This window comes from Pogoniulus pusillus, chromosome 14, assembly GCF_015220805.1.
Source record: "Pogoniulus pusillus isolate bPogPus1 chromosome 14, bPogPus1.pri, whole genome shotgun sequence".
Taxonomy (NCBI): domain Eukaryota; kingdom Metazoa; phylum Chordata; class Aves; order Piciformes; family Lybiidae; genus Pogoniulus; species Pogoniulus pusillus.
This window is the reverse complement of record NC_087277.1, coordinates 8,125,587-8,249,899: the sequence shown is the minus strand read 5'-3', so window position 1 is coordinate 8,249,899 and position 124,313 is coordinate 8,125,587. Positions and strand designations below refer to the sequence as shown.

At 44.0% G+C, this 124,313-nt stretch overlaps 2 protein-coding genes across 6 annotated transcripts; one reads left to right on the top strand and one right to left on the bottom strand.

Moving 5' to 3' along the window:
• The first annotated feature begins 2,666 nt into the window (after window positions 1–2,666).
• On the top strand, window positions 2,667–75,234 carry ENPP2 (ectonucleotide pyrophosphatase/phosphodiesterase 2). 5 transcript variants are annotated; one of them, XM_064154200.1, is made up of 25 exons: window positions 2,667–2,837; window positions 13,170–13,272; window positions 18,545–18,700; window positions 20,577–20,702; window positions 22,753–22,813; window positions 24,011–24,108; window positions 25,852–25,931; window positions 27,153–27,272; window positions 38,915–38,970; window positions 41,161–41,226; window positions 41,973–42,045; window positions 51,812–51,923; window positions 53,381–53,506; window positions 55,568–55,599; window positions 56,428–56,555; window positions 58,508–58,595; window positions 58,717–58,804; window positions 60,009–60,181; window positions 61,004–61,052; window positions 63,806–63,942; window positions 64,848–64,983; window positions 66,014–66,091; window positions 68,275–68,407; window positions 68,986–69,142; window positions 74,628–75,234. In XM_064154200.1, the coding sequence occupies exons 1-25, from the start codon at window positions 2,817–2,819 to the stop codon at window positions 74,796–74,798; spliced, it is 2,568 nt and encodes an 855-aa protein (XP_064010270.1). In that variant the 5' UTR covers window positions 2,667–2,816; the 3' UTR covers window positions 74,799–75,234. The 5 variants fall into 5 exon arrangements, with proteins under 5 accessions (XP_064010270.1, XP_064010271.1, XP_064010267.1 ...); XM_064154201.1 differs by having other exon boundaries at window positions 2,668–2,842; XM_064154197.1 differs by lacking the exon at window positions 2,667–2,837 and adding an exon at window positions 12,660–12,728.
• A 36,513-nt stretch (window positions 75,235–111,747) lies between these two features.
• CCN3 (cellular communication network factor 3) lies at window positions 111,748–117,689 on the bottom strand. The gene is made up of 5 exons (XM_064153952.1): window positions 117,428–117,689; window positions 117,100–117,331; window positions 116,511–116,762; window positions 114,507–114,715; window positions 111,748–112,883 (listed from the first exon to the last, which is right to left on the bottom strand). Exons 1-5 carry the CDS (start codon window positions 117,545–117,547, stop codon window positions 112,587–112,589), a joined length of 1,110 nt encoding a protein of 369 aa, XP_064010022.1. The 5' UTR covers window positions 117,548–117,689; the 3' UTR covers window positions 111,748–112,586.
• Between the last annotated feature and the right edge of the window lie 6,624 nt (window positions 117,690–124,313).

Genomic DNA, 124,313 nt, shown 5'->3' with positions numbered 1-124,313 from the left:
GCCTCTGGGCACTGCCCGTGCTTGAACTGCACTAGATGGAGTGCGGTAATCCTGACGAGGCACTACCTAAAGCAATGCCCACCGCTCCCCATGGCACCTGGAGACAGCAGCCTCTGTTTTGCTAAACAGCTCGCATTTGTTTATACAGAATGAGAGCTGACTAAGATTTATTTTAACTGAGTATGACTCAGAGAAGTTGACAGCCATATGACCAAGAATGCTGCGGTGCTAAGACAGGGGCAAAGACCTACCAAAGTATTTTTAGATGACAATGAATGCATTGGGAAATAGTGAATCATGCTGGTTCCTGTGAACCATGCTGAAACGAGACTGAGCAGAGAAGCCAGTGCTTGTGTCAGGGAATATGAAAATGTGGAGAAAACATTTCACTTTGTTATGTAAACATCTCTTGATTCAGCAGAGCACTTGCAACAAGGACTTTTAGCCCCTCTGCTGCAGAACAGATGTGTTTTCCTGGGGTAACAAATAATTGGAAGTGATAAGCTGAAATTAAGAAGGAAAAAAAAAAATTAAAGTCAGATGGGAAACAAAGGATAAAAAGATTGTCAATGGCACAGCAGGCTGCACATTAGCTTCTGGGGGAAGTGAGATGCATATTCTTTTAGATAGAATTCAAACAAGTAGTAGGGATCGCAGCCTGCTGGGAGGCGAAATCTCCTGTGAGTTTGCTAATTTGTTTCTTCCTCATGGGGACGATTTTTGCTCCCTCGTGTCAAGGTGCCTAGATATTTTGCTCCTAGATATTGCAGATTTCTTTTTAATTGCATTTCATACTTTTATAATTCTAATTGGATTTGTATCTGCAATTATTTGACCTGAGAAGCAAAATATAGTGAAATGGCAGCTAAGAATTTCTATATCAAACACTTGAAATCTGTCTGCTTCTATGGTGCCTGTGCATTACCACAAACTCTTTGCTGCCTTTCCAACAGCAGCCTCGTTTCCTTTATAATAAAGGACCAGCCACCTGCTCAGGGGCTGTAGGGAGCCAGGAGGGTGAACGGGGCGTCCCTGGGGGAAATTCATACTGGAGTCTGATTTTGTCTGAGGGATGAAGCAGGTTTTATTTCAGGAGAAGGCAGCTTCTTTCCTAGTTTGTACAAGCACAGAGACTTTTTACAGCCGAGAACATCTCTGCTGTATGCTCTGTGTGCAGTAAGTGGGGTGGGGATGTGTATGACAGATGGATGGATGTCAGTCCTGGATCTCGTTGTGACTGCAAGCATCTTTCAAAACTCTTTTCCCTCGAAGTAAACCTGCAGTGTGATCCATGGGCTCAAAGACACTCAGAAAAGATCATCTTCAGAGAACTCAGCAACTAAGTGTGAGCAGGCTGCACAGAGGGCTGAGCACACACAAAGATTCCTTAAAGATTTATAACTTAACCAAATTTGGCTGGAATTTGGTAAGGATGGCTGAACATATTCACTTAACAAAGGCCATTCTTCCCTGGTCCTCAAAGTCCAATCTGTTGCTCTAGTGTGTCTAAGCCCGAGATCTGTTTATGGGAAGCAGAGATAATTTTGCTTAACATTAACTTTAATCTCAAAAATGTTTGGCATGCTTTGCCTTAAATTAAAAATAGATTAAAATCCCTGCCTCCTTCCAGCACAAAAATGCCAGTGCAAATGTTAGTTTGTCAGCACAATAAACAGCAAAGATCAGGATCTCACATTAAAAAAACAACAACAAAACAATCCAAACTGGCTAACCTTAAAGAGGCACATTGCTATTAACCGTCTCTATAACTTAACAAAGAAACGCCCTGAGGGACCTCCCTTTCCCCTGCTCACATCCTCAGCCTTCACTGCAGTATCCCTATGGGAGGGCGATAAATTCCATCTCCACCCCTCCACCTCCAGCCTTGTTATAGTGGTACTTGGATACTGTGTGTGCTATGTACTGACAGCTTCTGGTTCATATCCAGTCAAGTCGGAAGCCTTCAAAATGCTTAAAAATCACAGTTACAAAACCCGAATTTATAATAAGTCAGTCATTCCAATCCATTAGAGAGCCAAATGCTTTGATAATCCTGTCTGAAGGCATACATTTAAAATGATATACATTCTAGCAAAGGTGGCCTAAGGTTGGAAGCAGCTGGTAGGTTGCCTCAGGCCATAGGACTGGGAGTTAGGGTACCACGGTTCTGTAGTTAAATTCCTAAAAGCAGACAAAAACACTCACTCCAGTTAGCAGATTTTGGTGAGGCATTTTGAAAAGTGAAGAAAATGATTGTATCCATTACAGATTAGCTCTATTAAATGGCCAGAAAGAGCTCAGCATCACCTTGTTATCTGCACATGACCTCTCCTGAGGCATTTGTGGCACAAAAATTAAAAAGAAAAGAAAAGAAAAGAAAAGAAAAGAAAAGAAAAGAAAAGAAAAGAAAAGAAAAGAAAAGAAAAGAAAAGAGAAGAAAAGAAAAGGGGGGGGGGAAAAAGAGGCAGATGAAGCAAGTGCCTCAGACTGCTACGTTTGAAAGCAGAGGTTCAGGACAGGGACACTTTCCATGGAGTCATTTCAGGCAAAGGTCACATGTGTGCATATAAAATATTCCTGAAAGCAGTGTCTTTGTCCCCCAGCTGTCTCCCAATGGAGCCATTGTCCTGCCAGGGCAGCTGGCACCCTGACTTCAGTCCTGCTGCATTGGGATCCCAGGCCCAGGGCGGCCAGGCAGCCCTCTGGGAGCCAACCCAGGGCCAAGAGAGCCTGCAGCCTCCCCAGGCAAGCACATCTGCTGGAGCTGCTGCTGCTGGGGCGAGGGTGAGGCAAAGTTTTCACATTGAGCTTCAGCTATGGAGAAAAAAGACCCACTGGTACGGTAGGAGCATCTTTCCTTCTCTCTCATGTGTTTCTCTAGCTTGTTAAAGTAGTCTTAACCAAATATAATTACAAGCAAAGTCAGGCTGTGAAGTAGCATGAATGTGTTTTTGCCAGGTGCAGCTTAGACTGGGATTTGGCAAGCTGGGAAGTCCTTTCACTATGTATTCAGGGGTGATGTTGGAAGTGTTCTGATTCATAAGTAGAGAGTATTATTTAATGCACTGAGAAGAAAATGCATTTTAAATTCCACAGTAGATCTCTTGCAGCTTTTTTTGCCTTCTGAAGATATCTTCTCTCTTAACATTCTTAATAGCAACTGCTTTTCATATATGTTGTTACTGTATGGCAACGTTAAAATAGGCATCCAGCACAGACATCAAAGTAGCTTTTCTTTTGTTTGCATTTACCTCTTACAATATTCATATCATGCAAATACACAGTGAAGAGTTTAAACCTCCCATATCACTTCACTTTTCATTTATATTCAAATTTTCAGCATCCATTCTCTGGTAGAGGCCTGGGCTCAAAGGCATTCTCTCAGTAAAGTTCCTATCTCTGACATCTCTACTCAATCTTTCTTTTCTCCAGAGGACATACAGGGATTTATTTAATCAGAGCAGTAGCTTCTCAAAGACTTTTCATAACTCCCTATGGCACAAACTTAAAGTGCTGATTAGAGAGGCAAGTGGATAAGGAGTTAATAACAGTGCATGCCTTGTAGTTCCTCTCCATATGACTGGGCTCATAATGGGTTTAATTACTCTGATTTTGAAGTATTAATCATCAAATTCCTTTTTTGCTTCTGATTTGCTTAGATTTTAATTGGGATTTGCCTCTGATTATTACTGATCTATGCAAGCTTCCTGCCAGTAGTTATCAATGCTGTACCGGCTGCTTCTCGCTGCTGTTGCATCTGGTGTGGAAAGGCTGAGCTCAGTGAGTTGAGGAGAGGTGCTGGCTTGTTGGTTTCAAAAATAGAGCATCTCTGTTGTGAAGAAGATATTGCTCCCTTTATTTGAAAGACTGCCTTATATTTGAAAGACTGCCTTACTGCAGTGGTGCCAAGGCTCTTTCTGCAGCTTACATGGGTGCTGCAGCCCCTGTCTGCTGGACTTGTGGTGGGGAGGTACACTAGGGGTCAGCAGAGTATGATCTGGGGAGTAGGGAAAGGTAACAGGGTAGTCTGTACCTAAAAGAAAGAAGAGGCTAATTCTGCCCCTACCGTTTGCTTATCCACAGGTGGCCTGCTGGACTGTTCAAAGATAGCTAAGGACATTCTGAGATTAAGAGAGAGCTTCTCATGAAGTTCAAGGCTGGAGAAATGTTTCTCCCTAGAAAGCTGTCCTGTGTAGGATGTTAAGAAAACAAAACTGCTCCATTTGTGTAGTGACAAAATCTTGCCTTGCTCCAGGGGATGCAATGTGATGGTTAAATGATGAACTTAAAGTCACTGCAGTGGGGAGGTCTCCAATTACTCATCAAAGATGCCAGCTGAGTTTGAATGCCAGATAGCTAAATATACGTCAGCAGCACTCTTGAAAACTGGAGTGCCTGCACAGCAGCCTTTATATGTGGACAGCAGATGCAATCCTTTCACATTAGCTGAGCTGAAGGTGGAGGTAATTAATATTTCTGAGAGCTGGATGAAAGGTGGTGGCATGAGACTGCTCCTGGCAGCACTGGAGCTAGCATCACCTCATCTGAATTCCCATGCTCTATTTAAATGCTTCACCAAATTAATGGGGCACCTACTGAAATAGATCAAAATCTGTTATTGCTGACAAAACAGTAGCACAAACTGCTTTTCATGTGCTTGTGAAGCTGATAGTACCCTTGACCTCGGCATCACCTTCCTGGATGGGGTCTTTTGAGCCTCCCAGAGCCACTTTTCAGTGCTGCCAACTGCAGCAGCCCAGCTGGGATCCACCCTCCCTTGGGCTCTTCACTTGGAGATGACTGTGCTTGCCGAGTGTCACACCAAATGATATCACAGGATTGCTTTGTCTCAAAGCCCATGAAACTCTGTGTGCTCCACACATTGAGAGTAAAGGAGAACAGGGTCACTGGCACTTTGGCACACAAAGAAATGTAAATATAGAAAGGAATACGTATGGGTACAACTGGTGTTGGAGAACTATTTTGCTGTTGTGTAAAATTCCATTGCTTAGAATTTCCAATTGCTAGTTCTGTACATGAAAAATTGGATGAGATTAAAAACACAAAATCATTGCATATATGTTCAAATCCTGTCTTATGAGCCAGACACAGCTTTTCTCCTATGGCAGATGGACCTTCCTTACATATGTAAATGGGAGAAAAGTTGCATCCTCAGATGCCTCCCCCTCTAATATAATTCCTGTTCAGTCACTCTCTTTTAATTTCTATGAGAATCTTGATGCCCTCCTTCCACTCTTTATATTGTGAAGTTCCTCAATTTTTTATTCTATAAGCTTTCTCCTTTGTTCACCTAATTTCATAATACCTTGTAGAGATTTTTAATAGGAAGCTGTGGTGGGTTGACTTTGGCTGGTTGCCTGATGCTCATCCAGCCACTCTCACTCCTTCTCCTCAACGGACCAAGGGAAGAAAACGAGGTGGAAAAGCTCATGGATTGAGATAAAGTCTTGAGATGCCTCCTTATGCATCAGGCAGAAAACATGCCCACATGAGGGCACGTACCCATTTGATGGGGGGGAATCCTCCATTTCCACCATGACTTCAATTTCTTCCCCAGAATCACAGAATCATAGAATCAACCAGGTTGGAAGAGACCTCCAAGATCATCCAGTCCAACCTAGCACTCATCCCTAGCCAGTCCACTGGACCATGGCACTAAGTGCCTCATCCAGGCTTTTCTTGAACACCTCCAGGCACGGCAACTCCACCACCTCCCTGGGCAGCCCATTCCAATGCCAATCACTCTCTCTGTGAAGAACTTCCTCCTAACATCCAGCCTATACTTCCCCTGGCACAACTTGAGACTGTGTCCCCTTGTTCTATTGCTGGTTGCCTGGGAGAGGAGGCCACCCCCACCTGGCTACAATGTCCACCCAAAGCATGGATGCTACAGAGCATGGATATTCAAAGCTTCATCTGCAGGCAAGTTGGGAATACTCCTAGTAACATATCTCTTTAAATGGAAATCAAATAGGATTTGCTATGTAGAAAATATCAGTGGTTTGGGTTTGGTTTTCTTTCTAGATTAACAAGAAGAAAACACTAATTAAAATACTTCTTCCTTGATCTAAATGCCAAAAAGATTGGAAAAAAAAATCAAACAAACAAAGAGAAACTCTTATTTGGCAAAGAAAACAAACTCAAACAAACTCGAAGTAAACAAAACAGTATTAATTAAATCCACATTTTACTTGTGGGGAAGAGATTAGCACTTGGAAATGTTTTAATCATATCCAAGCCTTGAGCTTGATAAGTGTGCCAAAACAGAGTTTGGGCTGAGAGTAAATGTGATTAAGCAGGAGAGATACATTACAGGATTACTGCAGGAGTCCCCACAAGAACTTTCATGAACCCAGGAAATTCAAAGCTATTGTATTAGTGAGAAAGGTTCAAACATGGTGAAGGACATACATACATGGAGAAGAGGAGGCTCTGAGGTCACTTTATTGTGGCCTTCCAGTATCTGAAGGGGGTCTACAAAAAAGCTGGGGAAGGACTTTTCAGGATATCAGGGAGTGTCGGGACTAGGGGGAATGGAGCAAAGCTGGAGATGGGTAGGTTCAGGCTGGCCATGAGGAGGAAGTTGCTCAGCATGAGAATTGTGAGAGGCTGGAATGGGTTGCCCAGGGAGGTGGTTGAGACCTCATCCCTGGAGGTGTTTAAGGCCAGGCTGGATGAGGCTGTTGCCAGCCTGATCTAGGGTAGGGTGTCCCTGCCCGAGGCAGGGGCGTTGGAACTGGCTGATCCTTGTGGTCCCTTCCAACCCTGACTGATTCTATTCTATGATACACACAAGTTACAGAAAGAAAACAGGAATATGAAGTCTTAGGAAACCTGCTTCTTGACATCTCTAAGTGGCTTTCCCATCTGTTATTGGCTTGCTTTTTTTCTCCTCCTTTTTTTCCCCTCCACTTTAAGTCCTTGTTTCTAAATGACTATGTTTTGGTGAGGGGACAGGATACCTTTTATCACTTGTAAAATTCAAACAAAGAGACAGTTCTTGTATATGGCTTATGCAAGGTGCCACTGAGACCTCCAGACTACTGCCAGGTGGCAGATGGGTGACCTTCCTACCATGCAAGTCTACATCTTCTTTGAATGATGGATGCAAACCTGCTGACGGGCACTTGTGACATCTGCTACCATCTCAAGTGGAGGAAAGGAGAAAACTCAAGGACTTGTTCTGCTTCATAACAATCACACTGTCTAGAAACTGAATTGGGAAAATGCTTTTAGAAGTTATGAAGGTAGAGATGTTGGACTGGTGTTTATGCTGATCCTGCCACAAATGTGGTCCAGAGCACGAAGTGCAGTAGCCTGTTAATTAGTTAGTACTGCTGGAAGAGAGAGACAGCCATTCAGACATGCAAAGCGTTCTTGAGGTCACTGAAAGCTTCTCTCCCTTTCCCAGTTGCCCTAACTGTTCTGATAAAAGACATGACTTTGCTGGTAAACCTTGTTTTGCTTGTGTGCAGGCACACATAGGGGTGGTGGTGTGTGTGTGTAGGGTGCACTTCAACCAAGGCCTCAGCACAGGCATCAGAGGGAGCTTCAGGAGCTGCACCACATCCATAGCCCACATTTAGCCACTGAAGCAATTGCATCTGGTGTGTGATACAGGAGAAATTATTTCTCTACTGCATTATGCCCTCAGTTTTTCCACCATACTACACATCTGGGTTTCAGTCCTCATCCCAATGTGTACACAAGTGTTTTACATGAGTAAAGCATCTCCCTTTTTCCTCTCTGATTAGGCAGAGCATGTGGGCTTGGTTTTGGACAGGTACACATGCAATACGACTCTGTTTTGTGTAGGACGTGATAGCCATCCTGGGAGAGTTCTTACAGGAAGGTGAAGTGAGGAGGGATGTGATATGCGTTGCTGGTCCACGTGCTTTGCCGATCATCCTCACTGAGGCTGGGGCTGGATCTGGGTGCTTACCTCCCAGCCCTGTGAACCCTGCAGGCATTATGTAGGGTGCTCAGAAATGTTGATGGACCCAAGGCACTTGGTGCCTCAGGAGCCGGGCTGCAGCACACTGCAATTTTGAAGACTTTAATTTGCCCATGATTGTCCCTGAGGGTCTGGCATCTCTTTATGGATCCTTTTGGCCAAGAAAGTAATCCTCAGCACACTCCTTCAGTGCACCATGGTTTGCATACCTTGCCCCCAGGGCAATGATGAGCAGACAGATAACTGGTGATTGTTAGGCAAGCTTAAAGGTGCTGTCAGGTGGTGTTCTGAGGCAGGGCAGTGAGGAGTGTGTACCTTCATGAGCACAGTCTGCTTTGGGGGTCTTCCTAGTCTCATGGGGTAGCAGCAGGCGTGGTGGTGCAGCTGTTCATCAGTTAGTCCTGGGCCCACTGCAAGGAAATGACCTCCTTGACAAAAATGCAGCTTTTTATCTGTGTAAGAGAAGATATGTTTAGAAGCTTCTGCAGCCCTCAAAACATGTCCTGTAACCAAAGGAAGCAATAGCATGAGCCCTATCTATACTAATAGCTTCTTTTCTTCTATACTCTGCATGCTATACTAGTTGATCAATGTGAACATCTGTGTCCTCTCCTACCTTTTACAAGCACTGATTTTTTGTTTCTAAACCAGCTTGCCAGCAATTTGAAATCTGTCCCTTGCCTGAGTCTTTTGCCTCCATCAGGTACAGTGGATTTGCCTGTGAGCCTGTTTGGGCTCAGTGGTACTCTTACAAGCTGAGCAGAAACAGATCCCTTGTCCCTCAGAAACTCTTGTGTATTTTTCCCTGTATACCCAGGCTGTACAGTCACATTTCTGGGCTACTGTATGTGACCTGGATCCTGGGTTGAACTCTGCTGAAGGACTGCTCATCACAGGTTGTCACCCTCACACACCAATTCTTACTCCTCTCCCCTCTCTTTTTGTCATCAAGCTGCTGACTCTGGTTGGCTTTGCTGTCCTTCTGCTGTCCTTTTGCTGTCTGTTTGCTGTCCACTTGCTGCCCTTGCTCTCACACTCTCACCTTCCCTTCCTTCTTAGACTCCAGAAGAGGAGGCTCAGGGGTGACCTTATTACTGTCTACAACTACCCGAAGGGAGGCTGTAGCCAGGTAGGGGGTGGCCTCTTCTCCCAGGCAACCAGCAATAGAACAAGGGGACACAGTCTCAAGTTGTGCCAGGGTAGGTATAGGCTGGAGATTAGGAAGTTCTTCACAGAGAGAGTGATTTCCCATTGGAATGGGCTGCCCAGGGAGGTGGTGGAGGCACCGTCCCTGGGGGTCTTCAAGAAAAGCCTGGATGAGGCACTTAGTGCCATGGTCTAGTTGACTGGATAGGGCTGGGTGCTAGGTTGGACTGGATGATCTTGGAGGTCTCTTCCAACCTTCTTGATTCTATGATTCTATGATTCTCTGTTTTGTTTATCAGTTGCTATGCTAGATGAATGTTACAGGTATTTGGTTTTGATCTATAAAGTCCTATAAAAACATATTTAAATGCCTTTGTACACAAAAATCATCTGCTCTTGTTATGGTCACACTTCTTTGGCTATGCTGAAAAGCCTCATGTTGTTTTCTGTGAGCTACCTACATCTTCTCATGTTCAATTTGGCTGATGGAATCTTCTTTGGCTCCAGAGTGGGCACGGCTTGAATTTCTAGAGCTTATCAAGAAGTTCTGTTGCTTGAAATTGCTGTTTCATGTACCCGACTAAGTGTTTGTCTTGGACACAACCATATGAGTAAGCTGGTTGAGTGGGTTGAGAGCTCTGGGACACTCTGGAGAAGTCCTTCACTTTTCTGCCTTTCATGCTGCTGGAAGCTTTCACCCTGGCTCCCTGGACAGGTGATGCAGCTACATCTAGCACCCAGTGCAAAGTGCCTATGTTGTACTCATCAGAGGAACAGACGAAGAGGAATGGTTGTGGCTGTGACAATGCTACAGCGGGACCCGCTCATGTAAAGTGCCACCTAGTGGCGCTTGTCAGTATTGCAGCTCAAGTTAAACGCGAATATGATCGGGGCAAGTCAATCAAAGCCAAGGGCCAACCCTTACGCGCAACAACCGGTGAGGAGGCATTTCATATTTCCCCGATATTTTTAACATTCCTTTGAAATGTGTTTCATTTAAGCCCTAAAATTTGTACTGAACCGCTGCATTCTTGGCCCAGGAATACATATTTCAGCTTTAGTCTTTCCTATTCTGATGAGCAAAATGGCAATCAATTGCCAAAAAAAAAAAAGTTAATTGCCAGTGATCCTAGCAGTGAAATTTTGTCTGGAAAAAAAAATCATTAGACTGTGATTATGCTAATAAGTTCCTTGTGCATCTACGTAGTGGCTTCAAGCAGAACTCTTGTGACAAAAAGATGATTGTGCATCTGAGTATGTGGTCAGTTCAGAGCTACTGGAAAATGTGTCTTACACAACACATATGTAAGAGATTAGCAGCCCTCATCATCTATAGTTCTAAAGGATACTGTAAAAGAGCTTAATTAATTTATTTGTAACATAGGCCTGGAAAATTAAAATGAGCTCTTCTACTGATGTAAAATCGTGAGGTTTACTAGCCACAGAGAAGCTACATGAATGGAAAAATGAAACATGTATTTCCAAATCACTAGAAGTCATCCATGATGCTGTATTTTTGGGGGTTGTTTTCTTGCTTTAATTTTTCTGCTTGTCCGTTTTTAACTTATGTTGGAAATTCCTTTCAAAAGAACTGACCACCTGTGTGTTAGGAAGATATTCAGGAGCAGTGAAGGCTCAGCAACTCTGAAAATGAGCATAGATGTATTGGCTTGGACACTCAAAATTGGTCACTAGATTTGAAAAGTCAGTTGTGTTTTGTCTGTGTTGGTAAACTAAGGGTTCCAGGATGGAGGAGAGTTAGGGACTGCACATTCCCATGTTAAACCTATGAAATGAGCTTCATTAACTGAGATATATTTGCAACACTATTAAGTGTTGCAATGACTTATGACAATTTTGGTTTCCCTTCTGCTGCTGCCACACACACCTCTGTACTTGTGGTGAAGTTTAATCACGAGATATGTGTGAGGCTAAGTGAAGGTGAAGGATTTTGTAGGAACAGCTAGTAAAAATGGTGGTGATTACTTTTCTCTAGGTCTTTATGCACAGTGGTGGGGTTCTAGAAAAACATTACTTATTGCAATCTATTTAATTTTCAACCCAGGTAGTGATGAACTGATCATTAGGGAATGGGCTGCCCGGGGAGGTGGTGGAGTCGCCGTCCCTGGGGCTGTTCAAAGCAAGGTTGGACGTGGCACTTGGTGCCATGGTCTAGCCTTGAGCTCTGTGGTAAAGGGTTGGACTTGATGATCTGTGAGGTCTCTTCCAACCCTGATGATACTGTGATACTGTGATTAGAAGATAGGTCTTCACAGTCCTAGTGTGTGCAAGGGAGACAAAGATGATGTCCTAGTAGCTAAGATGTAGGTTAAGCACATTTCTCTGAGCCTTGCAGTGCAAAGATGCCACTGCACAGTGGAGTCACTTTTGTTTAAGAAACTGCATTTAAAAGCACCAGCTTCTAGTAAAGGCTAGCAGGCTGCTAGGATGTGGATAGCAAAGAAAAGGGATGTTTAGCCTCTGCCATGTAAAGCTACATGGTAGGGAAGGAGAGATATAGCAGCAGGGAAAAGGTATCTCTAAACAAAGCCCCAAACTGTATGTATTTAATATTGCAAGATTGTTTAAAGAAAACTGTGCCTCTTAATGCCAGTATAGAATACAGGACAGGTCCCTAGGGATGCTTAGTCCATCTGAGGGCTTATGAACCTTGACTCTGCCCCTTTAAATGCAATTGTTAGTAAATACTTCAATGAAAAGAGCTTTCATCAGAGGAAAAAAAAAAAAAAAACCACAGCAAATTATACTTGTAAATAATTTGCCCTGGTAAACAATATTTAAGTCGCTAATCTGAACTGTAATTCTGCTCGGTATTATAATTTGCTTTCTAAATAGCAGCATTTGGACAAGCAGCTTTCTGTTGTTGATGAAAATGGGGAAAATGTGGGGCAGAGGGAAGGTATCACTTCCCTTCCTTTCGGCAAGTCTGCCGTTGCCAGCTATTCAGATAAAACTGCTTGCGTTTCCATGGATCAGAGATCTGCACTGCTACGGGAGAACAGTGTTGAAAACCACCCCTTACTCGGAAGGTGTCTTCACTGCTTTTTTTTTTTTTGGGGGGGGACACACACACACACACGACACTCTGCTCTGCAACCTAGTTAGAAACTTCAGGAGCACCCTTGGTGAATGCGATGGGAGCCAGAGCTCCCCAAACCCACCCGTCTGTTGCAGGGTCAGCAGGCACGGCGATGTGCTCAACCCCGTGCCCCGAGCCCACCGCGCTGCGACGCATGCAAAGCTGGGCGACTTTTGGGGATGGCATTGGGATAGTTTAGTTTCACAGCCCTGAGTGAGCTTCACCCCCTTCTCGGGGAGCCAGATGGAGACGCATTTGGTTTCTCTTTTAACCATGTTACTTTTGCGAGGAGAATAAAACGAGCAGGAACAGCTATTGGCTGCAGCAACAGAAGAAAGCCCAGCTTTGCCAGAGGAAACCACATAAAAGCTTGCGTGTGTGTGTTTGGGGGGAGGGAGCAGCTAGGGATGATGCCTGGAGCTTCTTGTACTCGGAGCTGCGATTTGTGAGTGAAACATGATGAAATCACCCCCTGGACAAATCACACGAGCCTGTCAACCTCACCAGGTGGGATTACTTGTAGCTAATAGCCCGAACTCCCAGAGCGAGCAGAGCTCTGTGCTCTCTAAAAAAGAAAAGGCGGCGGCGCCGTGCGAGCTTTTCAAGAACTCCCTAGAATGGCTAAGAAGGGCTGCGTCCACTCACACCAGGTAGGGGAGGAGAGGAGCGTGTTTGCTTTTGGAGGAGGAGTAGCCCGTCGCTCCTGAAAAAGTTCCTGCAGAAAGGAGCGTTTCAGCCTCAGAAAGAGATGTTTTATTCATAAACCCCTTCTGGTTTGTGTTACTCTCCAACCGTGACGCTACCAACTGCTGCTCCAGTGATGGGAACTGCAGTGCTGGGGAGCTCCAATGTACAGAAGACCATCTTTGCCCCTTTAACCGTAGTGCTCTTAGCTTGAAAGTCCTGCTTTTTGCACAGTTTGCTTACTTTGCTGTTTTGCTTTTGCAGGTTATATCTTTATTTGCTTTTGCCTTTGGAGTAAATGTCTGCATGGGATTTACAACAAATCGATTTAGGAGATCTGAAGAATGGGATGAGGGCCCGGTCTCAGGTACAGTAACAGACGTACATTGTACATCTCAGTACTCTTATGTTATATGCTGTGGTTAGAAAGCACTTCTGCTCCGAAACAGTAGTTTGCTTGTTCCTTTTCCCTCTAGGATATAGAGAAGAATAAATACCTCACTGAGCCTGAGTCAGTTGACCTTTGGGACTCACCTATAGGTCTTCTATTTACTTAAACTTTTGCTCTGTGTGCATGTGACTCTGGAAAATCTAGCTTATTTTAGGACTGAGCACTGTCAGTCTCACAGAGACCGATCTCATCAGCTCCTACATAGCATTTGCTGTGCTTTATGCTCCGCTCAGTTTCCTTCTAGAGGCTGGGAGAAACTCCCCGATGGGTTTAAGAGTTCTGGTTTTATTTTGGTAGCTATTGAAGTGGTTCCTAGAAACTTGATGAATGCTTTCAAGAGGCACTGGTGAGAAAAGCTTTTGGGATTTCTGTGGCTGCTGAGGTCATGCTGGTTTGTGAACAGTAGACGGCAGACATCTGACAGCGGAGAGGGCCAGGGAGAGGAGAGCAGGTGTTCGTGCAGATGTGCTGTCACTGAGTCCTCTGTTTCTCTTTTGCCTCCTACTTTTTGCTTTGGAGGAGAGCAAGAACATGACACAGAAGGGACTGTTGTTTGTGTTCTGGGGCAATATAGAGTTCTGTGAGCTCAGGCGTAGTCTAAGTGGAAAAATATATAAAATGGAAAACTAGTTAAGGAGGCTTGAGTTGAGTCTCTGTTCCTTCCTTTTGTAGGAGAAAAGAAACCTGTGGGCATCGACTTAGAGCTGTAACTGAAGTGAAAGGGTCTCATTTGCCGGGCCTCTCTGTGAAGTTTAATTAATTGTTAAATTGTTTGCCATGGCCAGAGTTTGTGGTGTTCCTGATTATGTGCTTGTGTTCTTCACTGCTCTGTCTTTCACAGGAATTGGTGTCTAATCATAGCCACAATCAGGGCTGCTGATTACTGAGCATTTTAAGTAAAGAAAAGGATAGCGACTGTTGCTTTTATCTGTACACAGCAGTAAAAAGCATTTCTTTGTGCCTTTATCTTCTAGTATGTTAACCACAGGGCAGTTATGTAGTGTATGTGTCTAACAGTTGCTTGAAGGGTTTGCATTTCATGTCTTCAACACTGGACTACCAGTTGCTCTTGCTTCTGCTGGCTGGCTAGGCTTTACGGCAGGGCTGCTAGGTTGATTTATGCTGAAGTCCCAAAGCTTGGGTGTTGTTTTTTTTGCTGAAGACCCTATGGGTCTACTGAGAACCCCTCACAGCTCATAAGTATCAGCTCTGCTGAGCCAGACAGCACTGTTCAGCACTGCTGGGGCTGGGATCAGTAGCTGCATGGTGATTCCAGTAGCAGGAGGTTTAGCTTAGCATTCCAGAAGAATAGGAAGAAATACAGGTTCTCTTGCATGAAGGCAGGTGATAGGGTGCTTTTAGCAGTCTGTTGAGAATTTCCTTATGAGTCGACTTGCACCAGCACCTGGCATTGGAGTAGTTCAGTCCAAGGTGCAACAATGAGAGAAAAGTAACAGAGGGTTTTGTCCCTTCTGTGTTTATCCAGCTTGGTTACTCTATTGCAGTAAAAAAAAGAAGTGTGTCATAGCAGAGAATGAAGTATTGTATGTAGTCACATCTATCTAAGGGAGAAAGTAAAAAGCTACAATGCAGAGGTGCTTTTCTTAAGCTCTCACTTAAGGACTTGTTTAGGCTCTTCTAATTGCATGGTTTCCAAGCCCAGTGCAAGGACAGAATTAAAGAAGGATTTGTTGTGGTTTTTTTTTTAACTTCACTCTGTCTTAACTTATTTATTACCAAATTTCTTGATGTGTAGAGTTAATTACTTTGGCCTGACAAAACATTTTTACCAGCTATTACTGTATAGACCAACTTGCTATTTCTCCAGAGGTATGCCATGATTGTGAGCAAATTTCAGTTTTCATCTAGCATGGAACAGCTCTGTGAGTCAAAAATCAAGGTGGTTAGATTTCCACACATCCCCTCCAGTCCCTTGTAAATATAAGTCAAAGAAATACCATAATGCTTAGGACAACTGCCCCCCTCCTACCCTTCTTGTTCTCTTTTTACAGATACATAAACCTTCAAGCCCTTCAGATGTTTAATATTTGTACCCCCAAAAAAAAAAACCATTGAAAGAATTTTTTAACTTACTGTTTCTAAAAGACCTTAGAGAACCAAGACTCCCATTTTTTCATATCTTTGCCCTTATTTGGTTTATGAGCTTTCTACACATCGTTATAAAAGCACTCTCCTGGCCTTAGTAGTCACTTGAAACATGTGTCTGGATAATGAGAGGATGATAGCCTAAATTTTGGAAGGAGAAAGAAACACCAAAGGTTTTCTTGGTGTGTTTTTAAGTGTGTCATTAAAAATGGAGTCATATCTTACTTGTACTGGAACAGTCAGGATGCTTTTCATGGAAATTTTACTCCCTGCAATGACATTCTGCAAAACTTAAATTGAAGCTTGTAATATTATCTATCAAAACTGATGTTCCAGGTGTGTTGGTTGTGTAGGCTCCATATGGGATGCAAAATGGCAGATTCTTGCCAGGTAGAATCCTTCCTGTAATGACTATGTAAACATATATATATTGTGTAGTCCTGTGACTGAAATACTTGAGGTAAATGGATTTCATTATGTATGTATGTACTTTTAACATTGAAATCAGGAGCAGAGCAGGTATTTTGATATGGCACTTCCCAAGGTAAATAAAACTTATTTACAATAGAAATGTAAAAACCTTCATGGACTGAATCACTAATGCCCTATGCAACTACTGTTTTCAACCTAATAAGAGACAGTCCTTAGATGGTTGTTTTGAGCTTAACTGTGGGGGAGTGAGGGAGGAGGAAGGTGTGGAAAGGTATATAAAAAGGCTTACCTATTAATTAAGGAGGGGAGATTCCCCCCTGCCTGCTACACAGTCTGATTGCAGGAGCTGTAGAGGGATGCAGGAATTTAGAAAAGGGTTTTGAAAATGTGTGGGTTTCTTCTGTGCAGGATTTATTTTTGTTACTTTGAAAATCCTCACCAGGGCTGGAGCTCCTGATGCTCTACTTTCAAATGATTCTGCATGCACCAGTACCTATGCCATGGCATTGTGCACGACCTGAAAATCATGGTCTGGCTGCAAGTGCAAGGTCAAGCATGATAAACAAAGGAATGATCTTAATGCATTCACAGATCAGAGGAGTTAAACCAAGTCCTCTTTTGTGTTGCTGTGTGGAAAATGTCCTACGTTGGCTCAAGAGGTGTGACTTGAATTTGCTAAGTAATGTGGGATAATTCATCCCACTACAGTACATCTGTGGTTGCCAAGAGGAGTGAGAAAGTAACAGATACCTGGGATAAACCTTTCTCAAGTGAAATAGAAAACCCATTTGCAGTTATAAAAGCTAGAGCTGCAGGAAACCTTGGACAGCTATGTAGACCTTCTCCACATCCCAAGACATGGCCATTTATTAATGAAGTGCTTCTCACAGATCTTGGTCTGATAGGTTCTTGACAATCTCCACAAGCAGAGACTGCAGAGCCTACGAAGATTCTGATCTGAGTGTTGCCAACGTAGAAGCTTTAACTCCTTGGAACTCCAAATGGCCAAAATATTGTTGGCTTTGAAGGTTTAATTCAAAATATTAAGAATGTGCTTGGAGGACATGTACCTATAGAGCGAATTTTCACTGTGTCCATGATGTTTCTCCCTGAGCATTGCTGACCCGACTGAAAAAAAAACCCAAACACAGAAGCCAGAGGCAGACATGGTTTTTTTTCCTGCTGCCTTTCCCAGCACTCATAAGAATGTGCCTTGCTGCTGACGTGATCCATAACTGCAGCCGTGGTAGATTTGGTTTTCTCACCTGATACCTTACTGTAGGATCCATTTGCTGCCAGGTTTGCACACTGAATTGATTTATGCCAAAATCCTACCAGTTCCAGTCCAAGGGAAGTTATGGAGTTGCAGTGCTGTCAGTGGGAGTCGGTGATCCATCAGCTGCTACAGTGTCATGTCCTAACTCCCCGTTTGTCTTTTCTTCCGTCCATTCTCAGTGTCGGGATAATGACATTGTGTTTGGAACAAACACAGTTTGGAACTTTAGTCTCCCAGACTAAAGTTTTAGCTATGTAAATGAGCAAGAGAACACTCTATAAGAAAATATGAGAGCAGCTGCTTCCCAAAAAGTGCCTTTGCATCAGTCCTTTTAAAAATCATACTGCAAATCACAGTGAGATTTGCCAAAACCCAAACCGTAGCCTGAAAGAAAACAAACCCCAAGACGATTTCAAAGGCTTAATTTTAATAGGTCTCTCAAGGAACAAAAGGCATTGTGAAAATTTCCCTGGAACACCTCGGGTTTTGGAGAATAACATTATTTTATTTCATGAAATGAAATTAACAAGCATTTATTTTCCTACAAGAGAATCCTATATAGCAGTTTATATGAAGTAGGGAAAAAGAGCAGTGTCACATATCAGCTTTGACAGTAAGGGCTCTTACTAATAAATAGATTATTAATGGTTTTCAGACTGGCAGTCCTCTGGTTATACACATCAAATACATTAATTTCTTACATTCTTCTATAATTTTGGTGTTTTTTTTTTCTTTTTAATAATTTAATACTCTGTAAAAGCCACCAAAAAAGCTGTACTTCACTTCCCCGTTAATTTATGAGCATCTTACCGCTTGCTTTCATGCTTGACATTAATTTGGTGCCTTTCAATATAACAAACCAAGATCTGCTGACTGCGTGTAGATTAACTGCAGTCCTTTCCTATGCAAACTGCCCATCCAGCCATGAAGATGTCACTAGGTTTCTGAAAAGAAAGGTCTGCTCCCGAGGAATGATTGTAGCTCCTGAAATGGGGCCTTGGAGACTTCAATACATTTCTGCTAATGATCTCTTGATTGTTACAGAAGTAAAGGCAGGGCTGCTGCTTTGCAGGACGTCACAGCACTCTGCTTCCCTTTTTTTTTGTTCCTCCCCCAAAAGAGCAACCTTTTTGGAATGTGTTCCTTTGTTATTGCTGCTGTTGTGGGGTGGGATTTTTTTTGGTTGGTTTTTGAGTTTTTGGTTTTTTCTTTGTTTTCCTTTGTTTTCTTCCTTCAAGCAGCCCTTCTCCTCTCCTTGCTCCCTTCATCAGAGCAGGCAGCCAAGGTTTTGCTCATCCAAGTGGTTTCAGGGCTGAGGCACCCATCTCAGCGCTGCTGGCCTGACAGATGTTGCCCTGTTCTTCTTCCACACAGTCCTGTCCGATTCCCCCTGGATCAGTACCTCTGGCTCCTGCAAAAACAGATGCTTTGAACTTGAAGAGGCAGAGCCTCCTGGCTGCCGCTGTGACAACCTGTGCAAGAGCTACAACAGCTGCTGCTTCGACTTTGATGAGCTGTGCTTAAAGACAGGTACGATGGGGCTCCTGTCCCGCACTGCCAGGCACTGTTGACAGCTGCTTTCTACAAGCAGTCGAGACCTGCCTGGTAAACCAGTGCTCCCTGTCATAACCTGCATCTCCTCACTACCTTGCCTGCCCAGACAGGCTTGGCTCAGACCAAAATGCAGCCCTTATTTCCTTGCAAGGAGCAGCAGGCATGTGCATCTATTGCTCCTCACTGCTGGGCTCCAGCCATGGCTTCCAAGGCAGAAAAAGGCAGGGTGTAATATCTGTATTAAGTGAAGAGTAGATCTTCTGATGCTCAGTGAAAAGCAAAAATCGGTGTTCAGGCATCAGTTTGATCTAGAAGTTACAATGGAAAGAGCCGTAGTAAAGGTTGGAGCTTGGTCATTTGGTGTCAGCCAGTCTTTTTTTTTTTCTCTGAAAGCGATACCTTTGGAGAAGTGGAGCAATTCGTGCTTGCTTGTGCATTGTGGTTACTTGTGAAGGCACCTCAGGAGCTGGGAGAGCTGAAGCAACGTGGGTTCTCTCAGAGGCAGCTGCAGGTGACTGGCAGGGCTTATTACCCTTGCCCCAGACTCCGATTTCCAGATGTCAGGATGCGTATAACACACTGGTAGAAACATTTGACTTCAATTGATTGGACCCTGGGGGATGAAAACACAGCGCAGGGCTCATTTTCTTTGGGGTGTTTTTTTCATGATTTGTGGGCAAGGAAAACTTCAAAGTGTGCCATGAGTTATGTTTTACTTCTAGCATAGTGCATTTAAATTATCGTTTGTACCCATCTTCTCAAGTGTTTGCACAGTGGTCAGAGTTGACACAGGTGCCTTCTACTCTTGCCACTGAACATTTTCTTGCTTTATCAAAGACTAACACTTCCTAAGCAGCCAGAAGGGAATCATAGAGTTGTTTCACTAGGAAAAGACCTCCAAGACCAGACCCCAGTTGTCAACCTGACACCTCCATGCCCGTTAAATCACGTCACAAAGTGCAATGTTTACCTGCTTTTTGAGCACCTCTGGGGAGGGTGTCTCTATCACCTCTCTGGGTAGCCCATTCCAATGTCTGACCACTCTTTCAGTAAGGAAATACTTCCTAATATCTAATTTAAAACTCCCCTTGTGCAACTTAGAGGCCATTTCCTCTTGTTCTATTGCTTGATAGAAGTCTAATGGTTAAAACCATCAATTGCCATTGGGTGTGCCAAGCCTGAGAGTCTCGACTTCCTTAGTTCTGTTTGTAATGGTATCATTTTACTAGCTTGGTACATCCTTAGGCCCTATTCCAAAGTGTAACAGCATACTGACCCTGAGAGAGCACCCTAATTTAGACAGACCTTCAGCTCCTAATTTCATTTGCAAGATGAGAAGAGCTGCAGTGTTTTACAGTGGCTGTGCCATGCTTTTCCTTGAAGAACAACTCTTGTTCTTGGTGCTGAATCCTGTAGGTGAGGACCTGATTGGAGTAACACATAAATTTACAACCACATGCTCTCTTTTAAACTTATTTGTTAGGGATTGAACTGTGGACTCAACTATTGGAGAGAAAGAGAACGGATTGCCCACGAAACACTAGAATTCTTAGTTCGGGAGCTCACCATTTAGCAATTGAGGTCCTTCTCTTCCTGGACTTTCTCTGGCATTTAGGTTGCATAGAGCCTGGAGTACACCTGAGGGTAGCAGAAAGCATTTCTCTGTGGATCTTGCAAGACGCAGGGATCCTTTTTATTTGTGGTTGACATGCCTGCTTCGGAGATCTTGAAATCGCTACAATGGGGCGCTAAATTCTACATCCAACTTAAGTGACTTGTCAGTATTGCTTGAGTGAGTACTTTTTGGTTTGATTTTAATCTCTTGTTCTTGCTTACCTTGTGAATATTTTAGCTCGGGGCTGGGAATGCACCAAAGATCGCTGTGGAGAAACCAGGAATGAGGACAATGCTTGCCACTGCTCTGAAGACTGCTTAAGTAGAGGAGATTGTTGTACTAATTACCAAGTCGTTTGCAAAGGTGCGTCTTTGGTCTTTCTGCCTCTTATCTTTTCGAACCTGATACAAAGCAGCCCTGTGGGTAAAGAGTTTTCTTCTAAAAGCGGAACCTTCTCCTTGTTTTGCTCTGATTTTTCAGAGGAGGAGGAAGAATTGGGGAATTGCATTTGCAATTCTTTGAGCGCTAGCAGAGACGAATCCTTTCAATTTGTGAATGGTAGAAGGATGCTGTCTTTGGCTGTAGAGATACTGATAGAGAAGAAGTGGATGAAGAAGTGTTTAAAGTAAAACACAAGTGTTCAGGTGCATTTGTCTGCTTCACAGGGAAAGGAAGGATATCTAATGGTCTCAGGAGGAATGGAGCATTCCTAGATACGTTATCTGATTCGAAGAGCTCTCCCCACCCTCAGCACAAAAGCTCCCGCTGCAACTGCTTGATCTAACACCTGTAGGCTTTGTTCCCTTCTGGGAGAGGAGTTGTGAGAAGAGGAGGGCTGTAATTCACAGATGGGTGGCATGGGCTTCAGATGATCAGGCCACTTTCTAGACAAACCATGGCTGCACTGGCCTATGGGTGGATGGGCTGCGAAGGCTTCATTTTCATGCTCTACACTCATCTTCTGAACTATGTTCTACATCATGTAATGTGTTTCCCATTGGGAGCGGGTCTTCTATGCCTTGATAACGAGCTCTAAAAGTTCTGGCTGTTGTATTTCAGGTAGTTTGTGTGTTTTTTTTTCCCCTCCATCCATTAACTTTACTGGTGGAAGACTTAAGGTTTGCAAGTTTTTCTTCCACACCATTGTGGCTAACTGTGTATACTCAGTAAATGACAGTGGTCCAAACCAATACACTGAAAATGTTTCTTGGTTTATTGGTTTTTTTTTTTCCTAGTTGAGTTTTGCTGTTGGGAATCCAAATGAAATATCAATCTTCCAGCAAGCCCCATAGATTACTTTCTCCCCTTTACAAAAGAACCCCCAAGCTGCAACCAATTATATACTGGTTTTGGTACGACTTAAATACAGTTTTCAGTTCTTGCGTTTTTGGTGAGCTCCCTCTTACAAGGATCAAAACAGATGAATGTATGTCTCCAGCTTTAACATGTGTAGTCTTTGTTTAATTGGCTAACAACAAATTATCTCAGTGAGCCTGTCACTTTGACAGCAGTAAGCTTTATATGAGAACAGTGTTTCCTCTTTATTTGTTCTTTTGTCTGTCTCAGAATACTGTGTTGGTTTGGTTGTGTTTTTTTTTTTCCCCCTTGGAAATTGTCTCTCCACCTCCTGTCATGGTCAGATGGAATTGCTGCAGGACACATTTCCTGTAGATCTTTTCTATGGTGTTTTTGTGTGGGCAGGTTTTAATTTTTCTTCATTCTGATTGAACTGCAGTTCCTTTAATAGTGTCAGGTTCAGGAAGTGCACCTGATTAGTTAATAATTTGTTTTTCAGTTGACCCGTGAAAGTGCAAGTCATGAGCCACTCTATAGTAAGCATTCAGCAGCAAAAACACTGGAATAGTTGATTGCATGAAGTAGCTTTAACTAGTCCAGTTCAGAGACTATTAATACTTTTTTTGTTTTATATGTGTCTTACTCTCACCTGATCCATGAGCTGATCAGCTCTCAAACCCAGCTGCAAAGTATTTAGAGTTGTTTTTCTTCCCCGGAGTGGGTTTTGTTTTGAACCAGCTCTTGGAGACATCAGAGCTGGTGGGGAGGGAAGTGGGAATTCACAGCCAGAACCAGCACACTGAAGAAAATTAAAGTAGATGCCTATTGTGCCAAAAATGTTACCACTGTCTCTTGCAATCAATGCCACTTTTAAGTCCAGTTTTAAGATCTACTTCCAGGAGTGCTAGTTTGGATATTCATGTTGAGTAGAATGTAACCAGGTCACTCGCTTAGCTTTGTCAAAAGACCTGCTCATTGCTATGGGAAGTGTGACAGGACAGCCCATTAACTGGAGCTAAACTTGACTTTTTGGACATTTTCTGTGAAGCCTGTACCTTTGTCCACACATATATATATATATATAATTTCTGACACTCCAATGTGCATTTTCTGGTAGGAGAAACCCACTGGGTGGATGATGACTGTGAAGAGATAAAGACTCCTGAATGCCCAGCGGGGTAAGTGTTTTGTACACAACTGCAAAGGTAGCTGCAGCAAGGCCAATGGTCCCCAGCTCTGCCCTGGACTTCCAAACAGCATGTTCCTGTGCTGTCCCTGTCATGCAGGCAGAATGGCTGTGGGTTGCATGCTTTCCAGTGCTTCACCATTTGTACACTTAGGCTGATAATATTGTAGTGTACTTGTCTTTGAGTTTCTGGATGAAACCATGTATGAAATGTGGGCTTGAACTTCTGATGTTTGATCACTTGATCAAAGATAGATTTGCCTGCTCCACTTGCACGCACAGGAAAGGAAACTACACTACCTTGAAGTCAGTGGAAAAGTTTAGTTCTTTTCTGATTTCAGTAAAACTGAGGTTGAGCCACAAATGAAGACAGTTCAGGATTGTTTTTAGTTGAATTTTATTCTTCTATTGTTGTTTTCCTAAATGAAAGGATTTCCAAGTTGCAGTGGGGTGCAAGCTTGATGTAGTGAGGTATTTGAGCACATAACATTGAAAAAGTAAGCACTTTTGAAATCAGGTAGCTCACCATTATCCTTAAAAGTAAGCATCTGCTCAGATGCGTGCTGCATTGCATCTCAGTCTGTGCTATTAGGATAGTGTGGAGGAGATAGGAGTCCCTGCTCGTCCTAGTGATAGTTGTGGCTGCATGTGCCTGCAGCAGGTAACTAACTTTAAAAGCCTATCTGTGTCTGTCCAGGACACACATCTATCTTCTTAGGGTAGATGCTACTCCCAGTAGCAGTAGTAAATGAAAGTGTAATAAAATCACATGAGATGCCATCATCTTTAGTATGCAAGAATGCCAAGTGGACTTTGTGAAGAGAGACCAGCTCTCATGAGACATGGCTTGTAACTACAGATTATAGGCTAGTGTGGGTACTCTTGAACACTACTTCTTTCTCATTCTTTGACTATAAGAACTTGCACTTTTGAGCCATATGCTTTTAGATGGTCAGGGAAGATGTCTTTTATGCTGGAGCTCAGCCCTCTTGCTGACTGTGAGTGAGCATTGGATGTTAGCAGAGTAAAGATTATCCATTTGTCTTTATCTGTTAAGTAAAATAATTGCAGATGTATAGCATATACACTCACTGTACTTCAGATTTTTTGGAGTCTCAGTGAGCAAGTGGAAAGAAAAAGCCAGCACAAAACCCAAGCTGCCTTACACTCCCACTGCTTTTACTTTTAGCTTTGTTCGTCCTCCTTTGATCATCTTCTCTGTCGATGGCTTCCGTGCATCGTATATGAAGAAAGGGAGCAAGGTTATGCCTAATATTGAAAAACTGAGTGAGTACCTCTGCTTTCTTACAATAAACAAAAGACAGTCTCTTGAAGCCCAGTTGGTTTTGTTTGTTGAGCAACAGAAGTCAGCATGGAACTGGCGGGTAGAAGAGCTGCAACAGATGCAGAGCTTCTGCACCTGAAGGCCTAACGAAAATGAAGTCACCTTTTTCCACAAAAGGAGAATGGCAGAAGTCTCCTGAAGTGTGCTAGTTTGAAGCAAGCTAGAATGTTTTGGTGAAAAGAACTAGATAATTGGCTATGAAAGGTAAACATGGTTGTGTCTCTTCTCTCACAGTCTCGCTGAGAGTTCTGGGAAGAAGAAGAACATTAGATAACGTTCTCCATTTTGTTTCTCACTCTGCTTTGAGCTTCAGACCTAGCCACATCTCCTTAACCTCACTGCCACTAACCTTCCTTCTTAACCTCTTGGCTGTACCTTTATTCCTTTCTCAGGATTTGGGGTAAGGTTGAGAGGGCAAGGGGAGGTGTCGGGGTGGTTTGAGAGCCCCTCCTGGGGACTCGGGTTTCTGAGAGGGGAGTTGTGCTTCTGTATTACTTATCCTTTCTATATTTCTGTATATAACTGTATATATTGTAAATAGCTGCTTGTATATTGTGCTGCTTGTAAATAAATAGCTTCATTTATATTCCTGGAGACCTTCTGAGTTAGCTGGGGCAATTCCAGAAAGTGTGGGGGGGGGTGGGTAAGAGCCCAAACCATCTCATGAAGTTTAGGTAGTAGTAACTAGTGGCTTGAAAGCACCTCAGCTAAAGCAGCACACAGCAGTGCAGGAAGAGAGCTGCTGTTTTGAGGAATGTTGCTCAGAACCAGTGACCTTCATGTGGTTTTGTGAACAAGAAATGCATCTTCAGTACATGATAGGTATCAGGCACTCTTAAAGGTTAGTTAAGAAGTGGCCATGAAATTTGCTGCTTGATCCAGGCGTAATGAATATGTGATGACTGGCTGGGGTCAAGCCCTATTGATGAGCACTCACCTTTGGACAAGCAGGCATCCATCCAGGTGTGTGGAGTGAAAGATTCAGTGCCTATTTGATCTTTTCAGGGTGGTAACTTGTGTGTGTGCCCATACCCTTTAAATGTGTTGTGTGGTGTTTTGGGTTTTTTTTTTTGGTTGGTCGTTTTTTTGTTAACCCTGTCTGTGCTGACCCTCCTGTTTATGTAGTCACAGTATCACAGTATCATCAGGGTTGGAAGAGACCTCACAGATCATCAAGTCCAACCCTTTACCACAGAGCTCATAGTCATCTATGGTTGGACTTGATGATCTTAAAGGTCATCACTAAACTAAACGATTCTATGATCTGGAGGCTGTGGCCAAAGCCCATTGTGAAACTGCACCTTTAGTATATTTGTTACTTCAAAAACTAGCCTGTGTTTTCTTGTGTTGTATTACTTGTCAAGAGACTCCTAAGGACTTTGGAAGGAGGCTAGCTCAGGGGAGAGAACAGTCTAAGCAAACGTACCTGGTTCTGTAGCTCTCTGGCTGCACTGTTTCAGTTGTTCATTGTGAAGTGCAAAGTGTGCACGAGTGGGTTTACTACTGTCCTGTGGGAAAATCCTGCCCATTTAAAGCAGCAGAATGTTCATTTAAATTGGTTAAAATTTAACCAGTTTTTGGAGCATTTAGAGTCACAGCAAATGACTTCCTCTGTTTTTATTTTCCCTGTCTGAGAGCTTCACTTCCTAATGTTTGCATTCACTGTTGATTCTTTTTTTTTTCAGGGTCTTGTGGAACACATTCTCCTTACATGAGACCTGTCTACCCTACAAAAACCTTCCCCAATTTGTACACCCTTGCTACTGTAAGTTCCTGGGAAGGCTTTTTGGTGATGAAACGTTGCACTACAGTAGAAATATAGGTTGTGGGAAGTAAGATTTCTTTTCAAATTTGGTGTTCTTTTTTTTAACAAAACAGCCTCACTGTCAATCATTTTCAGCTTTCATTTATGTATTTTCTCAGTAGTTTGGAGTTCTGAGATACACTTCATCTCACCATTCTACACTGTTACAGCTTCTCTGTACTTTCTTATGTCTGCTTTTACAGTAATTTGTACTGCTGTGTAATTACAGGTCACATTTTTTTTTCTAGGGGGAATAAAACCACCCCTGCCCAGAATACAACCAGCAGTTGTTCCTTCCTCAGAGTAGCTGAAGTCATTGGGGCTGGCTTAGCAGCTAACTTACAATTTACAGCTGCTTAGTGTGTCTGGATGCTGTGTTTGCCCTACAGTAAAACAAACCATCACCTCTGCACTCTAGTGGCATGGCTGGTGGCCAGGCTCTCTCTCCCCACCCTGGCATGCAGATGCTTCTGTGTGACCATGACAATGTTCTCAAATTTGGGCTAAGTGGCTCCTTATTGGCAGACACATTTTTCCCCCCCCCTCCCCTTCCTCTCTTTCCTGTAGCCTCTGTACACATGTTAAATAGGAAGAGAGGGAATGGAGAAACAGACTAGCTGGAGATAAGAGGGGGCTAAGAGAAAGGGACAAGAACAGAAGCTTCTTAAATTGCCTATGTATCACAACTTGTCCAGCAGTAAAGCTATGACTTTGGCTGATTTGCCTTATTTTTTTTTCCTTGTTAAAACCCTCTTGTCTCACAGAGGCTCTGGTGAAGATAAAGCACAAAATCTAAGTGCTAAGTGTTACTCTTGCAACCAGAGAATGAATTACTGTTGCTAGAAAGGCAGTTCATGAAGAGGAACTGAAAGTTCAAATCAATCTTCTTTTCATAAATCTTTGCTTACTTTAGATGGCCTCAAACTAAAATTTAGCCAGTGTGAGAGTACCTTCAAGTATCAAGTAACAGGAGCCTTCATGCTTTTTAGCACAGTTTGGTTGTCATCTACTGCTTTCATTACTACAGCTGGTTTTAACGGGCTTCTCTTTAAGTTAAAACCTTCTCTGGTCTGCTGTTAAAGGTATCTATCGTAAAGTTACTTAGTGGTATCTGCAGATAGCTGTGAAGAGCTGAATTTGTGTGCAGTGGGATTTTACTAATTAGTTTGCTTCTGCACAAAGGGACTCTATCCTGAATCACATGGAATCGTTGGCAATTCGATGTATGACCCAGTGTTTGATGCCAGCTTCAGTCTTCGAGGGCGAGAGAAATTCAATCACAGATGGTGGGGAGGTCAACCAGTAAGTTTCATATTCCCTCCCTCTTCCCTCCTCCATCTCTTCCCCTCCCCCTGTGCTGTGGAACATAGCCAACAATAATAATTTAAAGAAAAAAAAGGCATCTGTGAACAATTTGTACCCAATTTCCCCCACCCTCCCCTGCCCTGGCTGGCCCTGTGTCTATCAATTTAATGTTACATTTGGAGTTGGCTTTTGCTTTTCAGAATAATAAAGCCATTGATTATGGGAAGGTGCTTGTGTTGATAAGTATAAATTAGATGTGGTTAGGAAAAAAAAATACCTCATTTCAGTCAACAGGTTTAACACTGTATTTTCTTCTCTGTGGCATAATGTTTCCTTTTCATTATGGGTTTAGGTCCTCATCCTAGTAATATTCTTGTGGCTGTTTCAGTATTAATGTTCTGTCAACACAGCATGGCACAACTCCATAATTATTATTTGTTATGCCCACAAGTGATGGCTGTTACCTGACTTGCAGCAGAGGCTGTAGAAGGTTGTGACTTAATTTCTGCCTTGAGGACAGCAGCAGGGGCTGAAGTAGGGCCTTTTTCTCAGATTAGCATTGGCTTCTGGTTTCTCCTGCTCTGAATCCTTATTGTAGGCAAGGAAGTGGCCTCTTTTGAAGCATCCTCTGTTACTCCAATCAGGAAGGTCCCCTTGCTTCTGCTACCCCTATTACTGCATGCTGTGGTCACTTGCTTTGCCAACAAAAGTGGTCTTAAATTTAACTAGTATGTTTTGTGTGCAAGCAGCAAAGGTGCATGCATGTCTCATTGCACTTGTTGCTTAGTCTAAAAGCTCCCTGAGGAGTCTGACTGGTTAACCCCACAGAAGAGTGAGGTGATAGAGATGGAGAAATTGAAAGAGGTCTGGGAACACAGGAATGTGTCGTTGCTGTTTGCTAAAGTGATCAGTGCCATCCCCTAAATCTCTTAAGATGGAAATATCCCTAGAGACTGCAGGAAGTAACTCAGATGGTTTTAGGCTTAGCAAGCACATGTGTTACTTGTCTGCATGTGGTTTTAGTCTGCAGCAAATGCAAGACAAGATAATTTGGAGCTGCAGGCAGATGTGTCTTGGCTGTAGCTGAGCCACAGTGAGTGCTCTTGCAAGATTGGTCAGTGAATGTAGGCACTCCTTTGCCCAGCTATGACCTGAATTAGCTTTTAACACAGCTTACATAGAGAGGTGAGAGTGAGGAATGTCTAGCTATTATCCTACTACATGTAAGCAAAGAACCAGGTTCAAAACCAGGAGCAGTGAAAAGGCAGCAGCAAGTAACCCTTTCCTTTCTCTCAGCTACACCCAGCACTAGACGGCTGTCAATATGTGTCTGCTGCAGTCAGGTATTGCAGACAATATTGTGGCTTAACTGCAGTGTGACAACTTGTTAAGCAACTGTAATTTAATTATACATTGCAAACTTAACTGTGCATTTTACCTTAATCACAACTAGGTAACAGTTAGTGGGGACCTAGCTGTTTGGGACTGTATTTCTAAAGTACACTGTAAGCTATAAATACTTCATCACCTGCTGAATTGAGTAAAGAACATTGGTAATTCCCACACCCACCATTAGAAAAGCCTCTGCTGCCTCAGAGAATTGTGTATGTTTTTTTTTCCCCTGGATTTTAATTAAGGATCATGAAAAATGTCAGCTGAGAAGAGTTCAAGGAAGTTGCACAACAGTGGGTGACCATAGGCTGGATGAAATCCTCATAGGATGGGCAGAGTGTTGCATACACAAATAAGGATGATAAAACAAACCAGCTGATCTGCTGAAGTGTTAAAAAGGAAAACCACACAAACAGAGGAATAAATTGGAAAAGCCTTGGTACAATTGGACACAAATACATACAGGAAGGACTATAGCTCCTTCTCCACACACTTAAACTTACAAGCTTCCCTACTATTAACAAACCTGATTGAGTGGGCATAGTAGCTGGGTTAATGAGGTGGTATGTAATATGTAACATAAATGATGCTCTCTGTGCAGATGGAAGAAATGTACATTTTGTAACAGAATTGCACATTTTTATAAGAAAAAACTATCACTCACCTATATATGGATTAGATTCAGTCCATTTCTACCTCTTTTTAAATCATTTTCTCCAAATATCACATAGACATATACTTCCAAAACAGTTGTCTTTTAATAAAGACAAGACAGTAGACTTAAGAGAGATTGAAGGGAAGTCTGGCCTGCATATCACACAAATCTGGTCTGTCATATTGCAGATTCATCTGCTGCTTTTGAGAACTTGGGTCTCAAGCTGGAGGAGTCAAAGCACTGCAGTGTGGGATTTGGTTTGCACAGAGTTGGAAGATACTGTTAGTTTTCCACCTGAGAAACTGTTTCTGGGACCCTCAGCATCATATTGTAGTTAAAATATATTCTCTTCAGGCAGTTTTTAGTGCTGATAACTTCTGAAGTAACTTTGTTGCTCCTGGCAACTGGCTTATTGTGTATGGCTTTGCTAAAATGTGAGGGGTTGCCATTGTTTGTTTGCTTTTCCTTTTTAATTCCTTGTTCTCATACTCAGCATCTTGCTGGGAAACAGAGAGATTAGCATGGACATCAGTGGAATTTGATGGGTAGCTGAGAGTTTCTACACCAGGTATTATGAGAGATTAATTTTAATAGCATTAGGTAAAGAAGAAAGAGGGAAAAGGTAGCTTGGAAGTGTTTTGAGGTGGTGTAACTGGTTGTGGGACTCCCTGAAATCCAGTCTGATTTAACACACAACTTTGATTTATATTATAACCTCAAAGCCACCTTGTATTCAAAACAAAAGTATTTGACAGGAAACAGCTGCAAAACCACTCCTTGTGCTGCTACAGCATCTGACAGAAATGGTGAGCATCAGTGCCCGTGCTCCCCAGGGGGAAACTATTTTTCATGATACTGAGACTTTGTTTTCATCCTCAGTAACTTTAAGCACTTTAAGCAAAGTCCAGCTGGCTTTAGCTTGCGTTAAGCAGTAGTTTTCCATGTCTTGATTTGCTGTTCTGAGCCTAAGCTTACAGTATAGACAATATGTTGCTTGTTTTGGTGACCTTTCATGATCCTTAGAAATAATCCATTGGCCTCCCCAAGGTCAGAAGACAACAGGTGTAAAACTGCCAGTTTGTGGTTAATTCAACCCAGCTTGTATTTGAGTCTGGCTACAGAGATGCTTCTCCTATCAGAAATACCTTAATTAAGAAAGCATTTAATTTTTTTAAGTGCACCTTGCATGAAACTTCAAATTTCACTCTTGGCCTTTTAAAGAAAATACAATGCTCAAAAAGGACCCAGCTTGAGGTGCTGAGATAGTCTTTTAAAAGGGTCATGACATTCCTAGTGTGTCCTGAAGATATCTTTACAGTTTGCACACTGTGCCTGTACCCAGTAGCCATCACCACCATGCATCCTAACTGGATATTCCTGCTCTTCCCTAAATTCCATGTTCTAGATGGATGTTTGGGATAAATCAGTTTTGCTCTGCTGTTGAGTGGAACTCAGATGATTTTGACTATCTAGTGATTACGGAAAGAACTTGCTTTCATTTGTTTGCCTAGTCAGGATAGTTACATTTGAGGAGCCCAGGTTCTGCAGAAGGCTGTCATCTGCCTTTTTGGCCTGAACAAGTTTTGCAAGCCCTTTATAGATTGATGGAGGAAGCAGAAGGAAGCATGTCTGTAACTCTCTTTTTATATGTATTTCTTCTGGTCTATCTTGAGCTATGAAAAAGCATCAGGGCTCTTTGGGTATGTCTGTACTAGACTTCTTGTACCGTGGACAAGAAGCCAATGCTTGGTTGTCAAGCATGTGATGTCATTTGTGTGCTGTTGAAGGGCAAGGAGTGTGGAAGGGGCTACTCCACTTTTTACCTTGTTGGCAGGATGAACAGCAAATGCTGGAGGGGTATGATATTTCCCACCCCTCTGGTATTAATTCCGCATGCTTGCACCAGTCTGGTAGATGTTTCTTTACCTGAGAAATGCTGATGTCCTCTTTCCCACCTTTGTATCTGTTGGGAAGTGATTTCCCATTCATGCATTACCAGCTCTTGGCTGCAGTGGGTGTATATATGCTTCCTCTGCTCTTGACACACATCTCCTTCCCTGGCTGGCGAGCGGGAGCATGTTTGCGCAATTTGGCAGAAGAATCCAGCTTCAGAGCTGTCCCTCCCATTAGCCTTGGTCTGAGATGTGCTGCTGCTGGTCCTTTCTTAGTGCAACAAACACAAGGCGGCCTTCTCAGAGTTATGAGGTCATGTTTATTGATTGAAGCTTGAAAGTAGGGAGTTGCCTCACTCTCTGTGAGGGTTTTCAGAGACAGTTCAGCAGCCAAATTGATTAGCTCTGGATGTAACATCTGTGTAAATGTCTCTAGCACAAGAAGGGAGAGCTTAAGACTTTCATGTTCCACATGGCATTGCCACCTAACCTACCAGCCTGTCTGATTTTATCATAGAATGTTAGGGGCTGGAAGGGGCCTTAAAAGATCATAGAATCAACCAGGTTGGAAGAGACCTCCAAGATCATCCAGCCCAACTTATCATAGAGCCTTATCCAGTCAATCAGACCATGGCACTAAGTGCCTCATCCAGGCTTTTCTTGAACACCTCCCTGGGCAGCCCATTCCAATGCCAATCACTCTCTCTGGCAACAACTTCCTCCTAACATCCAGCCTAGACTCCTCCCAACACAACTTGAGACTGTGTCCCCTTGTTCTGTTGCTGGTTGCCTGGCAGAAGAGACCTGGCTACCTCCCTTCAGGTAGTTGTAGACAGCAATGAGGTCACCCCTGGGCCTCCTCTTCTCCAGGCTGCACAACCCCAGCTCCCTCAGCCTCTCTAATAGGGTTTGTGGTCCATCTAGTCCAACCTCCCTGCCAGAGCAGGTTCACCTAGACCAGTTCATATAGGAATGTGTCCAAGCAGGTTTTGAATATCTCCAGAGAGGGAGACTCCACTACTGCCTGAGCAGCCTGTTCCAGTGTTCTGTCACCCTCACAGGGAAAAAAATCCTCCTTGTGTTTAAATGAAACTTCCTATGCCTCAGCTTCTGCCCATTGCCCCTTGCCCTGTCATCAGGCATCACCCAGAAAAGCCTGGCTCCATCCTCCTGTAAATAAAGAACTGTAATCGTTCAACACGGAGGCTACAACAATGACTGCTTACAGAGTGCATTTCATGTGCATCTGGAAAAGCCTGTATATTATTTCTTGAGACATTCACTGGTGTGCCAGGGTTGACTCTTTTGAGTCCATAATTTAACAGCTCTTCTTTAAACTGGAAAAGTTGGATATTCTTTGATCCCTATGATATGAAGTCAGTGGTTAATCTTTGGGTTTATTTTAAGTCATTCCCTTCCTCTCAGCTTGACAGGTGGTTGGCAGTACAAGAGAGGCTTGTCCTATATGCAAACCAGGGGTGCTCATCTGACTTAAACTAGTGACTACAAAATTCTAACATACTAACAGTTAAAACCTATTCACATATGACAAATGCATTACATAAGCTCACAAATGGTGCTGACCTCACAAGGCCTAACAGCCAGCTTTATGATAAGTGACCTGAACAGATGTCATCAGCCATGGAGCACATTTACATGCTGAGTGCTGGAACATCTAGGATTAGTTTTAAGGCTGTGACTCTAACCAACAGAGGAAATGGAACAATAACCCTTATTCACTTCTACTAGTAGTTATTTTCTATGGACAAGGTTGAGAGGGCATCAGATAATTTTTTTTTTCCTGTCCTACATTCCCTGACAACCTACTCATGTTAGTCTGCAAGAAGTGTGACTTGTCTACCTTGGAAGAAAATTTAAAGGCTGTGAGACATGGTGATGAGGCTGCAGAAAATCTGCCATGCTCTTCTGCTGGAGTTACTATCCTATGGCTGAGGATAGTAAGGAGAATTTTATGCTCCTATCGGCTGATCCAGTCTGCTGTCTAATTTTACCTAGCTAGTAAAAGGGTCTGGCTCTCTGTGGTAGAGATTGCTACCACTAGATTCATCAGCAATAACTGCTCCAACTCTAAAATACACTGGAAGTTCAATTTAAACCTTGTTCAGTGCAGATAGAAATTCTTCCACCTAGATAACTTGGCATGAGCCAACAATGTGCACTTGCAGCTGAGAAAGCCAGCTGGGCTGCAACAAAACAAATGTGACCAGCAGGATGGGGGGAGGAGATTCTACCCCTCTGCTCTGCTCTTGTGAGCCACTCACCTGGAATACTGCATCCAGTTCTGGTGCCCCCAGCATAAGAAGGACATCAAACTGCTGGTGTGCATCCAGAGGAGGGCCATGAAGATGATCAGAGGGCTGGAGCACCTCCTCTATGAGGACAGACTACAAGAAATGGGGCTGTTCAACCTGGAGAAAAGGGGATTCTAAGGACACCTTAGAGGAGCCTTCCAGTACCTAAAGGGAGCCTACGAGAAAGCCAGGAAGGGACTTTTTACAAGAGCTTGTTGTAATAGGAGTGGGAATGGATCCAAACTTAGATTTATACCATCCTCAAAAAGAAGTTCTTTACATTAAGGGTGGTGAGATACTGGGTCAGGTTGCCCGGAGAGGTTCTGGATCTTCCCTCTCTGTAGGTGGTCAAGACCAGGTTGGATAAGGCCTTGAGCAACCTGATTTAGTGAAAGATGTCTCTGCCCCTGATAGGCAGTTTGGAACTGGATGGTCTTTAAAGACTTTTCCAACCCAAACTACTCTGTGCTGCTTCCCTGTATCCTTAAAGACATCTCTGGAAATGTGTTGTTATGAGTAGCACCTTTTAGGTATGATGTTGGATAGTGTTGTATTTTCTTATTTTGCTTTTAATAAACCAAAAGCTTAAAAAACAGGATGGGGAAGATCTAGTAGTGTTTTGTTGTAACCTTGAGTTGAACCAGGCTCTTCTTGGCATTCAAACTCAGTTCTCCAGCGTTACTGTCAGATCAATAGGTCATAGTCTTCATCCTCTTAGCTGTTTAGCTTATTCCAAGTGCAGCAGACTCATATCCTCATCCAAACAGCTAATGCCAGTGTAAATGACTGCATTCAAGAAGGGGAAGAAAGGAGGGTGCAGTTTTTCCCTGTCTGAAGCCAGTCTGATTGCCTTACTGGTCACTTAGGAGTGTGCAACTAGAAGCAGTATCCATTTACTTGCATTGCTCGTGGTAGAGAAAGGTGTTCACACCGTCTTCACATGCTATTCATGAAGCTCACTCTGTGCTTGACAGGAGTAAAAAATAGCTGCCACCTTCTTGCAGGCATGCTGGGTACTTTGGCAATGTATGTAAGGCTTACTTATTAATCTGTCAAGATGACTACTGTTTTACTTGCTTGGCCAGAGAGAGACTGTCTTTTGGCACATGTTTAAAATCATTACCTAAAATAGGTCATGGGTGATTTCAGCAGTGCTAACAGGCAGGAGCAGTGGAGGACAGCTTCAGCTGCCGAGGGTGGAACTTGACTGCTCTGATTTGGTCAACCAGGCAGGCTGGACCACTCGGATCTGTGCAAGCCAAAGCTCTAGAAAGTTGAACTGGAGTTAACAGATGGTGAAATACTGAGTTCCCTGGCCTTAGTTTGTTGGTACCTTCCCAAAGATATCTGCAAAATATTTAAACTTTGCTGGAACACAAACATGTTCAAAGAAAAACAAATCTACTGCAGCTCTGCAGGAACAATGGTTTTCCAAGTGCAGCAAGCCCAAAGAGCATAACAGCAGTAGAGCTGACACTCCTTGTGCTGAATTTGTATTTGACCCCATTTCTCTGCCCTGACAGAGTTCTACTCCAGATATAAACCTACAAAGAAAAAGCAATTGCTTTAAATGTGAGCCCTTTTTCACCTGGGAGGCCCATAAACTGCTAAAGAATGTGGCTCCTGCCTTAGTTAGAGCTCCATCCTGCACCCTGCTTCTATAGCCTTTGCTGGTTTATATGTCACAAATGAGCTTGTGGATGCACCCTTGCATTGCAGCCACACCTCCACTACATCTGGGCTCACTGATGCGATTAGTGGACTGTAGGCACACTTACACATCAATTCTGTTTACCTGCATGCTTCTGTCCTGTCCTTTCAGAGCTAATATTCTGTGAAAAACACTATCTCTGTTATTCAACAACTCAAAGCCAAATCCCAATATAAATTCAAAGACCTTTTTTTGATGACTTACTCTGCAGCCTCATCATCTTCTCATTGTCATCGTGCAACCCCCAGTGCTAGCATAAGACGGGGGCTTCAGAGGCTGGAGGAATTGCTTGGAGGACTCCCTGTTTGGTAGAAGATTCAGCACAGATTAATATAAACCAACTCTAAAATAAGACTTTTGAGGAGAAGCCCTGGAGAACAGAATAGGATGGGATGCATGTGTGTGGACATTCTGTTGCTTACTCTTGCTGCATTCGTTCAGTAAACCATGATTTCTGCAGTTGCCTTGGATGCATTCTTCCCTGAAAAAGAGGATGCATTAACAAAAAGAGTACAATGAAAACAAATGAACTCTCATAGCTGTGTTTCTACTTTAACTGGAATGAGTCCAGTAAGCAATGGATGAGCAAAAGATGAGAGATAAGTGATAGGACAAGGAGCAATCGGTCTAAGTTGCAGCACAAGAGGTTCCACCTCAATACAGGGGGACCTTCTTTACTGTAAGGGTCACAGAGCACTGGAAAAGGTTCTCCATAGAGCTTGCAGAGTCTCCTTCTCTGGAGGCTTTCAAGGCCTTCCTGGATGTGTTCCTCTGTGATGTGTGCTAGATTGTGTGATCCTGCTTTATCGGGGGGCTTGGACTCAATGATCTAGTTCTGGGCTCCTCAATTCAAGAGATATTTTGAGGTACTCGAATGTATCTAGAGAAGGGTGATGAAGCTGGTGAGAGGCCTGGAACACAGCTCTATGAAGAGAGGCTGAGGGAGCTGGGGGTGTTTAGCCTGGAGAAGAGGAGTCTCAGAGGTGATCTCATTGCTGTCTACAACTACCTGAAGGGAGGCTGTAGCTAGGTGGAGTTGGTCTCTTCTCCCAGGCACCCAGCAAAAGAACAAGGGGACACAGTCTCAAGTTGTGCTGGGAGAGGTGTAGGCTGGATGTAGGAGGAAGTTCTTCACAGAGAGAGTGATTTCCCCTTGGAATGGGCTGTCCAGGGAAGTGGTGGAGTCACTGTCCCTGGAAGTGTTCAAGAAAAGCCTGAATGAGGCACTTAGTGCTATGGTCTAGTTGATTGGCTAGGGCTGGGTGCTAGGTTGGACTGGATGATGTTGGAGGTCTCCTCCAACCTGGTCGATTCTATGATCTCTTTGGGTCCCTTCCAACCCCTAACACCCTGTGAACCAAGGCTACTCTTGCTCAAAAAGGAATTGAGGGGAATATCATGAATGTTGTATAGAAACTGGAAGGGAAAGCACCAATAACCTTTTTTCAAAGTACAAGAACACTATCTTAACCCTAGTGAAGCTGGCAGGCATAAAGCAAACAAATACAAACCCACACTCATACAGTGTGTGGCTACATCTGTGGACCTTTGTGCTGCAAACTGATTTATAGGCAGAAAAAAAAGAAGTTTGAAGGACTGGAAAACAGAATTTGGAAAATTCATGGAGGTTGTTGCTACCATTTCCAGCAATCACCACTTCAGGTGATCTCAAAAAAGTTCTCCAACACCTATAGAGGAAGGTGTCCCTCCCTGCTTTCCTTGTATCCCTGCTCACTCCTCTATGCTCTTTGATGTGTACTCTTTCTAAACACATTTTTGTTGTTGATGGCTCCTAGGGGTGGGATATGGAAAAAGGCATTTATGCAGACACTAATTAGCCTTAAGCCATGTTCTTTCCTAGCTGATTACCCTCCAAAAGTTGCAACAATGCTCAGGTGAGTAATGGCTGATTTTTTGGAAAGTAAGTGGAACACTCTCCATCATTTATCAGCAGTCCTGGCTCACTGGAGAGGTCCCTGAAGACTGGAAGCTGGCCAATGTGATTCCCATACACAAGAAGGGTCGTAAGGAGGAGCCAGAAAACTACAGACCTGTGAGCCTGACCTCAGTGCCAGGCAAGGTGATGGAACAGGTCATCTTGGGTGCCATCACAAAGCACCTACAGGATAGCCAAGGGATCAGGCCCAGCCAGCATGGGTTTAGGAAGGGCAGGTCCTGCCTCACCAACCTGATCTCCTTTTATGATCAGGTTACCCGCCTGGTGAATGTGGGGAAGGCTGTGGATGTAGTCTACTTGGACTTCAGCAAAGCCTTTGACACTGTCTGCCACAAGAAGCTCCTAGCCAAGCTGGCAGCTCATGGTTTGGACAGATTCACTCTGTGCTGGATCAAGAACTGGCTGGATGGCAGAGCTCAGAGAGTGGTGGTGAATGGTGCCACGTCCAGTTGGCAGCCAGTCACAAGTGGTGTTCCCCAGGGATCAGTGCTGGGCCCAGTCCTGTTCAATATCTTTATTGATGATCTGGACGAGGGCATTGAGTCCAGCATCAGTAAGTTTGCGGATGACACCAAGCTAGGAGCAGGTGTTGATCTGTTGGAGGGTAGGAGAGCCCTGCAGAGGGACCTGGACAGGCTGGATGGGTGGGCAGAGGCCAATGGGATGAGATTTAACAAGGCCAAGTGCAGGGTTCTGCACTTCGGCCACAATAACCCCAAGCAGCGCTATAGGCTGGGGACTGAGTGGCTGGAGAGCAGCCAGGAGGAAAGGGACCTGGGGGTACTGATAGATAGTAAGCTGAAGATGAGCCAGCAGTGTGCCCAGGTGGCCAAGAGAGCCAATGGCATCCTGGCCTGCATCAGGAACAGTGTGGCCAGTAGGACAAGGGAGGTTATTCTTCCCCTGTACTCAGCACTGGTCAGGCCACACCTTGAGTACTGTGTCCAGTTCTGGGCCCCTCAATTCAAGAAAGATGTTGAGGTGCTGGAACATGTCCAGAGAAGGGCAACAAAGCTGGTGAGGGGCCTGGAACACAAATCCTATGAGGAGAGGTTGAGGGAACTGGGCCTGTTTAGCCTGGAGAAGAGGAGGCTCAGGGGTGATCTTATTACTGTCTACAACTACCTGAAGGGACATTGTAGCCAGGTGGGGGGTGGCCTCTTCTCCCAGGCAACCAGCAATAGAACAAGGGGACACAGTCTCAAGTTGTGCCAGGGTAGGTATAGGCTGGATGTTAGGAAGAAGTTTTTCACAGAGAGAGTGATTTCCCATTGGAATGGGCTGCCCAGGGAGGTGGTGGAGGCACCGTCCCTGGGGGTCTTCAAGAAAAGACTGGATGAGGCACTCAGTGCCATGGTCTAGTTGACTGGCTAGGGCTGGGTGATAGGTTGGACTCGATGATCTTGGAGGTCTCTTCCAACCTGGTTGATTCTATGATTCTATGATTCTACCAGAGAAATTCCTCAGCAGGAATGTTAATACTTTGCATTAAGACAGAGATTTAGGGGTGAAAGTCTACAGTGCAGTGACTCATCCACTTCTACAGAGTTCATTTAAGTTTGTCATTCCACATGTTTGAACTGGGAATGTAAGCTGAAAATGGCAATTTTCACTTCCAGGCTCAGAGTGCAAGAATGTGTCTTGAAAACATTTTCTTTTGACTTCAGAGGGTCATTAAAGATCCAAACACTTTATAATCCTCTTATATTTTCCTCATTAGATTTGGATTACTGCAGCCAAGCAAGGGGTGAAAGCTGGCACGTTCTTCTGGTCTGTGTAAGTGTCCTGTTTTCTGGAGATTTGTGATAATAACTCAGAATTAATTTGATCCAAGTGTTAAAGTGGTTTTCTTTATGCTAAGCGTTTGGTAGCCTGGAGACCACACTTGTAACCCTCGTTTCATGTGTGCAATGCTTCTGATAACAAGAGCCGATGCTAGAGTTTGCTGCTCTAAGTTCATACACTCATGCAACGTTTTAACAGTCCTTTGAAGAAAAGATGTGTGAATGTGTAAAACAAACTGCTTTGTTTCGTTTCAGGGTGTGTTGTTTTGCCTCCTTAGTATTGCTAGTAATTTTCCTAAGAGTCTGTGGAAGACTCTTCTTGTCCTCTTGTGTTATCTGTCAGCAGCAGCCTAATTGACTCAACAGTCTAACTGGCTCATTCATTTTACAATCCAGCCTGACCTTTGAGTGATACAACCGATTTCCCTTTCCAGAAAGACAGCCTTGAGGAGCTTTGCTGTTTATTCTTTTGTTTAACTGTTCCAAATTATTTTCCCTTATCCTAGCTGAGATAGTTTCCTAACTGAGAAGGAATTATTTTGATGATTTCTGAGTTCTGAACAACTTGTGCGCATCGATCTTTCTTTGCAGGAGCAAGGAAATTGGGCAAACTGTCAAAACTGAAATACCAAGAGGGGTTTTGCCTCTTTTTTTTGGGTGATTGCACCAGGAATAACTGTGTTTGCAACTGTAAATATCATACAACAATGGAGGGAAGAATAAAATATACCAAGGCTGGGTGATAGGTTGGACTGGATGATCTTGGAGGTCTCTTCCAACCTGCTTGATTCTGTGAAATACAATGCTGATGGCAGGCTTAGGCTTGCAAGACATCAGACAAAGCTCCAATCCAGTGCTCTATAAGACAAAGAAATGAATGTGATTCTTAAGCTTTGCAACTGCATGGTTACCATAAACACCCTGCCCAAAGCATGTTTGGGGATATAAAATATTAGGGAATGTAGCCAAGGATATATGAATGGCAATAGTAAGAGGCTGAGACAGCCACTTGTGTATGAATGAAATGTCTATGCCTTAAAACTGCATCATTTAAGTTGAGACACAATGTTTTGGGGGAGAATTTTCAGCAAACTACTTTAGGAAAACAGAAATGTTGAAATTTCTTAATTGAAAGAATCGATTCTTCCCTCCACCCCATATCACACAATTAATAAACATTCAAAACCAGACAACAGCCAAGATTATAATTCTGGTATTGGAAATTTTAGCATGAATTCTTATTTTTATAGTTATTTTACTACCAGAAGTTCTCTGCATAGTTAGAGACTAAGGACCACTGCTGTTCTACAAGGCATTCAAAGCTCACTTATATCATAAAGGCTGTTGGTGTCTCTATTTATCTGCCAGACTTTTCTATAGTACTGAACTCAGTTCAGCATGGTGAATGCAAGGTGATTCCTTAAGAATCTGGGCTAATTATGCTATTACATTAAAACTATTAACCTGTAGGACTTTCCTAAGGTGAGATACAATCATAGAATCAACCAGGTTGGAAGACACCTCCAAGATCATCCAGTCCAACCTAGCACCCTAAGATCAGTCATTTTTATGGCGTGAAATTGGCCTCGGTAACCAAGTGAGAACTCTCTGGATGCAAGCAGTGAAGTAGGATGAGTCTGGCCTGCGGAATGAGAAGCTGCCATGGTTGTGCAAGCCTCTGTGCTGGTAACCTGGTGTTTCAGGTGGTCCTGTCTTGTTTTACACCAGCCTAGTCCTCACCTTGGTTACTATTAAGTCAATAGGAACGTCGCCAGCATCTTCAAGGCTTCCAGGGCAGTTGTTTAAACCCAACGTGAGCAATTTAATAGTTTTACTTGTGCCAGCTGTCCAATGGTGGCACTGCTGTGCATGAAAACAAGTTCATCTGGGCTCAATTTATCAGAATGGATCTTTATTTACTCCTCTTTAGAACAGTTAGATTGGCTGCTTGGAGTTCTGACTCCAGTTACAGAGTTTTCTTCATCTTTCTTTTGGAGTATGTGGACATGCAGGACATCGGAAGTGATTAGAAGAACTAGTGTCAAGCAAGAAAGAAGATACAGCATACTGAAAGCAAATTGTCTTGTGCTGATTGATTTTAGTTATGTTTCAGTCAGTTCATAGCAAGGCTCTGTTGATGCTTCTTGTAATCTAACATATGTTTTTTAATTTTGTGGTCCAGTGTCATCCCCCACGAGCGCAGAATATTAACAATACTGCAGTGGCTAACCCTTCCAGACAATGAAAGGTAATGTACTTATTGCTGTCTGCTGTTGGATTCCTGCTGGATTTTTTTTTCTCCTCTAAAAGAATAAGGGGGAATTTAATTCTAACAATATTTTTTTGCCTGTCACACACTATCACTGGTTTAAGGATTTGCTTTCACACTTTTAGGTTTTATTGTTGGTGCTTTTAGGTTTTATTGTTGGTGCTTTTAGGTTTTATTGTTGGTGGGTTTTAATCTCAGCTTTTAACCCATCAGCATTTTGATTCTCCTTAATAAATGTATGGTATGAGTTTGCTTCCCATAAAAAAAAAATACTTAGTTAGGTGGATTAACTTGGCTTGTTCTTATCCTGCTGAGTCTAATATCGTTTAACAACCTTATAGGCAATGGAAGCAGCAGAGCTGGACCTTGAGGACTGAGAAAATGTTAAGACTTTAATTATGAGTATTTTGTAGTACACAGGTTCCCACATGCTGCTGGCTGCAATGCTCGGGCGAGCTGCTGTTTTGATCTCTCCTGCAAGACTCAGAAAGAGCATGTGTCCTCAGATGGTACCCCATGTGCCTCCCTGCATGTGTTCTTGGATTTAATAAAACTGCAGAACAACTAATGGCTTAATCACATCATGGAAACATATGACTGAGAAACAGTCCTTTTTCCCTAAAGCCAACTCTTATTGGAAGGTTGACTTGATTTGGCCTGACCCTAAGGGTCTTTTGTTGCTGTCAAAGGAAAGCTGTCCTAACTAAGACCTTTCTTTCTTTCAGGCCTTATGTTTATGCTTTCTACTCTGAGCAACCAGATGCCGCTGGCCACAGATACGGTCCTTTCAACTCAGAGGTTAGTGCAGATTTTCTTCTGCAGAAAAAAGCACGTGTCTCAAGTGCATTTCTGAATTATTCTCACTGCTCAGGAGTTACATTTTTAGTAACTTCTTCCTCACTCATTTGTGCAGTCTGTTTCCCCTCTGCCAGAGAAAGCAAAGTTATTGTCTAACGGATTTATCTTGTGAGATTCGCTTCTGAGAGAAGGAACTGCCTGTGCTTTTCAGGAGGTTATTTCTCTGTCTGATATGATAATGCAAATGGAAAGATTTATCTGGCAAGGACAGAAGTATATTTGAGTTCAACAGCATAATTTAACTTCTACTGATGTATTCTTCTTAAAAGAAATAAAACTATGATGCATAAAATAGCAAGGAAAAATGCAGCGAAGAAAAGGCTTTCTCTAAAGCTGACAGCCTGCAGTAGCTGAAGTAGTTTCAATCTGTCATGAACTGTAAAGAGCTGCTATTTCCATTTTCACATAGGCCCTGCAGGGGTTCTGAGAGCTTTGCCAGTGCTGCTCCCGCAGGACCCCACTGTTGAGTTTGGAAAAAAGTTTTGATGCAGTGTGAGGTTTTTTAGGGAAAAATTCTGTGCAAAAACCCTGCTGTGGTTTAACCCCTTCTTTGAGCCTTTAGTTATCTGCTCAGGACTAATGAGTACTGCTGCTCTGCCAGCACTGTCCAGGTTGCAGCAGCTTAAAAGACTATGCACTTGTGTGCAATTTGTGGGGAGGTAAAGGAGGTTCTTCACCTGAGCATTCTACTACTTCAGGTGGCTGAGTTCTGACACCTCCAGTGACCTCTGACATCTGGCAAAGGTCTCCTAGTTTCACTGCAAATGTATGCCTGCCATCATGAGACTTTCATCCATGGCTTTTGAACAGTAAACAAAATGTTTTCAAATCTTCAAAATCTGAAAGCATTTCAGATGCTTCCCTTTTGTAAGTAATGCAAATCTTCTTGAGCAGCTGAGTAAACAGCAGTAGTTTCTCGTTGAGGATCCATTTGCTTGCTGCTCTTCACTGGAGAAGAGAGCAAAGAGAAGCAGTACTCACAATTTTTAAAACATGCTCGAGTTATTTGGGCTGTTTCAATAAGTTTGAGGCAGTTATGAGCTTCTTTGTCAGCAACACTCCATCCACAGCAGTTTAAGCCACAGGCCCAGAGTAGTGGATGTGAGGAATTATTCCAAACCAGCACTGTAATGCCATATTGGATAGAATCTTAGAATGGTCTGTGTTGGAAGGACCTCCAAAGGTCATCTAGTCCAACCCCCTCTGCAGTAAGCATGGACATTCTCCACTAGGTCAGGTTGTCCAGAACTCTGTTGATCCTCACTTGGAATATCTTCAGGGATGGGGCCCCAGCCCTGGGCAACCTGTTACAGTGTTTGACTACCCTCATGGTAAAGAACTTGTTCCTAACATCCAAGAATAGGAAGTAGTAATACTTTTTCTGGATAAGTAGTGGTTAAAATCTGCCAACATTCTTGCTAAGTTGACAGGCATTGATACATCATATTTGGCTCAGAGCAGGAGAAATGTCTGACTCAGTCAAGGAGGGTACCAGTAATTAGAGCTCTCTGATTCAAAAATGCTTTACAGTTCTTCTTACTCAATTGTTAAAAGGAATATGTGTGGCTTTTGACTGACAAATCTAATTCTATTTATCTGTAGACAACCACTTCTTTCTGAACAGAGTTGTGGGGCTCTTTCCATGGACTTAGAGGAGAATGCAAAGATGAAGGCATTTAATTAGTTCTTTAAGTTGTGGTCTTTAACAAGAGTTTAGCATCCAATGTGGAAAACTAGTTTCAGGCTAACTAAAACTACATGAAAAGTGAAGTGTAATTGTATTGTTATAGGAAAAGTCATTATAAAAGCAAAAGGCCCCCAAAGGCTCTTACTTTGGGAGATTCCTATGAGTGATTACCTGAAGATTAACCTCCAATTGCAAGGCAGAGCTTAAGCTTCTGATAAGTATGAACTAATAGCTTATTAAAGATTTACAAATTGATCTATGCCATTTGTGTTAAACACCAGAAGAGCATGAAATTGTTAGCAAATTGAGAACAGATAACTTAGCAGATGGGGATGTGTGGGCTTGCAGTTCAAGCAGCAGACAGAAGGTTATGAATGGAAATGTAAGTGAGTGAACACAGCTGTGTAAGAGTACAGATGCTGAGATTTGCTACGGGCCTGGCTTCAAGGATAGAAAACCTGAGAAGTATTTTGTATTGTTTCTTGTGACACTCTTTTCAATGTAAGTTTTGGGAGCTATGCAATTTCCATAAACCAGCTAGGAAGAAAGCAGATCCTCAAAGGAATCCCTTTCAGTTGCTTCCCTGGCACTGAGAGCATGACCTGCCCATGGAATTGTTCTTTTCTTGCATACAGTTGGCAGCAGATAGACATTTGGAATAGTACTGACCATTTGATTTTTCTTCATGCAAAGGCAAGTCAGACAGAAAGCAAACTCTCAACAATTCTGGGTTATATTTAAGATGGGCTTCTTGTTTCTTCTTTCAAAAAGTGAAGATGCTATTTGAAATGTGAAGAGATTTCTTGCTGCATTTAATAGGCTGGAGCATAGTTTTAAACCTTGAAAACATCCAAGTCTGATAGATGTCTGTTAGAGAAAACTAACTGTTTACTAGAACTTATTATACCAAACAATGTTCAAAATGTATTTTAAATGTATATTCTTAAAGGTCTAATGGCCTCAATTACTGATAATTGTCAGATTCCAGGTTTCAGAAGATGGCACTTATGGCCTTACAGGACATACACAACAGCTGAAGAGTGTCTTAAAAGCTAGAAATAAAGGGAGTTAGACGCACTTACTGGTGAATTGCTAGTGTTGGTGACACAACACAGGTTATGGCCACTGAACACTAGTGTAACTTTGCACATCTTCTAACATCATGAATTTCAGTGTAACTGAGTTGTTTATCTAGGTTTTGGGGCTTGTGTTTTGTTTTATGGTGGTTTTGTTTGTTTGGCTTTAGGTTTGGGGGGTTTGATGTGAGACATGACTGAATTTCCTAGACAGTATTCCAGTGAGTTCCACTTCCAGGAGTAGTTATGAGAGTTATTAAATATGTGCTTGCTCTTGGTTTTACTTCTGCATTTTTTATCTTCCCCTCACCCCCGCCTCTGTGCTTCTGCAGTTGAACTTCGGTAGGTTGGTCCATCTGGGTCAAGAAGCAGAGCTTTGGCTGGCTAGTTACCCTTGTGATGTTACAGTTCCCTTCTGTAAGTGGAGAGGGATTCATTTCCCTCCTCCATAACTCTATTCTGACTCTTCTCAAGCAAGACTAAGATTTGGCTGGTTAATAAGAACTTGGCTTTTTTTTTTTTCTTTTTTTATCTCCTAGCTAACTTAAAAAAAATAAATCTAGAAATGTACTACAGTAAGAGCTCTAAAACACATTGAAATCTGACACTGCTAAGCCGTTCCTGCTGCTCCTCTAACACGCTGTCTTGAGACGGCCATTCTCAGTGTTCAGACCTTGGGTCTCCTGCACTCGTGTGTTTCTGGCATTGTGGAGCTTTGTCTGAGCTGATTCAGAGACAGTAAAATGAGAATCCTTCCTTTTCCTGCTGCTCCTCTCATCAGGACTGCACAAAGCTTGAAGCATTTTAAAAACAGAAAACTTTGGTGCTGCTTTATTAAAATGCCTTTCTGGAGAGAGACGAATGAGACTGGACTAGAATCTCCTTTCCAGCTGCTTGCCTTGGAAGCAATGAAACAGCATGGCAGATGGTAACATCCCCTTCCTTCCCTTCCCTGTTTACGTAGCTCTGTAACTGAACCAACTGTGAGAAGCTGCCTAAGTGCATAGAGGTTAAATAACATCATAAATCTCCAACTCTCCTCAAGCCCACTCAGCGTGTTCCCTTATACACAACATATCATGTGCTGCCCAGCAGGCATCATCTCTCAGCACTTCACACGCAATCCTGAGCAGTGCCAAGAGCCTGTGACTTGTGTGAGAGTCAGTGAGGGTGGTACAGTTTAAAATTATGAGTGAGCTGATTAATGGAGTAGTAGTTTTTTCCAGTGATATCTTACTTTTCCTTTTGTTTTTTTTCCCCCCTCTTCTAAAAGTCTATCCTGGATATTTGTGCAGTTATGAACAATAACATTACTCAATAAGATGCCACAATGAAGGTGCTAGGGATTCAACTTCTCAAATTGCCCATGCAGCTGGTGATAAGGCAGTTAGCAGTCTAGCCCTGCACACCTGATGTGAAAAGTACAAGCTCCATGCTAGCTGAATCACACTTCCATGGCTATGTCCTGCAGACCTGCAGTCCCCTGCTGGTGATTTCAGTGGGGCGCATGGCCTGGCACACAATGGTGGCACCTGCTAATGCTACTGATGATGGTGCCTGGTATTGCTGGTCCTGCCAAACATTAGATGTGGGGAGCCTTGGAAGAAAGCTGTTTGGACTGGACAGGCTCTAGTGCTCATACTTGAACTCAAGTGTGAATTCAAGTGAAAAGTCACAATTCTACTATCAATCTATCCCAGATACCTGTTAAATTGTATGCAATTAATTGTACTTAAATTGAAATTAAGGTTGCTTACATTTTGATGGCATTAATTGATTACTATTTGATCAACAATCCTCCCCATATAACTATATAGTTTGAAAGCTAGAAGCCCAGCATATCTCCTGAAGCACCATTTTAATTTGCTTTTGTACTGTCTGCTCTCGTAACTGCTGTTCTGCTTTCAGCACAATGTGGTGGAATGATTCATCCTTAAAAAAAGACAGATCCTAAATTGTCCAAAAGCCTACATCTTTGAAAATGCCACAGCTTTATGCTTCATGATTATCTGGCACAAGTAGCTTTACTATCTTCTGTGAGTTGAGACAGGCTTTATTTCTGAGTCCAGACATCTCTCCCCGCCAGTACAGGAGAGTAGTTATGGCTCCTCTCTTACTACGCCTAAGAGACCTAAGAGAAAGCTTCCTCCTAAGAGGAGACAGGAAAGACCAGTTGCAGCTCCACAGAAAAGAAGAAGGAAAGTACATAGAGTGGATCAATATTCTACGGAAGCTCGTCGGAAGAAAGTAAGTTTACATATGTTCCAAACTGTTATGATGGAAGTGCCACTTTTTGGGCACTGCTCTAGCTTTACTTCTCTCAACTTGGGAGTTCCCTCCGTGCTTCAGGTTGGGATTTTACAGACAAAACATCTATAAATGTACTGAAGGATCCAAAGGAAAGCAGCCAAACCAGACCAAGTCCTCTGGGAGTTTTTGTCTTGTTTCAGACTCTTTTTGTGTTAGGGAAAGGCATCTTTGTAATAAATCTCTTTGTATTTTCAAGTCCAGCCATCAATTAAAGGCAATGTCAGATCAGTCCCTGGTGTGTTGCTAGCTCGTCCAAGCTATTACAAAGCCTGCAGTTGTTGTGGCTTCTTTTATACCCCAGCCAGGTGATTATTTGAAATTCTACATCTAGTCATCGTGTTTCTGGAAAAGTCCTGAAAATGTGGCTCTCAAAATCTAAAAAGAAAATAACTTGCAAAAGATCTTCTTTTAAAAGCTATATTTAATAGCCAGTTTCTGACTTTGGAAGGCAGGGGGTTCTTGATTACATGATTTCTGAATGTTTTCCTTTTTTGCACTAGAAATGGTGCATAAATCTGTTTTCACAAGGAAAAGGACAAATGTAAGTTGAATGGTGCACAAGTCTGTTTTCACAAGGAAAAGGACAAATGTAAGTTGAATGGTGCACAAGTCTGTTTTCACAAGGAGAAGGACAAATGTAAGTTGAATGGTGCACAAGTCTGTTTTCACAAGGAAAAGGACAAATGTAAGTTGAATGGTGCACAAGTCTGTTTTCACAAGGAAAAGGACAAATGTAAGTTGAATGGTGCACAAGTCTGTTTTCACAAGGAAAAGGACAAATGTAAGTTGAATGGTGCACAAGTCTGTTTTCACAAGGAGAAGGACAAATGTAAGTTGCTTTCTTAGGTAAAGGTGCAAATAGAGGAAAGTGGTATTCCTTTGTGTACTGTCTTTTCCCTCACACCCTGGGAAAGGTTACAGACCACTTCAGTAGTAATTTCATTCTGAAAATTTAACTAATTCCTCAAATAAACAAGTGAAACATTTCTCCTTTAAGCTTTAAACAAAAGTCTTGACACTTTACTATATCCAAAAGGGAGCTATACATGCTTTTCTCAATAGCTATTTTTTTTCTGGGGGTGATTTTTTTTTTTACTTGGGTGATTCAAGTTAAAAATGGCAAATTTGAGAGCAATTCTTTCAGTGTAAAAGTCGTGGTAGACAGAGACATGCAAATGATCATGTATAAGAAAACAGTTTTTTTCCAGACAATTTTTAACATAGATTTCATAGAATCATAGAATCAACCAGGTTGGAAGAGACCTCCAAGATCATCCAGTCCAACCTAGCACCCAGCCCTAGCCAGTCAACTAGACTATGGTTCTAAGTGCTCCATCCAGTCTTTTGTTGAACACCTCCAGGGATGGCGATTCCATCACCTCCCAGAAAGGAGAACTGATAACTGCTGTGGCTGGCATTGCTATTACTCTTTAATTTGCCAATCTAAATGGTACCTTTCTGCCCTATAGTTCATAACATTCTTACTGATGTGAGCATATGTGACTCCATTTTTAATTTCCCCCCCCTTCTCCTTTCTTTCTGTGTTGAAAAAGTACCCCACAGTTACTCCTCAAGAGCTCTTCCTGCTAAGTCAACTGTGAAAATTTATCAGTGTTATTTCACCCCCAAAAAAACCCTAATGTTTTTAGTTCCCATCATATCTTTTTAATCTTTTGGTGCTGTTTGAGAGCAGTAGGATATAGTACAGGCTGGATACTACCATTTCAATTTTAAAAGGATAAAGTGAAATTCTTTCTTCCTTCTTATCAAGCTTATTCTAAGGGAAAACTGAGGGGACAATCCAATTGTGGTCTGTATGTCTCAGATTCCAGGCTTGGTGCTTGCACAATACAGAATCACAGAACATATTTGGAAGACACCTTCAAGATCATCCAGCCCAACCTTCGACCCGGTGCTGAAGGGTCAAAACTAAACCACATGCCTAAGTTCCAGATCCAACTCTTTACTGTTAGGCTGTCTTGGACATCCATATGTAATGAAATACAAAATGTTTCTGTTCAGTCTTCAAAGTCTTGTTAGCAACATTAGGTAAAGAAGAGTATATGCAGGAGTTTTAAGAGTTTTTTTACCAGTAGGTCTTTGGAAGATACATTTGGGCAAGAACATGAGCTGTAAGAGCAGCATGACCACACAAATCCTCGCTTGACTCTTCTACTTACAGCCAGCCTTAGACTGCAAAGACCTTGAAAGATCATCTAGTCCAATCCCCCTGCCAGAGCAGGATCACCTAGACCAGATCACACATGAACATGTCCAGTGAGGTTTTGAATATCTCCGGAGAGGGAGACTTCACAGTCCCCTGAGCAGCCTGTTCCAGTGTTCTGTCACCCTCACAGGGAAAAAAAAATCCTTCTCATGTTTAAATGAAAGTTCTTATGGCTCTACCCATTGCCCCTTGTCCTGTCATCAGGCAACACTGAGCAGAGCCTGGCTCCATCCTCCTGGCACTCAGCCTTTACATATATATAACCATTGATGAGGTCACCTCTCAGGTTCCTCTTCTCCAAGCAGCACAGCCCCAGCTGCCTCAGTCTCTCCTTGTATGAGAGATGTTCCATTCTCTTCATCATCTTTGTGGCTCTGTGCTGGACTCTCTCAAGCAGTTCTACATTTTTCTTGAACTGGGGGGCCCAGAACTGGACACAATACTCCAGATGTGGTCTCACTAGGGCAAGGTAGAGGGGCAGAAGAACCTCTCTCCACCTCCTAGCCACAGCCCTTCTAATACACCCCAGAATGGCATTGCCCAGAATCACAGAAGACAGTTGAATTTTAAAATTGAAGAGAGGCAGAAAGAAATGAAATGAAGAAATACTGATGAAAGCCTTCCTGAGAGCTGCTTTGAATGCAGCCAAGTAGTGAAAACTGCAAAGCTGAAGGGATTGTTTTGGGTGGTTTTCTGTGTGAGATTTGTATTCTTTTAAACCCAGGATTTTCCATTTCTATTGACCTTCTTATGGGTTCCTAAGTATCTCTGCAAGTTTACAGACTGAATTGATGGAGAGGGTAGCTAAACCAAATTACCATCACTCAGGGATGCTTGATATCTCTGGAAATACTGTTGACTTTTTTTTTTTCCTCTTAAGAAACCTTAATTCTGCTGCCAGAAGTAAACATTAATGAGAAATTCATCTGGATTTCCAGCTTACTTGAATAAGCTTTGGATTCTGAGTGAAAGTTGTTCTTCCTTATATGACTGATTTTATACACAGAGATTTTCATAGGCATGAAATTCCCATTTGTTGAAGAAATCCTTTATTTGGGAATGGAGGAATGCTGAAACCAATTTGGTTTTTTTTTTTTCTGAATTCAGAATGTTTCCAAGTTTTAAACAAACTGACTCCTTAGGCTTTCCTGAGTTAAAATACTTCAGATTTTCACTGCTTGCCTGAACCACTTCCATGTGTTGCAGAAACTGTTCTTCCTCTTCTCCACCACAATTCCATCTCTCCTGAGCTGCTGCTTTGTGTATTTATAGTGCCACATGGGAGACGACATTTCCCTATCTCCTCTTACAACCTATCAGACTCTTTCAACATCCATTCCTTACTCAGGCAGAGGGAGAATTGCTGAACCGTCTCTTTCTGGGTCACACTAACATGTTTTGCCTTTCTTCTTTTCCCTTCTCAGTCAGAAAACTCTGCCAAAACCTAGTTTTATCTCATCCAGAAAATGTTAGCATTTTGTTTGTCACTTGGGAGCATGTTTTGTTGTGGATACTTGAACCAGCCAAATCAAACAGAGAAGTGAGGAGGAAGCTGGCATGTAATGACATGAAATGTTTTCTTCTCAAAACAAAACAAAATCTGTGTCCTCTGCCTAGAAGCTTTCTTTAAAATGCTTCCTTTCTCTGTGCCATCTGGTAAAAAATGTTGCATTTCCTTATAGCTGAAAACACAATCCTGTGAACATACCTTCATGGGTTTGGGTTTGTTGCTTATTGACCAGAAGGAGACTTCCATGAAGGAACCACAGTACTGTATCCATGTCTTCTGGGGCTTGTCCATGGTTTTGCCCAAACTGCCATCTGAGATGTTGGAAACTCTTGGCTTTGAAGCTGAAGAATGCTTCCTCTGAGCCCCATGTGCTACTCGAATGACTTGCATATTGTCAACCTAGTATCAGATGTCCTTTGAAGCCGATTTCATTAAGTGATTTGGCATACAAATCCTAAACCCTAAGCTTAATTTTGCGTTAATGTTGTGACTAAACCATCCACATAAAACAGCTTTTAAAAAGTGCTGCTGTTTATCTGTAAGAAACAAACTGGAACCCAGTGTCACATGCATTTTCCTAGTGTGTGTGTATATATATATATATATATATATATACTTTGTTTCACCAAATGTCCACATATCCATGGAAGCATCAACCATAAAGATCTTCTGCTGTCTTGTGTCAGCATCTCAGAAGGGTTTTCTCATGGTGAAATGATAGTGTGGATAGAGAAAATGAAACGGTACAATAATTGTAGGTGTAACAGCTCAGCCAAGGCTTTGCCTCTTGACCTAGATGGTTATCTTATCCTTTGCCCAAGGACCTCCACTGGTCAAAGAAGGAAGAACACTGCAGTGACAGAATTCACTTCTTTCTTTTCTGCATATTTATACAGATGATGGTGAATCCCCTGAGAGAGATTGACAAGACAGTAGGACAACTAATGGATGGACTGAAACAGTTGAAATTACATCGATGTGTCAATGTCATCTTTGTTGGTGATCACGGTAAAACAAGCAATATTCTTTATCAGTGTATAAATGCTTGAGCAGTGTAGATGTGCATACAACAGGTGGCTTAAAGGAAAATTCCATTCAAGGTACTTCTGTGCCCAGTGGGTGTAGAGCTGCCACTCAAATCACCTGTTAATTGTCGTTGGAGGACATCTCTTTCACAACACCGGCCTGGGCATTTACACTCTCATTTAGAGTGTTTTAAAGCTAGAAGTGGTTGATATCACATTCCAGTGCAGCTCCCTTGCATGTACTAGAAGGCTGTGATGTGCCTAGGGTAAGCTTTCTGGCAGGTTTTATAGAAGGAAAATAAGCAGTATCACTGATCTCTTTGTGAAGAAAGGAGTAGGGCTTTAGAGTGACACATTTCCTTGTCAAATAGTGAGTCAGGTTATCCTGCTGGGAGAAAAGACTGGAATAGTCTTGACAAATAGTGAGTCTTGTCAAATAGTGAGTCAGGGGCTGTGGCCAGTTTGGATGGAAAATGTCATCAAAGTAATGGAGAGATCAAAGTGATGCAAAGATCATTCAGATTCAGGTGGAGAGTCACCCAAAAGCACCTTTTTGCTGGGTCTTAACTCTTTCAGACACCAGATGAAAATTGACTGCAGAGGGAATTGTAAATACTAACAAGACAACAAAAGAAAAAGGTTTTATTAAAGAAAAAAAATGTGACCATGTTTGAGATAAAAGTTGGGTTTGCATTATTTTTGAGTGATGCTGCCAAAGTTCCTGTTCTGTTTAGAACTTTGTTTATGACAGTTGTCTAATAACTGCTGCATTAGCAATAAAATGGCACATGAGTCCCTTTTAGCTGTGGGGAGGAGAAGGGTAAGGGGAAGGAAGGATTTCCAGGGGAGGCAGTTTGGTGCTGAGCACTGCCTGTGGCTGGCAGGACATTCCTCCATGCCACAAAGGGCTGGAGGAGAGAATTGTTTATCTGTGGCTGCCTTAGGACAGACCACCAACAGACAATATCTTTTGTGTGTGAGCCTTCTTAAAATCCTTTGTTTGGAAAAAAAAAAAAAATCACCCCAAAGCAGCACAGTAAACTAGAAACAGACTTTTGAGCTAAGTTTGGATAGGCATCAGTGCACACATGGTGTATGTGGTGACTGTTTCTACAGTGCTGAGACTGCTATTTCTCTTCTGTAGGCAAGAGCTAAAATCACCCCTAGTTTGGCTCCTACCAGTGCCTGATCTTGGAATTAGATGACTGGGATGACCAAGAATGAGATTAATCATACAAAAAAAACCCCCAAAAAGCAAACCAAACCAAAAACCCAACCCAAGCAACCAAAAAAACCCCAAACAAACCAAAAGCCCCAACAAACAAAGCAAATAGAAAACACAACCAAAGAAACTACATAGGCACTTTGGGACCTCTTTCTGTGTTGTTTTGGAAAACATGTTTGGTTTTCAAAGATTAATTCTGCCTCTTGCTTCTGCAGGGATGGAAGACAGCACTTGTGAAAGAACTGAATTTTTAAGCAACTATCTAACTAATGTGGAAGATATTGTTTTGCTGCCTGGATCTTTAGGGCGAATTCGCCCTAAATCTAGCAATAACCTAAAATGTAAGTTCATTTCACTGTACCCCTCATGTCCTGAGGACTAAACTTCAGCCCTTTCATTGGGCTGATGTTGTCCAGAGGGTGTAAGCTCACACAGTGTGTCAGTGAGACATTTAGAAGGAAGCCTATTGAAGGCCACCTGCCTGCTCGCTTCCCAGTCTGTAGTTCACAGACCCCACAGTGGTAGAACTGTGTCAGGCTGATGGTTGAAGTTTTCTTGCTTGAACCACACCCTTGTATACAGCAAAGAGAAGTGAAACTCTTGAAGCCAGTTTCACATGCCAGCTTACACATCACTGTGAGTTTATTCATGCACTTCTTCCCTCTGCCAATAGAAATTGGGCTTGGAAGATCTCAGCACTGCTCTGACTGGGTATTAAAAAAGTCTGGTACTTATTCTGAGTTAATGGAGAAGTGGAAATTGTTGACTTTTAATTCAGTAGCTTCATTCTTTTGGCACAGATGAGAAGCTAAACAGCAGCAGGCTGGGGAAGTTGAAAGGTATAAGAGAGATTTAGAACAAGCATTGAGGGCGGATGTTTACAGTAGATCTCGCTCCTTTTTTGCACCGTGCTGTTAGTAATTCATCCTGACCTGCTGTTTGAGATTAGCTGAACTCCATGAGAAGGCTCAGGCAGGAGGCCTCTAGAGAAGCTAACCTGGTGATTAAAGATGTTTCAGATCTAGCTGCACTGCTACTACTCTGCTGAGTACCACTGCCACTACTCTGTGACTACCACTGCCCTTAGGGCAGTACCAGCACTGTGGCTGCTCTGGTTCAGCATACCAGGGCAAACCTGGCTTTGCCAGCAGGTGAAGCTACCATGCAAACTGTGAAACTCATACATTAACTACAAGTGCATATGTGTTGTAGTTTGAGGGCATGAGCTACCCAGAACTGGAAAGTGAAGTGACTCTTACTCCTTTTAGAGAGCAAGAATGAAAATACTGCACACTGTTTGGAAGTTTAAAGAGAGATTCTATTGCATAAGGCAATCATGTAGAACAAATACATCACAAGCTAAACCAACTCTATCAGACTAAATCCATCCAGATGCATGACACAGCTCAAAATTCCCTGCCAGCTAGGAGCCATCTCCCCACAAACCATCAGATATGAAGGAAGGAGCTCAGCCTGGAGAGAGATGTGAAGGGAGGAGAGGAGAAGGGAAGGAGAGCAATAGCTGACAGGGTCTGGATTATAAGATGTGAGGTTGTAACCAGGTGGGGGTTGGATACTGGAATGTGTCCAGAGAAGAGTGATGAAGCTGGTGAGAGGCCCAGCTTCATCACTGGTGAGAGACTGAGTGAGCTGGAGGTGTGCAGCCTGGAGAAGAGGAGGCTCAGGGGTGACCTCATAACTCTCTACAACTACCTGAAGGGAGGTTGTATCCAGGAGGGGTTGGTCTCTTCTACCAGGCAACCAGCAGCAGGACAAGGGGACACAGTCTCAAGTTGTGCTGGGGGAGGTTTAGGCTGGATGTTAGGAGAAAGTTCTTGACAGAGAGAGTGATTGGCATTGGAATGGGCTGCCCAGGGAGGTGGTGGAGTAGCCATGCCTGGAGGCATTCTAGAAAAGCCTGGATGAGGCACTTAGTGCCATGGTCTAGTTGACTGGCTAGGGCTGGGTGCTAGGTTGGACTGGATGATCTTGAAGGTCTCTTCCAACCTGGTTGATTCTATGATTCTCTTTCTAGAGATGTGCATTGTTCTATTCTAATGTGCTTTCAAGTCTTTGTCTTTAGAGATAATTTTTTTTAGGGAGAGCAGTCAAAAGACTTGAAAATGTGCTTTCAGAAAATGGAATAAATATTAAGCTAAGAGCCAAACCAGAAAACAGTGAGCAAGGCTACTTAAGCAAACACAGTATCACAAAGTGTAGGGCATATTTCAGTATACCCTGAAGTGAAACTTCAGTTGATACTCAGGATATCTTACCTGATATATACAACGTGCTCTTAGTAAGATTGCTTCTGTGAAATCACATTATTACCTTATGTTTCTTCTGCAAATTGATCATACTTCATGTTATTCCCCCCCCTTTTTTTTTCCTTTGCTGAACAGATGACCCTAAAGTGATTGTTGCCAACCTTACAGTAAGTATTTGTGACTGGGACATACCTTTCTATGCTACAGTGTTCACATCTTATTTCAGCATTCTCTCATCACTCTTTAGACAGGAAAACCAACCATTAACATGGATAAAGAGTGTTAAATAGTGCCCTTCATGAGTACAGATTAATGCTTGTCGTAGATTCCACTGTTTGCTGCTGTAATAGCTTAACCTTTTTTGGGCAATGCAGAGCCAGAATCACTCTAACCATGTTGACTCCCTGAATCGAGTCTATTTATTCATTCCTTCAGAAATGGAAAATAGGGTAAATATTTTACCAGACTTTGAAGATGCTAAAAAACTCCTTTTGATAGCCTTCAACTATAACCTTGCTTTTAATGGCACAAAAAAAAAAAATGTTTTAACTATAACATAATTAAAAATATATCAGTTTTTGTAGCCAGATAACTTTAAACACATCTGAAAGCTAGATATGTTTTCAACATTCATCTTTCCTCTGAACCCTAAGCTTTGCTTCAGTAAGGAGAAAACTCCACGCTTGTGAGCCAAGTGTGATGCTTTCAGAAACGCTGTCATGAGAATGAAGCTTTCAAAATACTTCTTTGAACTGGCTCCCTAAGCCCCTCATCTTATATCAACACCACACAGAAAGGGATGGACTGCTGTGTTTTCAAGACATCATGGGCAGGTGTCCCTGCCCATGGCAGGGGAGTTGGAACTAGATGATCCTTGCGGTCCCTTCCAACCCTGCCTGTTTCTATGATCATCAGTAATGTCCCCAACAGCTTGAGGTTTTATATGCATCTAAACTCACTGACAGCAATGTTGTTTGTAACCATTTATTTTTCAGTGTAGAAAGCCAGACCAGCACTTCAAGCCCTACTTGAAACAGCACCTGCCTAAGCGCTTGCACTACGCCTACAACCGAAGAATCGAGGATGTCCATTTACTGGTGGATCGCAAATGGCATGTGGCAAGGTGAACTCTTGAGTTTGCTTCCATCTTCACTTTCAGCCTTTTTTCCCTGAGGAAATGAGACACCTGGGATTGTCAACATCTCACTCCTGCACTCTGTCAGTAAGAGGAGTTTTGAACTCCTGATGAAGCTCAGTCGTATTTGGTGCAGGGAGATGTGGGTCAGAACACAAAACTGTTTTAAAGTGTGGGAAAATCAGTAGCTGGATAGAGAGTAGAAACCCTCCTAGGTTTCCTCAAGCAGCTGTGTAATTTTGGACTGATTATCTCAAATACAGGAGCTGAGAAGTTTTTTTTAAATGAGGTGCCAGCTTATTCCAACCAGGAAACAGAGAATATGGGAGGAAGAAGGAGGTTTATCTGACCAGAGGATGTTAGGGAACAAGAGGCTGTGTGTGTACAATCAGCGAATGGAAAGGAAATGGAAGTGTTGGCAAAGTGGGTGAATGCCTGAGGATGTGTGGAAAGGTATAACAGAGTGGCCATCAACATGTTGGCATATGCCTCTGAATTGTCAGTTTGTAGTATTAGTTTCAGTATTTAGTACTATTTAGGATTTAGAGTGGGTTTTTTTTAGAATTATTAGAGTTTTTAGTATTAGCTAAAAATGAAGCAAGGAAAAAGAAGCTGGCACATACATACAGAGTGAGCAGAAGAGGAATAGATTTTGTTTGTGAGTTGTGCACCCCTTTCTGATTTAATAGATGTTCTGTGTTACAGCTGCAAAAAGCTGACTCAGTGATTCTTAGAAGGTGACACAGCTTTTGGCTTATGGTAGTCTGCTATGAGCTTTAATGTGGCAGGGGGTTTTGCCCATGTAGCTGCCAGGCAAACACACAGTGTGTTGTAAAGTGCCTTTTGACTTCTGTGCTTATCTTTCCATGAGTTGTGCAAGGAGCACTCTGCTGCAGCAGTGAATGAGAAACTCCAGTTGCTTTCTTGCATAACTCCAGTCGCTGGCTGGCTGGCTGCCCTGTGCTGTTTCTGTGGCTAGGCTTCATGTGCATTTCAAAGAATCACACACTGGATTTTAGGCCTGTAAAACTTTCAGTTTCTAGAACTTTACTGGAACTGATGAGATGACCTAGATTAATTTACATGTAGTAAGTTCTTATGTACAACATCAGACTTTCCTGGACTTAATTATTGATTAGATTTTCTGAAATCTAATTCACCAACCATTTATTTGTAATCTAACTGTAATTCATTGTATAGTCACAGCCAGGAAAATGGTGCTTACACACCTGATTGCTGTAGCTCTAGTAGCCAAAATCAAACTTTGGCTGAGCATCATTCAATTGCAGATGAAGACATTAACTTGTAGGATAACGTGGTCCACTGCCTGTATTACCTGCACCTGGCTCTCATGAAACTAAAAAACTCACTCTGGAATGAGCTGACAATTAGAATTCCTCCATCTTCTGCCTAGTCTGTAAAAGCATGTCACAGTACCAAGCTAATAATTTGCATTCCTGTGGTACAGCACTTGTTTTCTCAGCTATTTGTCCTCGTTACAGTCTTTCTGCTTTCTCTCCAGCTTTCTTTCTGCTCCCCTTTTTGGTTTGTTTGTTTGTTGGGTGGAACACAGAAAGGTGAAAGCATTGTGTGACATTTGCAGCATTGCAGCATCCCTAAAATGCTCTGTTGGCCTTTGGAGAATGGGAAGTGTGGTCTAAAATACCTCCAGTATGTAGGAAATTAGGTGACATGAGAAAGCTTGAGAAAATAAGTAAGTAGGTGTGGAAACTGTTATCAGTGAGCAAGAGTTGGCTCTTAGGCTTACAGTGACATTACAGGGAGAAACTCTGAGGTTATGCAATTCCAGAGGCTCCACTATGGCTACTGAAGAAACATAATCAGTGCCTTGTATCCCTCCTACCCTCAAAGCGTGTGTTGTCAGGTCAGCCACCATACTTACACCTTTTAGGAAACTTTCTAATCCTTTTTCAATTTAGAAAAGCTGTGGATGTTTACAAGAAACCAACGGGGAAATGTTTCTTCCATGGAGACCATGGCTATGACAACAAGATAAACAGCATGCAGGTATGAGTAACCTTTGTGGTAAGGTCATTGAAGGCAGAAGAAACTGAAAGTCTCTGAAATCCCCTGTGCCTTTTAATGCTCTTCTTCTGTATTCTTCTCTCTTCCTTTTTTTCTTTTTAAGACTGTCTTCATAGGCTACGGCCCTACGTTCAAATACAAGACCAAAGTGCCTCCCTTTGAAAACATTGAGCTATACAACGTCATGTGTGGTAAGCTATCTGCTTGAGAAAGGGCAAGTGAAACACATTGCTTTAGCTAGGGCTCGTACCCTGCCTCCCTGTCAGTGTCTCCTCCTCTGCCCCCCTTTCCCATGCACTTGCTTTTTGGCAGTAAGGCTGAAGGCACTTCTCCAGGTTTGCTCTGCTTTAGCAGTTGGTTAATGGATGTGGATTACTATAGCTTTGTTGAGTGCAGCTTGGCAGAGATTAAATACACCTCACTACAGTTTATGGTATCCACACCTCTAAGAGGGAGGTTTCTGTTTAGAGATGGCTTCTGCAACTGCATGTCTCAGAGGCATCACTTCTTTTCTGTGGCATTTCCTGGTGTGACTGTTTCATAGAATCATAGAATCAACCAGGTTGGAAGAGACCTCCAAGATCATCCAGTCCAACCTAGCACCCAGCCCTAGCCAATCAACTAGACCATGGCACTAAGTGCCTCATCCAGGCTTTTCTTGAAGACCTCCAGGGGCAGTGCCTCCACCACCTCTCTGGGCAGTCTATTGCAATAGGAAATCACTCTCTCTGTGAAGAACTTCTTCCTAATATCCAGCCTATACCTACCCTGGCACAACTTGAGACTGTGTCCCCTTGTTCTATTGCTGGTTGCCTGGGAGAAGAGGCCACCCCCCCACCTGGCTACAATGCCCCTTCAAGTAGTTGTAGACAGTAATAAGATCACCCCTGACAGTAATAAGATCACCCCTGGGCTTGACTATAGCCATGAAGAAGAATCTGATGATGTATATAGGTATTCTTTAGGATCTTCTTTACTGGTTTTCCAGGGCAATAAAACTTTTCAAACCAGAGGTGTAATTGAGTTATTAAATGTATTTTTTTTTTCCAAACATGAAATACCAACAGGGTAATTATCCTGCATTCCTGGTGCTTGGTATGAGCTCAGCACATTGACCGTAGCTTTGCACTGGAAGCTGCAAGAGGTGTTATAATAGAACTGTTTCCCAGTGTCTTGATGTAAATTAATCTCCTTGTCATAATGACTACTGTACTGTTCAGGCAACATCTGCACTTTTGTGATTTGGACAAAATGTTAGTATTTTTGTTACACTGAAACTCTTCACTAACATGGCATGGGTGTAAACAGTATTGCAAATGAATGTCCTAGCTTGACAGAGATGCTGCTGAGTATGTTTGCAATCTGGCTATCACTTTTTCTGTGGTGCTTTCACAGATCTGCTTGGATTAAAGCCTGCTCCCAATAATGGCACTCATGGAAGTTTAAATCACCTGCTGAGAGCCAATGTTTATAAACCAACTGTGCCAGATGAAGTTGCTAAGCCACTTTATCCTGTTGCTCTACCTTCTGCATCAGATTTTGATATAGGATGTACATGTGATGATAAGGTAAGTGTTTAAGACCTGCTGGTGCTACTACTGTTAGCAGTAGTTGCCCAGTAAAGTTGCAGCTGTCTTACCTGGGAGGGTTTGTGTGATGGTTTGGGTGTTACCTGTCCCCCCACACTTAAGAAAGTCGCCCAGACTAGACTCAGCCAAGCTGGAGATTGAACAAAGCTTTGTATTTACAGTTTAGCACAATAAACAAGCAGGTATTTACAATATTTACAGCTATATACAAAATATCCAAGTTAAAAAGTAATACAGAAACACAACAGCCCTCCCAGAAACCAGAGTCCCCAGGAGGGGCTCCCAACTACTCTTCCACCTTTTTCCCACCCCTCTACCTTACCCCAGACTTTGCCTTAAGTTCAAGGTGAGTTTGGAGGGTCATACAGGGGAGGTTAGGAAGCAGAAGGATTAGTGAGGCAGCAAGTTAGAAAGAAAGAATTGCAGCCCAAAGCCCAGAGAGAGACTCTGTTATCTGTGTTTGCGTTCTTGTTCTTACAAATCTCAGCAAGCCTATGAGTGAAGTAGACCTCACCAATGTTTCCTTTTCACAGTCTATAGTCTAATTCTTCTCACCAAAATATCCCAGCTAGGCTCAAACTAGTACAGTTTGATCTATAAGAATTCCCCAAATCCTTCTTGTGACAGGTTTGGGTGGCATTTTGGAACAATTGTGGCTTTTTGCAAAGCAGGAAACAAACACAAAACCTCATCAGTGTTTTATAGTGTTAGTTTTGTTTTGTTAGATGCCTAATAAAACAAGCTGTCAGAATGTTCCAGTGATCCTAATCTTGATTATTTTTTTTTCCTGTTCTTGAGAAGAACAAGTTGGATGAGCTCAACAAACGTTTTCATGTCAAGGGAACAGAAGGTAAGAGCCCAGTGCTTCAGCTAATAAAAGCTACTTTTGGAAGTTACTTTGCATCATTGATAGCAGAGAATTTCTTGATTTGGTTAGTTACTGTGCAGCAAAATCTCCAGAAAAGACTGGACGAGGCACTTAGTGCCATGGTCTAGTTGATTGGATAGGGCTGGGTGCTAGGTTGGACTGGATGATCTTGGAGGTCTCTTCCAACCTGGTTGATTCTATGATTCTATGATTCTCAAGTAACTGTCAAAACAGCACGTAGACATACAGGAGATTAAGTGCTGCTGCACACTACCTTTTGTTGCAACCAGGTCTGAAGTGTCATTGAAACTGATTGGAGTTTTAGCTCTTGCTTTCCATCGCCTTATATTTAATCTCTGCTGTGGATATCGAGAGATGAGGAAAGGAGAGGCTGCAGGAGGCAGTGCTTCATTCTACCACAAGCTATAAATGGTGAAATCCACCCAGACCACATCTTACACACTGTGTTTTACCAGGATTGTTCAGGCTGGTTTTACCAAGTTGGGGGCAGAAAGAAGTAAGCATTTAGGCCAATTCTACTTAATGTTTTTTAGGTGTTCTGTTAAGTGGCATTAAGTTGCCCTTATAGTAACAGGAAGTAGTTCTGCTACCTGCAAGTTGGTTTGTTTTCTGACAGGCTGTGTTTAGCTAGAAATTTCCCTTCTCCTGCATACTGGTCTGTGCATATTTAGCTGATATTATTATTCATGTGCAGAAGAAAAAGGTTATTTCAGAGTCTTTTAAATAAAGCAAGTATATAATCTTTGTTCTTAGATGAGGCTTTTCCTACTTTGCTTTCTTGTGTCCTACAAAACTATCCTCTATTTGTACTCAAGCAATAGTAAAATATGCCTGATTCTTTCAGGTTAAATGCCTGTCTGTGAGCAGTCTTAGGTTGCTTTCCTTGTTTTCTAGACTTGCATCACTTTTGGAAATCAGAGCATCTTTCCAGATGGTTATCAGTGTCAATGAACGGTGCAGCACAATGTGTCTGAGGCCTTTAGCAGCTGAGTTTAGTTGAGAACTGCACCTGCCCGTGGTAGGGAGGTTGGAGTGGATGATCTCTAAGATTCCTTCCAACCTAAGCCATTCTACGATACGAAAGACTATCCAGAAAAAAAAATATTTTTCTTCTCTTTCTATGATTTTTTTTTTTAGTCTTTTTTATAAGCAAGCTTGTCAGAGGTTGTAGTTAACCATAACAAATTGCCAAGACAGAAGAATAGGAAGTTTGCGGAGTTGGAGGTGGGTTTTTTTGGTAGGAAAAGGTTGGGGTTTGTTTGATCATTTCCTTTGATGTTACTGACAGAAAATAGCACATCAGTCTCCAGAACATGGCAAAGTGGGAAAAACAGTACTCTTTTAGTGAATTACCATCTTTCATAGAATCAACCAGGTTGGAAGAGACCTCCAAGATCATCCAGTCCAACCTAGCACCCAGCCCCAGCCAGTCAACTAGACCATGGTACTAAGTGCCTCATCCAGTCCCCTGAACACCTTCAGGGATGGTGCCTCCACCACCTCCCTGGGCAGCCCATTCCAATGCCAATCACTCTCTCTGTCAAGAACTTCCTCCTAACATACAGCCTATACTTCCCCCAGCACAACTTGAGACTGTGTCCCCTTATTCTGTTGCTGGTTGCCTGGGAGAAGAGACCAACCCCCACCTGATTACAATGTCCCTTCAGGTAGTTGTAGAGAGCAATGAGGTCACCCCTGAGCCTCCTCTTCTCCAGGCTAAACACCCCCAGCTTCCTCAGCCTCTCCTCATAGGGTTTGTGTTTCAGGCCTCTCACCAGCTTTGTTGCCCTTCTCTGGACACATTCCACCACCCCAACATCTGTCTTGGAGTTAGGGGCCCAGAACTGGACACAATACTCAAGGTGTGACCTGACCAGTGTTGAATACAGGAGAAGAATAACCTCCCTTGTCCTGCTGGCCACACTGTTCCTGATGCAGGCCAGGATGCCATTGGCTCTCTTGGCCACCTGGGCACACTGCTGGCTCATCTTCAGCTACTTTCTACCAGTACCCCCAGGTCCCTTTCTTCCTGGCTGCTCTTCAGCCACTCAGTCCCCAGCCTGTAGTGCTGCTTGGGGTTGTTGTGGCCAAAGTGCAGAACCCTGTGCTTGGCCTTGTTAAATCTCATCCCATTGGCCTCTGCCCACCCATCCAGCCTGTCCAGGTCCCTCTGCAGGGCTCTCCTACCTTCCAACAGATCAACACCTGCTCCTAGCTTGGTGTCATCTGCAAACTTACTGATGCTGGACTCAATCCCCTCGTCCAGATCTTTGCCCCTCTCTTGAGAGGAATTGTACAAAACAGAGAGAAAATTTGGAGGAGAGTGCCAGGAGTGACAGAAGATGATTTAAAGCTACAGAAAAAAGTGCTTAGCAACACATGTGTGACTGGTATGTGGGCAAAAAGATGGAGTATTTGTGGTTGGAGACTCCTGTGGCTGGAGAAACACCCTCTCTCCATGCTAGGATGCCAACAAGTTTTCCAGTGCAAAGGGAACTTTTAACCCCAGAGTGGGTTGTGAGCCTGGAACAGGGATGCCAACCAAAACTCCTGAAACACTGCTGCGCGCTCTGTCGTGGTGTTCCCGTGGCAGTTACTCAGGGTCAGTATTCCATGAAAGGTTACTGAAAAATCAGCATGGTTTGGAAAGCTGGCCTCTTTTAGTGTAAGGATTTCAGTAACAAATGTTAACTGTGATTTCTTCTGCTCTGCAGACAAGCATCTCCTCTATGGGCGCCCCGCAGTACTGTACCGCACAAAATACAACATCTTGCATCACCACGACTTTGAAAGTGGCTACAGTGAAACGTTCCTGATGCCCCTCTGGACTTCCTACACTATTTCAAAACAGGTTTGTGCTGTCTTTGGTCATGAAAAGGTGTGTTAAAAGTCCTATGGAAATCTGTTTAGTGTCTGTATTCTTGAAGCCCTAAAATTCTCCTTCCCCAAGAAGATTTTCCCACCAGAAATTTTGCCAAGTAACAATACTAAAAAGCCTTTTTTTTTTGCTTTCATGAGAAAAGAGTTTTAAGGCAGAAGGGCATGTCAAGAAAGGGCAACGAGGCTGGTGAGAGGCCTTGAGCACAGCCCTACGAGGAGAGGCTGAGGGAGCTGGGATTGGTTAGCCTGGAGAAGAGGAGGCTCAGGGGTGACCTTATTGCTGTCTACAACTACCTGAAGGGTGGTTGTGGCCAGGGGGAGGTTGCTCTCTTCTCTCAGGTGGCCAGCACCAGAACGAGAGGACACAGCCTCAGGCTGCGCCAGGGGAAATTTAGGCTGGAGGTGAGGAGAAAGTTCTTCACTGAGAGAGTCATTGGACACTGGAATGGGCTGCCCGGGGAGGTGGTGGAGTCGCCGTCCCTGGAGCTGTACAAGGCAAAGTTGGACGTGGCACTTGGTGCCATGGTCTGGCCTTGAGCTCTGTGGTAAAGGGTTGGACTTGCTGATCTATGAGGTCTCTTCCAACCTTGATGATACTGTGATACTTATTTTCATTTTTTTTTAATTCTATTTTTTGCTTTTTTATTATGGAATAAGCAATTTCATTTGAATTTTTTCCCATGAAGTAATTCTTCTATTGGAAGGAGAGGTTTTGGAGCAGATGCAGGAGCAGGATTTGCTTGTACAGCCAGATGCTTTGTTTTACTCCACATAAGGACTTTCATGTCACTTGTTGACTATATTAAATCATTTTCTTTTAGCAATAAGTGCTGGAATTACTTCTCTTGTAATGTCTGTCCATGTCCCTCTTTTCAGGCAGAGGTATCAGGCATACCAGAGCACCTGGCCAGCTGTGTGAGGCCTGACCTCCGCATTTCTCCAGGAAACAGCCAGAGCTGCTCAGCCTACAGGGGTGACAGACAGCTGTCCTATGGCTTCCTTTTCCCTCCTCGTAAGTTCAAATAGCTTTTCTACAGTCTCCCCTCCCAGAACAGACTGAGGGAGGTTTTTGAGATTGTTGGGAAAGCATATGGATAGGAATGGGTTCATTTCTTCAGAGGAGCTGCTCCTCATTGATGTCACATATGGAGCCAAATGGAATGGATACAGTATTCCTTCTGCCCTTGCTGAGGACCAAGGACCCAATGCTGCAAGTTGCCAGCTCTATGAGAAATACACCACACTGGTGCCCAGCTTCATGCACCAAACCAGTAAAGTGTCTCAGTTTAACAATGGGAAAAGTGAACAAAGAATTGCAGAGTGTAGGAGGACAAGCTAGAAGCTGGACCTCTAAAGTTGGTGGGTGGATACTAACTTCCATGAACTGGGAATGAAATTCTGGTTTTTATTTCAAACAACAGTAAAATAAATGTGCATTTAATTTATAAGTCCAAATTAGGCTTTTGCATACTTGAAGAATTTCTACCAGCTTATAGAAACAGTGCCAGTAGAAACGTGTGTAAATGTGTGTCCTGAATTCTGCATTGGTTCACTCTTGGAACAACGTTCTTTTTGGGGTTAGTAAGTGTGCAGGGGACACAACTGTTTGACAGTTGTGAATTTCATTGCTCTGCCTTCTTCAGTCAGTGGCTGAAATATCTTATGGGGGATTTCTGGTGGAATTACTGGTGCAGAGGCTTGCTCAAAGGTAGGAGGATAATCCCATGCACCTCCCTCTTTTGTAAAGTCCTGCAGAGCAGCTCTCTGACTGTTGAGTCTGCAAAAATAGAAGAACTATATAAATATTTTGCCCTGGTTGGCAGTTGAAGCAAATACAAAATCCTTGCTTTCCATGCTCATATGTCACATAAAAACAGATTCTATGCCTGTAATGTACACTTCAGAATCCATCATTCAGATCACTGTTTAGCAGTATTCCACCTGCTTAATCTCTGAAGCCATTTCTTTCAAAACATTTTTTTTTATCATTTGAATTTATGATATTTAATCTAATTAGTATTTTTCTGCTTTCTTATTTTCAGAATTAAGTTCCTCTGCAGAAGCAAAATATGATGCTTTTCTAATAACAAATGTAATTCCAATGTATCCTGCATTCAAAAGTAAGTGCCCTGTCCATGGCTTTACTTATTTTCCCAATAGTTTGGTTTGATTTGTTGGTTGGGGTTGTTTGGTTTTTAGTATGCAAATTGATGGGTGAAGTTTAGAATATAAAGTTCAGTTACTGGTAGTCAGCAGATGATACATATGGAGGGGGAAAATTACCTCTCATGACCTGCTGGCCATGCTTCTTTTGATGCAGGCCATGATATGGTTGACTTTCTGGGCTGCAAGTGCACATTGCCAGCTCATGTTGTTCTCATCCGCAAGCACCCTAAAGTCCTTCTCCTCAGGGCTCCTCTCTAATATATAATATTACTTTTCTTTTATGTGCACATCCCTTTCCTCTCTAGTTTTGCCAAGAGGTAGGAAAACCATCAGAGTATTCTGGTGGCATTTTTGGCTTGGCAGGAACTGAGAAGCCTTGGAAGAATCTCAAGAGCCTGTTTTTGTGAGATTTCCAATTCAGATTTGAGACCAGAGAGGTTTGGATAAACATCAAAGCCTATGGGAGGCTTTTTCTTTTTAACCAGAAAAGAGTGTTTTCAACTGAGAAACCTCTGAGTAGGAACAAGTGGTGATGTTTGCTGGAAATGTGAGCAAAGGCACTTAAGTGATAACAGACTGCAAAATTATTGGGGATTTCCTGCTTTCAAATCACTTCATATAAATGCTCTTATGCTAATGTTAGTCTAAGCAAATTAGATGAGATGTTAATCACAGAACAACCCACTACCAGCAGCTCCTTTTGTCTAGTGGCCATTCTCTTCATTGCAACTGGGTAAAGGATTATCTGAAAATAAGTGCTGGACCTAATATCGCTCCTGGCAGATTGTGTGCAGACTGCAATATTTGGAGCAGGCTATAAAATCATTATATGGAGCTTTCTCCACAACAGGGAGAATGCAAGGTGGCAATTTTATGCTATGCTGGTTTTGGTGACAGTGCTGCCTGCAGAGGCCCTCTCCTCTGCTTTGCTTTTGTAATTCATTGTCCCGTCCTATCCCTTTGGACAATAATTCTGTATCCATATTTTCTTTAGTGAGTCCAACTTCAGCAGCTCTTGCTTTGCTGGAGCTGAAGATGATGACCTTGGGCTGGCCCTGTCTTTGCATTGGCATTGCTGTCTCTGCGTGGCTGAAGTGGGAACCTAAGTTGGGAAAAGATGGAAAACTCAGGAGGGGGAAAGCTTTGGTTTTAAGCTATTTTTATTGTAAAAGCTGATGCACTGGAGAAGCGAGCAGCTGGAGCAGTGGTACTGCCAAGTGGTTACCACAGCCGTGTTAGATAATTGCTTGTGGGGCCCTCTGCAGCAGCCCAAGAAGGGACTTCATGTGGCACTGAGCAGCCTCTGGGCAAGGTGCACTGGGGAACTTGCTGAAGCAGTAGCTGCCATCAGCATCCAGGGAACCATGGACTTTGCATTCTGAGCTGGCAAGACAAGAGCTCAACTTTTATAAGTCTTAGATTTTTCATTTTAGACACATTTCTGGTGTCATAATGTCAAAGGGCTAAAAAGAAGGAAAAGAATGATGCAACTGGAGATTCCAGTACTTGGCATCTCTGCAGGCATCTTCACTTGTTACGGCTGAGGAGGGCGTGGTGGCAGAAAGCATGTCCATCTCTGCTGCAAGGAGATGCCATGCCATAATTTAGTCATCCTTGATGACACCTAATTTAAAAGCTGGACATTCTGTGTCCAGGGAGAATTTAACTGGAAGGCTATGACTTCTGTATTTCCCTTTCTTTTAAAATGCTTGAGTTTTGCTTTTAATCACTCTGTTCCCCTTAACTAGATGAAAACAACAACGTGTTTACAGGGGCATCAAAAGCATGCAAATAGCTGTTTCTGCAGCTTGCAAAGGAACAGTAGCCTCTCTGTGCAACGTCTGTGGCAATGCCAGCCTCAGAGTGGTACCAAACATTTCCTTTATCACTGCCTGGGGAAGAATATCCACAGAGAACAAGAAGTCTGAATAGGCTTTACTGACCAAACCAAATGAAGCTGTCGTAAATCTGTAATACTGCCTTTGATTTCTCCTACCACCGTGTGAATGAGGTCCACTGGATTTTTACTTTCAGGGGAAAAAAAAATCTTCACATATTTTGACTTAGTAAAACTGTGGTGAGGTTTTATTGCTTCATTTTGATTATTTTCCCCTCCCCCCCTCCTTCTCCTCCACAGAGGTATGGAATTATTTCCAAAGAGTTTTGGTGAAGAGATATGCCACTGAACGAAATGGAGTCAATGTTATAAGTGGACCAATCTTTGACTATGACTATGATGGTTTACATGACACACCTGACAAAATAAAACAGTAAGAACTTGTCTTGAAACTGGTTTACTATTTCTTCTCTAAGTAATGCCTTTATCTTACACAGTTAATTATCTGCACATTGTTTGATCTTAGGGAGGAGATATAATTTTCTACCATTTTCTAGAGTTATTGTTCATCAAAATTGAGTGCCTCTGTAGGCAAGACACTGATAATTTTTTTCAAGTGGCAGTTCTGCAGAATGTTCATTCATCTTTGAGGTAAAGCTGAATTATATTCCAGTTAATTTATTGTCTCCAGAATTATCCAGAATAATTGGATATCAGAGCCAGCCCTAGCAATGCTATTGGGTTAGATAAGTCTTTCTTCAATTTGGTAATGCTTTCTAGCTGTCCCTGAGCTGAAGCAGCCTTTCAGCACCAGCATGTGGTGTTTCTACAGCACAGTATCAGAACATGAGCTAATTGAATGTTCATTTTCCAACAGTGTTTAGGAATCAAGATCATCTCGGCAGTGTACGTGTGTTCTCGCATGGAGGGGAGGAAAGGCCACGTTGGTTATGTAACATTCTGCCAAACGAGTTTTTTGTTCATGGATAAATGTTTGCCTTCTTCCTCCAGGTTTGTGGAAGGCAGTGCCATCCCTGTTCCTACTCATTACTATGCCATCATAACCAGCTGCTTGGATTTCACTCAGCCAGCTGACAAGTGTGATGGACCACTCTCAGTTCTCTCATACATCCTTCCTCACCGGCCTGACAATGATGAGAGCTGCAATGTAAGTTCTGCTGCACTACTGCAGCCCTGTGGTAAATACAATCTTAGGACACACGAAACTCCACTGCTATTAGATGCTAGTGCTCACTGATGTCTTGAAAGAAAGCACATAGTTAGCTCATTAGAAAAAATACTCCTCCGTGATATCAGAGAAGCTATGGAACTGTTACTGCACCTCCTGTTGTCTGGAAGAACTGACATGCAGTAGGTTGGCAGTGAACAACCTGTAGGCTTCTACGTTTTAGCAGATGCTGTCAGTGTAACTTCAGAGCTGATTGTGGGAAAGCTGTGTGTGTGCATACATTGTGCTGGCAGCTAGCCTGATGCTTTCAACGAGGTCTCTTTCCATATGCAGGTATAATGCAGTCTGAATCACGATGTCTGCTATGGCAGTCTGAATGCGTGAGACCATGTGATCATATTCAGCCCACAATATCATTACTGTGTGCTAAACCCTGCCAAGGGTAGAGTGCCAGTTCTTGACATTTCTAGAACGTGTCTTGATGCAAGGAAAAAGTCTAGGCTCTTAATGAAAGAGATGACCAAGTCCCCTCCCAGTTCTTTCCCACCTTCCTTTAGGATGCCGTATCCTGTAGTGTAAGAGTCATGGTGAAGTACAAAGGCTTTGGTCTGGTCAGAGCTGCAGAAAGTAACATGCACACTGGGAGCTGATGGAGCAGCAGCAGCGGGTCCCCATGGGCTGTGGTGCTGTGCAAGGACAGTAGTCCTCCCAGGCAGCTCCTTTTAGACTTGTCCTTCCGCCTGAACTTGTTCTCCTCTTACACAGCTGTGTGGATTCCTGCACACAGACGCTTCACTATAGACTGCCAGGAGACCATTTCCTGAATGAACACATTAATGTTATGAATTTTGTGTTGGCACCAAACCTTCAGACTCCTATTCCAGCTACAGGCAGAAATAGTCATTCCAACTCTGTACACAATTCACCTGGAACACTGTCCCTTTCTCGTTCATCAAATATGTCTGCTTTCAGGTCCCTCTTCTGAAAACCACACTTTTGGAGCAGTATCCCTCTCTTGAGCAGATCTGGCTTCCCCCTGTTTAGACTCTTAACTGCTTTGGGCAGAGATGTCTTCCACCAGAAGTCTTGTAAAGTCCTACATATGTTCCATTGTGGTTTTTTTTTTCTCTGAATCCAGATCCAGTTGAGGATCTGGAAGTTACTAATCTGGCAGTCATTAGTGCCTCTCTCCTTGTATCTCTTCCCACCTTTTACTTCATGACACATTTTTTCTTCCCTATACTGTATATCATGATCCTCTTAAATAGCTGCAATCTTTGTTTTATAAACTAGTAAGAATAATGATCTCTTTTACTCCTTGATTTCTTACATTCCAACCCAGGCTTCTTTTCATGTAATTGTGCTACTTATGATTGATATATATATATATATATATTTATATATATATATATATTTATATCTATATATATAGATAGATATATATGGGTGTATATGTATATATACATAGAGAGAGAGAGAGTTCTAGGAGGAACTTCAGTGGTGCTACAAAGTCATTAGCAAACAGTGATCTATGCTATTTCAAACACTAAAAAAATCACTCCAGAAATACTTAAATTCAGCTCTTGAATGAAAATAATTAGGCATAATTTTGCCATTCACATACAGTGTCAGTCACACTTCTGCACATTGTGTTCCACCTTATTTGTTCAAAGAAGTGAGCGTGTAAAGCCTGACATATTTCATGGATTAAATGTATGGGATAACATAAGAATTCTTCCTTAACCTCTGAGCAGCTTTCTCTTCAGATCTGAAGAAATATTAGCTTCCCCCTCACTCTGCTCTTGTTGCACACACTTTCTCTCTCTTTCCATGGCTGTTGAAGAACACCACTGCTCTTCTTACTTAAATTTGTTCCATTTCCAAACTGTGTTTATTCATGGTGAGGTTATACCCATTTATTCTTGTGTCAACATTTTTCTATGGTTTAAATAGCCCTTCAGTGGGCTTCTTTGGGATTTACCCTAGTGATGATTTATGATGATTCTCAAAGGCATATACTTCTCTATTCATGGGAGATCCAGGTTCCTTTTCACTCTTCTTGTCAGAGAGGTTGAGCATTTTAATACCCTTCCAATGCATCTATTCCAGCCTGATTAGTTTTTTTTCCTTTTTTAACTCTTTTTTTTTTCTTTTGCTTGGAAAATGAATGACATAAAGTACTCCAGCTGAGATCTTGAAAATACTTTTCTTTCCATAGGTGGTATCAGAGGAGTTGTGTCCTAAGATTTGCTTTTTCCATAGCTGTCTTATAATGGTGGCTCAGAATCATGCACCATCAGTATACTCAGGTCTTTTCTCTTCTACCTGCTGTTTCACCTGAGAAGCCCACAGCTTGGCAGAAAAATTTGCCAGCAATGTGGATAACTCAATTTCATACCGTACCAGCAACTAGATCAGCTGGTTGATGAGGGGACACAGTCTCAAGCTGTGCCAGGGGAGGTACAGGCTGGATGTTAGGAGGAAGTTGTTGGCAGAGAGAGTGATTGGCATTGGAATGGGCTGCCCAGGGAGGTGGTGGAGGCACCGTGCCTGGAGGTGTTGAAGCAAAGCTTGTATGAGACAGTGCCATGGTCTGGTTGATTGGGTAGAGCTGGGTGCTAGGGTTGGAGAGGGTGAGCTTGGAGGTCTTTTCCAACCTGGTTGATTCTGTGATTCTATGATTCTGCCTGCTCCAGGGCTTGACAAACCTTTTGAGGAAGAAACTTTACCTCATGTCCAACCTTAAACTGCCTTTGAATATTCTCCTCTAACAAGACTTTAACTTAGACCCTTAACTAAGTGTATTGAAGTCAAAGGTGGACCAGTGTGTGAGTAGGCTCCCCTCCTGTAGCCCCTTCAGGTACTGGAACAAGGGGACACAGTCTCAGTCTCAAGTTGTGGCAGGGGAGGTCTAGGCTGGATGTGAGGAGGAAGTTGTTGTCAGAGAGAGTGATTGGCATTGGAATGGGCTGCCCAGGGAGGTGGTGGAGTCACCGTGCCTGGAGGTGTTGAAGCCAAGCCTGGCTGAGGCACTTAGTGCCATGGTCTGGTTGACTGGCCAGGGCTGGGTGCTAGGTTGGACTGGATGATCTTGGAGGTCTCTTCCAACCTGGTTGATTCTATGATTCTATGTTCTGGAGTCATGCAAATGTTGTCTTTCTGGACTTGGTTTAAACCAGCCTCAACAATCCTGTGATTTATTCATATTGCAGATCTTCTGCAAACCCTTAGAAGCCTTCCTTGAATTAAAAAAAAAAAAGAAGGAGTTTTGTAGAAATTGAACTTCAAGCTCTGTAAAATGCAGGTTTGAAGGCAACAAAAATGTAACATTTCCATTTGCACTAATACCCTTGTTGAAGCCTATTTGCAGGCTAGCAACGTGCTCACTGGGCTGAAGGCTGAGCAGGAGGCTTCCCCTGGCCACGTGCTGCCAGGTAGCAGTCCTGGAACATGGCAGTGCAGGTGAAGGGGTGTGAGTGGAACATGTTCCCTTTTAATTTGCAGCTTTCTTTTCTTGTTCCAGATCTGGATTTGGGCTTTAGGTTGCTAGTGACATGGAGAAGAAAGTCAGTTTGGAGCTTAAAAGCTTGAAAACAGAGAAGTGCTGACTGGGTCATGGACGTTGGCTTTAGAACAGACAGCTGGGAACTAGCTGGTACTTAGTGTCCTCTCTGGGCAAACGATCACACTCACCCTCTTGGCCTTTGCAGAGTGACCCAATGCTTGGTCTGTAGGTCCTCTCTGTGTTGAGTAGGCTCTGACATTGCTGCAGTTCAGTTTTGACTGGTGAGAGGATCACTTTGTAGGAGAGCCTTGTTGAGACAGTCAGAAAAGGGCTTGTTCTCAGAGTAAGGACAGAAACTTATTTTTATCAGGAAGAATTTAGAGTCTCACACATGGAGTCCAAATGCCTGGAGACACAACCATTCTTTCCTATGTTGCTTCCCCAGCAGTGGTGTAGACGTACAAGCCAGAGAGGCCAAAGGGGGAAAAGTCCTGTTTGCTCTGTCCTTTTCCCACGTTTGCTCCCCGCTGTGCAGTCTGCAGGGCTGGCTACAGTGCTCGTGGGATATGTCACTGGGCTGGCTAACGCACTCAAACAGCCAGCAGCTGCAGGATTTTGCAGGGCTGATTTTTTTGATGTGAGTTACATAAGTTTGTGGATGGCTCCAACGTGCTGGAGCTGGCACAAGGCATGTAGCAGGAGCAGTCCCCTAAAAGTGATTACACCCACTCAGCCCGACCTGGATCACTCTGGTAGCATCAGCTTCCTGGTTTGTGTTTCTCTTTTTTTTTTTTTCACATGGAGAAATGCTTAGTGAAAGTCTTTTCTTCTAGCAGTGAATAAGATGTGTGTCCCAAATGCAGGACTTTACAGGTACCAACACAAAGCGCAGTCCCAGCTATGTAATGAGTTGTAATGGTCTCTTAGCAGTGAAGCAGGAAGATTAAAACACTGCTATGCAGATGAGGGGTAGGGGCAAAGTTCAAAACTAAATAGGTTTTCAAATCTGTTTTCTTGGAACTTGTTTTACCTTGGCCATTTTTGAATAGGGTGCAGAGATTCTTCAAATGGAATGGATTCTTCAAAGGGTGCTGCACTTTGGCCACAACAACCCCATGCAGAGATACAGGCTGGGGTTGGAGTGGCTGAGAGCAGCCAGACAGAGAGGGATCTGGGGGTGCTGATTGATACCCACCTGAACATGAGCCAGCAGTGTGCCCAGGTGGCCAAGAGAGCCAGTGGCATCCTGGCCTGCATCAGGAATGGTGTGGCCAGCAGGAGCAGGGAGGTCATTCTGCCCCTGTACTCTGCACTGGTTAGACCACACCTTGAGTACTGTGTTCAGTTCTGGGCCCCCCAGTTTAAAAGGGACATTGAGATGCTTGAGCATGTCCAGAGAAGGGCGACGAGGCTGGTGAGAGGCCTTGAGCACAGCCCTACGAGGAGAGGCTGAGGGAGCTGGGATTGTTTAGCCTGGAGAAGAGGAGGCTCAGGGGTGACCTTATTGCTGTCTACAACTACCTGAGGGGTGGTTGTGGCCAGGAGGAGGTTGCTCTCTTCTCTCAGGTGGCCAGCACCAGAACGAGAGGACACAGCCTCAGGCTGCGCCAGGGGAGATTTAGGCTGGAGGTGAGGAGAAAGTTCTTCCCTGAGAGAGTCATTGGGCACTGGAATGGGCTGCCCGGGGAGGTGGTGGAGTCGCCGTCCCTGGGGCTGTTCAAGGCAGGATTGGACGTGGCACTTGGTGCCATGGTCTAGCCTTGAGCTCTGTGGTAAAGGGTTGGACTTGATGATCTGTGAGGTCTCTTCCAACCCTGATGATACTGTGATACTGTGATACTGTGAATGAACCGCACAGAGATTCTTCAAATGGAACAAACCCAGCATTAGAATGGTGGTGCTTGCATTTGGAGATGACCTCTTTGACATTGCATGCCTTTTTTATTTTTCACATTCCAGAGCTTGGAGGATGAATCAAAGTGGGTTGAAGATCTTCTTAAGATGCACACTGCACGCGTGCGTGACATTGAACAGCTCACAAGCTTGGACTTCTTCCGAAAGACCAGCCGTAGCTACACAGAAATCCTCTCCCTAAAGACATACCTGCATACGTTTGAAAGTGAAATTTAGCTCTCTAACCTTACTCAGTGCATCCTTTTATCAACTGGTGTATATTTTTATATTGTTTTTATATTTATTAATTTGAAACCAGGACAGTAAAAAAAAAATATTAGTATTTTAATCCTGTATCAAATCTTAAACCCCTGTGCCATTTGTTTTGTTTCTCTAATGTTTAATATAGGTATGTTTATTTAGTAGTGCTTGTAATACTGCCTCTTGAGTCCTTACTCTGAGCTTTTAAGTGGTGCTGCAGGATTTGATATGTGCATCAAGGAAATACTAATTTCCCCTGCTCCTTTTCCACACTTGCAGTCCTGTACTCTGTACCAAAACGCTGAACATGTAAAATTACATTCATTTACTGTTAACTGTGTGACAGACATATTTAAACCCTATAGACAAATAGCATCTTAAATATAATAAACCACACATTCAGTTTTTGTAATGTGTTTTGATTTCCTTTCACAGGGACAACTGGAGGGACTTGTGGGCAGCTGAGTGCTGCCAAATCTCTCTTACTTATCAGGTGGACCCCTTCTGAAGAATTTAGGTTTGTTGGATAGAGGATTGCCAGGAGCAAAGTTGCCATGCCCTGGTTCTCAGCAGTGAGAGCGTGAAACAGATACCCATAATAGTCATAACTGGTTAGGTTTTGCCATAGGGGCAGAGCTGGGAGAGGAGGTGGTGTCATAAGGTCCTAAGGCTACCCCACCACTGGGCCCTGATCTAGAGCTGTGGGGAGGATGAAGAGTGAAATGCCTGAGTGACAGTCAGGCTGTGTCCATCCTTTCTCCACTGCTGCTGTGCTGGTTCCTGGGAATACCTGTCCCATCATCTTTGAGGGAAGCTGAGCTAGGGCAAGTGCTCATGGAGGTTATGTTGTTAGACATCTAGCAGTAAGCTTTTATCTTGTACAAGAAAATCTGGTTTTCATTATATTGTTCTAATGGTGAGAATTTGCTTCCCTTTCTGAAGCTGTCTGAGGCTTAATCCCAGCCCTCATTCTTGAAGGAAGCCCCTTGGCCTGGTTGCACATACACACCATCTGGCACTGTGAACCCTATACAGTGCACAGGGTTTGCAGTCATCACCTAGGTCAGGTCTCTGATGGCTACTATTGTGCAATCAGAGCCTCATAATCCTGGCAGGCCCCTACAAGTGACACTGATTTTATAGTCCTAAGACAGTGGAAGAGAAGGTGTTGTGCACTGGCACCTCAGTAGTGCTGTGCACACAAAAGGCTGTGCAAACGAACAACATAAATAACACAACGTAAGCAGCATTAGGATTAGTGTAGTTAAATGATGTACAAGATACATTACTGTTTAGAATGCCTCTTAAGTCTGAACCCAATAGTGGCTCTGTTACAAAGCCATTGGTTGGGTAACGTTTCTCTCTCTCTTCCAAAGTGGTTTGTGTCTGTTTCCCCTTTGAGGTTTGCAAATGCCAGAGCAAAGCGGGAAGGGCTGCAAAGCATCTCAGCCACATACACAAATGTGCAGCCAGGTCACAGAGTCACAGAATGTCAGGGGTTGGAAGGGACCTTGAAAGATCATCCAACCTCCCTACCAGAGCAGGATCAGCTAGAGTAGGTCACACAGGATCAAGTCCAGGTGGGTTTTGGATGTCTGCAGAGGAGACTCACAACCACTCTGGGCAGCCTGTTCCAGCGTTCTGTCACTCTCACAGTGAAAAAGTTTTTCCTTACGCTCATGTGGAACCTATGTGTAGCTTGCACCCACTGGCCCTTGTCCTATCATTGGGCATCACTGAGAAGAGCCTGACTGCACCATCTTTGTAGCTCTGTGCTGGACTCTTGCAAGCAATTTCCTCAGGTCCTTCTTCAGCTGAGGAGCCCAGGACTGGGCATAGTATTCCAAACGTGGCCTCACTGGGGCAGAATAGAATGGAGAACCTGTCTCAATCTAACTAATTACACCCAGGATACCATTGGCCTTGGCCACGAGGGCACATTGCTGGTTTATGGTCATTCAGCAACAGAACAAGGGGGGACAGTCTCAAGTTGTTCTGGGGGAAGTATAGGCTGGAAGTTAGGAGGAAGTTCTTCACAGAGAGAGTGATTGGCATTGGAATGGGCTGCCCAGGGAGGTAGTGGAGTTGCTGTGCCTGGAGGTGTTGAAGAAAAGCCTGGATGAGGCACTTAGTGCCATGGTCTGGTTGATTGGATAGAACTGGAGGATAGGTTGGACTGGATGATCTTGGAGACCTCTTGAACCTGGTTGATTCTATGATTCTATGATCCTTCTGTCCACCAGGACCCCCAGGACTCCTAAGGAAAATTAATCTGGCACAGTTCTAGCAAGTGACATCCCTGTAACATCCATCCAAGAGAATGTAGAAAACCAAAATGAAACATGTTAATGATCATGGTGAAGTTCTTACCAGTAGACAGAATTTTATTATTGTAGGTGTCAAATTTTGTTTACATTAGAAGAGTGCAACTCTTGAGTGCTTTAAAATCCCCCCCAAATGTTAGGGTGGAAATCCTAATAATTGGCACAAAACTCTGGGAAACATCCTGTTCTTGCAACTTAAAAATCATCTCTTGAGGTGGTCTGGTAGCACAGAAATGCTTTCCTGTGAGCTCTTGGCCATTCGTACAAATGGCTATTTCCTCTGGATTTAAAAGACTTTTCACTTAAGCTCTAATTCCTCCAACACCAGCCTCAGAGATGCTATCATGTGGTGGTTTGTAAACTAAAGACCACCGCTACTGTGCAGCTTTGACATTCAGCTGTTGCTGTATTTGATTGTTTTTTAATCCACTTGCACTAATGATGGAAATCTTTTAATTTCTCCCAAAATAATGTGACATTTATACCAAAGGAACATTTAAGCTCAGAAAGATAATCCTTGTTTTCAGAGAAGGTTGCTTTTGAAATGCATTAAGTGAAGATGTTGGGAGAGACAGTTTAACTCTTCCTCAATTTCACTGAAAAATGCCTGCTAGTGTCTAGAGAAATGTTATTTTTCACTCAGTTGCTTACTGTGAGCATAAATGCCACCAATTTACTTCTAACTAGGTCTTTTAAGTCCTTGCCCCTGTGCTCTTCTGTGCTATTGCTATTTTATTTGACTGTGCTGAGAATTGCTTGTGGCAACTCTGTGACCTGTGTGAGGTTTTGCTGCCTCTTGGAAGATGCCTTACCAACGCCATGGTGGGTTTACACCACTTAGAGTTTGGGAACTACCCCGCAAAGGTCAGTTACCAATCTACGCACAATTTGGAAGTAAAATGAAATTATCATTTGCAGAAGTAGGCTAAATAGAAAAAGTAATAAACATATGTAAATACATATAGAATCATAGAATCATAGAATCAACCAGGTTGGAAGAGACCTCCAAGATCATCCAGTACAACCTAGCACCCAGCCCTAACCAATCAACCAGACCATGGCACTAAGTGCCTCATCCAGGCTTTTCCTGAAGACCCCCAGGGACGGTGCCTCCACCACCTCCCTGGGCAGCCCATTCCAATAGGAAATCACTCTCTCTGTGAAGAACTTCTTCCTAATATCCAGCCTATACCTACCCTGGCACAACTTGAGACTGTGTCCCCTTGTTCTATTGCTGGTTGCCTGGGAGAAGAGGCCACCCCCCACCTGGCTACAATGCCCCTTCAGGTAGTTGTAGACAGCAATAAGATCACCCCTGAGCCTCCTCTTCTCCAGGCTAAACAACCCCAGCTCCCTCAACCTCTCCTCATAGGATTTGTGCTTCAGGCCCCTCACCAGCTTTGTTGCCCTTCTCTGGACATGTTCCAGCACCTCAACATCTTTCTTGAATTGAGGGGCCCAGAACTGGACACAGTTTGTATATGTACATATACAAACTAGACAATAGCTCAGCTACCCACTCCCACCCCCCCAAAGCCCAGATGCTGCCCTGGACACCGCAGCCTGCAAGACCTCACTAGTGCAATGTAACCCAATGTTCTGCCCAGAGCATGCAAGGCCAGAGGGAGACACAGTGAGAAAAGCAAGCAGGCAAGAGAAAAAGAACACTCTGAACTCCTAACTGTATAGGAACAATAACATGTCAATGAAATGAGATAAGGCTACCTCTTATGTTCTGTTCAGTCCCTTTTTGGGATGTACTCTCCAACTCTTTCTAAAACTTTATTTGCAATGAAGACACTTAAACTGCAACGAGCACAGTGCACAGCTAAAACCTTGTAATTCCCTCTAAGCAAACACAAGCTCTGCAGGAACAACAGGCATTTGTGAGGAAACTTGCAGTTTCCCTGTGGTGTTCATCAGGGTGAATGTTAGCTTAGGGCAGCACATAGGAAGGACCCCCTCTGCTTTCCACTCCTGTTAGATGACTTTGAAAATATAGAATACCAATTGCTTCTGTTCCATGTTTCCTTTTCTTGCTGTTACACTGGCTCCTGCAAGAGGTCCACTGAGGAGAGCAAGTGCTGAATTTTTTCTGTCCAGTTTTGAGGGTTTGGGTAATTGCTGTTTGCAGTCGATGATGTAAGTTTGAGGTATGTTTAATGAGTTAGAAGCAGTTCAGTTGAGCAGTTGTCGAAGCAGCAAAAGCTGTATGTGTCCTGCACACCCAACAAAGGCCTTTTTGCTCCAGAGAAAATTATGTGGAGGTAGTTTAGCAAGTGGAATATGCCTGCTACTGGGACTTGTTGATTTTTTTAGATTCCTTTTTCACAGCTGTGTACCAGAACAAAATCCATAAAAAGTAAGCACTGACTGACGTCATAACCTGGCATGGTTGCAGTGGCAAAATTATAGCAAAAGTCACTGTCCTTTACTGGCAGCAGTGACATACTTAATTATCACTGATTATATTCTGTTGTGATTACATTCATACTTTCTGCTTGCTGCTGCTGCATCACAGAATCACAGAATTTACCAGCTTAGAAGAGACCTTTGAGATCAAGTCCTACTTATCACCCAACACCTTCTAATTAACTAAGCCATGGCACTAAATGCCTCATCCAGTCTCCGTTTAAACACCTCCAGGGATGGTAACTCCACCACCTCCTTGCTTTCCATCTTGCAGTCCCTTTGGTATTAGTTGCAGCATTAAACAGCTTCTCTGCTCAATTGGACACTGGCACTGTTTCAGTAATAGCAGATGAGTTTGTACAGTGTTCTAAAGCACTTTCAGCTCCAGACGAACTAGAAAGCTAGGAGATGCAATCATCAGGTCTGTGACATCTTGTGAAGGTTTCTCAGTATGCACAGGGATATAGCATTTAAATACTCATGTTTAATTAGGTCAGTCTTGCTGTGACCATGGAGGCTAAATGATCCTGCCATAGCCCCAACTTCTCAGTGCTTTATATGCAAACAGTTGGTCAACTGATTGTGCAGAACTTTTAACAAATGAAAACATGCACTTTTTGTAGGAGAGGCCATAAAACAAAAGCAGAGAGAAAGAGAAGAGAGGAAGTTCCCCATTTTTAGAACATAGAAGAGGCTGAACAGGTTGAAGGTCCAGGAGATGCTGCCAGAAGGGAACTGGAGCTGGAAAAGATTTATTTGGCAGGTTTATGAAGTCTCTGTTTCCCCTGAATCTGGCTTCTTCCAATAGACCTTAATGTGCAACAGATGAAACAACTCCCTGCTCTCTGCACACAGCCAGGAAGCAGAAAACTTCATAGGGAAGCTGAGAGAGTTCCTCTCTGAAGGTGTTGCTAATTGCAAGAGCAGAATGCAAACCCCAGAAGTGTCAGGACCTGTGCAGTGAAGCCAGAATACCAGATATGGCCCAAAAAACCCCAAATTTATAGGAGCTGGAGCTGATATTCCTGTAGTATTTCCCTTCAGTTTCATGTCCATTCGAAGCATCTGTAATTAAATTCATATTACTGGGCTGTCAAGCTTAGCTTCCATCTGCAGGAGATGAAGGAGGTCCTGCTCGAGCAGCAACTGAGAACATTCCCTTTAAAAAAAATAACCCCAAGCTTCCTACTTAAAAGTGGGCAAATGCTCTTGCCTTGTGTCCTGAGGCAGATGAGAGAAACCCAGGATTTCCTGGAGCAGAGGAGTGGGGTGGTGCTGGAGACCTGCCACCTCTCCTTCACTCCAGCATGGTGTGCTTCACACAAGTTTTGCACTTAACTACAGTGCTCTTTTGGCACAGAGAGGGAAATCAAATTTCACAGTCTCCCTGGGAGGCAGCTTTTATCAAAGGTGTGGATGAAACTGTGGCATGGAGAGGCTGAATAACACATTTAAAGACATGCATGCAGTAATTCCTCTAAAGCTGGTCACAGAATTCCTGGGTGCAGTTTAATATGTGACACTTCTAAACAATTTCTGGTAAGAGGGCATAGGGTAAGGTTTTGGTTCCTTTTTTTAAAGCAGAAGCCTCAGAATCATGTGGCTGAAATAAAATTTGAATACAGGACTACAGAAGCAGATCTCCCTTTCTCAGGGGCCAGTCAATCATGCTGAATTTGTTTTCTGTCAATCCAATCCACAGGCTTGTGATAAGCCTGGTTCCACATCAGAGTGCTCTCCTGCCTCTAGATGCCAGGGAATGTGTTTGATCATCCTCTCTGTAGTCCTAGCCTTGCTCAATTTTGTGAGTCTAGTTTCCATTTCCATTTGCTGCAGACCCAGACAACCTTTGCACTTGACCTGACAGAGGCTGGGATAGTCATGGTAACACAACTACAGTCTCCTCAGGATAGACCTGCCAGTAAATGATTAGTACTGCGTTAAGTGTTATGCCTTCCAAGTGGGGCCATACGTGTTTGAAACGTTCAAAGTTTAGCCCTTGGTCAAGACAGGAGGGAGAAGGGTGGAAAGAAGAGATCTTAAGCATTGTGGAAAAATACCTACTCTGGTTTCTTTGCACTTGTTGTGTAAATACAAGATAAGAGCAGCATTCCCAAGGTTACTGCAAACAGCCCATCACTACAGAGTACAAGCTAACATTGACTGAAATGGATGTTGACATAAAAAGCAGCATTGCTGCAGTCAGCTGTGGTAAACAAAACCACAGGTTGCTTTGCCTTTACAAGTCAAAAGCTCGGCCTGTGAGCTGGTCGGACCTGCCCTCGCAAAGGAAAATCCCTGCTGTGCCAGAGCATCCACCGGAGGCACACAGTGCTCCTGCAGCCAGCGGCTCTGCAAGTCTCCCCATGGAGAGAGAGCCCTGCACAAAAGCAGTACTTGTGGGTGAGCACGGCTGTAACAGACTGACCCCAAACTGAATTTCCTAGGAAAGAGGATGATTTCAGGCAGATTCTCCCAGTAAGTGTTCTGGCTGCACGCAGAAAGTAGGTGGTGGTTTGACCTGCTGTATGTGAGGAGGCTGGGTGCAGGGGAAACAGGGATTTCATCAGGCTGCCAAATCAATCTTCTGCAGTCGTAGAATCATAGAATCAACCAGGTTGGAAGAGACCTCCAAGATCATCCAGTCCAACCTAGCACCCAGCCCTATCCAGTCAACCAGACCATGGCACTAAGTGCCTCATCCAGGCTTTTCTTGAACACCTCCAGGGACTGCGACTTCACCACCTCCCTGGGCAGCCCATTCCAATGCCAATCACTCTCTCTGGCAAGAACTTCCTCCTTATATCCAGCCTAGACCTCCCCCAGCACCACTTAAGACTGTGTCCCCTTGTTCTGTTGCTGCTTGCCTGGCAGAAGAGACCAACCCCAGCTGGCTACAGCCTCCCTTCAGGTAGTTGTAGACAGCAATGAGGTCCCCCCTGAGCCTCCTCCAGGCTGCACACCCCCAGCTCCCTCAGCCTCTCCTCACAGGGTTTGTGTTCCAGGCCTCTCACCAGCTTCATCTTGGAGACCCTTTTGGCAGGATCTCCTGGACCTTCAAACTGTTCAGCCTCTTCTGTCTCCTGCAGTGGGGAACTTCCTCTCTTATCTCTTTATCACTTTTTTTTTTCCCCTGATGGCCTCTCTGTTTTATTTCAGCTTTGATCTGTTTATCAGCAGCAAATAGCTTTGGTGTTAGCCTAGCCAGAGCAATTTCTGTGCACATACATACCTACAGGGCACTGCCACCAGCTCTCAGCCCTTACACACCTGACTCAGAAACAGCTGCTCACCTGCCTTGATTGCCATTACCTCCCATGCCCAAGGAGCCCTGGCTGAACTCAGGGTCTGCAGTCTGGTTACTGGCCTCATCCGCAGTGGTGACTGAAAGAGACAGTATGAAGCAGGTCAGAGATGATGTTACTCTCTGGTGGGCTGTATCTAATCCAGGTGCACTGCAGTCTGGTCAGATATTGACAGCCTTTTCCCATGGGAGAAAACCAGAATCCTCAAACATTATTCACTAGCCAAAGTTACTTCACAGTATCACAGTATCATCAGGGTTGGAAGAGATCATCAAGTCCAACCCTTTACCACAGAGCTCAAGGCTAGACCATGGCACCAAGTGCCACGTCCAACCTTGCCTTGAACAACTTCAATTTCAAAGGTTCTTACATCTAGCACCAGAAGAAACACTGCTGCTTCAGGGATCTAAAACCTGATGTTCTTATAAGAATTCACCTATGGCAGTAGGAAAACCCCAGAAATTTACAGGAAAATACTTCCTTTTGTTTCTTTCTTTCCCCCCCTTGTTTCTGAAGACAAAAGCCTTTTTACATAGTGTGCTCAGCTGGCCCAGCAGGCATCCACTCTGAATTAGGAGCAGCTCCATGGCTTTCATCTTCTGCGCCTCACCATCTATTTCTAGTCTGTCTCAAAAGGTTTCCATGTGCATTCATGAAGCCTGGGAGCCCTCCTGTGGTCAAAATCATAGCTATTCTTCTGGCAGTTACCCCAAATCTGACACAGGAAATCCCGTTTTAAACTTTGTGCTTGGACTAGGAAAGGTTTCAATCAATTAAATAAAAACAAATTTAAATCGTTCTCTGGGTCTGTGGGGAGGTGACCTCATTACACCTCCCTCCTCTTGGCCATTATCTGATGCTCTGCACATATTTTTTCCAAGGTTAGGGTTATTGCCTAACAATCTACCCATTACTTTGTCCTTCTTCCTGTTTCCTGTCCTTTGTAGGCTTTTCTTCTGCTCTGATCCAGCCAGGTTCTCTCAGCTGTGCAAACACTTATGATATCATTGCATTCTGTGGTCTACATCACAAACACTAGGATGGCCCATGGGAGATGTTGGGTTCAGCACACAGAGTGGCTAGCAGGGAAGGTCCAAAGTCCTTGGCTCTTCCCAGTACCCTGCAATCTGTGAAGACAGATGGGTATTAGTGAAGGTAAATGCTTTGAGGCTTGTCATTTGTAACATGATTGCCACTGGAATGGGCTGCCCAGGGAGGTGGTGGAGTCACTGTCCCTGGAGGTGTTAAAAAAAAGCCTGGATGAGGCACTTAGTGCCATGGTCTAGTTGATGGGACAGGGCTGGGTGCTAGGTTGGACTGGATGATCTTGGAGGTCTCTTCCAACCTGGTTGATTCTATGATAATAGTGCACATACCACAAAGAGTTAACGTTTTGAAGCTTCTAATATGTAGTACAGTTATAACATTTGAATACCACCCAAAATATCAGCATCATAAATTGAGTAGGTCTTGCAAGGCTAGCCTAGAATGAGGCAAAGTTTGGAGCTTTACTTCTGTCATAAGCATCACCTGATAGAAGAGAATAACCATAATTGCAGGAATCACAAGACATTAGGGGCTGGCACCTCAGAAGTTCATCTAGTCCAACTGCCCTGCCAGAGCAGGACCAACTTTATTTTCTTTCTTTAACAGTCCAGTTTTCAGTTTCCTTATTTTTCTTTTCATTCCCCTTCCCCCCCAACTTCCTCCTTTACTTTCTTGTCCATCTCCTTCTTTCCCCCCTCATCTTCCTCTTTTCATCTCCATCCTGTTCCTCTCCCTCCTTTAGGCACCACCTCCTCTTTTCGACCATGCCTGCTGTGGCCGTTTGAGCTGATCCTCTAGCTCAGACATAGGGGAGAGATGAACATTCCAGGGATAGGTCACATAAATGGCAACAATAGATAAATTAATATAATTTCATTGGAGCATCAAGAACTTAATGTCTAGAAGCACAGTTTGTTCTTCCCTTTTTCTCCCGCTAGCTTCTGCTGCTGCAGCTTTGCCTGTGGTCCCCCGGCTGCTGTTTTGGCTACTGCTGCTTTGCTGCTTCGCTGCCGCTTGATCCCTCCCCATCTCCTTTAAGGTTATTGTATTTTTTTTCCCCTTCTTTCCTTCTCTAGTTATTATCTCTCTTTACGTTGTTATACTATAAGAAAATACAATTTCATCCTTCCCTGAATTTCAAAAAAAAGGGGGCTTGTGTTGTGAATTTTCTTCCCAGGGGAGGGATCAGCCCAAACCTGGGACACCTGCCTCTTTCCCAGCCCACACCTCATTTTTTTTCCCCCATTTACTCCCCAAACCCAGAGCACCTGGGTTCTGTTGGAGTCTTCTCCCACCCCAGGTGTGACTACTTTGTCCTCCCTGCCCACTCCTCTTTCTAATCTGGGTTCTGTTGGAGTCTCCTCCCACCCCAGGTGTGACCACTTTGTCCTCCCTGCCCACTCCTCTTTCTAATCTGGGTTCTGTTGGAGTCTCCTCCCACCCCAGGTGTGGCCACTTTGCCTTCCCTGCCCACTCCTCTTTCTAATCTGGGTTCTGTTGAAGTCTCCTCCCACCCCAGGTGTGGCCACTTTGCTCTCTCTGCCCACTCCCCTTTTTAAGCTGCTCCAGGAAAGGCAGAAGCCCCAAATTTGCCCAACTGGGCAGAGGGATCCTCCCATCATCACTGGTGAGTACCTCCCATCATCACATGGTGCGCACTGGGTGAATGGTGAAGGTGACAAAAAGGCCGGGGGGCCTGGTGGCCCCCCGGTTAGACAGGAACAGACTTCATGCTCGTTCTAATGTCACCTGTGGGTGCTGGCTGCTTAGCTGTTTGTGTTTAGCTGCTTCTTTCTGCTCACTTGTGATGGATCTCAAAACTAAATGCAAAGACTTGTTAAGCAAAACTTTGTCTCATCCTGGTTACTACCACCCCGGGCAACCTGCTCCAGTGCTCTACCACCCTCATAGTAAAGAACTTGTTCTTAATATCCAATCTAAATCTGCTCTTCTTGAGATTGAACCTATTGCCCTTCGTTCTGTCACGGTAGGCCTTTGTAAACATCTTCTCTCCATCCTTTTTTTAGGCTCCCTTCAGGTACTGGAAGGCTACTATTAGGTTCCCCTGGAGCTGTCTCCACTTTGGGCTGAACAAACCCTTAGCCTGTTCTCACAGCAGCCTTGCTCCAACCCTCTGATCATTTTTGTGGTCTTCTGTACCCACTCCATCAGGACCTTCCTATACTGAGGGCTCCAGAACTGGATGCAGTGCTCCGGGTGAGGTCTCACCAGAACAATGAGGCAGAATCACCTCTTTGGTTCTGCTGGCCGCAGTTCTGATGCAGCCCAGGATATGATTTGCCTTCTGGGCTGCAGGCTCACACTGTCTGCCCATGTCCAGCATCCCCAAGTCCCTTTTCACAGGGTTTGTGCTAGTTTGAAGCAGGGTAGAATGTTTTGGTGAGAAGAACTAGCTCCCAGGCTGTGAAAGGAAAACAGTGGTGATGTCTGCTTCACTCAGAAGTCTCGCTAAGGAGTTTGGGAAGAAGAAATGAAAACATTAGATAACACTCTCGCCATTTTCACTCACTCTGCCTTGGGCTGCTGACTGAGCTGCATCTCCCTAACCTCACCTTGCATTTGGCCTAACCCACCTTTGCTTCTTAACCTCTTGGCTGGACCTCTATTCTTCCTTAGGGCTGGGGTATGGTTGAGCGGGGCAGGGGTGGTTGAGAGCCCCTCCTGGGGACTCAGGTTTCTGGGAGGGCTGTTGTGTTTCTGTATTACCTTTTACCTTGTATATTTCTGTATGTAACTGTAAATACTGTAAATATCTGCTTGTATATTGTGCTAGCTGTAAATAAATAGCTTCATTTATATTCCCAGAGCCAGCTGAGTCTAGTCTGGGTAATTTCTAAAGTGTGGTGGGGCAGGGAACACCCAAACCATCACAGGGCTGGTCTCTAACACCTCACCCCCCAGCCTGTACTGATAGTGAGGATTGTTCCATCCCAGGTGCAAGACCTTGCTCTTGTTAAAGTTCATGAGGTTAACCTGAGCCCACCTCTCGAGCCTGTCCAGGTCTCTTTGGATGACTTCCCATCTCTCTGGCCTGTTGACACCACCACACAGCTTGGTGTCATCTGCAAATTTGCTGTGTCCCTGATAAAAATGATAGGTCCCAGCATGGACCCTTGAGGGATACCACTTGTCAGTACTCTCCATCTGGACCTCAAGCCATTGAGCACCAATCTCTAGATGCAACCATCCACCCAATTCCTTATGCAGTGAACAGTCCATCTATCAAATCCACATCTCTCCTGTTTGGTGAGCAGGATGTTGTGGGGGTGCTGTGGAGGGCCCATAGGTCCAAAATAGGCTTATATGTGTCCTGCCTTGACTAGGCATGTTTTTCTGCTCCACCAGAGAGGCAAGTGTAGGAAACAGACAAAAAGTACCTGGAGCCACTGAGTCGGTCCTGTGGTGTAAGGCACACACACTTAGCTTGTGCCTGTCTAGTGCAAGGCCTGTGCAAGTGAGCCTATGGCTTTGCATAAGATGGTTTGGTTTGGCTAGCTGCCACCCTGATGGGCTATTCTTGTGTCCAAAGGGCAGTTAATCTCAGCCCATATTGACAAAAGGAGATATGCAGGTGAACAACCTGCTTTTGCTTCCCTGCTCTTTGCCTGCTCTCTCTGTTGTGCCCAGCCCTGCTGCTATTGCACACTGCCTTATTGCTTGCCTGCTAAACTCCACTGCTGCCAGTTACCAGGAGCAGACCCTGGATGCCTGCATGCAACCAGCCTGTGTGGCCAGCTGACATCATGCTGAGACTGCACAACATCTGCCTTCTGCACCTGAAGGTCCTGCCTAGAACCCCTGAGCATACATACAGATGGTCCAAAAGCCAAGAGACAAGGTCAGAGACGTCTGCATCCTTTCCCCAGGAGCCGGGAAGATTCAAGCCTCAACATCCAACAAGACAGAGTCCCCTGAAAGCATTTGGGCACTGTCTGGATTGTTAGGGTAATAATAATAATCTGTGAGTAAATGCTTAAATGCCTCTTTGTAATTCTCCATTGCCTTCTGCCATAGAGTGGAAAGAGCTTGAGCCCAGCTACTGGGCAAGCAGCATATTGACCGCAAGCAGCATCTGACTGTGGGAACCTTCTCTTCCAGTTCAATTGCTGTTTCTCTATTTTGCTGGTTATTACTAGATCTAGATATTATCCATAAAATGTTTCCATAACCGTGCAAGAATCAAAATATTATTAAAATGAGTGGATGGGGGTGGCAGAGTTGTGAACAGCAACATTAATAAACAATATTTGTTTTGGAAAACATCATCTTGCATCAATTAATTTCCCTTCTGCAACAGGGAGACCATGTCAAAGGCCTTGCACAAGTCCAGATAGATCACACTCAGAGGGTGTCCCTTATCTAATGACTTAACCACTTTATCATAGAAAGCTACTAGGTTAGTTGGGCAGGACCTGTCCCTACTAAAGCCATGGTGACTGCTGTGAATCACCTCCCTGTAATTCTGCAATCTTGGAGGCCACAGGTCTGAATTTCACCCAAAAGAACACACAGGTACTTTCAAAAGTGAGACTTTGTCAGACCACTGCATCCCAGCTTGACACTGAAGGCAGCTGCTCTAGGAAACCACTTAGTAACAACGGCAACAAGCTGAAGCCCTGGAGGTCTAGGCTGGATGTTAGCAGGAAGTTCTTTGCCAGAGAGAGTGATTGGCATTGGAATGGGCTGCCCAGGGAGGTGGTGGAGGCACTGTCCCTGGAGGTGCTCAAGAAAAGCCTGGATGAGGCACTTAGTGCCATGGTCTAGTTGACTGGCTAGGGCTGGGTGCTAGGTTGGACTGGATGATCTTGGAGGTCTCTTCCAACCTGGTTGATTCTATGATAAGCTATTGGCCTCATTGTTTTAACTGGAAGAGAGATCCAGAACTGGACTGATTAAGATAATAGCACAAACCTGAAAGTGTTTGTGATCAGATTACTTTTTTTTTTTTTAATTCTTTTTGTGTCCACATTATTTGTAACTATTTTTCCTCACTGGCATTTAAATCACCCACTCTTTCCCAAATAATTTTGGTGTTTTTCATTTTAAGTTGCAAGCACATATCTTCAGAATAAAGAAAGAAACTGTTGCAACAGCTTCCTGGAAGAGAGGCTTGTTTAATTTTTGTATTCATTTTATGGATTCAGATTTATGGGAGGTACATTTTATGCCCTGGGTACCTTTGCCTAATTCTAGTTTTACAATATGGATGTCATGGAGAGGATTGTGTTTTCTATTCTCATAATTAAATGTACACCAGCAAATAAAGCTTGCACAAAGATAATAATACTCCAGCAACCACATAATTTAGTGTTGGGTTTTGCCTAAGGACATGTTTTTGTGGGGCTTTCTGGAATGATTGAACGAGTCACCACCTCCAGCTGAAGGTTACATTTCTTGGCATTACAGAAGCAGATCATGTAATGTTCCTAGGCTTTGGACATGGACTTTTTTAGCTGTGCAGAGCTGGCTGAAGAAATTGTTGCCTCCACTCTCTGCGAGGGTTATTGTCTACCCAGTGTCTACAGAACTGCTCACTGCTAACCCACTTCACTTAGAGTAGCAAAGTATTTCACTCATTTGACTTGGAAATGGGTTGGGAAGTTACATGGGATATGGCTGCTTAGAAATCAGATTAAAATATAAAGCAATTAGTCATGGAGTGACTGAGTTGATCTAGACAGCTGGAATTGGGACAGATGATCCTGCACAGTCCTAGTCTACCTCAGACACAGCACAGTCTGATTCTTTTAAATCACCTGTACTAATTGTACAAACTCATCTAGTCACCCATGTTGATGCAGGCTTGACCTATAGAGCTATAGCTGAGCTTAAACACAGGCAGGGCCTTGCTGACCTTAAACTTCTGTGTGCTCTCAGCTCAGCCCATCTCCTGCCACTTCATCCTGGGGCTGCTTCTGAAAGCAGTAGCTGAGGCCTCAGCTGAGGGGCTGCCAGGGGTTAAAGTAAACTACTGCTGTTCAGGAGAAGTAAAAATGACTATGTCTGTAAAGTATATCTGTGTATCAGAGTGTGTCCTGAGCTGCAGTGCAACAAACCTGAGCAACGTATTTGCCTCTGACTAGCTGGATCCCTGCTCCTTGTAGCAGGCTTGGACTACAGCAGCTTCAGAGATCCTTTTCAAGCCAAACCCTTCTATGTTTCTAACTCTCTCTTGCTGAAGAGAACTTCAGACCAAAGCAGGAGGGTTTTACATGTGCTGAGATCATTATTTTACAGAGTTTTAGGGCAGTTGTTTCACTATTTGCTCAATTATCCACACCATTTTAATGGTACTGGCTGTTTCCATTGTCCCCAACAGGATTCCTTATTTGCTCATAAACCCTGAAAATATGGCCCTGACTTTGCTGAGCTCTCTGTTGGCAAAGCATTTCAGGAGCTACCTAAGTCCAGGTATGTGTCAGTGTTAGATGCAGCTGCTGGGAATGCTCTGTGTGTGAAAACTGCATTGCTCTCTGGAGTGCCAAGCAGTGCTGGCCTGGTGATGGGAACACATCATGCGTGCGGTCTCCTCCCTGCAATAACCTTCCTCTTCATGGACCTATTTCAACACATTGTGTAAAGGTCTGAACAATCCAGATCCACGGGTTTCATAACCATGAGTGATGGTGCTACCTTTGCAAACTGAGCTGCTAGTCAGGACAAAGCAGAAGCTGCAAACGCTGTGGGAACGTTTGGGCATCTCCATTTTTGTGTATCCTGTCTTTGCTACTCCTCTGAAAGAAAACAACCAGACGTGTGTAGATAGGGTCTGATAGGATACAAGTTCAGCCTCAACCACACTACCAGATGCTGTGCATGGAAAATCCCTGTTAGATAATCTCCTTCTTGCCTGTCCAAAAGTTCCCTGCGGTGTGTTCTCCCCCAAGGGCTAGGGTTTAACCACTTCACTGGCAGTCTGCTCCCCTCCATTTTTCCTGCATTCAACATTTTCTTTACAATTTCACACCTCGCTTCCAGCTGCAGATCCTCTCACTGAACCCTTCCAAGTCCCTTTTAGGCAATACTTTTTCTTACTGCTCATTTTTTCACCTTTTCAGTGAGAACATTTGCAAGGCTTAACGAGCAGGAGAAGCTATTTTTGCAGCACTCCACTGCGATCTTCAATGTATAAAGGATCTCTTCTTTGAAATATGCTTAACATTTGAATGAAAAAGCTCCTATTATTATGTGATTCATCAGTGTTTCCTTTGATACCCTCAATTTGCAATGTAAAGAGCAGGATTTCCCTCTGAAAGCTTCTTAATCTCTTCCTGTCTTTCATCCTGGCCTTGTGCTGAATGATCTTTAGATCCCACTTCTCCAGTGTGAATTATTTTTTGTCCTCCTTACCCGGGTAGGGCATTGCCAAGCCATTTACTAACCATGTTTGTTGAGGGAACAAGGAGATAGATGTGTTTGAACCATGTGTTTGAACCAAGGAGAACCAAATTTCTCCTTTATTTGGAATACCATCTTTCCCTGCTGCTCATGTGCATACCTGCAAACCCTGCTTCCCCTGGATCTTATCTTTAGTAACCTAGTGTTTATTGGCTTGCTATAGCTTCTGATCACACACAAAGCAACTCTTCCCTCTTACCCATGTATACCCAGCCACTGCAGGAGCTTATAAGGTCCACAGCCAGGCTCTACTGGAAGAGAAATTATAGCAAGTAAGCCTCAAGTAGTCATAGAATCATAGAATGATCTGAGCTGGAAAGGACCTCCAAAAGCCATCCAGTCCAAGCCCCTCTGCCACAAGCAGGGCATCTTCAACTACATCAGGTTGTCCAGAGCCTGAGAAAGGACTTTCTTCAGGGCAAAGAGAGAGAGGAGTCCACTATTCTGTGATTTGGGATTAAATTAAGACTGGTTGTAAACAAATCTCACTCTTAGTCGTTGTATCCATACAGATAGGTCCTTTCCTGCCACCTTGTACCAGTTTCTTCAGTTGCATCGGCCCTCGGTTCCCCCAGACGTCGGGAGAAGCTCTTCATAGCATGTCTCATGTTCTGTTCTGTCAAAGTAGCCAAAGGAGGGACATTCCTTCTGCTCACCACTTGCTCCCACTTGTTTTTTCTCCTTCCCAGGATTTTCAGGGAAGATGGCATCTCCCTTTGCCACAGATGGCTCTGCCTGACCATAGCATGGCAGCCAGGATGAGGCAAACTGGTAGTGTTTCTCTCTGTTGCTCAGCCAAATCCTTTCAAAATAACATAATGTGTTCACAGAAAACCAGCTGTGAACAAAACACAGACCATCTGCCACAGCAATTTAAAACCACTGTTCTCATTGCCTGACTTCTTGGAAGTCATTGGAAATGCCATGGATCAAGTTAGCAGAGACGTCTGCAGTCACTTCAAGGATGCCCCTTGCAGGGCGGATGAGCATCTTTCCAGTGAGCACTAGAACTGACGTCAGTAATTGTTCAAGTGTGGGGTAGAGGCTAAATGAATTGGCACAAAGCCTACAAACCCCAAGATATCTTGTGCCTCTTGTAATGGTTTAAGTCGGAACAAAACGGGTCAAACTGAGTCAGGGGCTTAACCTGTCTACTTCTGTTTTCCCAAACAGAAGTGAGGGGAAAAGTAACACACAAAAACTCGGGACTGAGACACAAAAAATAAAGTGAGATAAGAGTAGAGTTTTCAGAGCAAACTCAGAAAAGCATGGTACAAGATGTAGAGTTACCTTAGCCTATTTTGCAGGAAATGCACAATGCAAAGCAGCTGCAAGCAGGAGCAAGCGAGCCAAAAGCCCAGGACAGAAGGCTACTCCATCCCTCCTTGTCCTGCGGCCATCCCAGTAGAAAAGACAACACTCAAAAACCCTGGAACCCAGAAGCAGCAACTGGAACAGGAAGCCTCTCATGTTACAACCTGAACTTCAAGCCTCATGACTTTGCTCCAGCCAGTGCTTTCATTTTTGAAGCTGGTGCGACTGCTGCATGGTGTGAATGGCAGCAGCAGGTTCCACTCAATCCATGACAGCCTATGTAAGGACCTAGGGCTTGCAACATTGGAGACTATGAGACCTGGGCATGGAGGGTGAAGGACTCTTTGTGCTGCCCCTACTCATGCCATCCACCTCTGCCCAATCTGCTGGCAGTGAGGAGCGGACATTGGCATTCAATTTGGAGGCCTGGGTTCAGTGTTTAAAGTATGGCCTTGGACAGGCCACCCTTAGATTTCTTTTTGAGCACCTCAGGTGCTCAGAGACCATCTTTGTAACCGAGCACAGAGGCTGTGCTGTTGTAGTTCTGGTGCATAACTGTGGGCAAATTAGCAGTGTGGCTCTCCTGCAGAGCACCTCCATCAGCCTGCAGAGCTGAGTGATGTGGTGTTTTCCCCCTAACATGCACCCTCTGAGACCCCAGGAACACTACACCTGAGTTGGGATCTGTGGTAGACAAGGCTGTGCACACAGCCAGAAAAAGCCCATCTTTGTACCTTTCCTGAATGCTCTGTCCTCTGGATCCTGCTGCCTGTCTCAGAGGCCCTGAACAATGCTCCTTTGGGTAGGCAAAGGAACCTACATGCTCCAAACTGAATTTCTACTCTTGCACTACTTTTCCCCTGTTCTTCATGTCTAAATCAGAATCTCCTTATGGAGATTTAAGTACATAGTGACAGCATCACAGCCTTTACCAACAGCACTTGTAATCTCAGCAGAAAGAAGTGTGCTTGTTTGACAAGGTCTATTTCTCATGTATCTACTGCCACTAACTGCACGTTTGTTGCCTTCCCGTCACTCCTAGCTCTTTACTCACATCTGTTCTGTTATTCCGCTTGTGCTCAGGCTAGCCAGATGAATCTGTAGTTCTTTCACTTGCTTTTGTTCACCTTCTCTGAAAACTGACCAAACTCAAACCTTCTTCTTGTCCTGCATGTTTTCTTGATGCTGCAACAAGCTGAAAATCTGAGCAAGACACTTGATTGAAGGTGATGTGGACTTACTGCTTTGTTGAGGTCTGTTTTTCACTTACTTTTCCATCATTGTGTTCACCAAGATCCCATTCAGTGTTACTGCAGAACTAAGATTAATTTTAGTTTTTCCCCTCTAATGGAAGTAATAATAAAAATAATGAATTCTAGAAGTATGATTTATAGTTCTTCCACTCTTACTATCCAACAAGGAATAATTACTGCTCTGATATGCTTAGGAAAAAGAAGCATAGAATCAATCAGGTTGGAAGAGACCTCCAAGATCATCCAGTCCAACCTAGCACCCAGCCCTGTCCAATCAACTAGACCATGGCACTAAGTGCCTCATCCAGGCTTTTCCTGAACACCTCCAGGCACAGCAACTCCACCACCTCCCTGGGCAGCCCATTCCAATGCAAATCACTCTCTCTGGCAACAACTTCCTCCTAACATCCAGCCTAGACCTCCACCAGCACAAGTTGAGACTGTGTCCCCTTGTTCTGTTGCTGGTTGCCTGGGAGAAGAGACCAACCCCAGCTGGCTACATCCTCCCTTCAGGTAGTTGTAGACAGCAATGAGCTCTGCCCTGAGTCTCCTCTTCTGCAGGCTGCACACCCCCAGCTCCATCAGCCTCTCCTCATAGGGTTTGTGTTCCAGGCCTCTCACCAGCTTCGTTGACCTTCTCTGGACTGTCATTCTGATGGCCATATAGCCACCTTTGTATACTGTTGCTTCCCATTCCCATCTTCTACCTTTGCTGCTGTCTGATACACAGTTGTTATCAGCAGCTCCTTCCTTACTCGTGATGACTTACGTGGGCTTGGGTTGTTTAATATTTTGTTGCTGAGAGAACAGTGGAGGGGGATTGTTTGTGGAAGCTTTTACAAAAGCTGATTTAATTTCCTCTTTAAACCAGCTTGTGCTTGTATTTGTTTTGCTTTTGTTTTCAACTTCACTTGACCTCTTATGCAATGTGAGACCGTGTCTTTTGGGGCATTTAGTAAATTGTGTTTAAGTAGCTCCCAATTGTCACTTGGCTTTTTTTTTCCTGTTTAAATTCTTCCTCTGAAATAATTTGGCTCATAATCATTTTCAGCTTTGTGCAATTGGACTTCTTGTAAGCACTAAGTGTATAGAATTGCTGGTTTGGAACACATACTGGCTGCATGCAATTCATGTAAACCAACCTCTTCAACTCCTTCCTTTGTAACTGTCAAGCCAAGTCTAATACTAGTGCTACCTTGAGCTGAGGGACACACTTCTTTTGTAAAGCTTCTGCAAGTGTTGTTACATGTTCCTGTAAGAACTGTGTGCTCTCTAGTCCCTCACATCATATTATTCTATTGCATAGAATCAATCAAGGATCATCCAGTTCCAACCCCCCTGCCATGGGCAGGGACACCCTACCCTAGATCAGGATGGCCACAGCCTCATCCAGCCTGGCCTTAAACACCTCCAGGGATGAGGCCTCAACTACCTCCTTGGGCAACCCATTCCAGCCTCTCACCGCTCTCATGCTCAACAACTTCCTCTTCACGTCCAGTCTGAATCTCCCCACCTCCAGCTTTGCTTCATTCCCCCCTAGTCCTGATAGCCTAAAAAGTCCCTCCCCAGTTTTTTTGCAGGCCCCCTTCAGATACTGGAAGGCCACAAGAAGGTCACCTCAGAGCCTCTCTTCTCCAGCCCCAACTCTTTCAGTCTGTCCTCATAGCAGAGCTGCTGCAGCCCTCTGATCAACCCAGTGGTCCTTCTCTGGACACACTCCAGCATCTCCACATCCCTCTTGTAATAGAGGCTCTAGGACTGGATGCAGTACTCCAGGTGGGGTCTCAGCCGAGCGGAATAGAGGGGGAGAATCACCTCCCTCGCCCTGCTGGCCACACTTCTCCTGATGCAGCCCAGGCTCTGGTTGGCCCTCTGGGCTGCAAGTGCATGCTGCACACTTGTCTTTGAGAACTCCCCTTCTTCTCAAGCTGAAGGTGTTCATGCTGTCTACCACAATCAACTGAGTAAGCATACCCTTCCATCTACCTTTTTCCCATTGCTGGTAAGGACAACTGAGAGAAGAGTAGAAGAGCTGTGAGAAAAGCCACATTAATGCTTCTCCTTGTGGTACTGTGGGAAAAAAGGAATTGTGAATTTGTGTCTCTCTGCTTTTCATAAGAGAGCTGCCTTTTGCACAGCCCTTTGCTGCAGGGCAGCAGAGTCTACCATGAGATTTACCTGAGTGATTACTGTTGATATTCTTTAATCTACTTCCTTGGTGTATCAGGTTAGGACAGATCCCTTCCCCGGTAGAGTACACTTACTACAGCATGGATTTCTGGAAAGTCAGGAAAAATGAAATTGCACTTTTTTAATAGCTTAAATTAAATATAACAGTGTAAGGAGAATAAACTACTACAGCAATCTAACAACCTTAAGGAAGACAGGGAAGAAGTCAGGCGGTGGTGAAGCACCAAAAGCAGCAGCACCCAAAACAGCGCCGGGGGCAGATAGCAGCAGATGCAGCAGAAGCATCAGAGGGAAGGTAGAAGCTGTGCTTCCAGACATAAAGCTCTTGATGCTCCAATGACATTACATTAACTTATCCATTGTTGCCATTATATGGCCTATGCCTAGAATGTTCACCTCTCCACTCAGAGCTTCCACTTCTAAGTTTCCCTGTTCTGAGTGTATTTTAATGTCTCAGCTAGAACTCCAGCTCAAACAGCCACACTTGGTTTTAGTTTGGGGCTCAGCCTTCTCTCCACTCTCATTTTGAGTGCCTGTCACAAAGAGAAACCATAAAAAACATGATAGGGAAGGACACAGTCAACATGAGGTAGGAAGGGATCAGTATGGAAGCCTGTCCCCATGAATTGGTGCTGGAGACAATCACAGAGGTCATAAGGACCCCTTTTCAGTTCATTTTTGCACTTGAGGAGCTCTGTAGCTTCTCTGTATTGATACCTCTGTTCAGACACACCACCCCTTGTGGTATGGGCATAGTCTAGTTAATTGGATAGGGCTGGGTGCTAGGTTGGACTGGATGATCTTGGAGGTCTCTTCCAATCTGTTTGATTCTATGATTCTATTCTATGTTGTCCTCTGTATTCCTGCTAATGGTGATTCCCATCAGAGGAAGTAATAGTAATTCCTTGGATTAGTAGTTCTGGCTACTTGGTTTCCAGACATAGTGCATATTTTGGACAAATAAACTTACATGTTTTTGAAGGAATGACCCTGCTCCAGATCTCTGTGTGGCTGCTTCTGAGTTAGAAGGGAATTTAAATTTGCTCTCCTATGCCCATTTTGAGCTTATGCCCCTGGATGTTTCTGAAGGCTAACACAACATAGCATTTATCCAGCCACAGAGTTTTTATTTGCTGACTTTTTTTCCCCAGTGATTTGATTATGTCTTGTGTGCTTCAAAACATCTTTCTTCTTCTGTATCCAATTGCCAGGCATCCAGGATTTTAATTTAATGGCCCTAATTTGGTCTGTAAAACTCTGCACGTTGCATGGGAGAAAAATTGTATGGCAAAAGGGGCACTACTGAAAGATAACAGCCTTGCACAATGAAAGGAGGAATGTTACAGGGTGAACAAAAAGCCCTTTTGTGGCTTTATAAGGTTGTTCACTTCTGTTTTGCATGAGGCTGTATTCATTTTAAGCTGAATGGTGTCTCTATTTCCATACTCTAATTTTTCCTCCTCCGAGAAGGCATTGATCAATACCATTGCCTGGGTCACCACATCGGTTCTCAAGCCCTGCTACTGTTTGCTCCTTCCCCAGAATGCTAACTTTGGTTTATTTACCTATCATTAGTAATCCCTGAGGTTTGCCTATTTTTTCCAAACCATATGATGAAAGTAATTTCCAGTCTGCTTGGAGTGAGAAGTCCACAATGTCTTTACAAGCAGAGCTGCTAAAGTAATCTATGCTACATTTGCAAAGATGCATTTTTATGCTTCAAACATCATTACACAGCAAGGGCAAATGTAATAGCTGAAGGTTAATCTGCCTCAGAGTTTGTTCTTGGTTTTGAGTTTCTGGACATAGCTGCCTATGACAATGTATAAATAGTCATAGAGCAAATTTGCCTTTGGAATGGGCTGCCCAGGGAGGTGGTGGAGTCACCATCCCTGGAGGTGTTCAAGAAAAGCCTGGATGAGGCACTTAGTGCCTAGATGACTGGATAGGGTTGGATGCTAGGTTGGACTGGATGATCTTGGAGGTCTCTCCAACCTGGTTGATTCTATGATTCTATACACTTTCTTTTGGAAAATAAAATGTTCTCATCCAAAACCTGCCCTGAAATGAGGAGATAGTCACAGGAAAAAAAGAGGAGTTTGTAAGTCTTCTTATCCTGTATGATCATAATGGCTATAGTCAGAGATGGGACGAGTTACTTGTCAGGAAGTTGGGGAAAGTGAATAAGAAGGATGTAAGGGGATGGAGATGAACTAAATAAGCACCACTTAGTGCTCTAATGAATGGCAAACATATTTTATGTAGCTCTGGACGTTGTATGGCATCCAAAGAAGTATTGTCTCAGTGAGAAATGGCATGCAATTGAAAACTGTGTTTAGTGGAAACCCAAAGAAAACTGGATTTCCTTGTCTGTGCGTTTCTTATCTTTTCTTTCTCCATTTATCTGTTTTGTTTTGCACAGTCTTTTTCAACTCCTCAAGGAGCTTCCAGAGTGAAACAAGATTAGGGCTGGTCTTCTTGCCATACTTCCTTCAAACAGAATCTGAGGTGGTATGAGGAAAACAGACCTTGGGTTATTTCAGGCTCAAAACTTCCCAGAGTCCAAAATATGTAATAAATGACTATAAATGCTAGTCCATAGGTATATCAGCCTGAATATGAGTCAGCAGTGTGCCCAGGTGGCCAAGAGAGCCAGTGGCATCCTGGCCTGCATCAGGAATGGTGTGGCCAGCAGGAGCAGGGAGGTCATTCTGCCCCTGTACTCTGCACTGGTTAGACCACACCTTGAGTACTGTGTTCAGTTCTGGGCCCCCCAGTTTAAAAGGGACGTTGAGATGCTTGAGTGTGTCCAGAGAAGGGTGACGAGGCTGGGGAGAGGCCTTGAGCACAGCCCTACGAGGAGAGGCTGAGGGAGCTGGGATTGGTTAGCCTGGAGAAGAGGAGGCTCAGGGGTGACCTTATTGCTGTCTACAACTACCTGAGGGGTGGTTGTGGCCAGGAGGAGGTTGCTCTCTTCTCTCAGGTGGCCAGCACCAGAACGAGAGGACACAGCCTCAGGCTGTGCCAGGGGAAATTTAGGCTTGAGGTGAGGAGAAAGTTCTTCACTGAGAGAGTCATTGGACACTGGAATGGGCTGCCCGGGGAGGTGGTGGAGTCGCCATCCCTGGGGCTGTTCAAGGCAAGATTGGACGTGGCACTTGGTGCCATGGTCTGGCCTTGAGCTCTGTGGTAAAGGGTTGGACTTGATGATCTGTGAGGTCTCTTCCAACCTTGATGATACTGTGATACTTAGAGCTGGCTACCTCCTCCTGGAGAGCTGCAAAGCTGCAGAAGGACACAGAGCCATTGTCCTCCTGGAGGTTGAACTACCTTGCCTTCAGCATCCCTGTGGAGGTGTACCGGCCCAGCATGATGCAGCTTTGAGTGGCATGCACACACTCCTGCTCTGTGCCACATGTCTAAATGTAGCTCCACATCTCTGCAAGCAGCTTGCTGCAGGCTGCCTCTGAGCATGAAGAAGCAGGGCTTGTGCATGCCTCTGAGCATCACTGGGTTGCTTGCACGGGAAGCAAAAGAGGAATCCTTCTTTTCCACAGAGACTTAGCATTGTTTCTTTACAGGGCACATTAATTTCTCAGTCGTGGATGCTGAGCAGAGTTGGGCAGCACATTATGGTGGGGTGCCATGGACAATGGCAAGCATTAGAATCAGCACAGTGTTTGTGTAAAAGAAATATATCAACATGATCTTCCTTATATTTAAAAAAACCATGAATCCATGCACTGCTGGTATTTTTTCCCCAGAGCACAGCTTTGTCCAGCTCTATTTTCACTTTTTCCCCAATAAAAGGCCAGGGATAAAGAAGAATAAGGCAAGGTTCTGTTATAACCTAACGAAACAGAGTTAGTTTAGTGGCTCAGGTCCATTCTTGAAGGAACTTTGTCTTTTTCCTCCGCTCATGTTGCACAAGAGATAAAGTTGTCTCTGCAGGCTTGGCCTGGGAGAACTGCTGCTGTTTCCATGTGACAAACAGCTTTTTAGAGGTGCTATGCAATATCTTCCTCTCTGCAATCTCTTTTCTAGAGGTTTTTAACCTCACTCCTGCTCTCTCCCTCTTCTGTGTTTGCCTAAGTGAAAGGCACCTTTTGCTGCGCTGGCTTGCAGGCATCAGGTCAAGAGAACTGAACATGTAATCAGCACTCCTCACCTCAGTTTTTGGCCCTGACACTGCTTTGCTGTGCCATTTACAGCAACTGACTCAAGCTTTCTGTATCCAAATGATAACATGCCATTTGCTTCCCAAGCAACCACAAATACTTTTTGAAGAGTCCAAATCAGAAAACGCCAAAGATTCCTTTTACAGAAATTGTTTTCTGAGCCTCTGAATGCATTTGCTAAGGTTCACCTTAGGGATAGGCAAGGAGCTCCAAAGAGCCCCACTCCACAATTCTGGCAGCTTGAAATACTTTCTTGCATCCTTGGACTTATCATCATGGGATGAGATTTAACAGGGCCAAGTGCAGGGTTCTGCACTTCGGCCACAATAACCCCAAGCAGTGCTACAGGCTGGGGACAGAGTGGCTGGAGAGCAGCCAGGAGGAAAGGGACCTGGGGGTACTGATAGATAGTAAGCTGAAGATGAGCCAGCAGTGTGCCCAGGTGGCCAAGAGAGCCAATGGCATCCTGGCCTGCATCAGAAACAGTGTGGCCAGTAGGACAAGGGAGGTTATTCTTCCCCTGTACTCAGCACTGGTCAGGTCACACCTTGAGTACTGTGTCCAGTTCTGGGCCCCTCAATTCAAGAAAGATGTTGAGGTGCTGGAAGGTGCCCAGAGAAGGGCAACAAAGCTGGTGAGGGGCCTGGAGCACAAATCCTATGAGGAGAGGTTGAGGGAGCTGGGCCTGTTTAGCCTGCAGAAGAGGAGGCTCAGGGGTGATCTTATTACTGTCTACAACTACCTGAAGGGGCATTGTAGCCAGGTGGGGGTTGGCCTCTTCTCCCAGGCAACCAGCAATAGAACAAGGGGACACAGTCTCAAGTTGTGCCAGGGTAGGTATAGGCTGGATGTTAGGAAGAAGTTCTTCACAGAGAGAGTGATTGGCATTGGAATGGGCTGCCCAGGGAGGTGGTGGAGGCACTGTCCCTGGGGGTGTTCAAGAAAAGACTGGATGAGGCACTCAGTGCCATGGTCTAGTTGACTGGCTAGGGCTGGGTGCTAGGTTGGACTGGATGATCTTGGAGGTCTCTTCCAACCTGGTTGATTCTATGATTCTATGATCATCCAGGTCTGTTGCTACCTGGGGACTTTGCAGATTCAAGGTGCTTACTTACCTGTCCATAAGAGAGTGAGGACTAAATGCAAATTTTCTTTTCCAAAACCACCATGGAAGGCTGAAAGTGTGTTAGTAGTAAAGCATATGTCACTTACAATATACCTACACTGCTCCACGGGGTTGTGGCTACACTATTTACAGTATCTGAATAAGCCTTGTTTAGAGGCAGCTTGGGCTTGCCTACCTTGTGGTATCTCCCAACAAGAAAAAACAAAAAGTCTTGCCTTTGAGGTCCACCAGGTTTCTGAATGTGCCTCTGTGCAGCGGTGTGCCATCCTCAGCAAGATCATTTAGAGATAGCTAAGGCAATTCTGCACAGCACCTCACTGTGCCCTGCAGATAACCCCCCCGTGTACGTGTGCACGTGTGCGTGCATGTCTATCACAGCATCTGCTGTTCACAGATGGATGTGTATTTAGAGTCTGGATGGATCTAAGAACACAAGCCAAGAATTCAAGAATGCCTGGAGCATAAGAAAACTGTATTTGGGCAAGACTTGAAGTAGTTATTTGTGGTTAGAGATCTCTGGTTTGCACAGCTCCACCTCCTCTATGTAAGGAAGACAACCAGGCCTTAGAATACAGACCCGCAAGACGCAAGAACTTTGAGAGAGCAGCTTGGGCCCATGACTAGTAAAAGAATTAAGCAAACAAGAAGGACCCAAATTAAACTATTTTATTAGATGTAGGAGAACCATCGATTGTGAAATTTACTGGTAGCCAAGTTTTCCTCCCTGCACTACCACTTATAATTATGCCTTAATTGCAGCTACTGGCTGTGGTACAAAGCTCATGCACGTAAACAAGTCCCAGGATGTGCTGCAAAAAATACACTGTATGGGAGGCATTAAATGAAGACAATCAGGAGCTGGGATCCTGTTCCCACATGGAAAGCCGCGGGTGGTATAAAGAGCTCTGTATCCATATGGTTACTTATGTGTAATATCTTTGTCATTACATTAGTACCCCTCTACTGCTTTTTCTGGCACGTTTCTAGCCTTGAGTCACTTGAGCCAATAGTTACCAAATTGTGGTTTGCAGACCACTGGTGGTCCAGGAGCTTATGATAAGTGGTCCGCAGCTGGGCTGCAGACCCAAACTGAACGGCTTTATGTCCTGTTTTCAATTAAAGGTTTGATGATACAGGGTACATGGTGGTCCACAAGAGGGTCTCGGCATTAATGGTGGTCCCATTACCCTACAAGTTTAAAACCTTGGTTAAAACAACCAAGCAAGATCAACAGCCTATTTGTGTGACGGTGTTTGAAGTTAAATGTTACAGCATGTCCTCTCCTTTGATGTGATAGGAACTGTGCTGCTGGCTCTGCTTGTCAGCTTTAAAAATATCACAAAGTAGTGACAAAAAAAAATGGTCTGGTCTCCCAGTTTATGAATTATTTAGCTCATCATTTCATATGTAGTGCTGTAGTCACAAATCAGAAGTGATTGCCTTAAAGCCTGTAGTATTCTGGGAGGAAAACAAGAGAAGTGTTTTTCACATTGCACTGAAGCTGGAGTTGGGCAGATGCGGGGGCTAGAGCTGAGCAGCAGAGAGACTTTGGTGAGAGTCACTGCAGTCTGTTCCCAGAGATTAAGCTGAGATGAGTAAATAAGGAGGTGAACTTTATTTTCCTTGGGAAGTTCTGTTGATCCTTTTATTGCTTCCTTGGGTTAAAAACTGGGGAATTCTCTAAAAGGGAAAGTACTTCAGTTTAGGCTGGGTATTTAAGATTAGGCAAAGGAGAGAATCACAGAATCTATTCACAAGGTTTGTTTGGCCTTTTTAAGCCCTGGCTAGGGGCTTACAACATTTAAAGAAAGGTCTTTACAGATTTGTCAGCTAGCAAATAGGAGTGGTCTACAGCTGTACCTCCAGCCAAGGCTGGCTCCCTCTCATGCCCTGGTGATTACAACAGTTGTCCATCATTCTAAACCAAGGCTCCCCTCAAACAGCAACTTCTTATTCATCAGTTCTGGATTGTTGTGGATCAAGCAAACTGCATTGCTCTTTGGGAAACAGCAGGGAAGAATTCAGGATACACTGGAAGAGAGAAAGAGCATAAACATGACTACTTTAAAGTTCAGGGCAGAGGGCACCTAGCTGGAAAAGAAATGGTCTAGTTCTCTCTGCTCCCAGAGTTTTTTTCATATCTTATCTAGTGTCTCATAGCATTACAGAAAGACTTTTGGGAGCAGAAATAAGGCCTATAGTTCCTTCTACCCACAAAGTTCTGCCCTTCTCTGCCTTGCCTGAATCATGTCATACTCATCCTCTGCTGACATGATTCAGGGTGAGTTCCCACCATGGTCATGTATCTTCTTTCCCAGACAAATGCTCTCACCACTGAGGTGTAACACACATCATCACCCCTGCTACTGCCACCCAAAGCAAAGCAGAATTGCTGTCTACAACTACCTGAAGGGAGGATGTAGCCAGGTGGGGGTCGGTCTCTTTTCCCAGGCAACCAGCAACAGAACAAGGGGACTCAGTCTCAAGTTGTGCCAGGGGAGCTCTAGGCTGGATGTTAGGAGGAAGTTCTTGGCAGAGAGAGTGATTGGCATTGGAATGGGCTGCCCAGGGAGGTGGTGGAGTCACCATCCCTGGAGGTGTTCAAGAAAAGCCTGGCTGAGGCACTTAGTGACATGGTCTGGTTGACTGGCTAGGGCTGGGTGCTAGGTTGGACTGGCTGATCTTGGAGGTCTCTTCCAACCTGGTTGACTCTATGAATTGCAATTCTGTGTGCACAGGAGGATGATATTGTTGGCTGATGGTCCCAAGGCAAGGCCACTAGTTCAGTCTGGACCTCTGACCTGGCTTAGGAGGTACAAAAGACCAATTTTAACATACCTGTTAAATCCAGGTGTCAGTGAAGTGCCCAGCTGCTTCCTCTAGTAAGACTGTACATACCCAGGGCTGCCCAGACCTTAGTCTGTAAAGCCAACCAACCTCCAACTCAAGCTCTTTGCCACTGCAGTGAAACAGATGGTTTGAATGAATTTAACAGGCACTGCACTAGAAATAAGTTGGGTTTGGGGATTTTTTTTCCTTCTTACTGGAATATGTTGATGATTTTCTCTGTTACAAGCCCTTTTTAGATTTCCAGCCTAAACTTCTTCATTGCCACTCTTTGCCCATGTGCTCTTGGATGAGCTTTTCTAGTTTATTTATTAGCTCTTTTCCCTTTTCTGTTTTTGGTTTAATTTCCTGTGCTTACAGGGAATAATCACATTTTTTCTCCCTGAGTGTTCGTTTCATGCTAATCCAGAGTCTTCTAATAGTGTCATACAAGGCAGGCATTCTCCTCCCCTGTTCTCATCTAGCTTAAATTATCCTGTGCTGAAAATGAGTATTTCAGGGGGTAAATAAATAAATAAAGCATATTATATGTTGTTCTTCCCCAAAATTCTTTCACCTGTTCTGGGTAAATCCTGAACTATCAGTTATATTCTGTAATCACCAAATTATTGCTTCTTGCACATGCCATGATACAGCTCTGGCTGTCTCACTGGGCCAGCTGGGATACTTGTCAGTCCATCTCCTTCTCCTGTGTTTCCCATCAAATAAGCTACACAGAATGGAAGTTGGGAGGGACCTATAAGTATCATTGAGTCTAACTCTCTGCTCCTTGCAGGGCTACCTGAAACAAAATTATATCAGAGGGCTGGAACAGCTCTGCTATGAGGACAGACTGAAAGAGTTGGGGCTGCTCAGACTGGAGAAGAGGAGGCTCTAAGGTGACCTTCTTGTGGCCTTCCACTATCTGAAGGAGGCCTACAAAAAAGCTGGGGAGAGACTTTCATGTTTGTCTTTTTTAGAATAGAATCATAGAATCAACCAGATTGGAAGAGATCTCCAAGACCAACCTAGCACCCAGTCCTATCCAGGCAACTAGACCATGGCACTAAGTGCCTCATCCAGGCTTTTCTTGAACACCTCCAGGGATGGTGGCTCCACCACCTCCCTGGGCAGCCCATTCCAATGCCAATCACTCTCTCTGGGAAGAACTTCCTCCTAGCATCCAGCCTATACTTCCCCCAGCACAACTTGAGACTGTGTCCCCTTGTTCTATTGCTGGTTGCCTGGGAGAAGAGACCAACCCCACCTGGCTGCTATGGAATTTCATCCTGTTTCTGCTCTTCCAGTCCCCAAGGTTATCCAAATGTCCCTTGGTACTACTTTGCTCTTCCTGAAGGCTGAGCAGGGCTGCTACCTCCAAGCCACCTGCCAGGCTCCCTGGCACACTCCCTACGCTGGCTTTTAAGTCATCTTTTACAGCTGCAAATTGAGCAACTTGAGCAACTCATGGTCTCTAACAGGTGGAAAACAGGCAACTCAGCAGGGTATGAGAGAGCACAACCCCTCCTCCAGATGTTAGAGATGTGCTGTGCGACAGGATCACAGGGTGTTAGGGGTTGGAAGGGACCTCAGGAGATCATCAAGCCCAATCTCCCTGTCAGGAGAGGACCATAATCTAGTGCAGGTCACGCAGATAACGCATCCAGACAGGTGGAGTGCAGTCTTGGGCTCCTGGAACGGGGTGCTGCTGGGCAGTCCCCTCTCACCACACCGCTCGGCGTGCAGGCACACCAACCTCCTGCAGCTAAGAAGTGCTACATCTTCCAGCTTTCACTTAATGCCTCCCAGAATTGCTAGGAACTCAAAACACATGTGATGGTGAACATCTAGAAGCTATCGCTTTTGACGGTGATTACCTCTCCTGACCAGGCAAGCATGTGAGCAGTCCTGCTTTGCAGCTGGAAGCGTTGTCCTGTGCTCAAGCACTGTTCCAATCTCTTGACTTTTCACACAGTGGAAACTGAGGCAAACATAGGCTGAGTGAGTAGAGCAGTGCTGCACAGCGAGGCTGTGGCAGAGCTGGGAACTGAATGCAGACTTTCTGACTCCCAGTCCTGGGCTTTAGCTGCCCACTGAGCTCTGACATGGGACGAAGTGAATCTCACCAGAGACATCAGATAACCACAGCTTAATTTGGTTTCTCTGTGCTCTGTGCCCTGGGGAGATAGCAGACCTCTCACCATGAAAGGCAAGTTATTGAGAGCTTTACTGTTAATTCCTCCTTATGAGGTCCATCTTGTTATGTTTGGAGTTGCCATAGGTTTCTGTTTGCTTTGTCTGTTTTTTTGCCTGTGTGGCTTGTGTATTTTATTAAGCCCTTGGCTAGTGTCTTGTGCATGTTTAAGATTTTATAAGGGTTTCTTTCGAGGTTATTCATTATAGCTTTCAAAGGTGGCCTATTCTGCAGCCTTGATATTGAATGCCAATCTTTGATAGACTCGTGTGTCACACAGAGGAGAAGACTATTTCTCATGCGCTTATAATTAGTGTGCCTAATGGCTCCCCAGCTGCTTTCCATAGTCCTACACTCACGTTGACCTTGGACTTTGAATGCTCCATAGCTTTCAACAAGCACAGTCATCAGAGAGGCTAAGAGAGAAAGTTCCTTTTATTTTCATCACCTAAAAGAAAAGTTATCCAGGAGATACCTTCCTAGTACCTCATATTTCTGTATCTGCCACTAATCTGTTGAAGACCACAGGGAAGGCAGTTGACCTCTCTCTCTGCTTTATCTGTCTCTTTTCTTTGCCTTTCTGCTGTTGGTGTGAGCAGTGGAAGGTTTTTGGCGACCTTAGTGATCACTCTCAATCATTTCATGTTCTTAGGTCTTGGTAATTGTGTCCTTAAAAATTCTCTTTCAGACACACAGCAAATTAATTAGGTTGGGGAACAGATTTATCAGAAAGAAAACAGTTGCTGTTTTAGTACAAGTATGTATTAACTTTATTCATAGAATCATAGAATCAGTCAGGGTTGGAAGGGACCACAAGGATCATCTAGATACAACCCCCCTGCCATGGGCAGGGACACCCTACCCTAGGTCAGGCTGGCCACAGCCTCATCCAGCCTGGCCTTAAACACCTCCAGGCGTGGGGCCTCAGCCACCTCCCTGGGCAACCCATTCCAGCCTCTCACCACTCTTATGCTGAACAACTTCCTCCTCACCTCCAGTCTGAATCTCCCCTCCTCCAGCTTTGCTCCATTCCCCCCTAGTCCTGTCACTCCCTGATAGCCTAAAAAGTTCCTCCCCAGCTTTTTTGCAGGCCCCCTTCAGATAGTGGAAGGGCACAAGAAGGTCACCTCAGAGCCTCCTCTTCTCCAGACTCAACAGCCCCAACTCTTTCAGTCTGTCCTCATAGCAGAGCTGCTCCAACCCTCTGATCAACCTCGTGGTCCTTCTCTGGATACACTCCAGCATCTCCACATCCCTCTTGTAATAGGGGCTGCAGAACTGGATGCAGTGCTCAAGGTGTGGTCTCAGCAGAGTGGAGGGGGAGAATCACCTCCCTCGCCCTGCTGGCCACACTTCTCCTGATGCAGCCCAGGCTCTGGTTGGCCTCCAGGCTGCAAGTGCACACTGCTGGCTCATGTTGAGCTTCTCATCCAGCAGCACCCCCAGGTCCCTCTCCTCAGGGCTGCTCCCCAGCCACTCACTGCCCAGCCTGGATCTGTGCTTGGGATTGCCTCGACCCAGATGCAGGACACTGCACTTGGTCTTGTTGAACCTCATGAGGTTAACTTGTGCCCACCTCTCCAGCCTGTCAAGGCCTCTCTGAATGGCATCCCTGCCCTCCAGCGTATCTGCTGCCCCACTCAGCTGGGTGTAGTATAACACATCTGAAATATGGATTTGTTTTCAAATCTGCTTTCTGCTCACCAACATTTGCTGGCTGATTTATATTATTTTTTATTATATAAGATTTTATATTATTTCTGTTATTTCAGTCCCTGTGTAAAAGGAAGGGCATCATTGCCATTAGCAGGTTTCCTTCCTCTAGGCAATGTTGAGTTTTATTCTCACTGCAGTTTGTAAGATTAAAAAAAAACAACAAACCAAAACAAAGAAAGCTTACTAAAAAGGGTAGGACTTGATGTCATCCACAAAAAGGTTACTGTTTTCTCTAAGGCTGAAGACAGAAGAGTTCTACGAATGGACATCTGATAACTTTTCAGCTGCCTCCCCCTCGTGGTAAATCTGAAAATCCTCTTTTTGTGGAAGTCCTGAAAATCTGAGTGAAGCTCAGTGCTTGCATTTCGACAGGTTGATTAGTTCTAGTTTGGTGGGATTTTTTAGTGTCTGATGGTTTGCTTGTTTGGTTTGGTTTGTTTTGTTTCAAGGGAGTGGGAGTGGATTTTAAAATGCTGAACAAGTGTGGATTAAGGCAAGAATTCCAGCTCTTTCTAGGAACCAAAAGTCCAAGTCACCTTAAGTAAAAGGGCACAGATACCTCAAAGAACTTGGTGTAACACCTGCAACTAGCTTGAGGCTTTCTGTCTCGCTCAAAACTATGCTCTTGCCCTTCCCTCTCCTCTCCTGCTGCAGGCAGACCTGAAAGTTGCAACAGAAACTTTTCCTCTTCTTTTTATGTGCATGAGGTGCCCGGGAAGCAGGGCAGAGACTCACTCCCCAGCTCAAGGGCCCCGATATTCCTTGTCTTCCTTTAGAGTCATGGTTCTGCTGTTGTATGTGGGCTGCAAATCCTGATCCCTAGGATTTGTGCTTTGTTCACAATAATATGGAAGCTAAAACGTTCCCTAGAGATTGGAAGAGCCAAAGATTCAACTATAGTGGTCAGTGCAAGTTGCAAATGTGCATTTCCTCCACCAGCATCCCAAGGAAGAGACACAAAGCCATATTCAACCAAGCAATGTGTAACCCAAAACATAGTGGTTTGCAATCAAATGAGGCAAGACTGTCTTAAACACATCTGTATCATATGAAGAGCTGTTTCCCGATGGAGTGAACAGTCACCATTCCTGAGACCACCATTTCCCCTGAGCTTGTTGTCCATCCAGTTTATAAAGTCCATATGTGATGCCCAAGGGCCTTCCAGTTCTCTATAAAGAAAGGACATTACCTCAGTTCCTCTGCAACGTGAAAAGGAGGACTGCCTTTGTGGTGAAGGCTATAGACAATGGCTTGGGAGAAATGGGCTCATTTCCCAGGTTTACCACAAACTCTCTATGGTGGGGAGGAAACTGCTCATATACTCTGACCTTTTAGTGCTGTGTGTCTTCACCAGACCAGCAAGACCTCTCCTGCCCTTTGTCTTTTGTGTTTTTCCAGCTTAACTAGGAAGCCTCTGGAATGAGAAACTTTGTTCTGCACCAAGCAAACAAGGTCCCCTATTATTACCTAATAATAATGTGGGTACATTAAAAAATGTAGCCTGGACAGCTCTCCATGTTAATGTTCCCATGACCAGTGACAGCTCTCTTAAGTAACATCAGTTGACTTCATGTTTGCAGGTACATCTTTACTGCCAGGAGCAGGCCCAGAGGTTAGCATGACCAAGACAAGATGGCCTGTAGCCACCAGGTGTCCCCCCTCTCCATGGCTTGGAGAACTGGCCCATCCCGCAGAAACTGATCTTTTATTGTAAGCATGAGGAGAAATGATGCTGTAATGCTGGTCCTAAGTCATGGGCTCTTGTGTATTCCTTCTAAGCAATGTGGTGGCAGCAAATGCAGTCCTTAGCCCTTCTCATGGTCCTGGTATGAGAACAGCAGAGTCTAATGTACAACCAGAAACTTATATCCCCCATAGGAAGAAATCAGCTACAGAGTGCTAAAGGTACTACTTGCAAAATGTTGAGAGCCTGATTCTTTTCCCCAAAGAGGAGCACTTTATTTCTGAAAGAGGTTACAGACTGAAGATGTGAGAACAGAACTTTTCAAAGCATTTCAGCATTGGAGTTGTTCAAGAAGGCAGTTCAGAGGGTTTAGTTCTGCCTCAGCCTATGCAAGGATTTCTGGGATTTGCTTCTGTTTTGCACACCCCACCCCCAGCTTTCTATTGAAGTGCAATTCTTTCATTGGAATTTTAATTGTACCACTCCTGGAATCATATTGGAAAACAGAAAGGTTAAAGTCATGATGCTACTGAAAGCAACTCTAGAATTTTACTCTAGTAGGTTTTCACTCCAGCGTCGTGCATCAGTTGAGTAGGCTATGCAATGCTCTCCTTATGTGGTCAGTGAAGGCAAAATCAAGACATATTTGCAATATGTCTTTGACTGCTGCATTAGACAAATTGAAAGCAGATTAAATGCAAGAATCATGTTGCATTAATGAAAGCCTAGAGATGAAACAATCCTGGAAATAACCACAAATGTCTCTGCCAGGTATATGTGCTCGAGAGCATAACGTTGGGTATCATCAGCATCACTTATTGAAGGTGCCTACCACTTGGTAACAACAGAAACTGTCCATGAAATAAAGGAATTGTTTTTTAAGATGATGTTTCTAAACCAGTTTATTTTTTGGGACAGCCCTTGAGTGATTCTAGCGAAGAAAAGGTGAATTTGTTCAGAGAACATGAGATGAACAAATCAACCAGCATATTTGGTGCTTGTTCCATCAATACATTGTGCTCAGTGTGTATCATTGTATGGACCCATACATTCAATGTCATGTTCCATTAAATGCTCCAGTGGGAATCCTTGGAGATGTGAAAATGAATTCCTGGCATTTAAATAATTCAATTATACTCGATCAGAATAACTTAACTGCTTCTTTGGGAGAATTGCCACCTGTGCTGGTTTGAGGCAAATTGGGAACTCACCTTGCATATAAGGTATACTCTGGGACAAGGTAGAGGCAACCAGCAACAGAACAGGGGGACACAGTCTTAAGTTGTGCCAGGGGAGGTATAAGCTGGATGTTAGGAAGAAGTTCTTCCCAGAGTGATTTGCCATTGGAATGGGCTGCCCAGGGAGGTGGTGGAGTCACCACCCCTGGAGGTGTTCAACACTGGATGAGGCACTTAGTGCCATGGTCTGGTTGATTGGCTAGGGCTGGGTGCTAGGTTGGACTGGACGATCTTGGAGGTCTCTTCCAACCTGGTTGATTCTATGATTCTATGAAAGAAAGTGAGAGTGGTTGAGAGCTCCTCCTGGGGACTCTGATTTCTAGGAGGGGTGTCAGGTTCCTGTATTACTTTTGTGTATTTCTGTATATAGCTGTAAATATTGTAAATATCTGCTTCTATATTGTGCCAAGCTGTAAATATAAAGCTTCATTCCTTAACTTCCAGCCAGCTTAGTCTGGGTGATTTCATAAGGGGGGTGGGTAACTCCCAAACCATCACACCACCCTTAACCAGAAACATTTAAGGTTTTATCATTGGAGTTTACTTACAGAAATGTCACAGGTTTGATACACTGCTGTTGATCAGTGTCATGACCTTTTGCAGGAACAGTCTGAGAAAGGGTCTTTTGGGTCTCTTTTTCTTCCACTTGCCTCAGCTGTTAAAAATTGATAGCTTAAGAAAAATAACTTCAGGAAAAAATACCTTTAATCACATAAAGTTTATTTACTTAGTAAAGTTATATTACAATTTGTACAGTTTCTATTCACATATACACCTTTCTACAAAAATGAAGCACCATATGATACAGTTAGCATTTTAGAGACATTTACAGAAACTCTGGGTTTGCATCCTCATATCTACAGATACATACTGGTTATAAACTTCAGTGGATTTTGGATGAGACTGCTAGTGAAATGTGTTTGCTGCCAGCATCAATCTGCCATCAATCTGCTGTGCTTTAGGATAAGAGATCTTAGCTACGTCATTTCAGGACCTATGTGCAAATTTAATCCTCAGAGAAAGTTTATAGATAGAAGGTATTCTGTAAGACTCAAGAATGCAGCACTTTCATCAGTAGAAGTTTTACTGTCATCAGAAACCGTTGCACTAGAATGGAAAAAGAACACTGTTTAAGTGTTCATATGCATCATACAAAATAAAGTTAAGAACCTGAAAGCTTATGTGATACAGCATCATGCTGTATCTTGTAGGGCCTATTCTTACAGCTATTGAAACTTGTGACACGAACCCCTTAACTCAAGGAGAAAGTCTAGTTGTTTGCTTTGCAATCTTTATGCCATTGTCGAGAAAAAAAGAAGGCTCTGTCCAAGACGTAAAATTTCATTCAAGTGAATGAAAGTCATTTGGAGGGGGGAAATGTAAAATGAGGTATTTAATAAACTACAGGGCAAAGGGAAGCTCCTAGACTGCTTTGAAAAACATCATAGATATTTTTACATAGGCATCTGTTACATTCACCTGATTGTGGGTCAAGTTTTGTATGAACTATAGCGTTTGCACCACCTCGTTTATGCATTTCACACGTTTGCTTCGCTGGACATGGGGTCTACGGGCTGGAAGAAAGCATTGTTACTCTGAGGACAGTTGCTGTGACAGACACAGGTGCTGATCAGCATCACTGGCTTTTTTAGGGCTTTGCCCTGAGGACAGCGGAACTCCACCTGAACCGTTTTGGTGTTGTGCGGGGTACAGCACCGCCCGTCGCTGCAGAGCCCACAGTAGCGAGGTTTGTAGGTCTGCACGCTGCTGCAGTTCCTGTACTCAAACCGAACAGCTCTCACTGACTTCTTGGTGCGGATACATTTCTTCCCTTTCTGAAAGAAATACAAAACCACATTAGATAAATCACTGCTTAAGATGGAAAGCAGTTCCAAATTGGCGTGTGAGGATAGAGGTCTGCTCTGAAAACTTCAATTTGTCATAGAATCATAGAATCAACCAGGTTGGAAGAGACCTCCAAGATCATCCAGTCCAACCTAGCACCCAGACCTGTCCAATCGTCTTGGCTTGCTTAATGGCAGTAAGACTCTGCACTTCCTTAAGTACTTACAGGCAATTCCTGCAAGATTTGCCCTTTGACATCCGCATGTTATTGGGTCAGTAATAAACAGCTAATTAAAACTTACTCTTATTCTATAAGACAAGCCAAACCAACATTCAATGTGTAACTATACTCTTACTGGAAAACTCAGGCTAAAGTAGTTGCATCAGAGAACTAAGAAGCCAACTAAGTAAGACTAGATTCAGAGGAACAAAACTGGCTAAACCAAACCTCTAAAGTCATAGCCCATTCTTCTGGCCCAAGGCAGAAACAGCTTTGTCCATGTTATTCTTAGCAGATGTCTAACTTGACCTTAAAAGTCTTCAGGGATAAAACCTCTGTATCTGCCCCAGACATTCCCAACAGTTTGCTATTCTTACAGCCTGGAAGTTTTTCTCTCATGTCCAGTTTTATGTAAAGTTACTATTTCATGTTCTGTTTCCAATAATCTCAGAACAGGCAGCAATACCTGCACAGTTCTGAGAACACTTTCCTTTCTCTCCTTGCATTCAGAAGAAGTTCTGTTAGACCAATTTTTCCCAAGCAAAACATGCTTTCTAGACCTCTAATCATCCTTGTAAGTCTCACTAACTCTTCCCAAAGGTTTCATATCCATCTCAAAACACAGTATTAAAAATTGCATGGACCATTCTGTGAAGGCCTTACAATGTTTCCAACACTTCTGACCATTACATAAAGTGGTAGTCCACTTACCTAGCTACATGCTGTTCTCCCTAACAGAAACACCTGTACAATGTGCAGAAGCACCACGAAAGTCAGCTGCCTGAGATACAGATTTATTGCACTCAAACTGTCACTGCTGATTTATAGAAAAAGCATCATAAAGATAAAATTTAATTTACCCAAGCAGATACTGCAGCATTGCACTCATTTCTGCACAGTTCCACACTGGAAATCTGACATTCTGTCTTGAACTTTCTTATAGGCTCACTTTTAAGTACTGGGAGATGCAATTAGGTCTCCCTGGAGCCTTCTCTTGTCCAGGCTGAACAACCCCAAATCTCTCAGCCTTTCCTCACTGGAGAGGTGTTCCAGCCATCTGATCACTTCCCTAGCCCTCCTCTGGACCCACTCCAACAGGCCCATCATCCTCGTGTGGAGGGCTCCAGAGCTGGACACAGTATTGCAGGTGGGGTCTTACCAGAGTGGACTAGAGGGACAGAATCATCTCCCTGAACCTGCTGGAGGTGCAGCATTAAGCTACTGAGCAAGCACCCAAGTCTAATGCTTCCCAAAAACACTGGGCTTGAAGCACACGTGCTAAAGCATGTATTTATGTACACTTGCATGTACTTGCATTCTAGACCATTAATACTGCAATCTTGGATTCACAGCTGAACAGGACTCTGCTCTCCTGACATTCTTTGCAGCATACCTTATCAGATGGTTCTTCATTTTCACAAGGTCTTATCATGCAAAGCCGCGTCTGCTTCACCATCTCACACTGCTGGTTTCTGTTGGTAACACGAGTGGAAAAGCCCATTCCACAGCTTTTGGAACAAGCACTCCACTCCGTTGTCTGCTCAATACAATTTGCACTCGAATCCGACACATCTACCCCAAGTGTGGCCTCTTGTCTGTAGGCTTGGAGACAAAACAAGGCAGAACCTTATTACAAGACAAACTCATGTGTGAACCCACCCTCTAACTGAGCTCTACCAGATCTAGGAAGAGGCAGATGAGACAAAATAAAAAATCCTAAATCTGTGCTTTTGAAAAGGATCTAGTAATTTTAAAAGCTATCTTTTTCAGAGAACTGGATGGCAACTTCCTACCTCTAAAAATAAGAGAAAGGTGCCTATCAGTGAAATTCAGAGTCGGCTCACTCCAAGTCCACAGCTGGAAGAACCTACTGCCATTTCAAAACCCACTTTAGAACTCTACTTTGGTAACTTTTTATTCCTCACTCTTTCCAATGGAAAGATGTCACAAAATTTGAAAGCTACACCATAAAAAACATTTGTATTAGATATTATGTGAGAGAGGCTGAATGATTTATCTGAACTAGCAATGGAAGTCAAGCCCTTTACTTTGGAGTCATAAAAGTCACCTGATCTTGTCGAGTATTGACAGACTAGAGCCAAAGTGACAGGGGTGAGGCAGGAAGGAAGTAATCTCAAGGAGCTCAAAGCCAGTGCCAGCTCTGATCATCGTCCTGCCCATATGGCAGTGTGAAGCTGCATTAAAGTAACCACTGCTAACTGTATAGATGGGTTCAATGATCCCAGCAGTAAACAGAATGAGACTGTCAGTCATATATCTCTTCCTGTTACACTCCTCTACAACAGCATTTCTGCCTTTTGCAAGGTACAGCTGCAAAACCTTGGGCCTCCCAAGAGGGATGACCATGGCTAGAAAGAATGCTGATAATCCATCTGTAGGCATTTTACAGATGAGCCTATCCCTGTCAAGCAAATCAAAGCAAAAACAGTAGAAAGGTGGCTAGCTTTTTGTTTATACCTTATGTGCATCACAAAGCACTCTGACAAGTTGTTAGAGCATTTCTTTTTGGATCCCTCCTTAAGTGTTTTTCCAATGGATTAGTGGAGTTTCACCATAACTAACTGCCTAAGACCACAAAGGGCAGTGACTGGAAGAGAACACAGTGCCCTCAACTCTCAGTAAAAGTAGCTTATGAAAATTCATGTCCAACTAACAGTCTAATTTAAAGGGTATAATTCAGTAAGAAAACAGGGGGAAAATGGAGCATATCTTTATTTTTTTCAATTATAAAAGCAGTTTATGAGTTCTGCACTTTGGAATGGGATGGTTTTTTTTTCAGATTCACTGACTAAATTTATAACCACTGCTTCTCCAAGTACTATGTAATGCTTTTGATGCCAACAGCAATGATGGGAGCTCTAGCTCAGACAGGCAGGAATTTGTTGGCATTTCAGCTACCAGCCTGACCACTTGTAATAGCTGGGGAATTCAAGGGGCAAAAAAATCTTTTGTAGACTAAACTGTTAGAATAATATTTATGATTCAACATGTTCTTGCAGAACAACTACCAACACTGCAGCTTTGATCTGGGGGTGGAAATAATGTTCAGAGGATCATGAGCTCGCCCCTGTTTTATTCCACTACCCTGTATCAGATAAGCAGCAATTTCACAATCAGGAACTAACTCAAGTTAACTACCTTTTAAAACTGCTATGCACATTCGTCCTTGGAGTATCTTTTCCTTTACTTATTGAGCTCTGCCTTTATTCATAACCACTGTATATTTAATTAGTCAATCTAGATAAGGAAAAAAGAGTAGGAAAAAAAACGACTGCACAAAGCAATGTGTCTTAGATTTGGCAACCCCGTGGGCATTTCCCGTGTGGTATCAACTTGTTCTCACAAAAATCATGGTAATTAGTTTTAGTTTCCTCACCAGCCATAGCAAAACCTCCCAAAATCACTTCATCTTTTGGGTCGCAGATCCACTTCTCACAGCACTCTCCAGGGACTTCGATTTTTCTGGGGAAAGGGCAGTCGGGGCCAGGGAGCAGCAGGTCCAGGTTACAGCGGGGCAGGCAGCCAATCTGTCCGTCTCGGCAGGTGCACTGGTACTTGCAGCTGGGCTGGAACGTCTCCCCATTGCGGTAAATCATCCCATCAAACACGCAGTTGTCTCCCTCCAGGACTAGCGAGCAAAGGGAACGAACATCACTGAACAGGGCGCACTCGGCTCGCTCCCGATGCCTCTCAGAACACTGCAGCGCCCCTCTTCGGCTCTCAGCCGCCTGCACCTGACACCCCTCCGGCACTCGGCACGCCGCAGCGCAGCGGGTCCTGAGCAGGAGCCGCTTCCACCGAGGGAAAACGGGAGAAGCCCGGGACAGTCGTTCCCAGCGGACAGCGTGGCTGGCGCCTGCTCGGTTGCGTCTCCTCGCCGCCCCGGGGAGCGCCGTCCCAAGCAGGGCACGCCCTGCCAGCCTCCCATCCCCGGTGTCCCCGGCCCGCCGCTCGCCGTCACCTACCCATGCAGATGCCGGTGGCCCCTCCGCCGTCCTCAGGGCCGCGGTCGCAGTAGAGGCCACTGCTCTCGTCGCAGGGCAGCAGCGGGGAGCAGCTCTCGCCGCGCTGCCGGGCGCACACCAGGCAGCAGGAGCAGCCGTCCAGCACGGCGGGCACCCCCGGCGCGCACCGCGGCGGCTCGGCCGGGCACCGCTCACCGCAGGGCCGGGAACACGCCTGCTCCCGGCAGCTCACCTGCAGGGACAAAGTGGCCCCGAGGGCCGGGTCACGGGGCCGGTCTAGCTGCCGGCTCCCCCCACCCGCCGACCCCTCCGGGCGCCCCGCACTTGCCTCGCACAGCCGGAGGAGGAGGAGGAGCAGAGCCGGCAAGCCCTGCCCGCCGCTCGTCGCCATGGTCCCGGGCATTGCCTGCCGTCTCGCCGTTCGGCTCTGCCGGGAGAGCCATTGCATCCGCTTATATAGAAGTCGCTGGGGACCCCCTCCACCCCCACAAACACTACCCGCCTGCGGACAGCGCGGGCCGGAGGCGGGGAGCTGGAGCCGGGCCGAGAGCGCTGCTCTCCTCGCTCCTCCCGCCACCTGCCCTGGCGACGCTGAGCCAGAGCCACTGCCGCTGCCCCCGCGCCGACGGTCAGCACGACCCTGCCTAGACGCGCTCTAGGTGGCACCGTCGGCAGCGCTCTGCTGGGAGGTGTTGCATGGAGAAAGGACCGGAGCCCCGAGGGCACATCCGGCCACTTCGCGGGGGTCGGACCATACGAGAGCCTGAGGTCAGGAGCTCTCCTGGACGGCAGCTGCCTCTCGCAAGTCGTTCTTAAGGTCCTCGCGTGTGCGTGCAGGCATCTCCCGCACGAGTTACGGTGTTGGTTATAAATTGTAGGGAAGCAGGATGCTGCCTGCCAGATCTGCCCCCTCCATGGCTGGCACGACCCCTGTGGTTGGGCAGTGTTTGGCGTTGCAAACCCAAATGCAAGCACCTCTCAGGGCTGTACTGCTTCTGGTCTGAGCCTTCTTGAGCTTGGTGGTCGTTACAGAGGCTGCAAATGGATCCCATGAAGATAAGAAGTTGTGGGGGTGATATGTGCTCCTCAATAAATTCTTCACCTTCAACTCATTACCTGAGGGGTGAAAATATATCAGCTGGTGGGAAATAGAGATTATACGGGGAGCCCTCCAAGCTGTGCCACTTGGACCCTTGGAACAATTAGAGACGCTTCAGTGTTCACATGGGAGATACAGAACTGGCATTTTCTGCCTTAGGAATGTTTTGGAGAAGTAACTCCATTCCTCTGTGCTCTGCACTTCAGCATCTGCAGGACAAATTTAGGCCAAGCGTGAGGGAGACTAAATCTGTTAACAGGTTTTACATGTCAGGAATTGCCTTCTGCCCACGGCAGGCCTTCTTGGGTCTTGCTAGGATACAGAAATGCTCTCTCTCTGGTTGTCTGGGGTAGATAGTATGTGCTGGACTCTGTTTTGGCTTGTTAAAGAGAAAATATTTGAAAAATAAACAGGAGTTGTAGACAGACCAGTGAAAACAAGATGCCTTTGAAGCTTAAGACATGACACAAGTGGTACCCATGAATTTACAAGGCTGCTGTACTGTGCCAAAGCGATACTCAGCACAAAACCAGGACTCACCAGGTACAAGTTTGTTTTCAGCAAAAGTCACCATTCCTTTCTTGATGCTCAGTGGCAACAGCAAGGTTGCCAGAGAAGCCTGTCCTTCTAGGGAAAGCAGACTTTTCTGGTGCTGAAACACAGAACTGCTGCTCACATGTTTGCCCTTTGTTTTCTTGTTCACAAATAGCAGGACCTGCTAAGGGAAACGTTTGGGTTGTTTGAACCTTATTAGCAGCTTGGGCATCCGTTTGAGGTTATTTCAGTGGTACACTGCCTTGCAGGTAATTTCACTTATTTCATCTTCCTTTTATCCTTGCCTCTTGCCTCTGATATAGACAGCACAAAGCTGCTGTTCACAGTACTTTGCCTGTGAACAGAGTGACCAATGCTCTTGCCCAGGTGTTAAGATTAGCTAAAGAGAAGCACAAGCAAGGCTGTTCCTTGCTTTCCCAGAAGCAGAGCTGTTACCCAGAGTGGCACATAAAAGGTCCCTCCATACATGAATCTGATGAACTTTTGATCATTCAGAGCCACTGAACGTTATCATCTTGCATTTCAACAAGCTTACTTCACACCACTCTTAAATATCTTCTGCTCTATACTGTGGCCGTTTGAGCTGATTTTCTAGCTCAGACATAGGGGAGAGGTGAACATTCCAGGGATAGGCCATATAATGGCAACAGTGGATAAGTTAATATCATTTCATTGGAGCATCAAGAGCTTTATGCCTAGAAGCACAGCTTGTTCTCTCCCCTTGCTGGCTTCTGCTGCTTGAGCTGCGCCTGCCTGCTGTCTTCCCCTGCTGCTGTTTTGGCTGCTGCTGCTTTTGCTGCTTCACTGCTACTTGACCCCTTCCCCATCTCCCTTAAGGTTATTATATTTATTTTCTCTAGTAGTTTATTTCTCTTTATACTGTTATACTTACACTACAAGAAACACAATTCCATCTTTCCCTGACTTTCAACAAAAAATCTGTGTTGTGGTGAGTTTATTCTACCAGGGGAGGGATCCACCCTAACCCAGGACATAATACAAAACATTTTAAGACATTAAAGTGCATAAATAACTTAAAAATGAAAATAATATTTACCAGCACACTTAATTTGGAAAAAAATGGAAACATTTAAGGCTGCATTTGTAAAATTCCAATGACAAAAATGAGATGATGCTGTGGTTTAGTACAACAGGCCCAAATAACTTTTCCTGGACATTCAAGCCACTTCAAAGTATGCATAATTTGGAGTCCATTGGAACTGCTAGTTCTAAGATAGGATTTCATTTTCCCAACAGTGATCTTTTGGCCTGTACTTGTTTTTACAACATTTCTAAAGGTGACTTACTTATCATATGGAAGCACACTTCTATTGTTCCTCACAGGGCGAAGGAATGATCAGGTGGAGAGGTTTTGTGCTGTCTCTGCTGACACTGAAGAGCTATTTGTTCATGCTACAAAATCAGTAGGTATAAATAAATATTTTCATTTCTCTGGGTTATTTGTTGGGGGGGGGGGGGAGTTACGGAGTTTTTGTTTGGTTTGGGTTTTTTGTTTGTTTTATTGTTGTTATTTTTGTCTGTTTCTTTTGTTTAATATGTAGAGAAATTAACCTTAGTCTTTCACTCTGCAAGGAGACATAATGCAGAGAAAAAAAAAAAGTCAGGTTCAGGGACTTGCAGAATCTTACTCAGCAGCATAACAGAAACTTACTCAGCAGAATCCCAGGATTAAAAATATACTTAAGGGCTTTCTTGCACCAGGGCTGCAGGCAAGGGAGATATTTCATGATAAACAGCAAAAGACAAAACATTAGGGACAAAATCTGTACAGGTATATAAAAGGCTAACTGTGGGCTGCGGAGGATACCAAACACTGAAGCATTCTTTGGTCTTCCCTCTGAAATCTAGCTTCTCATTGCTGTGAATGCTTAAGGAAGCCAGGTAATGAGCCTCATACTGCACTTATGCATTGCTAAAACACAAAGAGTTTGTTCAGATGTCTTTTCTCTCTGGAAGGGATGCAACTTTGTACTGACTGCAGAGTACGTAGAGTCAGCAGCAGTTGGTTTGAGCTCCTGCATGGGCCAATATCAGCTGTTGCACTCAAAGATGTCTCACTGTGGGTTTCCATAAATCTTCCTTGTATGATTATCTGGACATAATCTTTATTCAGATCCATAAAATTAATAACTCTAAATGTGCCACTCTTGCCCATCCTGTTTACTTCCACTCCGTTGGATGTATGTTTCACCACCATTACAACAAAGGAAGCTCTATCTAAAAGACTGGAAGCAGAGGCTACAAATAAAACTGACTTAACTTTTAGAGAACTTCTAGTTATCAATCCCATTCCTGTCAAGAGGCATTGAGGTATGTATTGAGCATTACAAAAATCATAGAATCATAGAATCAACCAGGTTGGAAGAGACCTCCAAGATCATCCAGTTCAACCCAGCACCCAGCCCTAGCCAGTCAACTAGACCATGGCACTAAGTGCCTCATCCAGCCTTTTCTTGAACACCTCCAGGGACGCTGACTCCACCACCTCCCTGGGCAGCCCATTCCAATGCCAATCACTCTCTCTGGCAAGAACTTCCTCCTAACATCCAGCCTATACTTCCCCTGGCACAACTTGAGACTGTGTCCCCTTGTTCTGCTGGTGGTTGCCTGGCAGAAGAGGCCACCCCCCACCTGACTACAATGTCCCTTCAGGTAGTTGTAGACAGCAGTGAGGTCCCCCCTGAGCCTCCACTTCTGCAGGCTGCACACCCCCAGCTCCCTCAGCCTCTCCTCAGTGGGTTTGTGTTCCAGGCCCCTCACCAGCTTTGTCGCCCTTCTTTGGACGCGTTCCAGCACCTCAACATCTCTCTTGAATTAAGGAGCCCAGAACTGGACACAGCACTCAAGGTGTGGCCTGACCAGTGCTGAGTACAGGGCCAGGATAACCTCCCTTGTCCTACTGGCCACACTGTTCCTGACACAGGCCAGGATGCCATTGGCTCTCTTGGCCACCTGGGCACACTGCTGGCTCATCTTCAGCCTACTATCCATCAGTACCCCCAGGTCCCTTTCCTCCTGGCTACTTTCCAGCCACTCTGTCCCCAAAAAATCAAGCATTCATAGTAGCATCCCTCTATTTAAAGCCAGCCTCCTGTCCAGCTTCACAACAGGAAACCTCTCTGAATTCCTTTCCATTCTTTGTGTATGACAAATGACACAATGTATAGATTTGTCAGAAACACTTCATTCTTTTCTTTCTCTTTCTGCCCCTTTGTCCTACCGTTTTTTATTGGTACAATTGTTAGGTGGAGCATTCGCCCCTTGCCCTGTATTAACTCATGAATGAGTGCTCTCTGTGGTAGTCTGCCTCACAAATCACAGTATTTTTCTGGTAAGTATTGTAATTTGCAATTTTTAGCTAGCCTGGGTGGCAGCTGTAATTTCCTGACATCTTTTTTGGGGCTGCTAATATTGCTCATGACCTAATTACAGAAGAAACAAAAATTATGTAAGCACACCAGGTAAATTCATAATAGCACTGACACGATCAGCTTTCTGTGCACATTGACATGGCAACAGCCAGCCATCAGACTTGGTAACAAACTGCATTGGTTCCTCCCTCAACAGATGACCTTCTTGTGGTCTTCCAGTATCTGAAAGGGGCCCACAAAAAAGCTGGGGAGGGACTTTTTAGGCTATCAAGGAGTGACGGGACTAGGGGGGAATGGAGCAAAGCTGGAGGTGGGGAGATTCAGACTGGATGTGAGGAGGAAGTTGTTCAGCATGAGAGTGGTGAGAGCCTGGAATGGGTTGCCCAGGGAGGTGGTTGAGGCCCCATCCCTGGAGGTGTTTAAAGCCAGGCTTGATGAGGCTCTGTCCAGCCTGTTCTAGGGTAGGGTGTCCCTGCCCGTGGCAGGGGGGTTGTATCTAGATGATCCTTGTGGTCCCTTCCAACCCTGACTGATTCTATGATTCTGTGATATGGTAGCAGCATAAGCAGTTCTTCAGCTGCAGATGAAGTGGCTGTAACTCAAACAGTTCTATCTATCACAGCTTGTGAAGTGTGAATCATGTTGCTGACATCAATGTCAGGACACCTAACTGCCATTTAGGGTCATTGTTATGGTCATCCTCACCTAGCCTAAGCCATTCAACTCAACCTTCCCTGACTGCAGTGTGCTTTGAGGTATATACCTCAAGTCATTGTGGTTCAGAAGACATCTGTCCAAGGTTCAAGGAGACCTTCCTACATATCTGTGCTTATGTCACTAGTCTGTAAGGACTGTGGAGTTTTGGAGTTAGTGTTTGACTTTCTGCCTCCTTGACTTCTCTACCACACTACAAGAGGAGCTAATCTAGATGTGAACTTTGTGCTTTTGACTTCACCCTCAGTATTTAGTGCTTTAATATTTAACTATCATCTTGAAAATAGTACCTAAACTACAGATATGTGACAGATGCTGGTGATGTTGATTCTGATATCAGTGTTACTGAACTGGTTTATTTCTCACTGAGCTATTGAGAAAAGATGCTGCTCCCTTTGACAGCTTTGGGTACAGACTTCAGTGTTTCCTATTCAGACAACAGAACTGTGTTCATAGAAGGGGTTCTGTATTTTGATGTGTATATATCCTTTTCAGCAGGTGGGTAACATTGATACCCAGATTATACCCTGAGTACTCCACTAGAATGATTCTTGGAAGAAAAATGGTCCTGAAGGAAAAAAAAAAAACCTCCACTCAGAAATTATCAAAGGAGCATCAGTAGGTCACGATGAGTGAGTCAGTCTGTTTCTGAAAAGATCTGTTCATGCTGAGACACTTTGCTGGTTATCCTCTTGTGTATATCATGAGTGGGAAGATGAAGATACTGCTGACCATTGGAGATCCATATGGTCACTTGTGCTCTTGCTGAGTAAGCTAGGGCAGTGAATTTTCCCCACTAGTGCATGCAATGAGCCCAGTGGCTTCTCTCTTCATTCTGCTTCAGCTGAAAGAAGGATATTCCAGGAAAGCAGATGGTTTGTTCAGTGGTTAACACTGCTAACTGTGTTGTTATTTCAGGCAAGATTTAAGATCTAATTATATTTAATGGCACTGTTAGCAGAATCAATTGCCCAGAGTTAATCATGAATGTGTTTTTGAGTCGAGATTAAAAATGAATTATCCTTTTGCCTATGGAAGAATTCTGCTACTTTCTGTTTTTTTTTTTTACAGTGTTTTGTGGGGTGTTTTACAATTTCCATTAGGCCTGTGTAATTATACTGTCAGTTTTGCAATACTTAAGAGTTGTGCAAGTGACAGTAATTTGGATTATTATTTTCTTTGAGATATGCCTCCTGTGTCATCCAACAAAAAGAACAGTTTTGCCAAATTAGAAATATGGAAAGAAATGTGTTGGAAGCAAAATATTTGAGATTTTTGGTGTTTGGTTTTTTTTTTTTTTCAAAGAATTGCATACAATTGAAGAAAGCTTTGGAATGAAATAACATTTCATTTTAAATTGAAACATCATTTAGAAGATGTCAACATTCATAATGTAGGGATGGGGAGTTGCATCACTGCCTTTGACTTAGACTCTTCTATGTACTCAAAAGAAA

Excerpts from the sequence above, each read along its gene's own strand:
- CCN3 (XM_064153952.1), bottom strand. The coding sequence starts at position 117,547 with ATGCAATGGCTCTCCCGGCAGAGCCGAACGGCGAGACGGCAGGCAATG. Across the intron at positions 116,763-117,099 it reads GGCCACCGGCATCTGCATGG|TCCTGGAGGGAGACAACTGC; the intron begins GTAGGTGACGGC and ends TTTGCTCGCTAG. Across the intron at positions 114,716-116,510 it reads GGGAGGTTTTGCTATGGCTG|CCTACAGACAAGAGGCCACA; the intron begins GTGAGGAAACTA and ends TTTGTCTCCAAG.
- ENPP2 (XM_064154197.1), top strand. The coding sequence starts at position 12,678 with ATGATGAAATCACCCCCTGGACAAATCACACGAGCCTGTCAACCTCAC. Across the intron at positions 25,932-27,152 it reads ATTTGTACACCCTTGCTACT|GGACTCTATCCTGAATCACA; the intron begins GTAAGTTCCTGG and ends TTCTGCACAAAG. Across the intron at positions 51,924-53,380 it reads CATCTTTGTTGGTGATCACG|GGATGGAAGACAGCACTTGT; the intron begins GTAAAACAAGCA and ends TTGCTTCTGCAG.